We start from the raw sequence: 144,179 nt of genomic DNA on the forward strand, positions 1-144,179 counted from the left end.
TCCCTGGCGGCGTAGTGTGTTACGGATGGTAGCCTTTGTTACTTTAGTCCCAGCTCTCTGCAGGTCATTCACTAGGTCCCCCCGTGTGGTTCTGGGATTTTTGCTCACCGTTCTTGTGATCATTTTGACACCCACGTGGTGAGATTTTGCGTGAAGCCCCGGATCGAGGGAGATTATCAGTGGTCTTGTATATCTTCCATTTTCTTATAAGTGCTCCCACATCATCTTTGCGGATGATGTTGTCGTGTTGGCCCCTTCAAACCAGGACCTTCAGCATGCATTGGGACGGTTTGCAGCCGAGTGTGAAGCGGTGGTGATGAGAATCAGCACCTCCAAATCCGAGGCCATGGTCCTCAGTCGGAAAAGGGTGGCTTGCCCACTTCAGGTTGGTGGAAAGTGCCTGCCTCAAGTGGAGGAGTTTAAGTATCTAGGGGTCTTGTTCACGAGTGAGGGAAGGATGGAACGGGAGATTGACAGACGGATCGGTGCAGTTTCTGCAGTAATGCGGTCGATGTATCTGTCTGTCGTGGTGAAGAAAGAGTTGAGCCGCAAAGCGAAGCTCTCGATTTACCGATCAATCTACGTTCCTACTCTCATCTATGGTCATGAGCTTTGGGTCATGACCGAAAGGACAAGATCCCGGATACAGGCGGCCGAAATGAGCTTTCTCCGCAGGGTGGCTGGGCGTTCCCTTAGGGTGAGAAGCTCGGTCACCCGGGAGGAGCTCAGAGTAGAGCCGCTGCTCCTCCACATCGAGAGGGGTCAGCTGAGGTGGCTTGGGCATCTGTTTCGGATGCCTCCGGAACGCCTTCCTGGGAAAGTGTTTCCGGTCCCGTCCCACCGGGAGGAGACCCCGGGGAAGACCTAGGACACGCTGGAGGGACTATGTCTCCCGGCTGGCCTGGGAACGCCTCGGTGTCCCCCCGGAAGAGCTGGAGGAAGTGTCTGGGGAGAGGGAAGTCTGGGCATCTCTGCTTAGACTGCTGCCCCCGCGAACCGGCCCCGGATGAAGCGGAAGAAGATGTATGTATGTATGTATGTGCTCCCACAGTTGATTTCTTCACACCAAGCTGCTTACCTATTGCAGATTATGTTGTGGATAGGTGTCTTTTATACTGATAACAAGTTCAAACAGGTGCCATTAATACAGGTAACGAGTGGAGGACAGAGGAGGCTCTTAAAGAAGAAGTTACTTGTCTGTGAGAGCCAGAAATCTTGCTTGTTTGTAGGTGACCAAATACCTATTTTACAGAGGATAAAATAAATAAATTAATAAGAAATCCTACAATGTGATTTTCTGGATTTTCTTTTCTCATTTTGTCTCTCATAGTTGAAGTGTACCTATGATGACATTTACAGGCCTCTCATCTTTTTAAGTTGGAGAAAGTGCACAATTGGTGGCTGACTAAATACCTTTTTGCCCCACAGTATGATGCAAGAACTAACTTAAAAAATTCAAAGGATTCTGTTAAGGAATGTAAAATGTTTCCAAAAATGCTGGGACTAAATTCAAACAGAATGCAAAGAAGTGGAAATAATTTAAACCCTATATTCATTAGAAAATAGTACAAAGACAAAAAACCAAATGTTGAGATTTTATGCCAGCAACACGTTTCAAAAAAGCTGGGACAGTGGCACCAAAAGACAGGAAAAATTGTGAACCTTGTGGAACATCACAGCTAATAAGGTTAATTGGCAAAAGGTTTCAAACATAATTGGGTATTAAAAAGACATATATCACGAATGCTGGCTTTTGCACTGTGCGCTGATAACAAGCCGGATGGTCCCTCTCCTCTTTAGCCCGGAGGAGGCGACCTTCAAAAGTTATTTCACATTTGGATTCTTCAGACCACATGACAGTTTTACACTTCGCCTCAGTCCATTGGGTGGATTGATTTCCTGCCTGTTGGGCCCTGACCGGGGCCTTCCCCAGATAGGGCCACAGTGTCCCCGGACCCCCCTGTCTCAGTCCCAAGGTCTTACGCTGCTATATTGTTGTGCTGGGGGAGTAGGGTAAGTTCTCCTTCTCCACTAAGTTCTGCTTTTCCACTGTAAATCCTTGTTAATATGAGGAATGCATTTTCTGAATTTTCCCAGCCTCCTCCCATTTTGAACTTAGGAGGGCATGAAGTCCTGGCCCACATCAGTGGAGTACCTGGCTTCGGGGACCCGTTGCTGTCCCTGTCCAGAGTCCTCCTGGTTGTGTTGCATATCGAGACGATGCCTGACGATTTCAGCTGCCACTATGCTGACACCTCCCCCGTGTTGTCCTGTTTCTTGTCCATCTGGTCATGTTTCCGACCTGGACTAAGTTTAAATAGACTCAGCCCACAGGCATTTATTAAGGATAACAATTGTAATCTTAATATGTTGACCTGGCACAGCCAAAAGAGGACTGGTCACCCCTCTGAGCCTGCTTCCTCTCTAGGTTTCTTCCTACATTTTGGCATTCTTAGGGAGTTTTTCCAAACCACTGAAATTAAACACTACTGTTCTTTGTTCCTTGGGGTTTAAGGCCAGGTGTTTTGTAAAAGCACATCTGCTGATGTAAAAAGGGCTTTATAAATAAATGTGATTGATTGATTTAAAATGAGCTCAGGCCCAGAGAAGGTGGCGACAGTTCTTGATCTTTTTTATGTAATGGTTTCTTCTTTGCATGGTAGACTTTTAACTTGCATTTGTGGATGCCAGAGATGTTCACAAGTAATTTTTTCAAAGTCCAAGTCAAGTCTCAAGTTTTTGAGCTCGAGTCAAAGTCAAGTCTCAAGTCTTTGAGGGGCAAGTTCAAGTCAAGTCTCAAGTCTTTGCCACAAGTCCAAGTCAAGTCTCAAGTCTCTCTTGCCATCTGATCTGTCCCTTACACTGTATTGTTCCCAGCATTAGCACAACACTTTGTGATGGTTAGCTTGTTATCTGTGACGATATACAGTACGCTAAATGTAATGTATTTTTCATATTAGCAAGTATCTGGGTGCGTTTTGAGGTGCCTGATGAAGTTTGACGTTGTTGATCCGGCATCATTTATCTTGATGCCACACACCTTGCATGTAGCTGTTCGCTAACCGCCACTGTTTACGAAGTTATTGAAACCAAAACTAATGACAAAAGGCACAACTCTGGGAGGACTTGGTGTCGCCATCATCAATGCATATTTTGATATGTGAGTGCGCGCACATAGGCATAGCGCATGCGTTACGTAGCACAGTATGGCAAAGGGCAGGGGACATGCAGCTCGTCATACAATTCCCCAACATTTATGCGCCAATAGAAGAAAAAAATAAAAATGCATTAAAGAATTTAGATTTAAACAGCAATAATTGCATGAAAACGGGTTGTTGACGAGTCTCGAAGCTCGAGTCTAAAGTATTTTGGGCCGAGTCGCAAGTCGAGTCTGAAGTCAACTGTTTGTGCGACTTAAGTGCGACTTGAGTCAGAGTCTCAGACTCAATCCTGATAGGAAATGGGCATGAGAAACTTAACACAACAAAGATGTGCTGACTAACTCTGAAAGAAGGACCATCGATAGGACGTGTTGCCTGTTACTGATGGGCCCCACACACCCTGTCCATACATTCTGTCCATTCCTCCTGCTAGGAGTTGCCCATGTGACTGACATAGGCTATATGGATAGGTCCATTGACCATAGGTTAGAACATACCATACAAGGGTCTGTTGTAGGATAAACCTTTCTTATTGGAGGGTATTGGAATGTGTAATGGTTGGTTATGACCACTGGCCACCTCCTATGTATCCTGGCATAAAAGACTGTGTTTCCTCTGTAAATGTGGAAGAGATAGAAATGAGAAATGGAAGGACAACATCTTAGATGCTGAATAAAGATGGCTCTCCCCTGACTTCTGGTTGCATTTATTTTGTTCAGGGATCAAACTTGGACAGAATCTAACAATCCCCATCTCGGGTGGATGCTGCAACATACAGGTGCTGGTCATACAATTTGAATATCATCAAAAAGTTGATTTATTTCAGTAATTCCATTCAAAAGTTGAAACTTGTATATTATTTTCATTCATTAAACACAGACTGATATATTTCAAATGTTTATTTCTTTTAATTGTGATGATTATAACTGACGACTTCAGTCATCATCATCATCATCATTTTCTTCCGCTTATCCGGGGCCAGGTCGCGGGGGCAGCAGTCTAAGCAGAGATGCCCAGACTTCCCTTTCCCTAGACACTTCCTCCAGCTCTTCCGGGGGGACACCGAGGCGTTCCCAGGCCAGCCGGGAGACATAGTCCCTCCAGCGTGTCCTAGGTCTTCCCCGGGGTCTCCTCCCGGTGGGACGGGAAACAGATGCTCAAGCCACCTCAGCTGACCCCTCTCGATGTGGAGGAGCAGCGGCTCTACTCTGAGCTCCTCCCGGGTGACCGAGCTTCTCACCCTATCTCTAAGGGATTGCCCAGCCACCCTGCGGAGAAAGCTCATTTCGGCCGCCTGTATCCGGGATCTTGTCATTTCGGTCATGACCCAAAGCTCATGACCATAGGTGAGAGTAGGAGCGTAGATTGACCGGTAAATCGAGAGCTTCGCCTTGTGGTTCAGCTCTTTCTTCACCACGACAGATCGATACATCGACCGCATTACTGCAGAAACTGCACCGATCCATCTGTCATCCTTCCCTCACTCGTGAACAAGACCCCTAGATACTTAAACTCCTCCACTTGAGGCAGGCACTCTCCACCAACCTGAAGTGGGCAAGCCACTCTTTTCCGACTGAGGACCATGGCCTCGGATTTGGAGGTACTGATTCTCATCCCCACCGATTCACACTCGGCTGCAAACCGTCCCAGTGCATGCTGAAGGTCCTGGCTTGAAGGATCGAGTCGCAAGTCATTTCTTCACCTCCTTGCCACTGGCAAGCAATCTTTTGGCAAACAAAACCACAATTGTTGGTAAAATAAATAAATCAGTTGAGAGATGCCACCATGTACACGGGAACCGTCTGAAAATTATTCAAGGAAAGTTCTGAAGGCTGGGAATGCTACACTTGTGATTTACCAAGCAGAAGCAAAAAAAGAATTATGCATTTTGAGCACAATGCATCATACAGTTGGAACTAATAGTGGCGCAAAAAAACTGCTTAAAACTATTGCCCACTACAACAGCACTAGGTGTGGTGTTGATGTTGTGGACCAGATGGCATGGTAGTATTCGATAAAGGGAGGGAGTTGCCGATGCCCTGTTATAGTGTTTTACAAAGTCTTAGACTTGGCTGGCATCAATGCATATACTTTGTACAAACAGTGCATGAATACAAGTATAAGCAGAAGGCGGTTCATTCATGAGTTGGCTTAGGAGCTGTGTGCGAATCAAATAATGGGCAAGGCTGGTCAAGCAGCGAATTTTGACGGACACTCCTTTCACTCCAACTAAATAAAAAGACGAATGATATCTGCCAAACATGTTAAAGCGACTTGTTTGTGGTAAATGCACTCAAATGGCCATTACATTTTGCATTGTATGTGGGCATTGACACTGAAACACGCAGATTACATGTCTTTCATTGATGTGACGCACACATGGGGCTTCATTCACACTTTCCTCCTGCCAACACTCGTTGTCTCTGTCCACAACACTTTTTTCCCCCAAAAAAGACAGACACCAATGGCAAATCAAAACCAGACACTGAGAATTATAGTTGTCCTCATAAGTTCGTATACTGTACCCTGGCAGAAGTTGTTATATTTTGGCATTGATTTTGAAAATATGACTGATCATGCAAAAACACTGTCTTTAATTTAAGGATAGTGATCATATAAAGTCAATCATTATCACATAGTTGTTTGGTTCCTTTTTAAATCATAATAACAGAAATCACCCAAATGGCCCTGAGCAAAAGTTGACATTGTCACGGCTTCGGAGGTTGAGAGGAGCAAGGAGGAACCGGAGAAGGCGTGATGGAATGATAGTTTAATATATCTATATCCCAGCGAGAGAAATCAGCATGAGCTTAACACAAAGCGTTGAACAGCTCTTCACATGGCAAGAGACAATTACACACAAAGACAGGGGGAGCAGAGGGAACATATATACCGGGGGAAACAGCGATGATGAGGAACAGGTGCACAAACGAGACACAGGTGAAATGTATGATGAGACGGTGGCGTCAGAAAGCAGGTGACGTCGACCGCTGGGGCCCGCCCGCTGCAGGGGGAGGTGAACCAGCAGAGGTCGCAGTTGTCACAGTACCCCCCCCCTGACGCGCGGCCCAAGCCGCGCGACGACACCGGCCTCGGGGCCGACCCGGGGGGCGCGGAGCAGGGCGGTCCGGCCGACGCTGATGGAAGTCGCGGACAAGGACGGGAGCCAGGACGTCCTTCACCGGAACCCAGCTCCGCTCCTCCGGGCCGTACCCCTCCCACTCCACGAGGTACTGGAGGCCCCCCGCCCGGCGCCTCGAGTCGATGATGGAGCGGACAGAGTACGCCGGGGCCCCCTCGATGTCCAGAGGGGGAGGGGGAACCTCCCGCACCTCACACCCCTGGAGGGGACCATCCACCACCGGCCTGAGGAGAGACACATGAAACGAGGGGTTAATACGGTAGTCGGGGGGAAGGCGTAACCGATATGTTACCTCGTTGACTCTCCTCAGGACTTTAAAAGGCCCCACAAACCGCGGGGCCAGCTTCCGGCAGGACAGGCGGAGGGGCAGGTCCCTGGACGAGAGCCAGACCCGGTCGCCCGGCCGATACACCGGGGCCTCCCCGCGGTGGCGGTCCGCAGAGGCCTTTTGACGGCGGACAGCGAGCCGGAGGCGGGATTGTACTGCCTCCCATGTGCCCGCTGCCCGCCGGAACCAGTCGTCCACCGCAGGGGTACCGGTCTGGCTCGGCGTCCATGGCGCCAGGACCGGCTGGTAGCCCAGGACGCACTGGAAAGGCGTCACGCCCGTGGAGGAGTGGTGCAGAGAATTTAGTGCATATTCTGCCCACGGCAGGAACTCTGCCCACTCCCCCGGCCGGTCCTGGCAGTAGGACCGGAGGAACCTACCCACTTCTTGATTTACCCGTTCCACCTGCCCGTTGGACTGGGGATGGTAGCCCGAGGTCAGGCTGACCGAGATCCCCAGGTGCTGCATAAATGCCTTCCACACTCTAGACGTGAATTGGGGACCCCGGTCAGACACGATGTCCTCGGGCACCCCATAGTGCCGGAAGACGTGTGTGAACAGGGCCTCCGCGGTCTGTAGGGCAGTAGGAAGGCCGGGCAGAGGCAAGAGGCGGCAGGACTTCGAGAACCGATCCACAACGACCAGGATGGTGGTATGGCCCTGGGAAGGGGGGAGATCCGTCAAAAAATCAACAGAAATGTGGGACCATGGTCGTTGTGGAATGGGCAAGGGGTGCAACTTGCCCACAGGTAGGTGCCGGGGTGCCTTACTCTGGGCACACACCGAGCAGGAAGAGACGTATACCCTCACGTCCTTGGCTAAAGTGGGCCACCAGTACTTACCGGCCAGGGCGCGCACTGTTGGCCCGATGCCAGGATGACCGGAGGAGGGAGATGTATGCGCCCAGTAGATGAGGCGGTCGCGGACAGACGCCGGCACATACGTACGGCCCTCAGGGCATGTGGGCGGAGAGGGCTCGTCGCGCTGTGCTCCGGCGATGTCCGCGTCCAGTTCCCATACCACCGGTGCCACGATGCATGACTCCGGGAGCACGGGAGCATCATCCACTGGCCTCTCCTCCGTGTCATGCTGGCGGGACAGCGCGTCAGCCCCGACGTTCTTACTCCCCGGCCTGTAGGTGAGAGTAAACACAAACCGGGTGAAGAACATAGCCCACCTTGCCTGGCGAGGGGTCAGCCTCCTCGCTGCCCGCATGTACTCCAGGTTCCGGTGGTCAGTCCAGACGAGGAAAGGGTGTTTAGCCCCCTCTAACCAGTGCCTCCACGCCGACAGAGCTCGAACCACGGCCAGCAGCTCACGATCACCTATGTCGTAGTTCCGCTCCGCCGCACTGAGCTTCTGGGAGAAGAAGGCACAGGGACGGAGCGTGTTACGACACCCCGTCCGTTGGGAGAGGATGGCACCGAGCCCACAATCGGACGCGTCCACCTCCACGATGAACTGGAGCGACGGGTCGGGATGGGCCAGGACCGGAGCGGTGGTGAAACGGTGTTTCAGTTCCACAAACGCCCGCTCCGCGTCCATGGTCCACCGCAACCGGGTCGCCCCCCCCCTTCAGAAGGGAGGTGATCGGAGCCGCGACCTGGCTAAAGCCCCGGATAAACCTCCTGTAGTAATTAGAGAAGCCTAAGAAACGTTGCACGTCCTTAACCGTGGTTGGGGTCGGCCAATTACGCACGGCATCAATGTGAGGCTCCTCCATAGCCACAACTGCGCTGGAAAAGTGATATCCCAGGAAGGACACAGACGACTGGAAAAACAGACACTTCTCGGCTTTCACGTACAGGTCATGCTCCAGCAGTCGAGCCAGCACTCTGCGCACTAACGAGACATGTTTGGCGCGGGTGGCAGTGAATATCAAGATGTCATCAATATACACTACCACGCCTTCGCACAACAAGTCCCGGAATACGTCGTTGACGAAGGACTGGAAGACTGAAGGAGCATTCATCAACCCGTACGGCATCACTAAATACTCGTAATGGCCGGACGTGGTACTAAAGGCAGTTTTCCACTCGTCTCCTTCCCGGATACGCACCAGGTTATAGGCACTCCTGAGGTCTAATTTGGTGAAAAAGCGGGCCCCGTGCATCCTCTCCACCTCCGCAGAGATTAAAGGGAGAGGGTAGCGGAACGGAATGGTGATCTTGTTCAGCGCCCGGTAATCGATGCACGGGCGCAAACCACCGTCCTTCTTTTTCACAAAAAAGAAACTCGAGGAGACCTGTGACTTGGAGGGCCTAATGTAGCCCTGTTCCAACGCTTCCGTAACGTAGGCGTTCATAGTCTCCGTTTCGGTGCGGGACAGTGGATACACATGACCCTTCGGGAGTGCGGCTCCGTCAACGAGGTCTATCGCACAATCCCCCAGCCGGTGTGGTGGCAACACAGCAGCCTTGGACTTGGAGAAAACCGTAGCCAAGTCCCTGTATTCGGGGGGAATGGGCACGGCGGGCGCACTGTCTGGACTTTCCACCGAGGTCGAGCCAACGGAAACACCCAAACACCTACCCTGGCACTTCCGCGACCACCCCGACAGACGTCGACTAGACCAGGAGATGACGGGGTCATGTAGGGACAACCAGGGGAAACCTAAAACAACTGGGAATGTGGGTGAGTCGATCACGTGAAATGAGATGGTTTCACTGTGTCGGTTGTCGGTGACCAGGAGGAGGGGAACAGTGCAACTTGTGACCAGACCTGACCCTAGTGGCCAGCTGTCTAGAGCTCTCACGGGCAGGGGGGTGTCGAGGGCCTGGAGGGGTATGCGTGACCGCAGGGCAAAGGATCTATCCATGAAATTCCCGGCTGCGCCTGAGTCTACCAGCGCCTTACACCGGGAAAGCAGCGGAAAGCCGGGGAACCTAACAGGGACAGTGCACATAGAAAGGGAAGAGGTTAGTGGCGAATGTGCATGTGCTACCTGGGGTGACGCGGAAGTGCCATGCCTGTCGCCTCTCGACTCAGGGAGGGAGGTGCGGTGTGGTGCTGTATTACGGCCTCGTTGCCCCCTGGAGGCACTCCGCACCTGTCCTCCCCGACGTCTGCCCGGCAGTGCAGCCGCCCCCAATTCCATGGGGACGGCGGTGTCGGGCTGGTAGGGTGGAACGGACGGGCCTCTTCCGGGACGTCCTCGGGCAGCCAGCAGGTTGTCAAGACGGATGGACATGTCAACCAGCTGATCGAAGGAGAGGGACACGTCTCGACAAGCCAGCTCCCTCCGGACGTCCTCGCGAAGGCTGCAACGGTAGTGGTCGATTTGAGCCCGTTCGTTCCACCCTGATCCCGCTGCCAGGGTCCGGAACTCCAGTGCGAACTCCTGCGCCGACCTCGTCCCCTGCCGTAGGTGGAACAGCCGTTCACCCGCCTCTCTTCCTTCGTGTGGATGGTCGAACACGGCTCGGAAGCGGCGGGTGAAATCGGCGTAGCTGCCCTGGGTGGGCTGCTCGGTGTTCCAGACGGCGGTGGCCCACTCCAGGGCTTTTCCGGACAGGCAGGAGACGAGCGAGGTGATCTTCTGTGCCTCGGTCGGCGCAGGGTGCATCGCCTGGAGCGCGATGTCCAGCTGTAGAAGGAATCCCTGGCAGCGGTCCGCCGCCCCGTCGAAATCCCTGGGTAAGGGGAGATGCAGTGCCCCCATGCTTGGCGGCACGGCAGGGGCAGGCGGAGAAACGGCCGGTGCTGCGGGGGTCTGCTGGCTCAGCTCTAGGCGCTGCACCGCTTTTAAGACATTGTCCATTGCAGCGCCTAGGCTGGCCAGCATCGTTGAATGTACCTGGACCGCCTCCGCAACACCGACCTCGCCTGTGGCTCCCGTAGGCTCCATGTCCTTGCTGTCTTTATTTTGGTGTGTAATTCTGTCACGGCTTCGGAGGTTGAGAGGAGCAAGGAGGAACCGGAGAAGGCGTGATGGAATGATAGTTTAATATATCTATATCCCAGCGAGAGAAATCAGCATGAGCTTAACACAAAGCGTTGAACAGCTCTTCACATGGCAAGAGACAATTACACACAAAGACAGGGGGAGCAGAGGGAACATATATACCGGGGGAAACAGCGATGATGAGGAACAGGTGCACAAACGAGACACAGGTGAAATGTATGATGAGACGGTGGCGTCAGAAAGCAGGTGACGTCGACCGCTGGGGCCCGCCCGCTGCAGGGGGAGGTGAACCAGCAGAGGTCGCAGTTGTCACAGACATACTCTTGAATGTTTGGCCTTGTTACAGACAAACAAGGTGACACACAGAGGTGACAATGGCAATTAAAAGTGGATTTCCCACACCTGTGGCTTTTTAAATTGCAATTAGTGTCTGTGTATAAATAGTCAATGTGTTTGTTAGCTCACACATGGATGCACTGAGCAGGCTAGATACTGAGCCATGGGGAGCAGAAAAGGACTGTCAAAAGATCTGCGTAACAAGGTTATGGAACTTTTTATAGATGGAAAAGGATATAAAAATATATCCAAAGCCTTGCAAATGCCTGTCAGTACTGTTCAATCACTTATTAAGAAGTGAAACATTTGGGGATCTCTTGATACCAAGCCAAGGTCAGGTAGACCAAGAAAGATTTAAGCTAAAACAGCCAGAGGAATTGTGGGGATACAAAGAAAAATCCACAGGTAACTTCAGGAGAAATACAGGCTGCTCTGGAAAAAGACGGTGTGGTTGTTTCAAGGAGTACATTACGCCGATACTTGAAGAAAAATGAGCTGCATGGTCAAGTTGCCAGAAAGAAGCCTTTACTGTGCCAATGCCACAAAAAAGCCTGGTTACAAGATGCCTGACAACACCTTGACACCCCTCACAGCTTCTGACACACTGTAATTTGGAGTGATGAGACCAAAATAGAGCATTATGGTCACAACCATAACCGATATGTATGGAGAGGGGTCAACAGGGCCTACTGTATAGTGATAGAATACCATCCCCACAGTGAAGGATGGTGGTGGCTCACTGATGTTTTGGGGGTGTGTGAGCTCAAAAAGGCACAGGGAATCTTGTGAAAATTGATTGCAAGATGAATGCAGCATGTTATCAGCAACTATTGGCAGACAATTTGCATTCTTCGGCACAAAAGCTGTGTATAGGACGCTCTTGGACATTCCAGCATGACAATGAGCCTAAGCACAAGGCCAAGTTGACCCTCCAGTGGTTACAGCAGAAAAAGGTGAAGGTTCTCCAGTGGCCAACACAGTCACTTGACCTTAATATATAATCAAGCCAGTCTGGGGAGATCTCACATGTGCACAGCAATACCTATACTATATACTTTAACCTTTCAGTAACTGTTTGATTTCAAATCCAAAGTTTTGGAGAGCCAAATGGATAATAAGTGATACACTATCTCCATACTTATGCAGGCTACTATACAGTATATCTAAGTTTCATGTTGAACATGTTATTACATTTTGAGAATGCAGCAGACTATTTCCTCTTCCATCTCTTGGCATATAACTTGTCAGAGACTAACATGTTATTATTAACATTTTTATTGTATGTTATTAAAACAACTTATGTAATATATTTCTTGGTTGTAGTCAAATTGGGAAGAGGTGTTGTGCTGAGCACAAGATGAGTTCATGAGAAAAAGATTGGCAGAGATGGCACAATATCCAATAATGTGGCTCTCATGATTGATGCAAATGTGTTTCTAATGATTAAAAACCATGGATGTGGACAGATATTGCATCTCTGTACTTCTGTCATTAAATAGTTTGTGAGAACATGGGTGTCACTAAAGGCTGTAATAGACCCACAGAAATATTTTCAGATTTTCTCCACTAAGTGTCCCCCTTCTCAACCTTTTCTGAAACAGTATGCTGTCTGAAAAACAATGGCAATGTTCAAGAAACACTAGACCACCAGCCATATTGTAACGACAGACACTGGAAACTGAATAGACAAACTAAGACGTGTTAATGGATCAAAATCCACCATGGTCTTAAAGATCTTGGTCGAAAATGGCCCACCTTGGGATATTGTTTGAAGAAACAAGTGGCAATGTATTGTAGTTCTATTTTATAGTTAGTCTGAATATTTTTCCTTGGACATAGATCTGTAATGGGAATATAACTATTATTCTTTAACTAGTGGTATACAGTTCAGACCAAAAGCAGACCTCCTGGTTGCCCTCATCAGTATCTGCCCCTACTTACAAGCCTGGTATTACATAAAACAACATCACATGATTTATACTAGAAGAAGTAATATCACATCAAATGCAAATTCAGCATGGGCACCATCAGCAAATATCCAAGTGTATAATTCAGTGTGTTTAGGATAGAATGAACAAACGGCCGACACAACAGAGAAAACAGATGGTTTGCATTGGACGCACGTCCTCTGCTGACCTTTCTTGATTGAGTGTAATAGCATACAGAGCAAATGCATAAAGGTCACTAGTACAGACAGCTATAATAGTATAATTGGAATGTTTTTTTTTCTCCATGGAGACAGAACTGTTGTAGGGGAGAACCACTTGCTCCCTAAAAAAATCCATAACATATACAGTGCATAATGACAACTAGTCCTTGTCATACGTGTTAGTCATGCTTCCTGGTTAATCAGGTGTCATTGTCCTAACATGGCGTAGGCTGTGAAGGAGCATTTCATATTTACCTCATAGCTGTAGTGTTCTCTCACCTCCTACAGCTACCAATTCAAATCTCACTATTATACAATTTCATGCCATTTACAATTAAGAAATCAGCCATAACATTATGACCACTGACAGGTGAAGTGAATAACACTGATAATCTCGTTATCATGGCACCTGTCTGTGGGTGGAGTATATTAAGCAGCAAGTGAACATTTTGTTGACAAAGTTGATGTGTTAGAAGCAGGAAAAATGGGCAAGCATAAGGATCTGAGTTACTTTGACAAGGGCCAAATTGTGATGGCTAGACGACTGGGTCAGAGCATATTCAAAACTGCAGTCCTTGTGGGGTGTTCCCAGTCCACAGTGGTCAGTACCTATCAAAAGTAATCCAAGGAAGTACAAGCGGTGAACCAGCGACAGGGTCTTGGGCGGTCATGGGTCATTGATGGACATGGGGAGCAAAGGCTGTTCCGTGTGGTCCGATCCCACAGATAAGCCACTGTACCTCAAACTGCTGAAAAAGCGAATGCTGGTACTGTCAGAAAAGTGTCAGAACACACAGTGCATAACAGTTTGTTGCGTATGGGGCTGTGTAGCCGCAGACCAGTCAGGGTGCCCATGCTGACCCCTGTTCTGCTGAAAGTGCCTACAATGGGCATCGGAACTGGACCCTGGAGCAATGGAAGAAGGTGGCCTGGTCTGATGAATCATGTTTCCTTTTACATCACGTGGATGGCCAGGTGCGTGTGTGTCGCTTTTCCTAGAGAACACATGGAACCAGGATGCACTATGGGAAGAAGGAAAGCCGACGGAGGCAGTGTGATTCTTTGGGCAATGTTCTGCTGGGAAACCTTGGGACCTGCCATTCATGTGGATGTTACTTTGACACGTACCACCTACCTGAGCACCTACCTGTTGCAGACCATGTGCCCCCTTTCATGGCAGCAGTATTCACTGATGGCATTGGCAAGAAAATGCACCCTGCCACAAAGCAAAAATGGTTCAGGAATGGTTTGACGAACACAACAAAGAGTTCAAGGTGTTGACTTGGCCTCCATATTCTCCAGATCTCAATCCAATCGAGCATCTGTGGGATGTGCTGGACTAGTGGAGTCCATGCCTCGATGGGTTAGGGCTGTTTTGGCGGTAAAAGGGGGACTTAGACAATATTAGGCAGGTGGTCATAATGTTATGGCTGATCAGTGTATATTGCTTTAAATGTCAGACAACTACACCAACTGTGTACTGTAATTTTTTTTAAATATTAATTGTTCTAGAAAAGCTGCAAAGGGCCTTGCTATGTATAGTATGTATTACAAATCACATATTTTGAGAGTGAAGTAAAATATTCTGCTGAAAACATTCATATTTCAAGGTGGTGTTTTTTTTGTTTTTACATTTGCTTGCTACCCAAACTCCTAATCCTAACCCTAAATGCAACTTCGTTCAAATTGGCGACAGGATAAATGTCCCCATTAGTTAACTTTCTTTTAAATCTTACCTCAGTTGGGCAGATATTTTTGTCCCATTATATAGCTTAATCAGAAAAACACACACACAAAATATGGTCCATTAAAAATAATGGAAACAGTAATTATTTTCTTGGAAGCTGAATAATTTGTATAGCTTAGCTCATTGGACTATTTCTTGTTGGGTATGTAGATACATTCAAATTAATGTAAATGGGACAATCGTAAGACATGATTTGGAAGAAAATATCATGCTGTGCTGAGAACACAGAAATGATTCAGCTAATGTAATAAATATATTGTAATGTGTATTTGTTGCATAGTGTGTCCTAATATACTATCTTTACATTTTTGTAAGGCGTTTGGCAGGTTGCACTATATAGTAAACATAGAGGTCAATAATGTGACATTCTTTACAGAAGCCATTACAAGGTCAAAACGACAGTAATGTCCCTCATGTCAATCGTTGTTTTTAATTATTTTTGCAACAAAAATAATTCTAAGGTGGACAAGGTGGCCCAATGACAACTACAGTATATAAAAAAGAATACGGAGTGCTCAAACGAATATAAAAACTCAGTACTGTAGGTCTTGTCACCATCAAGAGATTCACTGTGAACATGAGCTAAGCCTACAAATAACTGGGTAGTAGACTCTTTAAGATTTTTGCCAAGCACACCAGTAATCAGGTTGGGGTTGACATGAGAATGCATAAGCAGAAAATATCCCCATATCTAATAAAAAATATTGTGATGGTTCTTGGATGTCATGGACTTATTTGGCTTCCAATGTTGGGAACCTTGCTAAACATTTTATACTCAACCTAGTACCCGGCATTTTGGCAAGAGACCTGGTTGCCTTTTGCCATCAGGGTGAACCTCCTGTCTATAGGTGGATGGCAAGTGAATAATCAAAGAACATCTAAATCGACATTTTAAATGTCAATAGCAAAAACAATGTACATTTTGGGACGCTGACCTAGTACGCAGAGTTGCAAAGAAAAAGCTAGGTAACGCTTTATTTTGAGACTCCCAAAAGTGTGCCTGTAGATGCTCTACAGATAGTTAAAATAGTATAGTCAGTAAACAATCTATCTACTAACCTTTACCTATATCCTAACCCTGACTTTTATTCTATCCCTAACCTAAAACCCTTACCCTAAACCTTATTCTAAACCTAACCCTAGCCTAAGCAAGCAATTGTTTATCAACCAATTGTTTATTTAAAGTTTGTTGAAGGTTTGTTGATAGTATTACTATCTATAGAACATCTACAGATAGAAATTGGTATGTAACCAAAAGTGATATCTTAGGCTGGCCAATAAAAAAAAGATTAAGATGGGCAAAATAACAGAGACACTGGACAGAGGAAGAAATCTGTGTCGAAGGCCAGCATCCCGGATTTACCTCTTCACTGTTGACGTTGAGACTGGTGTTTTGCAGGTACTATTTAAAGAAGCTGCCAGTTGAGGACCTGTGAGGCATCTGTTTCTCAAACTAGACACTCTAATGTATTTGTCCTCTTGCTCAGTTGTGCACTGGGGCCTCCCACTTCTCTTTTTAAGTGCCAGTTTGGCATGTTCTGGGAAGGGAGTACTGCACATTGTTGCACAAGATCTTCAGTTCCATGGTATTTTCTAGCATTCATTTCTCAGGACAATAGACTGACAAGTTTCAAAAGAAATGTATTTGTTTCTGGCCATGTTGAGCCTGTAATTGAACTCACAAACGAAGAAGATCCTGAACTAGTCTAAATTAAGATCTGGAGCTAGTCTAAATAAGGTTTTATTGCTTCGTTACTCAGCAAAACAGTTGCCTGCTGGGCTAACATACCTGCCTCCACTTTAAAAAGGGTTTTCTAATAGTCAAATAGCCTAATTATAAACTTGGAGTAGCAAACACAACGGGCCATTGGAACACAGGAGTGGTGGTTGCTGATAATGTGCCTCTGTAAGCCTATGTACAGTGGGGAGAACAAGAATTTGAAAACACTGCCGATTTTGCAGGTTTTCCAACTTACAAAGCATGTAGAAGTCTGTAATTTTTATCATAGGTACTCTTCAAATGTGAGTGACAGAATCTAAAACAAAAATCCCGAAAATCACATTGAATGATTTTTAAATAATTCATTTGCATTTTATTGCATGACATAAGTATTTGATACATCAGAAAAGCAGAACTTAATATTTGGTACAGAAACCTTTGGATCATACGTTTCCTGTAGTTTTCCTGTAGGGATTTTGGCCCACTCCTCCATACAGACCTTCTCCAGAACTATCAGCTCCCTCCAAAGATTTTCTATTGGGTTCAGGTCTGGAGACTGGCTAGTCGCCCTGGCTGTGTCATTGTCATATTGGAAGACCCAGCCACGACCCATCTTCAATGCTCTTACTGAGGGAAAGAGGTTGTTGGCCAAGATCTCGTGCTACATGGCCCCATCCATCCTCCCCTCAATACAATGCAGTCGTCCTCTCCCCTTTGCAGAAAAGCATCCCCAAAGAATGATGTTTCCACCTCCATGCTTCACGATTGGGATGGTGTTCTTGGGGTTGTACTCATCCTTCTTCCTCCAAACATTGCGAGTGGTGTTCAGACCAAAAAGCTCTATTGTTGTCTCATCAGACCACATGACCTTCTCCCATCCCTCCTCTGGATCATCCAGATGGTCATTGGCAAACTTCAGATGGGCCTGGACATACGCTGGCTTGAGCAGGGGGACCATGTGTGCACTGCAGGATTTTAATCCATGACGGCGTAGTGTGTTACTAATGGTTTTCTTTGAGACTGTGGTCCCAGCTCTCTTCAAGTCATTGACCAGGTCCTGCCGTGTAGTTCTGGGCTGATCCCTCACCTTCCTCATGATCTTTGATGCCCCACGAGGTGAGATCTTGCATGGAGCCCCAGACCAAGGGAGATTGACCATCATCTTGAACTTCTTCTATTTTCTAATAATTGCGCTAACAGTTGTTGTCTTCTCACCAAACTGCTTGCCTATTGTCCTGTAGCCCATCCCAGCCTTGTGCAGGTCTAGAATTTTATCCCTGATGTCCTTACACAGCTCTCTGGTCTTGGCCATTGTGGAGAGGTTGGAGTCTGTTTGATTGAGTGTGTGGACAGGTGTCTTTTATACAGGTAACGAGTTCAAACAGGTGCAGTTAATACAGGTAATGAGTGGAGAACAGGAGGGCTTCTTAAAGAAATACTGACAGGTCTGTGAGAGCCGGAATTCTTACTGGTTGGTAGTTGATCAAATACATATGTCATGCAATAAAATGCAAATTAATTATTTACAAATCATACAAGGTGATTTTCTGGATTTTTGTTTTATGATAAAAATTACAGACCTCTACATGCTTTGTAATTAGGAAAACCTGCAAAATCGGCAGTGTATCAAATACTTGTTCTCCCCACTGTAGATCTTCCATAAAAATATCAGCCATTTCCAACTACAATAGTGATTTACAACATTAACAATGTCTACCCTGTAATTCAGATCAATATGATGTCATTTTAATGGACAGAGAAAATCTGAAAACAAGGTAATTTCTATGTGACCCAACAGACTCAATGTCGATGCCTACAAATAAACTTAATTTGGGAGAAAATATACCTCAGGGATTGAGAAATGTTGCCTCACTAACTACGACAATAAAACATACAAAGCCAACGCCATACCATTATTATTATTCAATATTTTGTCCAAATTGTGCAGCCCTACTTACACATATTACAACTAAAAACAGTACATGTAAAACCTACCTATAACAAAATGATTACTGGAGTATTACTTTAAAAAAAAAAATCTGTAAATTAACAAATCAATTGGGAGCCACATTTTTTCCCCTTACAGCTCTGGGCATCTTGTTGAGATTCGCCACACCTAAATCAAGAAAAGAGTGAGAATGATTACAGTGAGCAAGCAAGCAAGCCAGCAAGTTTATTTATATAGCACAATTCATACATCGCAGCAATTCAATGTGCTTTACATAGAAAAATATGTGAAAACAATAGCATAAAAACAAATACTCAAATGAAAACATCAAAGAAAATTGATACATCATAATAATAAAAAAATACAATAAGAAAATATATAAAGATTAAAAGTGGGAAGCTATAAGGCTAACAATTACAATTGGGAAGCTATAAGGCTAAACAGTGTGGTTAAGTTTAAGTGCTCAGTCATAGGCACGTGAGAAGAGAAGTGTTTTTAACCTGGATTTAAAAATGTATACGTTTGAGGGACGTCTAAGATCTTCTGGTAGTTTATTCCAGTTTTGTACAGCATAAGTGCTAAACGCAGCTTCTCCATGTTTAGTTTGGACTCTGGGCTCTACTAGCTGACCTGTGTTCATTGATCTAAGAGCCCTGCTCGGTTTATATTCTGCAAACATATCAGAAATGTATTCGGGTCCTAAACCATTCAGAGATTTATAAACTAAAAGCACCACTTTGAAATCTATTCTGTAACTGACTGGAAGCCAATGCAAAGATTTAAGAACCGGAGTGATGTGTTCTGTTCTCTTGGTCCTGGTTAACAGAACTTTTTGGGACACCAAGCCTTTGATTCTGGCTATATTTTTTAGAAGATAGAAGGCTGTTTTGGTGACCGCTTTGATATGACTGTTAAATGTGAGGTCTGAGTCTATCAAAACACCAACATTAAGCACTTGATCCCTGGTTTTAAGGGCCAGAGAATCCAGCTCTTTATTATCAATCAATCAATCAATCAAATTTTATTTGTAAAGCGCCTTACAACAGCCAAAAGGTGCACAAGGCGCTTTCCATTAAAAGCTTCAGTAAACAACAGAATATAAAAAAAAATATTAAAACATATAAAAATATAAGATAAATGAAGAAAAATGTATATGTACATATATATACACATACACCCGCATACGCATATACACACACATACACATACATACACATAAAATATATAAAATGAGCAGTCGAGTCAGAGATTACGTGTTAAAAGCCTGTCTGAACAGATGTGTTTTCAACTTATTAATACTTGTCCTTTTATTTCTGTTGCCAAACACAATAATCTCACACAATAATATTTAATCTTGGTTTAATTGCAGACAATTTTGGTTCATCCAGGTATTTATGTGCTCTATACAATGACACAGTGAGTCTATTGAGCTGTTGTCATGTGGTTTGAGAGCCATATATATTTGAGGATCATTGGCATAGCTGTGGTAGTAAATGTTGTTGTTCTGTTGAATTTGACCCAGAGGTAGCATATAGAGATTGAAAAGAAGCGGTCCGAGAACTGATCCCTGTGGAACTCCGCATGTCATAGCCACCCTATCAGATTCATGATGACCAATGGTGACAAAGTAACTCCAGCCATCTAGATAAGATCTAAACCCATCAAGGACTGACCCGGAGAGTCCTACCCAATTATCCAGCCTACCTATAAGTGTTCTATGATCTACAGTATCAAATGCTGCACTGAGATCTAATAGAACCAGAACCGTTATTTTATCAGAATCAGTATTCAGGCGTATATCATTAAACATTTTTATCAGGGCCGTTTCAGTACTGTGGTGAGGTCGGAAACCTGACTGAAATTTGTCTAAGAGACCGCCTGAGGTCACAAAATTGCTGAGTTGATTGAAGACAACCTTCTCAATGATCTTGGCTATAAAAGCGAGATTTGATACAGGTCTATAGTTGTTCATTATAGATGCATCCACTGTTCTCTTTTTTTAATAGGGGCTTAATGGCAGCTGTTTTTAGAGACATTGGAAAAATGTCTGATTGCAGAGAGCTGTTAACTATTTGCTGTAGGTCCATTGTTATAGAGTACATAGAATTTTTTTTTAAGTCTGATGGCAGTGTGTCGAGACAGCAAGTGGAAGCTTTAAGATGTCGAACTGTTTTTCCTAGGGATTTTTTATCAATTGTATTAAAATGCAACATAATAACCAAATTATGTTGTGGTGGCCGTGGTGACTGTTGGTGACTGTGTTGTTAGACTGTGTAGTTCTGATGATTTTTCACTAAAGAAACACGCAAATTCATTACATTTCACAGTGGACATGAGTTCTGATGCTATCTGCTTTATTGGGTTTGTAAGCTTGTCGACCATGAATAATTGAATATTCTTGTAAATCATTCCCGATAAATGTTGTTGTCTGGCCCTGTCTGGCCCTATAAATTCTAGGTTGTAGGATATTATAATGTAATTTACCAAGAATGATTTGTTGGAGAGATATCTGATATTAAGTAAAGCCAGCTTAATAGATATATTAAGGGTTCCTGGACTAGTAGGTTGACGTGTTACAGTTAACAGATTAGACAAGTTTACCTTATGGGTTGCATGCTCACGGTTCCATCTATTTCTAATCAACACAGGAATAGAGATACTGGGTCCTAGCTTGTACTCAAAACAGTCGGCATTGGTATTTTCACAATAGCAGGGACCCGAAGTACATCACAGAGTATATTCTGTGCTATGTGGATATAAAGGACAAGGTTGTTGACGATGTGGCAGTTGTCTAAGCAATCGTTTTAGACAGGGGGGAGGAGTTGGTTAGAACTAGCTCCCTAATTGGTGAGTGTGGTGGTGGGAGAGAGGGTGAGTGTGGTGGAGGGGGGGTGGGAGTTGTTGTGCCCCCATTTGGGACAAGGACAACTTCTGGAAGCATTGGGTGATTTTAGTTAGAGGGTCAGGAGAGGGGGGGTGAATACTCTGACTATGAGTACTGTCCTTAATGGTTATCATGTCCTGGGAATGGCATTCCAAGAGCGTGACGTAGGTTGGCACCAAGCAGCCGGCATCCCATGATGTTTGGATGAACCCCATCAGGTCTAAAGTGATCTTTACAGTTCCAAAAAATATACCTCATCCCATGTTTGAGGCATGCCGATATCAGCCATATATTCCACCCAAGGAGTCTGCTAAAAGATTAAATTCCTTTCCCCAAGGTTGGAATGGGGCCTGAGATGAAAACATGTTGTTGAAAGTTGTTTATTTTCTCAAGTCATTTTTCAGGATCTCAGAGCCAGTTTTCCTTTGTAGAATGTCAAAAGACCCAGTGTGGATAATAATCTGCATGTTGGTTGGATGTGTAGAGAATAACTGGCAACATTTCTGTTAGCTTTCTGACCGATGTGTCAGCCATGGTTAGGTTTTCAGTCTTTGTCATTCTGATATGCTTGGGTATGTCATCCCCAATCAAGGTAGTATTTGGCTTATCAGATGTGGAGTTAGCAACGTTTCTTCTTTCCCCTCGTCCTATCAATGGTTTTAGGGCTATTTCTTGGATTTTGGTTAGCCCTAATGCTAGTGCTGGGGTTAGCTTCCTTAGGTTCATTTACACACATTTTGTTCCGGGCCAGTGGATTGTACCTGTTTTGCAGTGTGAGTTCAGGTGGTGGATTAAGGGTTGGTGCTTTGTGGCGCTCTGTGGAGCGTTGGTGCTCTGTGGATTTGCCTCTGTGGCGCACAACGTCAGACCAAGTCCTCGCTGGAGTTGATGCCTTCGGTCTGTGCCAGTAAGATGTGTCATTGAGGAAGGCTGGTTTGAAAGCCTCTGCGGTTAATCCAGTGGCATTTGCACATGTCCAGGGGAGAGTGTCAGCCAGGTCCATGAGAGAGTGGTCTATTTTTGAAGTAATACCTTGTATACCAATCTATGTCTGTCTGTTAACATTTGGTAGCTCAACCTCTAGAGTAGTTGCTACAGAGTCAATTAATTGTTCACTCTCATGTATTTCAAGCTGTGTTATCGTCTCATTCAGCCGTTCGCTCTGAAATTGCTCAGTTTTGACTGAGTTCTATCAAGTATAGCGAAATCTTTAGAACTATCTAGCCTTAGGTTAGCCTGTTGTGCTATGTTAGCATTAGCATTTGTTGATTCACTTGAGGGATAAGTCCCACCGGAGGAGCGCTCTGGTGACTAAATCTATGCTGAGGTCCTCTTTCAGAAATTAAAAATGTGATTAAAACAAATATATAACAAAAATGAAACAAAGGTAAAAGATTTAAAGAAGATTAAAAGAAAATTTTAAAGTAAGAAAAGAAAGAAAGGCTGGCAAAAGGCAGAAAGCAGGAGAGTTGCGTTATACGACTAACAGGCATGAAAGCAGGATGACAACTCTCGAGCATGCTTATATTTACAGTACTACCCAACACAACATAAAACATGCAACGTCATTTATCAATCAACTTTGATCTAACATTTTATAACAGTTATACTACCTACCTATAAATATGTTAATATCTGTAGTAACTCATTTAGGGTCTATAGACTATGAGCACACTGGGGATGTCCATGAATACTTTTATGTGTTCTAAAAACACATGACACTTCGAGAGTTTAATTCACAAACATCCCGATTATATATATTTTTTAATAACTAAGGCCCATAATCGTGAAAATCATCGGTAGACTATCATTGTGGAATATACTGCGATCATGTTTTGTTTGCAAAGAAAGGTACAAGGGACGTATGAGAGGAGACTTGGTGTTTCACTCGTTGCCATATCTTAATCCAGACTTGTAACACTTATTTCTACCATTAACATACACCATTCTAGCACACAGCCAGTACTTGCCAGACATTTCTGCAGTTCCTTTAATGTTGCTGTAGGCCTCTTGGAAACCTCCCTGACCAGTTTTCTTCTCATATTTTCATCAATTTTGGAGGGACATCCAGTTCTTGGTAATGTCCCTGTTGTGCCATATTTTCTCCACTTGATGACTGCCTTCACTGTGTTCCATGGTATATCTAATACTTTGGATATTATTTTGTACCCTTTTCCTGACTGATATCTTTCAACAATGAGATCCACCAGAATCAGCTTTATTTGCCAGGTATGTGTACACATATGAGGAATTTGACTCTGGATTATACAGGCTCATGATGTGCTTACTCATAAAAAAACTTAAACAAAGGACACTCAACAAGAGTCACCGACTGCAATATACAATACACATAAATACACATAATAAACCAAAACAATAACATAGTAAGACTGATGAGGCAATAGGGAAATGAGCAGGGTAAAAATGGTGCTGGAAATAAATATTTTTGCACAGGTATTATTATTTACATAATGACGGTGGATGTAATCTATGTATGTATATATATATATAGTGTAATGGAGCAGAGTGCAAACGATGCTGGAATGAATAAATAAGTAATTTTTGTGCAGGTGTAATGTACATGAGGTAGGTGGATATGATAAATACAGTATATATACAGAATAAACAGCAATGACAAACACAATAAGAAGTAGATAAGTGGATGTTAGGTTCAGAGTAACTGGGTTGTTATACAGGGATTGTGCCTGGCACTAAGTGTCTGAAGTTGACTGTTCATTAGAGTGATGACCTGTGGGTAGAAACTGTTCCTGTGTCTGTTCGTTTTGGCGTACAGTGCTCTGTAGCGCCTACCAGAGGGGAGGAGTTGGAACAGATTGTATCCAGGGTGTGATGGATCTGCAGTGATGTTTCCTGCCCTTTTACTGACTCCTGGATGTCCTGGATGGAGGGCAGGTTGGCACGAATGATCTTTTCTGCAGTTCTGACTGTCCGTTGTAGTCTGTTCTTTTCCAGTTTCGTGGCAGATCCAAACCAAACAGTGATGGATTTGTAGAGAACAAACTGGATGATGGCTGTGTAAAAGTGGATCAATAGCTTCATGGACAGGTTAAGCTTCTATAGCTGGCCTTTTTAATGATGGCGTCTGTGTTGGGCTCCCACATTAGATCCTGGAGATAGTGGATCCCAGAAACATGAAGGATTCCACAACAGACTCAGGGCTGTTGAGAATGGTGATGGGGGGCAGAGTCGGGGGGCTGCTCTAGAAGTCCAAAGTCATCTCCACAGTTTTGAGTGAGTTAAGCTCCAGGTTGTTCTGATCACACCAGAGGACTAGCTGTTCAACCTCCTGTCTGTAGGCAGGCTCAATGTCCAGGATGAGGCCGATGACCGTAGTGTCATCTGCGAACTTTAGTAGTTTCACAGGTGGGTCTCTTGAGGTGCAATCATTGGGAGATTGCTGTGATGCTTTGGAAGCTCTCTGCGAACAATGACTTTTGCTCTGAGATGCAACTAAGAAAATGTCAGGAAAATCCTACTAGAACAGCTGAACTTTATTTGTGATTAATCAGACTCACTTTAAATGATGGCAGGTGTGTAATGACTTCTATTTAACATGAGTTTGAATGTGATTGGTTAATTCTGAACACAGCCACCTCCTCAGTTATAAGAGGCTGTGCAGATTTATGCAACCAGGTTATTGTATAGTTTTTATTTTTAATTATGAAGATTTCAGTTTGTTTATAGATCACATTAAAAGTGGAAAAAGTTCTGACAAGATTTATCTTTGTCTCATTCTTTTACATCACAAAAACCTGGCATTTTAACAGGGGTGTGTAGACTTTTTATATCTACTGTACATGATTGAATTAATAGAGATTGTTTTTGCATGCTTCTCATCATACCATAGATGACTATATAAATATGATTTTTTGACGGACTATTAACTATTGAAAACATTCGTCAAATTATGAAATGAAAAAAATGTCCAAGGAGACCCTGAAAATTTTAGCAACTAAAATCCAATAATAAGCAAGAATGATAAAACATTTCACTTTTAAAACAACAGCAATTGTTCTCTTCAGTTCCCACACGCTTACAGAGTGCTGTTTAAAAAAAAGGTGTGAAAGAGGGGTGTATTCGTATTGAACCATTTAGTACAGGGTCCACAGTGACCGATTCAGTACGCACTGTGAACAAACAAATACATTAAACATGTATTATAGCTAGGAAATATTTATATTTCATTGTAAAAAATAAATCTATTGCATAGACCAATGGCGTATGAATTCACCTGGGAAAAATAACATTTATTTTTTGTTTCACCTCGCACGTTTGTTATTTCACTCCAGCAAGAACAGAGCTTAGATGGTGGTAGTGTCACGGTTGTGGGATGAAGAGGACACAGGCGCAGAGTAGAGGTAGGTAAGGTAATCCATTTAATACAAAATAAAGAATGCAGGACTCCAACAAAACAAAAAGCAGCAACCAGTGACGTGGGTATTCCTTACACAGGATAAACAAAACCAAAATGAACCACGCCTTGGGGCCTACAAACTAAACTTAAATAGGGTCCCCAATTGGAGGCAATGACTAACACCTGCCTCCAATTGGGGAAACCAAAAAAAGGAGTAGAGGTGGCTAAAGGCCACCTCCTGTCCTGTCCTGGCTATGCCCCGAGCCCAGCGCAGAGATGGCTAGGGGCACAGCCAGGACGTGACAGGTAGCAGCAATTAGGAATTAATTCATCGCTAAATGCAAATAAGCAACATGGCAGGCATTGGCGGGCCAGAACTAGAAAAAGCCCCAATATCATTCATGTCTGCCGTCTAGGAATATTTTGTTTTCCTTGTAATCTACAACGGGGATTACCAACGAGAGGTGGATACAACTTCTACAACATGTAGGCTCTGTTCATTGACCATCTTCTATTTGGGTGGCAATACGAGTAACAGGACTACTTATTTATTTACTGTTATACATGGAAAATAGAGAATGCATTTTCTCACATACAATTTATATTGTTTTTCTTCTTTCGAAGTAATGTGTTGTGGCCGTATTGTGTTTACAGCACTGCTACAGTACGTGACATAATATTGATATATTGACATATTTTCTATTAAATATAGGGATTAAATTGTGTGCATATCTTTGCATTCTGTTTATATTTGCATTTTACCCAACATTCTTGGAAACAGGGTTGTAGATAATTAACTTGGCATTTTACCTGACATTAAAAAACGTGTGGTTCTGAATTTATATAACCTATCAGTCCTGTGATATAACTATGACAGAGAAAATAACCGGTTGCAACACCTGTTTTCTCACTTTGTAGCCAACACAACTCAGTTGTCACACAAGGAGCTGTTCGAAAACAAGGCTGTAAGAGTTTGATTACTGCCAGCTTTGTGTGACATTTGTACAATGTTGCCAGCCAGCAGAATGATAAACAACATTTCATAGTAGCCTACTGTGGAACTACTGTGCTGCACAGTCTTACTGTCCCGAGGCCTCGTCAGGTCTGGCACCAACCATGCAGGATTGGGATCATCGGGCCTGGCCATTGAGTGGTCCAGTGTCTTGAAAATGAAGATTGCATAAAGGAACTGTAAGCATACAAATGCAATGAATGCCAGTCCCAGAATCCAATGTGCCTATACTTTACAATTCTGATCGACACAGTTGTATACTATTTAACACAACCACGTTAAATCATGATTTTTGTTTTGTTTCGTAATACTTCAGCTATTGGCAGTCTTACTTGTTCTGCGTGGGTGGTTTTACGACAAATAACCATCCCTAAAACTTGTCACCACCGTTGTCAGGCATCTGAAAGGTAAGAAATGAATGCAATGTCCAATGAATTCCATGGAGATTCAACTTTCTTCCGGTTTCCTCCCTTGGACTTCACTGATTAATTAAGGTAATGTTAGAATCTCCTCCCACCTTGTTGTCTAGGTCCTGATGTATGATGCAGACCTTTGGGTGGCAACTACATTTTAAAACCTATTTTAGAAATTATGCTTTGCACAGTGCGTGTGCACGTATTTTACACTAAGTTGGTTAACAAACTCAGCCTGATGTTTTTTACTCATGCAGCTGCATCATTACGGTCCAGGATACTGATCATGGACTGAGAGGCTGGTCTACAAATCACAGAATCAGACGTAGAGCATACTTAATGCTCAATATTTGTATTATGATTTCATCTGAAACAACTGACTAGCTTCAATTGGTATTCATCATTTGTAATTGTAATTTAAAATTTTGTAATGGTATAAAACTAACATAATGCAGTAGTTCATTTTTAATGGTATAAATCTAAAAGACAAGGGATTGAAGACAGCTTTCTTTGTTATAGATGATTGCTTTGTACATAAACTACAGCAGCAGCAACATACAGAAACCATGAAGAGATGGTTGTTTTTGGTTCTCTATGTGACCAAAGCCCCTCATCCACAAGGAAAATGCATCTTCAACAGTATCTCCGTGCTCTTCCAAAGCCAACAAGCCAGGGCAGTTCAACACTGCCTTATCCACCAGTTCTTGGTCAGGTCAGTGTCTTTCCATCACACCTTTTCAGAGCAGCCACCACAATTCTACATTAGTGTTTTGTTGTGAGTCATCTTGTTGGTAATGCCTGGAGCTGGGCTTGATCTGCGATCTGTGGCTATGGCTAACGCTGCCTTCAGTCCCATCCTGAAGAACAGATTTTTTTTAAAATGTATTAAATCTCATACAAAAAACTAAGAATGCAAAAAATCTCTTACACAAAAAAATTTGATCTTAAATTCTGATTGGATTATACTTGGTAAAGCCTATCACTTTCGCAGAGAAGCCCATCATAGGATGACAAAGGAATATTAAGTGTTTTAACAACAGTCTTGTAAATCCACAATTTCATTCCCTTTTCATTTCATTGACTAAATGAAGTGCAAGTAGTGGAATATCCGAATGTAGAATCTCTATCTAAAAGTAATTTGCACTTTTTTCTTCTTATAATTACATTTCATTCACAAACTAGGATCACTGGCAACGCTGTCAGTGTTTAATGAAACAGCACAACGTAAGGTTCTGCTCTGTCATTTATTTTCCCTTGGGTGGATTAACTACTGCCCCCCCCCGTGCCCCCCAGTTTATAACTTTTAAACTCTGTCCATAGGAGTGTACAGTCTACCGCGATAATCAAGGCATTACATACCAGGCAAGATGTATGTAAGATGTATCTGAGCCCTTGTTGTGCCAGATGAGAAACTCTAACAGAAACATCTAGTGTCCGTCCACTGTATTCTACAGCTCTTAAGGTTTGTGTGGATATAAGGGTTTACTATTCTATTATTCATGTCTCTTCCTCTATGCCGGTTGTTGCAAATAGGCGAAAACCGCTCCAAGGCTGTCGGCTCAGGAACACTGTACTATTCTTTTTTTTAAATAAACTAGCTATCATAAATACATCTTTTGGGTAGAGTTAAAAGGAATGTGACATGCTATGTAAGCAGTAGAAGTCTTTAAGAAATGTGTTTTGCTAATTGAATAGGACACAATATTTGCTAATGTCAAGTCTCAACATCAACTAAAAACTCTCATGAGTGCGAAAGTTCTTGGTCTTCCTTTAATCATGATCTTTCAATGGTTTGTGGTCAAATGGTTTCCCTTACTATTTTCCAGAGGCAACCATCACAGTTGACAACAAATCCACTCTATGCCTGCTCCAACGTAACACTCCACTCCAATATAAATGGCAATATTTATTGATTATAGATGTCTCCTGGCTCCTGCCGGTAGTGTTTTGTTCCCAGCTCTTCCTGCAGCTCTTCCTTCTTATACTGTATACGGGCATGTGTTATACCTCTCAAAGCACTTCTCTAATGTTGCTTGTGATCCTTCAGAAACAGTACCTCCACCACCTCCTGTGTGTTTGTCTATTTTGGTTATCCAACATTAATTCAGTGAGCACAGTAAGGAATATGGTGTCTTTCATGTACATGTTCTGTGCTTTAGGTCTAAGCAAAATCTTTGAAGACAGATTAATTAAAAGCTCTGTTTTTCTCAATAAAGTAATTGCAATTAAGAAGTTTAGAACATGCTTACATGTCAACATTTATGGAATGGGCTATTGAGATCACACAAGTGTCTAATATAGCCCGAACCTTGGTAATTTGCTAATAAGTGCATCAAAACACATACTTCAGAAGTTTTCCATCACTTCTTTTGAAGCCACTAGTTCCCACAATTCTGTGTGTGATCTGGTGGGAGGCTATTCCAGTCAGTCAGTCTTTGGAAGTGATCACCAAACTGTCTCCACATGGTGATGTTATTACAGCGACAGTGGCAAGATAAATATGTGTCTGTGTGTGGTAGGCAGCCCTCTGTGCTTCGGTGATTATAGCATTTAATAACTTGCCCTCAGTAATACATTGACATTGTCCAGCCAGGATCCTTGCCAGGGAGGCTTGATTTACCAAACCCCTTGAAGGGAGAAAAAAATCTCATTGCGGAGACGGATTGCTGAAAAGGCTCTGCAGCAGACCCATAAATCATTCTTTAATCAGAGCACACAAAGTGCCAGAGTAGACCCTCAGACCCCACAGAAGTACCACTGACTCTAAGCTGTCTGTGGTACTGCTCCTTCTGCACTCAAGCTCTCTGTCTCTAAACATTTGTTTTACCCTAGGAGGTGTAGGTATTTTACGGCAAGAGTATAATGCAATAATGAGAAATTAAGTATTTTTAACCATTATGTCAAACAGGCATAGTTTTACATTAATCAGGCCTTAACAAGGATTTTAAAACCGTTTTTGGAAAAATGCTATTGGTTACAGGACTTAATGGGATTGGTGCTACAAATGTTAAAATGTATGGCGTTTGGAAACAGCCCCGACAGTGTCTGTTAGAAAACCAGCAGAGTGGATGTAGATTCCTCTTTTAACACGTTTAACATGAGGTCTTGGAACACAACTCAGGAGTACCCGGCTCGAAAGTCTCATAGCTGTCCCCGTCCAAAGTCCTTCTGGTTGTGTTGCATATCAAGACCATACCGGAAGATTCCAGTTGCCATTCTGCCAACCACTCCCCCCACCCAGATTGACCCTGTCCTTGTCCATCTGGTCATACTTCTGACCTGGATTATGTTCCCTAGACACTGGACACAGCCCAGATGCATTTATTAATTACCACAACTAGTACTCTTAAAATGTTCACCCGGCACAGCCAGAAGAGGCTGTCTAATCAACCAATCACATGGCAGTTGCTTCAATGCATTTAGGGGTGTGGTCCTGGTCAAGACAATCCCCTGAACTCCAAACTGAATGTCAGAATGGGAAAGAAAGGTGATTTAAGCAATTCTGAGCGTGGCATGGTTGTTGGTCTGAGTATTTCACAATCTGCTCAGTTACTGGGATTTTCACGCACAACCATTTCTAGGGTTTACAAAGAATGGTGTGAAAAGGGAAAAACATCCAGTATGCGGCAGTCCTGTGGGCGAAAATGCCTTGTTGATGCAAGAGGTCAGAGGAGAATGGGCCGACTGATTCAAGCTGATAGAGGAGCAACTTTGACTGAAATAACCACTCGTTACAACCGAGGTATGCAGCAAAGCATTTGTGAAGCCACAACACGTACAACCTTGAGGCGGATGGGCTACAACAGCAGAAGACCCCACCGGGAACCACTCATCTCCACTACAAATAGGAAAAAGAGGCTACAATTTGCACGAGCTCACCAAAATTGGACAGTTGAAGACTGGAAGAATGTGCCCTGGTCTGATGAGTCTCAATTTCTGTTAAGACATTCAGATGGTAGAGTCAGAATTTGACGTAAACAGAATGAGAACATGGATCCATCATGCCTTGTTACCAATGTGCAGGCTGGTGGTGGTGGTATAATGGTGTGGGGGATGTTATCTTGGCACACTTTAGGCCCCTTAGTGCCAATTGGGCATCGTTTAAATGACACGGCCTACCTGAGTATTGTTTATGACCATGTCCATCCCTTTATGACCACCATGTACCCATCCTCTGATGGCTACTTCCAGCAGGATAATGCACCATGTCACAAAGCTCGAATCATTTCAAATTGGTTTCTTGAACATGACAATGAGTTCACTGTACTGAAATGGCCCCCACAGTCACCAGATCTCAACCCAATAGAGCATCTTTCGGATGTGGTAGAACGGGATCTTCGTGCCCTGGATGTGCATCCCACAAATCTCCATCAACTGCAAGATGCTATCCTATCAATAGGGGCTAACATTTCTAAAGAATGCTTTCAGCACCTTGTTGAATCAATGCCACGTAGAATTAAGGCAGTTCTGAAGGCGAAAGGGGGTCAAACTCAGTATTAGTATGGTGTTCCTAATAATCCTTTAGATGAGTGTATATCCTATGCAGCAAAAGTGTTTAAGATAGTTACCATGGCCAATAATGCTGCATGCACAGGAGTCATACAGTCCCAAAAATAAAAGGGAGAACAATGTATTTTAATTTTGATTGGGGGTAGTCTAAGAATTTGACGTTTTCAAACGCCTGGAACCGCTTCCTTCATGCAGTCTGGAGCGTCACTGATCATGTAAATATTTTAAATATTCCTGAATATCTTATCAAAGATAATCTCTGTTTATGTATTTATTGCAATTATTATTCATGATGGACATAGATCCTTAAAGTAATGTTCTGCCTTTGGAGTTTAATTCTGTCACTCTCATATGTACCTGTTTACAAGAGTTTGTCATTTTGCTGAAGTATCCCAGTATTAACCAGTGTTTAATGTGAATGTGTAACAAAGACAGGTTCACCAGAGAAGATGTTAGCCGATGTTAGTTTTTACCTGCTGAGTGATTTATTTTTTAATCAATGTAGAATTTGGTGAAAATAAAATGAAAAGCCTTGTTTGCTATGGGAGGCTTATTTGTTCTAATACAAATGTATCAGTGCTTAAGCTGTAGGGAAATCCATGTGAGAAAGTGTCACATTATCAGCACCACGCTAATTTGACCAAACTTTTCATCTCATTCGTATCCCTTACCCAAGTGTCCTCATATTCAGATGTGACTCGTCTCATCTCAATCACTCCTCACGGATTCAGGAAGGTGGAAGATTGTCTGAAGCCCTCATAGGCATCCACGCCAAGCCAATCACATGGATCAAGTAGCCCTGCAGCTACTTCTTCAGGAATAGAAACTTCAACTTTCATCTTGGTATTCCTTATTAATGATTACCTCTAATATTCTCTTAGCGCTAGGATTTAGGACAATATCAGTAGGGTATAATATAGCTCTGCAAGCAATCTACAAGAATCAATAGTTTTCATTACATTTTAGTAGTTTATATCATTACATAATAAACCATGTTTATTACTTTGAATTATCACTTTGGAAGGACAAACAGTAAACACAAATGCTTTGTTTCATACTCAGATCTTTATATTTACAATGTTGTATACTTTATTCCTTGCGGACAGTACAATAGATGGCAAATAAACAAATACATAATATGCAGCTCAAGTTCAAATAAGAGGGAAATAGAGATAAGAATCAAGGAAGGGAGAGATGCAGACAGAAATAGAAAGACAGTGAGAGCAATACATCTTAGTTTATTATATGATTCATATTATTATTGGCTTTCAGACGACTCTCTCTGCTTTCAGCTCTTATACCAGATAATAGGAGTATTATGCTGCAGTATGTACTGCATTTTAGTCTGCATATGAGTGGTAATATTTTTCAATATGGCAATACTCTATTTGAATATGCAGTATATTTGTGTATTTGTGTCATGCACTACCAAAGGAAGAGGCTCCAAACACAACAAAGCAGTCTCTTGAGATGACTGTATCAGCATTAGTATGATAGATAATCCAATGCAATGATACACTGAAGGACATTACGCCCTTCAAAACATCTGCAACAGGACCCGGTGGACCTGATTATACAAATACAAAAGAGCAATACCTGACTGGTGATCAGGTTGGAGTTTTACTGTTCACATTCTCGTTGCGTTTATTATTTCTGGGTTGCATAGGAGGAGGCTCGTTGGGGAATGAGGAATGGAATCTGGCTGCCTGTTTTCCTCCCCAGTAACTAGAGAAACATTCTGCGTTTTTTATTTTATTTTAAATAGTCTACATTAAATTAAACTCAAAGTATATACTCTAAAAAACTTGACAAAAAACACCTTCAGGCTAAGACCTTTAATAATGTGTTCCAGAAAATCCTACCGATAACAAATGGCAATAAAATACAGCCCTGTCTCCAACGTTAAAAGTATGACAAATGACAAAAAAAGGTTATATCCTACTTTTGCAGTTTTAGCAGCCCTGGCAAACCATGTCCTGTCTATTCTGATTCCCCTTCTCAACTTGACATTGGCGCAGGAAAAAATGATCAAGGATTGATGTTTCTTTTTCACTTCTCCTCTCCTGGTTTCTTTCTACAACAAAGTGCCTACAGTACTGTCTCCTCTAGTAAACACTGAATGCCTGGGCAACACACTCCTCACCCAGGCTGTTAAAATGATATGAATATGAAATTGGTCCTCAGTGACAAGACAAACTGGGCAGAAAATTGAACAGCACCATCATTAGTCGCCACAATCAACTTGTTCTAATTAAATATTTATGTATCCATCCTAATGCTGCATAACTGATTAGATGGTCTCTGGTGACCTATCTTCTCAAATTGAAATGAACCTACTGTACAGTGCTGTGCATTGTGTCTTCTCTCTTTCTGATTGGGAGCTGTGACACAAAGAATGACCCCAAACACAGCAACAAAACATCTGCCATCATTATTTCTGTGCAATCAAATTAGTCAAAAAGGAAAAACGATTGTGCAAGAACACCCAGACAGTTTCAGTTCACTGTTTCTCCACCATCAGTACCACATGCCTTTCCTTATGAAATCCTATTCCAAATCTTGATCAAAACATTAATTGAGACTAGATTTCAAGAGGATAAAGGTGCTCTGTCTGCATGGTAGAGAGTAAATGAGTTCTGAATGTGAAGAGAGGGCTGAGTAGGATTCACACATAAATAATGAATACAGCGGAATCTAAAAGGGCTCTAGAATTTCACCCTTAAACATGAATTATGGATATGTTTTAGTGCTCGACTGATACATTTGAGAATATATAAATGGTGTGTATGACTGTGAAAGGTAAAACATCTGTTCTGTTTCTTTGGCAGGAACGAAATAAAAATGTCGGTATTGGTGGTGAAGTTTGGCCTTTGGTCTCCGCAGTCAAATATTTGTATTTACTTTGCTGAAAACAGCATAGCGTTCTTTTGAATGTCTCAATTAAGAGCAATGTGATTGTTCTGGATTAACAAAAATGTTGACACAATAACTGTGTCCCAGCAATTATGAAGACCATCCCCTCACCTCATAATTGTGGTAAATGCTATGACCAAGACCTGTAGCAAATCACTGGTTATTATTTAGTTCACTGGACTGCGTCAACTCGTTTAAGTATAGATAACAGAGTGGCTTTAAAGATGGAATCTGCAGAATCACTAGGGGCCACTCACCTAGTATACTAATAACATCTAGACACAAAATACACATCCATTTTAAAGCTTTCAACCAGACTGCCTTCGACCAGGTACTTGTTGGATTTTGTTCAACAATGCATCCTTAATCCTCTGTTAATGCATGATCAATACAAGACTTGATCAGTATGTATCGAGCAGTGTGTAATACATATATTTGTTTGTTAACCTAATGACTAAGGAATCTGTTGATAATATAAGGTGCTCTGAAAATCATTTGTGCCCTTATTTCTTCTGAGATCTTCAACCAAAACCTTATATTAAATAAAGATAACCTGTGTAAGCACATAACGCAAGACGTGTGTAATTATTTCATTTATATACATTACAAATGTATGCAACACCCACAGCACTGCTATAAAAAGTGATTTTCCCCCTTACACTCAACTGGTTGTGTACAATATTACAAAAACCAAACCAAAACCAAATCATTTCAGATTCCATGAAGAACGGCTTTAGGATTTTTAGCAGGAAGTACTCATTTCAGGTCCTGATGTAACATATTACATTGGTTGTGTTAAATGTAAATTAAATGTATTTATTTTCAGGGATTTTGTTGTAGAATTGCTTGTGTTTTTTATGATTGTCTTGTTGCATTACCCAGGTGTACTTGAGATTCAGCTCACGATTGCATCGCCTGACATTCATCTCTGATACAAAGTAGAATTGATGATTCCTTCAATGATGGCAAGTCATCCAGGTTCTTAAGCAGCAAAGCGTCACTAAAACATCACCCTAACACCACAATGCTTGACCTTTAATAAGGGGTCTATACTGTGGAGAGCATTGCCAGAAATAACAGAACCCATGTCCACAATGCTGCACTTCTGACCAAATCCATCCATTGAACATTCTTCCAGGAGTATTGACATGTCTCGCCAGTTGCTTCCAGGGACATTATGACAAACTTGAGTTGACGTTTAGACAACGTGTCCCAAAGGTCAAGCGTGGTGGTGGAAGTGTGATGTTTTAAGAAGACGTTGCTGCATAATAGATAGATGCCCTCATTGAGTGGCAGATCTCATTCCTCAGCCATTTGGCTTGGATTACATTTTGTTGAGAGCTCAAAATAGGTAACATTCTGGTTAAGGTTCTCCCTGTTTGCATCCATTTTACAGGGTGTCAGACACAGTCAGCGAACCAGATGCCATAAAAAATATGTGGAAATGCAATCTAAAAGAGGGGGCAGGCTTTGAAATCGTCTTCAGACCCATCAATCGTTTGAGTTTCGCCGTAAAGCTGCATAATGTTTAATAGTTGTTTTCAAATATATAAAATGTAGTTTAAAGGAGCAATGTGCAAATTTTGTTTGCAATATACTTTTAGAAATTAACCCCTAGAAATATATTTACCTACAATTTCAACAACATGAAATATGCAGATAATCTGACCCTTAAATGCCACCTTTTCAGTGATGCTGTTTTCCTTGCCCTATTCTGTTTGACGGACAGTCACCTGCTTCTAAATTTTGTTTCACCGTACTAATGATCAGCTCGGTCCCTAAAATGCTGGTGTGTCTAAAATGGTAACCACAGTGTGTGAATAGAAAGTAAATTAGCAAAATAGTGAACTCAGAGAATGCATTTATGCAAGGGTCAACAATTTGCTATTTTATGTGATTCTTCCTTAGTGAACCTGTTCGTCACCTAGTGAAAGTCCCGTGCTAGCAGTAACATGTAATATCTGATCGCTATTGGACAATGTATAGAAATAAATGGGTTTTGTATAAGTATCATGAACTTCCAAAAACCCATGATTGTCTCCCATGTATCACCTTGAAAGAACTCAATGACGCTGGCACCACAATGAAAAAGCAATTATGTTAGGTACATCCATTAAAAGTACAGTCCCACTCACACTCATAATGTGTGAGTGGGACAGCAATTACGTATTGAGGGGGCTCTATATGACAATTAATAACATTGTTATATTATCGTCACCAGCTGTCTGGAAGAGAAGCAACCAATATTAGAGTAACTGCAATTTGAAAGATGACACCTTATGATTAAGCGTGCCATGTGCCTTTGTTAGTGTCCTTCTCCGTTCTTTAAACATAGCGTTCGAAGTTGTCTCCATCATTGTCCACGAATCATTAAGTACAGTGCCATAAGTGCTACTAGGAAGCGTTGTGAATTACCATTACTGATAATACATTTGCCTTTAATTAGATCTATTCAGTTAGATCTATTCATATAGTTTCTTTGTCAGACCACATTAGTCAACTAATCAAACTGTATATTTCATTTGTTTTCCCTCCCAAATTCCCTGCTTCTGGACATGTGTTTTTCTATTATTTACTATATTTAAAGAAACTAAGACCTAATATCACACAGAAAAAAAATAAACACTCTGAATGAATCCACGTTGGGAAGATTTTTGAACGGTTGAAAACAGTCTACATTGACCTTACACCTTACCACAGTGACATGTCTTGCCTTCTGCAGAAGTGAGTTACATGGTCTCCGGGTACCACTTCAGAGCACCTCTCTGAGCTCCGGTGTATTAGCTCTATGTGCACAAGGTATGAATAATGTATCTTTGGAACTGAGTCCTGGCTGCTGTGCTTCTTTTTCCTCTGCGCTTGCCAAAATTGTGAGCTCGGTCTTTGGACCCTGATCCTGAGTGTGAACCAATTGGAGAAGATCAGACCTGTTCCCAGCACTGTGGAACCTGCTGAGCACAGGCAGTGCAAATTGTCCATAGGACTATTACCAGGTTCCAGGAAGCACTTCCAATGAGATACTCTGCAGATAACCAAAAGGGTGACATTTCTAAGCCCATGTTCCTCCTTTTGTGAGAGACATATGAAATCGATAGATCAAAATTGTTATGATTTCAACAACACAGGCAAAATGTCAGCAACAATTAGCTGAGTCAGTGGCTGGCAGGGAGGGAAATGGCCTGCTGTTTAATGGCCTTTAGTTAGGACCTGACATGTCCATTATTCTGTTGCTGTACAGGAGATCAGAAAGAAAGTTCTATCAACACCAAATGAAAAGTGAAAAAAATAATTAAATTTCAAAAAACTTAAAAGTGCTGCCTTGCCATGTAGAAATTAAGCAAAGCATTGTAATGCTAATAGAAAATTAATTATGGGGTTCATAATTTCATGTTTTCCACTAGCTACATAGCACCCAACATTGTAAGCTCCAAGTTATGTGTGCAGTCAAGTCTCTACTGTAATATCGTTATGGCTGAATGATAGCAGGAAACCATATCCAAAGACATTCACATCTGTGGTATGGACAGCAAAGGAAAGACAGAGGACAGCTCAGCTCAATGCAAACGGTAACAGAAAGTGCTGCCTTCAAGTTTGCGGAGTGGTTTTCTTTAGATGTATAATATCCTCCTGCTGTGTTGCCTGCTGTCCGTTCTGATGGCACTGGAATGCAGTAGTCTATCCCTGTTAATTCACCACAAGTGGGATATCAACAACAATCTACAGACTTCAATACAATCTGAGTTGGCTGACAGCCATCCAATTATTTTTTCTTCAACTTGAAAAATTGGGTGCCATCATTATCTATATATTTTATATATTTACAGATGAGTGATAATTTGTGGCATTACATTTCAGTTAATTTTGCAACTGTTATCTCTCATAGGTTACAAAAACGTTATCCTAATGCAGACAAGCACTCTAACTAGTACTTTATGTCAACATTTACTGTAACTTGGTGAAAATCGCCCAGGCAGTATATAACAAAAAAAAAATATTACAAATATCTAAACAACAGCCAGATGTCTTGTATAATCTATTTGGAATAAAAGTTCCCAACATCTACGGCATTGAGCCTGTCACAGTATTGTGGTACAGAAAGCACTAGAGGCCTATTTCAGCACCATGGTTAGTACCATGTATATTAACAGAAATGAACCACCTTCAAAAACATGCATATCATCAAGTTATCTGGGGAAATATATATATTGGAATGATAATAAGACAGTGATAACTTCAACCACCTGCTACCAATTCTTACCATTCCCTCTGAATAACAATGATCGAACCTAGTTTCTTTGAAATATGATCCGTGAGAATTTAGGGGGGAAAAAATCAATGAGACACGGTACTCATTATGATATAAGAATGCAAACGGCAAGGTAAGAAATGCACCCAGTGAAGTCTGACTTTGAAAATTCCCTTTGCACTGTTCAGTGGATTCTTTCATTATTAACAATGCTGCTAGAAGGATGTTGAGCTACATTCTAAGAGCGATGGACCTACATAACCGGCAGCTAGAATCTGAGCAATACACAGGTGTGTGATACTGTAGAGCACTGTAGAGCAATAGCACTGGTTCTCTCTGTTGGGCTGGAAAGGTTAATGAACACCCACGCCTCGTTGTATCATGTCATATTGCTGGGGACTGTGGACCCAATTGATCCGTGGTCCCTAATCACATTTCACTAATAGCAGGTTCAGCCGGCATGGTAGAGCCACAGAACGGCTTTCTGATTAGAGAAACAGACTTGCTGGTGCCTCTCTTATTTGCAAAATCTAGTGTTTCACCACTTCATGGTTCCTGCTCTGCTCATTGAGACTGGAAGCATCCACATTAGTGAACTGATTAAATAATGTTATGATGTATTCTGAGTACTTACTTTTGCTATTTGATTTAAAGTAATGTTTCAAAACATACTGAAATATAAAGCTGATATGTAGTTGTGGAATAACAATCACAATTTGTGTGTGTGTGTGTGTGTGTGTGTGTATGGAGGGAGGGGTGCTGAACACGTGAGAGAGTGCACTGACTTATTTAACCTATTACAAGCCTTCATCACACTTTAGTTAACACATTTTGTAATCTCACGCAAATAAAAAATCTATATATTCTTCTAAACAAGCCTTTTGGAAGTCAATCTCCAAGCTTTGAAGACACAATGAGATCAGTTTTCAGCAACACTGGCACGGTCTCAACTCCCATTCTACCCATTGTATTTAACATGTTAGATTTAAGAAAAGTATGTCCCAAACCATAGTGTGTTGAAAATGGTATGCCAAAAGTGCCTGGATAGTCTACTATTTCTGGTGGAGTTTTGTAGCGTGCAAACATACATGGGGTATTGTACGCCACAACGATTTGTGCAATAAGCGAAAAACAGCTATCCTCTCCTATTTCGATAGTTACTGCATCAATGCAATTCATGTATGAAAGAGCAACAAATAATACCTTTGTGTAAACTTTAGCGTCAGGAGTTTGAGTCAACGTGATACTTTTAAACAGACTGGTGTAAATATTTTTTTAATGTACCAAACCTACAGTAGTATTCCCTAGAAACAATTTTACAAATACAGTAAGGAGAGAGTTATCTTTCCTGTAATTACTGTCTTTTAAATGTGTATTTTCTGAGACTTTATTAAGCAAACAGTAGAATAATAGAGAGTTTGGACGATCCAGCAGTGTATTGTATGACACACAGCAATGGCTCTAGTGGTAATTCAGGAGTGAAATTAACTTCACTACACTTTTTAAACCCTAATACAAACCATGTGATTGTGTCCTTTGTACTCAGTGCATAGTTAAACAATCAAAACTGAGGTGTTTTTTTTTCCCAATTCTGCAATTTTGCAAGAAAATTTGCCTTGTAACCAGGGTTAATTGATGACATTCGGGAGCCAGCTGTTGGACAAGATTACCAAAACATGAAAAGGTTGATTAATTTTACACTCTTACATAAAGACAAATAAATTATTCTAAAGGAATCCAATTTGTTAGTAGTTGGACTTATTGCACCTGTTACTGAGATGGTGGTTCCAGTTTAGATGACTTAAGAAAGCTCATAAATCAATGTTCTCTACCCTGGCAGGCATTCTGAATGCAGTGTGCATGTGATTAAAAGTTCCAATTAGTTTAAAGTATTTTGAATATTGTCAGTGAGTTGGCTCATTTGTCTCTGTTCACGTTAAAGAGCATGCTAATTTGACTCCCAAGTCTCTTCTTAAAAATCAACCCTAATTTCAATAAAATAGCATTGTTAAAATCAAATTTTTATTCCAAAAGGTAACTCATGATTCGATCCCATTGCCAAATATATATACAAGACATAATTTTACCTGCAAGAATGATTAGATTTTTTAATTACTGGAAAAAGATGTGCTCTCCACAATATGTATAGCTTCTGTAATGAGGATACATCATTTTACAAGAATTATTTTGTAATCTATCTGCAGATCATAAGTTTCAAGCTCAAAATGCAGTAGTGTATGTATCAGCAATCCAAATTAATAACTTGATGTGATACAGTTCCTGAAATCCACCTAAAAGATCTGTTCAGAATGAAAATGCATATGGCAGCATAATGTGACTTGCATACCTGATCTTGATTGTAAATCTGGGATGTCCTAACACCATTGTGTTAGTGTACTGTATAATAAGGCCCTCTATGAAAGGGCTTATCATATTTAGGGAGTGAAAAGACCCTTCTAGGGTGTTCTACAAATAATCCTTAGAGGATGGAAGGGCTCATGGAGGTTTGTAGGCACAGCTATAGTCCTAGGCACCACCGTTCCTAGGGGCTTCTAGGTAGCACTATTTACAGGGATTACACAAACAAAATGTTCATTTTTGGATACAAACCGAAGAAACCCATGGTTCAACAATCTGGGAGAAGTCAGTCAGACTTAAAATGTGTGTGAAAGTTTCAACCAGAGCTTTGTGTAACAGCTTGGAGCATGAAGATGCGATCATCTTTGTTGTGTATTCAGGATCGCCTCCAGTCGGCAATTAAATAATGGCCTACCACTGCAATTATTTTCTGAAAATAAATGAAGGATGCCCTGTGCATTCCAATAAGGCACTATAATACACATTTCAAGTAGTATTGGTCGCACACAGTGATTGCGAGTCATGCTTGTTTTCAGCTCCTATGCACGTAATGTAAAATAATGTTAGAATGTTAAGTGTGAAGGAGCCAGAAACATGGCATATGAGTAGGCGCCATCTTGCCAGAAGAGACAACGAATTACATTATAGTTTGTTTTATAACATTTTATGCTTACACAGGTTTCCATATTGACTATTTTACACCTGCCAAAATGAAAGAACTGGATAGGTTGTCTCAGTGAAGTACCTACCTGGTGTTTTTTTGTTTGTTTTGTTTTTATGTAAAACGCCAGGAGGATATGATCATATGAAGTGTGATGTCAGACAGCGTCTTTAAATATTTATCATCGGTCCCTGACTGCCGCAACCGCATTCTTGAGAACTTTAAAAAAGCAGTCAAACATGAGCTGAACAGCGCAGATCCTGTGAAATCGAGGCGGAGCCGTTGCACTGATCTGTCAGTTGCAGAATAATACATCGAGCCTTTTGGGAGATATAGACTTGAGGATTGCGTGCTTATAATTGTCTTTATCTAACCGAAGCATTATTTTACCTTTATCAACGGATTTTACTAAACGATGAATGGGATTAAGGGAAACTACTGGGGGTTTAATTGTTTCGGCGAAGGATCATGAAATTAATTAATATTCCAGATGTGCTCATTCTAACACTCAAACTATTTCACTTGGGTGGGATCATTCATAAATTATTCAAAAGTTACCCAGCAATACTTTAAAAAGAAATTATGCACATTTTGGAAAGGTAGGCTAATGCATTGGAGAAAAATTGAACTGGTTTTCTGTCGTATTGGGATGTTGGCAGAGGCAGAGTCCGGTTCCACAGGGAGACACCACAGTCCAGGAGCAGCTCTAAAGGATGCAGTCCCTTAGCCCATGGAGAAATGGCATGTAGGTTAATTTCAAGCCGAATCGTGCCATCTTCAAATAGGCTAAGCAAACGATTTATTTTTATATTCACACTTTCATTGTCCTTTACATATTTATGCTACAGCATAATTTTTTGTTGTGGTACAATCATGCCAAACCAGAGTTATGAGGAAACAAGGTGCCTCCATCACAAAAATGTAGGAAGAAAAAAACTTCTTCAAAAAGATTGCTCTTTCCCCGTCAACACCAGGACTATTGGGGAAGATAGTTTAAACGTGGCTGTCGTTAACCAAGGATCAAATCATCGCAACCAAAGTAAACACGTTCCCTTGCCTATAGCTCACAAACGGAGTATTGCCTCATCAGAACATAATTTAACTGTCGCCCAGAAATTTGGAAACAAGAAGTTACCTAACGCACTTATTGTCGGCGTGAAGAAGGGTGGGACAAGAGCTGTGCTTGAGTTCATTCGAATTCATCCAGATGTACGCGCTCTCGGAACAGAGCCCCACTTTTTCGATAGAAACTATGACAGAGGACTGAACTGGTACAGGTACGAAATCATGTTGATATGAATAAAATAAAGTAATTTAGCTGTTTGTGATGTAATTCCACTACTTTAATATGTTTTACAAGTTTGCTTGCATGCCTGTCGGGAAGGAATGTGATGTTGAATTAAACGTTAGGCAAGTGGGCTTATAACTTTGCACAACCCAATGTTCCAATTAGGCAACATTATGCGGACTGTGTTGCCTATATATTCATGTGCTAAGATGTTCTTTAACGTTATTAGTCAGCTCTAAAACTACATGGTGTGTATTTACTATTCCTCGGTTGTATTAATGAAAGTCCATAAAGTTGAATTAACCATACGTATTTTACATATACAACACTTAACAGTGGGAACAACTCGTTGAGGAGAGAATTGATTTACAGCTGCAATATCTCAAGGCCAAATGTATTTTGAAAATCAATGAAATCAATTGTAATCATAAGTCGTACAATTAAATAATGACCTGAATGCAGAATTCCGTAGCGAGGTAAAGTTAGTTTTGTAATGGACATTCAGTGGACATTCATTTTCGCCAATCAAAACCAACTAATTTAGGACCACGAAAAGTATGGGTTCTTGATCAGGTGAAGGTGAAATACAATCCACACTTTTCAATGTATCAATCAAAGATTTTTTCTTTTTTCTTGTTTATCCAAAATATCATTTTTTTATAATGGTATTAAAATTCAATGGTGTCTATAAAAAGTGTGCCATGACAACAAGTGTTGTATTCGTGGGGGGATGGGCTTCAATCAACTGCTTTTAGTTTTTTCAAAATGTTTAGCACATTTTTTAGTTTATCCTTAGAAATGTAATAGCGTCTACAAAAAGTGTGCCATGACCACAAAAGTGCTTTATGTGGACTTGGGGGAAGACTACAACCTACGGCTTTTTGTTTTTTGAAATATTTGTGCAAATCTTTGAGTTTATCATTACAAATTCAATAGCGTCTACAAAAAGGGTGCCATGACAACAAATGTTTTTTATTAAAAATACCCGAATATAGCACCTTTGTTTTCATGGCACACTTTTTGTAGATGCTATTGAATTTCTAAGTATAAACTCAAAAATTTGCTAAAATATTTTCTAAAAACTTGATTGTAGCCCATCCTCCCCCTAGTCCGAGTATAGCACTTAAGGATAAACTCAAAAATGTGCTACATATTTAGAAACAACTAAAAGCTGTAGATTGTAACTTATCCCACCACAAATATAACACTTTTGTTGTCATGGCACATTTTTTGTAGACACTGTTGAATGTAAATATTATGATAAAAAATGTAAAACTGTGGATTGTAGTTCACCTTCACCTGATCAAGAACCAATACTTTTCATTGTCCTAAATTAGTTGGTTTTGATGGGCAAATGTCCACTGAATGTCCATAATAAAACTAACTTTACCTTGCTGAATTCAGTTATTTTGATAACAAGGATTAGATGACATTAACCCTAACCCTTACCCAAGTGTTGCAATGTGGAATTTCAGTAGGAAAACATGCAAATACCTGTTTTCAGGGCCAGATCTTTGATCAACCCCTTTTGCAAAAATAGGCATGGATAGTATTGATTAGTGTCCTTGAAGTATCGAACACCTCCCTCCCCTCTGACCAGATGATGCTCAAGTGTACGTCGATGAGACAGGATATTGGTTCCAGTCTGGCACTACCACTTACCCGTAAGTCAGATCCTGGATAAGAAAGATTACAGGACAGTAAAATATCACTGTCTTGCTCACCAGAACTATAATGTGTTGGCTTGAATATTTTCTTTTCACATGGTGTTTTTCAGCATGACCAGTGCTAGTACAGCTCAGCTTGGCTCAGTTCAGTTTTGTGGCTATTTGCCCTTATCAAAAACGTTTCAGGTTTAAACTTTTTATTGGTCGCATACCCATTTTAGCAGTTACACCTACAAATGTATGAATATTACAAATGATACATGTTACAAATCCCTTTACCAGCCATAAGGTCAGTACTGATAAAAACTGTACCTGCATGCCCGAGAGCTTGTATTACACAGGCATCACATTTTACTCTCTGACAAAACATGGTGCCTGTCGAGTGGAACTGAGCAGGGAATTCTCAAGGGTGGCGTCTACACTTAGCTGAGAGAAGAAAAATAAAACACTGAAACCCAGAATGTGGCTTTATAAAGTGTTCCGTTATGTGGGAGTTTCTGTTAGGGAGGCCAGTCTGTTGAAATCACCCAGCAGCTTTACCTAAGCCCAGTTTGTGGTGTGTGCTCACTCTCCCATCACAGTGTGAAGCCATTCGTACCTGCTGCGTCAGTTCAGTCTGACTCATTCCTGGGGAGGCACTGAAATCAAAAAAAGAGGCTTGGCGGAATTCAGTTCAAGGCTGAGGACTCCGTATAACTCAGGACTTGAAGAACTGTCAGGTGCATTGGGTGCGCACACACATATACACACACAAACACATACTGGCTCTATATTCATCAATAATATTTGTGGACTGACTAATTAAAATGCCACAGAAGCCAGGACCTATAGCAACAGTTTCTATAATCCTCTCTGAAAGCATTTCTTTTGCCACTGACTTCTTGTAGCAAGAACCAGATAAATGCCACCAGTAATGAGATAGATATACTGCCCGATGACATCAAAAGATACATAATAAGCCCCTTTAATATAGTGTTTTGAGTCCTTATAGAGTCCTTCTTTTTAGGTAATTTTAGTCAGAAATTATCCATTTAATGAAATTCAGTGAATATTTTGTGAATTAGTTCAGTCGTGATGACTGAAAGACCAGAGCCAATTTGACTTGGTCTGATCTTTAAATAATAAAATTGTCACCAACATGTGGCATGGCACAGCGATAGAATTAGTATGGTCTTTTTAAATTAAAAGTCAGTTGCACAATCCACCCATTTTCCCCTGCTGTAAGTGACAGACCTCATTTCAGTGTGAGACATGATTCAGAGACCATTCAAATTCAATGAGCATTTGCTGGATTAGTTCAGTCAAGATGACTGAAAGTTAATGCAGACTAAAGCTGATGTGACTTGGTCTGAACTTTAAATAAGATTGTCACCATCAACTGATGCTGCACACTGAGAAGACATAATCCTAGCTTGTTGATCGAATACAGATCAAAATCTACAGATTTTCACTCTTTCCTTTTGGTGACAGACCTATGCAATGCCACTGAAACTGCAATGTTCCTTACTGTGCTTTTAGAAAGCATTACCCATTTGGCCCCATTCAGATTCCTCGAGGATGTCTCCCTCAATCCCTTGGCTATATGGTATATCTGGAAATGTGACATGATGTTGCAGCCGATTTCTTTTGCCATGGATGTATTTTATTTTAATTTTATATAGCATCATTAAAAAAAAACACACATTGCAATCCCCATCCAAACTTATTAGGGCATCTCAGCTCTACTGATTTTACAAGAGTCAGAGGCACATCAAGTAGATTCCCTAAGTAGTGTTGAAAATGTGCAAGAGGCCTTTAAGCATTTGCTGCAGCCAAGAATATTCTCCTGGTCCACCATTAATTGGCTCAGGGAGGATACAGAACCCAGGAATACCAGCGTCAGAAAGGTTGACAAGGACAGAAAGTTGGCTGCTGCTCATTTAACAGAGGGAACTACACATTCCACTGTGGATTAAGATAGACCAGGCAGCTCTACTATTAATGAGGAGTCGTAATCTTGATATAGCTCATAGACATGAAGCATAGGCAGTCTTAAAAATCAGGACAGTGCTTGCCCGGCAGGAAAATGTTCTCTTAATATTTGGAAATTTGTTGTATAATTGGAGCTAGAAAAATTCAAGAACATTTTATAATGTACAAATATATTTTTTATGAAATGTTGAAAATATCTTTTAATATAATGTATTTTTCATGTAGAATTTATGACTGGAAATCCCCAGAGCCATGTAACTCAAGTAAAAAAAGTTTACATTCTACATTATCGTATGCAGTTTATTTCATCTAGCACTCTTTGACTTCAAACAATATTTCTCTCCATACTGATTGATAAAAATGTTTTGATAAAAAAGATTTATTTACCATCATACCCAACCCCTGAAAGATGTAATTCTTGGGAGATGAGTATTATGAAATAAACATTTTAATCAATGTTTTGCAACATATACATGTTTTTTATGATTATGAACATAAAGTGAGAGCCCCTAGCACATTACAAAAACTTGAATAATCTAATGTTACAACTGAACAACAAGGCAACAGTAAACAGTGTACATAAGACCATAACTAGGACTCCAGAAATACTGAGGTCATGAGTTGCAGCAAGATAATTTGGAGTTCAGTGATTCAATTCGATGCATTTTTTGTGACGAGAGCAAAAACTGAATATTATAATCTGTTTGAAGGTATCTAAGTAGAATACATGATCTCTTGTCAAAACACAATTTATAATGCTTCATTATGCTTTCATGATTTTAATTTTTAGTTATGCCCTGAGAAAAACAACGCCTGCTCTTCTCTCACTTGAATTAATTAACAAGAAACCAGGCAAGCCTAGTTCAGCCAGGCCACAATTAAAAGGTATGAATGCTTTTGCCCTGGCTGGATGCGATCCGCAGTGTCCTTTGTGACAGACTGTCTTTAACCACTACGTTATTTAAACAGCAGGTGTTTCACATTATACTGTACGTGTGTAGAGATGTGGTGTCTGTTTACTTCATGCATTGTCAAACCAGTTAGTTGAAACGCCACGGTTCTCAAAACTAGTTCCCCTACATTACCTATTAACATCCAAACCAACAACAGGTATAACAGGATTGCACCCTTGTAGGTGCAATTAGTCCATCGCAATATAACCATAAACAGTTCTACTTACCAACAACAGGTATAATAGGATTGCAACAATACATTAAACACATTAAATTAGAAATAGATTATTGTAGATGGATAGCTAACAGCTCTACAGTAATTATAATGAAAACAATCGTTCATTCATGAAACCTTCTCAGAAAAGATCTAAGATTTTAATGTTGGGAGAGACTTACGATCATCTCTAAGTGTAGTTGCAACATGGTCTCAGGGGACTATGTAGACTATTTTACGTAAATCCATGGCACCCGATTTTGTATGATATGTTACGTTATGTTAGGTTACATTATAAAACGCTTCCAAAATGTATAATACATAACGAATTGACTGAAATGTAACATAGCTTACAAACGCTATTACAACGTATGTGATATGAACACCAGTACAACGTATGTAATACGAATATGCACAAAACGAACAAGCTGTGTTTCGAACCAGCAACATTCAGGTCTGAAGGCGGGCAACCTACCCACTGCTCAACAAAGGCTTTATGGATGTCAGGCCAGAGTAAAAGTCCTTTAAAAGAGCAATGTTATGTTAGGGTAACTGCTCGATCCAGAACCACTGGTTTATTTACCCTCTCTAGTCAATTGAAGACCTGTCAGCTAATCAAGATGCCAGCCATCGAAATTATAATGACCACTTATGATCTCCAAGAATGTCGATATGGCCTGAGTGACTTAGGAAACGTTTATTAATCTTGCGCATTACATACACAAAGGCATTTCAAACCTTACAAACGCATGAACAACAGATTTTTTTTCCACTCTTCCTCTGTCCAATTGTCTGTGTTCTTTTGCCCATTTTAAACTTTTGTTTTTGTAGGCTGGTCTGAAATATTGCTTTTTCTTTGCAACTCTGCCTAGAAGGCCAGCATCCTGAAGTCGCTTCTTCACTGTTAATGTTGAGGCTGGTGTTTTGCAGGTACTATTTTATGAAGTTGCCAGCTGAGGACCTGTGAGGTGTCCTTTTCTCAACTTGACACTCTAATGTATTTGTCTTCTTGCTTAGTTGTGCACCGGGGCCTCCCACTCTTCATTCTATTCTGGTTAGAGACAGTTTTTGCTGTTCTGTGAAGGGAGTAGTACAGAATGTTGTACGAGAGCTTTAGTTTCATGGCAATTTCTCACATAGAATAGCCCTAATTTCTCAGAACAAGAATAGACTGACAAGTTTCAGAAGAAACGTATTTGTTTCTGGCCCTTTTAAGCCTGTAATCAAAATCTGCATGAAATTGGCCCCCCAACCAACGGAAAACTTCATCAAAATAGGCTCATATCATTTCTGCGTTTGTGCTGGTTTGTGCTGCTATCATTTTATAGGTATTAAAGAATATTTTATAGGTCATTCTGAGGTCACCCAGCCCCCCATCAAGCTCCAAATTGTGTCAACATTGGCTCATTCGTTTGTGCTTTGTTTGTGCTGTTCAAATTTTCATTTGTGCTGCTATCATTTTATAGGTATTAAATAAAATTGTATAGGTCATTCTGAGGTCACTCAGCCCCCCAACATGCTCCAAATTCAACCAAAATTGTCCTGTTGGTTTGTGCTCCATTTGTGCTAGTTTGTTCCGTTAAATGTTTTGTTTGTGCTGTTGCGGTGCTTTATATATTAGACATATAATTATAGCCTAGGTGATGCCATCACCAGCCCCCCAACCTGCTCCAAATTCAAAATAGACTCAGTCGTTTGTGCTCCGTTTGTGCTGGTGTGTGCCGGTACACATTTTGTTTGTGCTGCTACAATTTTTTATACATAACCTACTTTTCTACTGGATAGCGCATTGACTTTACTATCTTCCCTTATTGCTCTATCCCTATCATTATTTCTTCAACTGTATCGTTAAGAAAGACAGTCGCAAGAATTAAACTTTAACCGGCACAAACGGAACACAAACAAACGATTGAGCCTGTTTGAGTGAATTTGGAGCATGTTGGGTGACCTCGGAATGATCTATAAAATATTCTTTAGAACCAATGTCTACATTTAGGTCCGGAAATATTTGGACACTGACACAATTTTCATAATTTTGGCTCTGTACACTACCACAATGGATTTGAAATGAAACAACCGAGATGCAATTGAAGTGTAGACTTTCAGATTTAATTCAAGGGATTGAACAAAAAACGTATATGAAATATTTTGGAATTGCAACCATTTTCATACACAGTCCCCTTATTTTCAGTCCCCTTATTTGGACAAATGAACACAAACATAAATAAAAATATTCATTTTTAATCCTTTGCAGGCAATGACTGCTTGAAGTCTGGAACGCATCACCAACATTGCGTTTCCTCCTTTGTGATGCCTTGTCTGGCCTTTACTGCAGGGGGCGTCAGTTGTTTGTTTGTGGGTCTTTTTGCCTTACATTTTGTCTTTAGCAAGGGAAATGCGTGCTCGATTGAGTTGAGAGCAGGTGATTTACTCGGCCATTGCAGAATATTCCACTTCTTTGCCTTAAAAAAAACTCCTGGATTGCCGTTGCAGTATGTTTTGGGTCATTGTCCATCTGTAAAGTGAAGCACCGTCCAATCAACTTTGCTGAATTTGGCTGAATCTGAGCAGACAATATATCCCTGTACACTTCAGAATTCATCCAGCTGCTTCTGTCTTCTGTCACATTATCAATAAACACTAGTGACCCAGTGCCATTGGAAGCCATGCATGCCCAAGCCATTACACTGCCCCCACCGTGTTTTACAAATAATATGGTGTGCTTCAGATCATGAGCCATTCTAAGCCTTATCCATACTTTTTTCTTCCCATCATTCAGGTACAGGTTGATTTTAGCTTCATCTGTCCAAAGAATGCTGTCCCAGAACTGGGCTGGACTGGGCTTTGTGAGGCTTATGAATGGTTTTCACTTTGTGGTAAACCCTTTCTATTTTCTCTCATGATGTCTTCTCTTTATGGTAGACTTAAATAATGATATGTCTACCTGGAAAGTGTTCTTCACTTGGCTTGATGTTGTGAAAAGGGTTCATTCTTGGTAAATTACATTATAATATCCTGCAACCGAGATTTTATGTTTCTCAATGAAATGTGGCTAACAGAAGATTGTAGTGCTACTGTTCTCAACGAGACAGCACCTGAAAAATCTGGTAATATGAATATGTGTCAAAATGGTAGGAAAGGAGGAGTGGCTTCCCTATTCAAAGGTACCTTCCAGTGCAAAGAATATGGACTCTAATTTTAGTTCTTTTGAATACCTCATTTTACATTGAAGGGTTCTCCCAGATTATATTTTTTAACAGACTTCCACAATATTCTGCACATTTTATTCATGATTTTGTACTCTCTGTAATATACATTGATTATAACCTGTTTATTATAACTGGGGATTTTAACATCAACATAAGTAATAATACAGACAATAATGCTAAAGAACTTTTTGTAGAACTTGACACTTTTGACCTCAACATGTGAAAGAGCGTAGGCACACTCAAGTCCACATTCTAGATCTGGTTATCTCCAAAGATTTTGATATTTCCTCTGTCATGGTCAAAGACTTGACCCTGTCTGATCATTTCTGAGTCTTTTTTGAATAACTGATCACCCCGGATGTTCAAGTAAACTCTGTTTCTGTGAAAAAAAGGTACATTAATGAGATTACCAATCCTTACTTTATGGAGACCGTAAATATCTCTCCAATTATAAGTGCAGCTTCACTTGATGTACTCCTGGATAATCTTAATGCCAAAATATTGAATGTCATGGATCGTGTTGCACCGGTGAAGGTTAAGACAACTATGAACAAACAGAAAGCACCATGGAGAATCACCATGATTGAAAGCTCCCTGATAAGAGAATGTAGGAAAGCGGAATGTGAGGTAAACTAAACTTCATATCCACTATGACATCTATAAACAAAGCCTTTCTAGCTTCAACTATGAGTTACACAGGGCTAGACAACAATATTTATTGGGAATAATCAAGAGGAATTTAAACAATACCCGCACACTATTTGCCATGGCCGACAAGCTTACAGACAACATAAAGCAGATAGCATCAGAACTCGTATCTACTGGGAAATGTAATGAATTTGCTTCTTTCTTTAGTGAAAAAAGTATTAGACAAACTATCAAAACCTCACAGTCAAACAATGGAACTACCATCACTACAACCACCAAGACATTACTTGGTTATTCATTTCACAATTTAATACAATTGATCAAAAATCCCTAGAAGAAACAGTTCGACATTTTAAAGCTTTCACATGTTTGTCTCAACACACTGCTATCTGACATTAAAAAATAAATAATTAACTCTATAAAAATGTACCTACAGCAAATAGTTCAGGCATTTTCTGCAATCAGACATTTTCCCAACATCTTTAAAAACAGCTTCCATTAAGCCGCTTTTAATAAAGAGAACACTGGATGCATCTGTATTGAGCAACTATAGACCTGCATCAAATCTCCATTCTATTGCCAAGATCATTGAGAAGGTTGTCTTCAGTCAACTCATCAATTTTGTGAACTCAAGCAGTCTCTTAGACAAATTTCAATCAGGCTTCCGACCTACAGTGAGGGGGGAAATTATTTGATCCCAAGAAATGATCAGTCTATAATTTTATGGAAGGTTTATTTGAACAGTAAGAGACAGAATAACAACAAAGAAATCCAGAAAATGCATGTCAAAAATGTTATAAATTGATTTGCATTTTAATGAGTGAAATAAGTGTTCGACCCCTCTGCAAAACATGACTTAGTACTTGGTGGCAAAACCTTTGTTGGCAATCACAGAGGTCAGACGTTTCTTGTAGTTGGCCACCAGGTTTGCACGCATCTCAGGAGGGATTTTGTCCCACTTCTCTTTGCAGATCTTCTCCAAGTCATTAAGGTTTTGAGGCTGACGTTTGGCAATTCGAACCTTCAGCTCCCTCCACAGATTTTCTATGGGATTAAGGTCTGGAGACTGGCTAGACCACTCCAGGACCTTAATGTGCTTCTCCTTGAGCCACTCCTTTGTTGCCTTGGCTGTGTGTTTTGGATCATTGTCATGCTGGAATACCCATCCACAACCCATTTTCAGTGTCCTGGCTGAGGGAAGTATGTTCTCACCTAAGATTTTACGGTACATGGCCCCATCCATCATCCCTTGATGCGGTGAAGTTGTCCTGTCCCCTTAGCAGAAAAACACCCCCAAAACATAATGTTTCTACTTCCATGTTTGACAGTTGGGATGGTGTTCTTGGGGTCATAGGCAGCATTCCTCCTCCTTCAAACACGGCGAGTTTAGTTGATGCCAAAGAGCAAAATGTTGGTCTCATCTGACCACATCACTTTAACCCAGTTCTCTTCTGAATCATTCAGATGTTCATTGGCAAACTTCAGACGGGCCTGTGCATGTGCTTTCCTGTGCAGGGGGACTTTGTGGGCACTGCAGGACTTCAGTCCTTTGCTTCTGTGGACAGACTCCCTTTAAGAGTGTATTTTTTTATATATATATGACTGAATACTGGTTCAGATAAAATATTCTATTATATCTCAGTGCTGCATTTGACACTGTAGATCATAGAACAATTCTAGACAGGCTGGAAAATTAGGTAGGACTCCTCAAGTTCAAGAGAGGAGAGTGAAACAAACCTCAAATAGTGCTTTTCTATCGGCTCAAAGGGAGGGAAAGGCTAACTACAATGTGTTTTGTTTTATGCACAGCAGTTTGTGTTTCTTAAATATGCAAAGCTAAATGGTATGTTTGTGAGTGGTGGTTAAAGGGAAGAAAGACAGAGTGTTGCATGATGTGTAGCCTAGTCTGTTGGAAGCGAAGCTGAATCTTGAATTGGTTCCTGCCAACCTACCTGCCCTGTGGTCATTTTTTCCCCTCAATACATCAAGCTGGCTGTTGTGTGTTTTTTACACTGTTGGTTAACTTGAGCCGTGCTATCATGCATCGAGTGCTGCTTATATTCTAAGTATATATATTTATTTATTTTTTTATTAAAGTTACCCTATTTCTATAAGCATTTTTCTAATAAGTTAACTGAGCAGTTAACTTTAATAAAAAAATATATATATTAAAACGATGTGGCGTCCATGAGGGTTCGATATTTACATTTGGTATATGAATAAGTAATTAGCTGGAGTTGCCGGCAGCAAGAGCCAAAGGCTGTTGGTAGTGTGAGTTTCCTACTCAAGAGACATAGACAGGGCTACTTTACTTCCGGTTTGAGCCATTTGAAAATGGTTGGCCACCTCGGAAGCATGTAGTGAAGCATCAATTCAGGTTAACACTCTTTACCCACCTTATATATTTTGCATGACATTTTAACTAAATTCTTTATTAAAAAAGTATTGAAAGTATGTTGAGCTTTACTTTATTTGACCTTGATCGATGATAAGAGTTTACTTACCTATTTGTTAATCACCACACTACTGGCCACATAATTACACTATTCCTAGAATAGTGTAAACATACCCAATACTGTTTTATGTGATTATAACAAATATTTAGCTCTCACAGCAAAAATTTAGTTTGAGTAAATTAGATAGGAAAAAGCTTTCAAGCAAGAACAGGAGTCTAGTACAGTTTGTATGATACATAGTATACTCTATATACAGTGTTGCCTGAAAACAATTGTGAACTCCCTGTGCAATTATAGTGTTCCCTGTGAATTCTTTAGAATCATTTTTATCTGACATGACAGGTTTTATTGTGACCAATTCCATATTTTGGTTTAGAGGAAATGATGCACGTTGTAGAAAAACAAAATTAAAAAGCAATTATTGCACATTCAAAAATAGTTGAACCCCAAGTTGCACTGATTAAATTTAGTAGGTAAGTAGAATCAGGTGGTAAATAATTGAGTACCAAATTAACCAATCAAATAAGGAATCTTTAGGAAAAAGTTTGTGTTGGACTCTGATATATAGAGACAAGAAAAATTGTCAGTTTTGTGTTACCCATACAGGTGAATGTAAAACACACTGTGCCGAGAGGAAAGGAAATCTCAGGAAGAGGGAAGTGAGAGCATCTGTCTGGGGAAGGCTATACAACCAATTCAAACAAATTTGAGCTCAATCAGTCCAATGTGAGGAAATAATTTACCAATGGAGAGCATTTCAAATGAAAACAACTTGGTCTAGAAGTGGACATCCTTTGAAAAAGACCCACAAGAAAAAAATATTATCAGATAAAAGACTTGCAGACCTCCTCGCTGCATCTCAGTTTACTCTGCATGCTTCAACAATAAGAACACTGAATTAAAACGGCATTCATGGGTGGGTTGCATTGAAGATGCCTCTGCTGTCAAAAAAGAACCAAACTGCCCGTATTTGCCAGAGACCACCTGGACAAACCTGAATATTTCCAGAAGTCCATTCTCTATACAGATTAGTCCAAAAAGTACCTTTTTGGTCAGAATCAAAACCACTAAGTTTGGTGAAAATGCAGTACTGCCTACCATCAATAGAACCTTGGCCCAACAATCAAGCATGGTGTTTGGAAATAGCTGGTTCTGCGTTCCTGTGACCTGGTTGACTGCACATCATTCAGTGAACCATGAATTCTGAGCTATACCAGGAGATTCATGAAGAGAATGTCAGGCCATCAGTCAAGGAGCTAAAGCTTGGCTGAAAATAAGTCTTCCAACAAGACAATGATCCAACGGCCTCAAGCAAATCTACTAAAGGCTCAGGAGGAAGAAGATTTGTGCTTTGAATTGGCCAAGTCAAAGACTTTAGTCCTAACTGACATGAAGCGGGCTGTACATGGCGGACACCCCTCAAACCTCACTCAGTGAATTGTGTTCTGTAAGTAGTGTGCAGAAATCCCTCAAAATAGATGTCAGAAACATTTACTTACAAACACAAGGGCAGTTGCAGGCTGTAGTAGTGAGGATCGGGTGTGCGTAATGATCCGGGTTGATGTGGTCAGGAACAGTAATAGTGGAGAGTCCGGGGTTTTCTGTGAATGAATTGCTAACTACCAGATTAATGGACGGTGGTGGCTAATAGGCCGGCGACAGGGAGCAATGAAGTCGAACTTCCCAGAGGGAGGCGTGATCAGAGGAGGCACCGTGACAGTGTAGGCTACTGTAACACATCCTTTGATGACTCTGCTAATCACATTCATAAATAAAAATAATTGAATAATACACTGCAATGTTTTTACGTGAAGAGGCTACATATCCTTGGATCTTTCAGTTTTATTTCTACGAATAGGCTGTAGTGTTAAAAGGTCATGTGTTTCACGGCTTACGTTATCCTCAATGCTCCTTATCAGTCAAGTACAGAAAACAAGGGATCATATAGCAACACTGAACTCTGGGATGACCGGTCTGGTCACCTCGATTTACGTATGTGCGTGTGCTTATATTAGTTATCATATGTGCCCATAGGTTGTTTAACATGAACCGTACAGTAAAATGGCATGTGTTCCTAGGGCTACACAGAATGTTACTAAACCCACGACTCAGGGATGACCAGTCAATGGCATGTGTTCCTAGGGCTACACAGAATGTTACTAAACCCACGACTCAGGGATGACCAGTCAATGGCATGTGTTCCTAGGGCTACACAGAATGTTACTAAACCCACGACTCAGGGATGACCAGTCAATGGCATGTGTTCCTAGGGCTACACAGAATGTTACTAAACCCACGACTCAGGGATGACCAGTCAATGGCATGTGTTCCTAGGGCTACACAGAATGTTACTAAACCCACGACTCAGGGATGACCAGTCAATGGCATGTGTTCCTAGGGCTACACAGAATGTTACTAAACCCACGACTCAGGGATGACCAGTCAATGGCATGTGTTCCTTGGGCTACACAGAATGTTACTAAACCCACGACTCAGGGATGACCAGTCAATGGCATGTGTTCCTAGGGCTACACAGAATGTTACTAAACCCACGACTCAGGGATGACCAGTCAATGGCATATGTTCCTGGGCCTAACCAGACTGCTTCGAAAATCCAGAACTCAGGGATGCCAAGTCTGGTCACTTGGACTTACGTATGTGTGTGTGATTATCAGAAGCCCTACAAGCTTGAGTGTGAAGATGAACGAGGAATGCCGTTGTAATCTATATTCCAAAGTAATACAATTTATTCCAATCAAGTAATAAAGTTACAATACAAAACATAGTTACATACCAACACAATTCAGCGACATCCCAACTAGTCTAAAAGTCTACCAAGTATACCATAAGTATCTAAGATACTATAGCACAAAGGTGTGCTAGGTGCTTCCGTCAACAATAGACTCTTAGAACAAAGTCATGTTATTATTTATTTTCCCCCCTCAAAGATTTCAGTTGGGTTTTTTTTCAATTGAATTGTTCACGTTATAGGTCACATTAAAAGTGGAAACAGTTCTGAAATGATTTATCTTTGTCTCATTCTTTCACATCTCAAAAACCTGGCATTTTAACAGGGGTGTGTAGAATTGTTATATGCACTGTATGGGACAAAATATCAGTGCAGTTAATCCAACAAAAGTTATATTTGTACTTTGTTTATTTGTCCATCCTCTCATCCGGTTCATCTGAGTGGATGGGGCTACTTTGCCCCCCACCCTGTATGTCTGTTCCTTTTAGGAAATAAATAAGTGAATTGGTGTGAGATTAGGACGTCCTACTGAGCTGAGTTAACAAACCTTCCAAAACACATCTTTAATTACACTGCAGTTTGGAAAAATTGTATGTACTTCATTATAAATTAAGTCTATATCACAAAAATAAAAATGTAGGAAGACAGCAGTCTGAAAATTCTCTGAAGGCACTGTATATTATTTTATCTCTAGCGAATGTTATAATGTCTCTTAAACCATTTGCATTTTAGCCACACACTGAATTAATCTTTGCAATAGTGTCTCATTATATGTGCGTAGTGTTTTCATTATCCCCTGTAGCAGAGCAGAACACCTTGTGAAAAGACAGATGTGGGGAAATGTGGTGGAGAACCCAGATTTTCACTAATCAAGGTTTGTGAGAGCCCAGACTGATATGCACTGAATCCAGAGATTCTTAAAAATGTATTCTTTACAACATATTTCAATAGTTACAGTAATAAAAAAATTAAATTATATCAATCACAATCGAATTAATCTGCAGTTATATTAGAATTACAGTGTTTCACAATATTTGTTCAATTTGAACTTATTTATTGTGCATACAAAAGTGCATCCTAAAATGTAGACTTTTTATTGAACAACAGAATTTGAACGGGCTTCTGTTAAAATGTAAAAAAGACCCTCTTAGCCATCAACATCACTAAGAAGCAATGATAAACAAAGACTGACTGAGGCAAGCAAAATCTCTCTGTAATTTCTAGGCAAATATTATACAGTTTACACATTTATTTTCAGGGGAGAATATAAGAAATCCCTAATCTGCAACATGTGCAGAAACTAGTGTTGCACAGTACAGGACTGGAAAGTACTTATATCAATATAAAATAAAATAAAATGTGTATAAAAATGTTGTTTAGGTTCGGCATTACTGTAAATGCAAACCTCCCATTAATAAGATCAAGTCTGCTAAGTATTTTTTCTGAATCTTTTCAATGGCGCAGCTATATACAGCCACAGAAAAAATTAAGAGATCACTGCACCTTTTACTTTCCTTTCCAAAAAAGTCAAAAAGGAAGGTTTTGAGTGAGGAACAGAAGGGTTAAAATTAAGAGACCACTGCAAATTGAACGATTCTTTTCCTCACTCAAAACTTTAGTTTTCAACTTTTTTGGAAAGGAAAGGAAAAGGTGCAGTGGTGTCTTAATTTTTTCCAGAGCTGTATTTGAAGAGTTACATTTTAAAACAAGGTTTCATAAATATTTGGGGAATGTAGACTGCAGCTATAGAATTGCAATATCATTCTGACAAATTTTTTTTTTGTAAATGGCTAGACAAGAACAAATCAAGCTAAAGTTGGATAACGGCAACTAAAATACACCGCTATTGCAGTTATTATGCAGTAATTACAGTTACAAAATGGGTTTTGAGATATCTGCAATCTAATTGTCTTAAATAGGGTTTGAAGCCTTTGACAATGCCCTGTTAACCGTATCAGGAGAAGGCTAATTCCTCACTAAATCAGTACAACTCAGAGTTTGTTTATGTATTGACTACCACATTACATAGCTTTATTGGCAACATAGGCTACAACAGGATGCAATTGTTTCATGGAAGACCAAGGTAGTCATTTTTTTTTAAATGGCACATTATTATCTGTTTTATAATGGCATTTTTCAAAATAAAGGTGTAATATTTAATAATAATAAATTGTATCTCCCAATGTCCCTTTTCCTCACAAAATGTGCCATTGATTTTTTGATAGTATTGCTTCATTGGGTATTTCTTAATATCATGTTTGTTTTTCAATAACACAAGGGATAATCAATGCAAGTGGGTTTTTGCAACTGATGGGCTAATCCAGCCACACTAGCTTCACATACAGTTGCTCTCTTGTGGGCATCCAAACAGGATATTACAGCATTCACAGTTCAATTCCTGGATAGCAATAGCAATTTCAGTAGTTTGTAAGAGTGAAAGCTCAGGCCAAATCACTATTATTAGACAGACATCTTAGTAAATGCCAAAACAAATGTTGCAGCCTACTGTAAATGCCAGGGGTATATATAGGCCCCGGCTCTGCAGCTTTAGCCCTGGGTCTTTTGATCCAATTCCAAAAAAATAAGACGTAGATGTCTGCTTGTTTTGTGAGTTGACATAAATGCAGCTGGTATAGGGTTAAGAAACAGGGAGAGCAGATGTTTTCATAGCACTGATGTTTTTTTCAATTGCGCTAGGTTGTATGTTGCTTATCAGATCCAGATCAGGTCCAGATAGCACCTTGCACTTATTTTGGCATTGTGACTCGCAAAGGAAGCAAATCGATATCATGTGTAGCCAGGTGTACATTGCTTTAGTTGCCTTTATATTGGTTATACAAATGTGAAGTGCTGAAGCAAGCTGGAGTGAAAGTCATTGACCCATCCAGGCAGTGGTGTCGTTAAGCCCCGAATGTATTGTGATCCTAGCAACGCCTTTGCATCCAGGTGGTTACCACCAATACTGTATAATGTTGTTATGTATCCCAGAGGCAATAATGTTGGCTATTCCAGAATCTCACTATTCACTATACACTCACCTAAAGGATTATAAGGAACACCATACTAATACTGTGTTTGACCCCCTTTCGCCTTCAGAACTGCCTTAATTCTACGTGGCATTGATTCAACAAGGTACTGAAAGCATTCTTTAGAAATGTTGGCCCATATTGATAGGATAGCATCTTGCAGTTGATGGAGATTTGTGGGATGCACATCCATGGCACGAAGCTCCCGTTCCACCACATCCCAAAGATGCTCCATTGGGTTGAGATCTGGTGACTGTGGGGCCCATTTCAGTACAGTGAACTCATTGTCATGTTCAAGAAACCAATTTGAAATGATTCGAGCTTTGTGACATGGTGCATTATCCTGCTGGAAGTAGCCATCAGAGGATGGACATGGTCAGAAACAATGCTCAGGTAGGCCTTGGCATTTAAACGATGCCCAATTGGCACTAAGGGGCCTAAAGTGTGCCAAGAAAACACCCCCACACCATTACACCACCACCACCAGCCTGCACAGTGGTAACAAGGCATGATGGATCCATGTTCTCATTCTGTTTACGCCAAATTCTGACTCTACCATCTGAATGTCTCAACAGAAATCGAGACTCATCAGACCAGGCAACATTCTTCCAGTCTTCAACTGTCCAATTTTGGTGAGCTCGTGCAAATTGTAGCCTCTTTTTCCTATTTGTAGTGGAGATGAGTCTTCTGCTGTTGTAGCCCATCCGCCTCAAGGTTGTGCGTGTTGTGGCTTCACAAATGCTTTGCTGCATACCTCGGTTGTAACGAGTGGTTATTTCAGTCAAAGATGCTCCTCTATCAGCTTGCATCAGTCGGCCCATTCTCCTCTGACCTCTAGCATCAACAAGGCATTTTCGCCCACAGGACTGCCACATACTGGATGTTTTTCCCTTTTCACACCATTCTTTGTAAACCCTAGAAATGGTTGTGCCTGAAAATCCCAGTAACTGAGCAGATTGTGAAATACTCAGACCGGCCCGTCTGGCACCAACAACCATGCCACGCTCTAAATTGCTTAAATCACCTTTCTTTACCATTCTGACATTCAGTTTAGAGTTCAGGAGATTGTCTTGACCATGACCACACCCCTAAATACATTGAAGCAACTGCCATTGGTTGATTAGATAATTGCATTAATGAGAAATTGAACAGGTGTTCCTAATAATCCTTTAGGTGAGTCAATGTTGCTCACCCATTTAAAGAAACTTTTTGACACAGTTTTGAACAGGTGTTGGCAAGTAGACAACATTGTTTATAATTTTGAGTACTAGCAGAGAAATCGATCACCAGCATGACCTGTATCCCTTGTAACCATGACCGACAAAAGTGAAAGGCTTTGCCAATCAGCGGTAACAACCACCCACTTGTGTTGATTTACATATCACTTGTGAAATAGGCCGATAAATTATGAAATTCCAGGAAAACGGGTTGGTTGTTATGGATGTATTTAAATGAATGGCACTAGAAAAAAAGCGTTAGCCATACAGTAATTGGTTAGCAAACACAAGATTAATGTAGTCTGCCAGCTTGACAACGGAAACATAAAGAAAGAGATCACTAAAGGGAGACTTAGAAATGCATGCCAATTTATTGAAAAAAAAAAAATGAAAAGTACACAAGTATTCAGACCTTGTTAAAAACAATCAGAATAATTGGGTCTACTTGTTCTACACGGTTCAGTAACATGGCAACAGCCAGTGGAGGCAGTGGGGTGGGGGGTACGTTAATAATTATTTTTTATAAGCACATGAACACACTCTAGATGTTAGTACATTGATTAATACAGTCGATCATGTGTTAATACTTATGTATTATGCTTTTAGGTTATATGAATTACTTTAAGATTGGAGTGTTTTGTCTCTTGATGTTAATGTTAAATATGGAATATAAACGGTAAATATGGAATATAAACTAACATACCTGTAAACTGCATCTGGGCACAGTTGTAGGAAACGATAATACACTTTTTCATTTTGTTTTACTCATGAGGGAGACCCGGGTTTGAGTCCTGTGAGGTCAACAAACAAAATTTATCACATTTAATTGTGGGCCGGCTGAACTAGGCTTGCCTGGTTCTTTTTCTGATTCATAGAGGGCCAAGCGTTTGTGGCTGAGCGTACAATTTCCAAATTTGGCTTACATTTGGTTTGTTACCACTCACTATTAGAGTAATAGATATTTTACATTCATTTTATGAATGTCAGAAAATATATCCCTGCCATGAACTGGAGATTAGGAAATATTTGTCTTACGACTTTGAAATGACCAAAAAAAAATCTGTATTGAGATATTTGATAGCTTGTACATTGGCTACATTATTGACTATTTGAAATGATCCACACCAAGACATGAGTTTGGAATCCAGTAGCAGAGCGTGGTTTATTCCAAAACAAAAGTTCAAGGCACAAAACATAATCGTGGTGCAGGCAAAAGGTCAAGACTGGGAATCCTTTAAGGCAAAAGTCTAAATTCGCTAGGCAGGAAGAATGGTCTAGGGACAATGCAGATATCAACGCGGGTAGTCTAGTACAGGTTTAGAAAAAGCTTGATATGTCTCAGAAAAAACTTTCAGCAATACTTCACGTAAACCAAAGAGCAGCACTGGTAAAAATAAGGAATGTAATCAACAACAGGTGCGTAGGAAAACAGGTGAACTAATCAGAACCAAATACGGGCGACATTCAAAACTGTAGGAAAAAAAACAAACAGAACAGCTGACATTAAAGAACAATTAACCAAAACTGAACAGAACTTCACACTATTCAGCCCTAGGCTTTCGGGGCAATGTCACCAAATGTTTTCCATGGTAATATTTGCTAAGCTTTAAAAAAAATTGCAAAACAAGAGCCCCCGAATTCCTACGGTCACCCCAGAGTCGGCTTTGAGTCTGTTAGAGTTAACATGGAATACATTAATTTGCATGTTATGTGAAAGGATATAAAAAATGAGGTTGCCTCTTTATGTTTTAATTGCTGATACTTGGGTCTATCAAAATACATATGTAAAATGGTAATGTAAATAATTGTACAAATATTTGTGAACAAATTGATTCTCATGGTTATCAGAAATGCCACTGTGTTTCATTGGATTTGGCAGCAGAATGGCAGCTTAGCGTTTACCGAATTAACTGAAATGCTCATCTGACGACGTGCAGCTTTGCCAGCCATGGATTTCAGGGTCTTCCAGAGTTTTTTTTCATTTTGGGAAAGTTGGACACTTTCCCGTCTCACATTCAGACAGAGTAACAGAATTTGCCTTTCAATTCAACGCTTTATTGCTTCAGTGAGCAATCGTCTATCAACATTCTGAGTGGATTAGACTATTCCAGTGTAATGTTTGTCTGTCATATCAGTGAAACATGTGCACAGACATAATTACAGAAGTAGGAAGGTAAGACTGGGGCTGTATAGCAACACCCCATTCACTTTAATCTTAGAAAACAAAATGAACAGAACAAAACAAAAAGTTAACCTACAACCCTGTCCTTTACCCCTTTCTCCCCTCTGTAGTGAGAACTTTCTGCCAAAGTGGGTCACAGGAATCATAGTGTCTTTCTGCATTACCTGCTTTGCTCCATTTAAATAGAATATAGAATCACTTTTGGGATTAAGATGAGATATGCTGCTGATATTTTGAGATTCTAAACATCCCCATTCTAAATATTTCGCTAGCTTTTGTGTGTGCCATGTGTATGCTAATATAACACACTTTGTACAACTTAAATGTTACAGTATCTCACAAAAGTGAGTACATCCCTAACATTTTAGCAAATATTTGATGTGACAACACTGAAGAAATGACACTTTGCTACAATGTAAAGTAGTGAGTGTACAGCTTGTATAACAGTGTCGTCTTGGAGGTGTGTTTGGGGTCGTTATCATGTTGGAATACTGCCCTCTGGCCCAGTCTCCGAAGGGAGGGGATCATGCTCTGCTTCAGTACGTCACAGTACATGTTGGCATTCATGGTTCCCTCAAAGAACTGTAGCTCCCCAGTGCTGGTAGCACTCATGCAGCCCCAGACCATGACACTCCCACTGCCATGCTTGACTGTAGGCAAGACACACTTGTCTTTGTACTCCTCACCTGGTTGCTGCCACACACGCTTGACACCATCTGAACCAAATACGTTTATCTTGGTCTCATCAGACCACAGGACATGGTTCCAGTAATCCATGTCCTTAGTCTGCTTGTCTTCAGCAAGCTGTTTGCGGCCTTTCTTGTGCATCATCTTTAGAAGAGGCTTCCTTCAGGGGCGACAGCCATGCAGACCAATTTGATACAGTGTGCGGCATGTGGTCTGAGCACTGACAGGCTGACCCCCACCCCTTCAACCTCTGCAGCAATGCTGGCAGCACTCATACGTCTATTTTCCAAAGACAACCTTTGGATATGATGCAGAGCATGTGCATTCAACTTCTTTTGTTGACCATAGTGAGGCCTGTTCTGAGTGGAACCTGTCCTGTTAAACCGCAGTATGTTCTTGGTCACCGTGCTGCAGCTCAGTTTCAGGGTCTTGGCAATCTTATAGCCTAAGTCATCTTTATGTAGAGCAACAATAATTTTTTTCAGATCCTCAGAGAGTTCTTTGCCATGAGGTGCCATGTTGAGCTTCCAGTGACCAGTATGAGGGAGTGTGAGAGCGATGACACCAAATTTAACACAACTGCTGCCCATTCACACCTGAGACCTTGGAACACTAACAAGTCTCATGACACTGGGGAGGGAAAATGGCTAATTGGGCCCAATTTGAACATTTTCACTTAGGGGTGTACTCCCTTTTGTTGTCAGCGGTTTAGACATCAATGGCTGTGGGTTGTGTTAATTTGAGGGGACTGCAAATTTACCCTGTTATACAAGCTGTACACTCATTACTTTACATTGTAGCAAAGCAAGCAAGTTTATTCATATTGCACAATTCATACAATGAAGCAATTCAATGTGCTTTACATTGAAAAATATATGAAAGTACAATAACAAAAATAAATACTGAAATGAAAACATCAAAACAAATGAAAACATCATAATAATAAAAAAAAAATACAATAAGAATATATAGAAATATTAAAAATGGGATAAAAACATAGGAAGCTATAAGGCTAAACAGTGTGGTTAAGTTTAAGTGCTCAGTCATAGGCACGTGATAGGAGAAGTGTTTTTAACCTGGATTTAAAAATTGATACGTTTGGGGCACGTCTAAGATCATCTGGTAGTTTAATCCAGTTGTGTACAGTATAAATGCTAAACACAGCTTCTCCGTGTTTAGTTTGGACTCTGGGCTCTACTAACTGACCTGTGTTTATTGATCTAAGAGCCCTGCTCGGTTTATATTCTTCAAACATATCAGAAATGTATTTGGGTCCTAAACCATTCAGAGATTTATAAACTAAAAGCACTACTTTGAAATCTATTCTGTAACTGACTGGAAGCCAATGAAAAGATTTAAGAACCGGAGTTATGTGCTCTGTTCTCTCTGTCATGGTTAACATTCTGGCAGCAGCATTCTGAATGAGCTGCAGTTGTTTTACAGTCTATTTTGGGAGTCCAGTTAATAGGCCATTACAGTAGTCAACCCTACTAGAGATAAAAGCATGGATGAGCTTCTCTTAGTCATTTTGGGACACCAAGCCTTTGATTCTGGCTATATTTTTTAGATGATAGAATGCTGTTTTGGTGACTGCTTTGATATGCCTGTTAAATGTGAGGTCTGAGTCAATCACCAAGATTAAGCACTTGATCCCTGATTTTAAGGGCCAGAGAATCAGTCTCGTTACTAATACTTGTTCTTTTATTTTTGTTGCCAAACACAATAATCTCTGTTTTATTTTTTTTAATTGTAGACAATTTTGGTTCATCCAGGTATTTATGTGCTCTATACAGTTACACAGAGAGTCTATTGAGCTGTTGTCATACGGTTCAAAAGCCATATATATTTGAGTATCATCTGCATAGCTGTGGTTGTTAATGTTGTTGTTCTGTTTAATGTGGCCCGGAGGTAGGATATAGAGATTGAACAGAAGCGGTCCGAGAACTGATCCGAAAGTGTCATTTCTTCAGTGTTGTCACATGAACAGATATAATCAAATATTTGCAAAAATGTGAGGGGTGTACTCACTTTTGTGAGATACTGTATATCTTGGAAGATTACTTAGTCAAACCTTGAATATAGATATACCGTGCATTGTAGATGTTCTGTTGTATCCTAGTTTAATTATATGGTAAATGCAAACATGTAATGTATTCAGAGGCAAAATCTTCTAATTTCCACTTTATGTCATTTATTTATTATAAAACATGTATTAACCCCTGCAACAAAATGTCAATTCATTACTATTTTCTTTAGTGTTCTAAAATGCAATCAAAAACTACACAGTGAATGTGTTACAGACAAAAACTGTAGATGAGAGTGTGACTACTGGTGAGAATGTGATTATGATTCCTGGTAATACCAGCATGTGAGAAATCTGAATTATAACACTGTAACTTTATGTTTCAACAAAAGTCTTTCTCAGCACCGAAACAAGAAAACAGTGTAGATATGCTGGAATTCCTAGGTTTATTCATCTACTGATTTAACTTCAATTTATGTTCTGGAAACAGACTAGAAATTTGAAAGGGACAGTGATGAGCAATGAGACAATTGTCAAAGTTTTATTTGGGGTTTTTACAAAATTACAGGTATTGGCCAAGTTGAACAAACCATACTCCCTGTGTCTAAGGGGAGAGAACAGTAAGCCCAAAGCAGCGTATTGTTTAATAGGCAGGGTTCATTATTAGTCTGTTACTCTGTGTGATGAAAGACATGTTCTGCTCAGGCGGGAGATCTCTCCGTCTGTCTGTTGCAGAGATGCTGCCTGCTTGTCATGATTGATGGTTTCCAATTTAAATCCCAATCAGATCAGGCTTCAACAGCGCATTACTGTCCAATCCACCAGCTCATCATAAAGCTGGGTAATTAGTACCATGAGCCTAGATTAATTTAGTTGGAAACAGTGTCACAAGCACAATCTTTCTACTGTCAGCGGTTGATATCTTGAACGTGGAGGAAGTGAAAACGACATAAAAGACGAGCTGCTAGGCAGGCAATACCCAGAATGGCACCGTAAGATTAAAAAGGATACTCATGGTTCAGGTAATTGACTTAGCCATGTCAATAGGCAACAGTTTACGTATATTGAAAGATGCTAGTCTACTCATGTTTTAAAGGCCTAGGGGCAGTAAAAAAAAAAAATATATATATATTTTGTTGATGACAGTTCCAGACATTTAGATTGAAATTATGCTCAAAAACATGTACAAGTATTAAGTATATGTATTTTGCAAGTGGAATGTATAGATGCAAATGCAGCACACATGGCAATACTAAATGTGCAATTAAGGCAAATAGAGGTGGGCAGAAAATGTACAAATATTAATTATGTATGCTACAAGTGGGAAAATGATTTGTGTTTGTACAGAAATGCAAGTAGAATGGCAAGTTTGCAATGAAGGCAAGTTGAAGGTGCATGTGCAATTGAAATGCAGGGATAGCAGCAGTGAGGTTCCCGAGGTAGACACATACCTGTAACAACTGAAAACTACCTTATCAGACTTTGCAAGTGTGATGGTAATACCATGTATCGACACTCTTAAAGGAGTAAGAAACAGAGACAAAGTTCTCTTGGCACATTCTAACAGTTTTATTAATATTTGCAAATATGAGAGACACGTCAAATGCCTACAAACATAATCATCCGAGGAGTCTCTAACTCTATACAAGTCAGTCAACTGTATATAAGGGAGGAAAAGGGGTGTGGTAAGATGATGCCCATCTGTCTCATGTCAATAAAACACATTCCCTTTGTCCTATCTCACAAGTCAAATTCTATTCTCCCCCACCTTATCCTTCCTGCCATAATGTTTACTGTTGTTTTTACCTAAAGATCCAACTGATCTTACTTCCCCCCAAGGACCACATTCCTGAGGATTAAAAGACTGACACCCTTCTTCTAGGCAGGAGGACATGGCCCAAATACCTAATAATCCTCTGATATTATACAGACATGTGTGTCACAATCAAAGTAAAGATTTACATACCAGCCAATGGAAAGACAGACATTTCTCAAATGCACCTTAGTTCACAATTTCCATAACAATCCATCCTCTTGATACCATGTCAAACCTTGGTATCAAACCTTCAACAGTTCACTCATTAGGATGTAGAATGCAACAAAACAGTACTCTTTTTCAACATGACCCAGTCAATATCATTATCCTTACTGATTAGAGAACAGAACAAATCTGAAATGTCTGGATCCTCCTTTACATTCTTCTACATCATTACCTTCGTGTTAACTCCACACAATGTTTGCCGGTCCAGCGTAAACCCGAGAGACCGTCAAAGATGTACCGCCGCACTTACCCATAATTAAACCCAGCAAACCCCAAGCATGGCGAAAACGCCGGATCCAGGGCGAACCCAAATGGGGCTACCAAGCCGCCACCTTTCACCCCGGCACCTCGATCAACGTGCCCAGCATGCGTTGATAAGCTCGTCAGCCCCTTACGCAAGATACACCTCACACCATTGTTTAACACAGTGGTCCAACCACCGTACTGTTAACAGTTCACTCTCAAGCGCTGACTGTAACATTCCTGAGGATCAAAAGACTGACACCCTTCTTCTAGGCAGGAGGACATGGCCCAAATACCTAATAATCCTGATGTTATACAGACATGTGTGTCACAATCAAAGTAAAGATTTACATACCAGCCAATGGAAAGACAGACATTTCTCAAATGCACCTTAGTTCACAATTGCCATAACACAAGGCAGTGTCAGAGTCCAGTAGTACAACGGGAGTAGTGCAACAAGGTCCCTGAGAGGTGGGGGGGGGTATGGTTAGTGATGGTCATGGAGTTCAGCAGGGTTACTGTAGTTGGGAAGAAATTGCTCACGAGCCTGCTGGTGCAGGAATGAAGAGACCTGCCTGATGTTAAGAGGGCAAACAGTTTGTGGCATGGATGTGAAGGGTCCCTGATGATGCGGTGCCTTGTGCAGACACTGCTTGCTTCTAACTGTCAATAGAGAACGACTGAAAAACAAAAGAGTTATGTAATGAGAGTTACTCTCCTTATAAAAAGTTATTGAAAATGTCTGCGTGTTGATACTTCTGGCTTTGTGATTTCACAAAATGTGACTGTAATAGACCAATGACTAAGGGGTTGGGTTCTAGATCATCCTGTCAGGCAATACGGTCTGTGTATGCAAATGCTGTATTTTCAAATACATTTCCTAACATCCACATAATCTTACTGAGTATTTAAAGGCCCATAGGAGGATCAGGACAATTCATTAGAATAAAAAATGCATTAATTAAATATAGTATTCGCACACAATGATTTGTTAGACATGCAGTGAAAATGTAAACCATGAAATTACAAAAGCATGGGATGTATGAGGCCACAGGTGTATATCAAATTGTTTGAATGTATTTGCTACATCTGAAGATAGCATTACATACATTAAAATATTTTAGGATTTCCATTGTGGCCCTAAATCTATTGACCATGCTGAATGTATACACGCTACTGTGGTTGACAAGCGAATATTTAGTAAGGACTCATAAAATGCACTCAGCTCCCCTTTGAATGGAATCATCAATGAAATTAGACTGGTATAATCTGGGTTACTTGATTCTGCTGAAGGAGATGATCCAAAGCTGACCTTAAGCTGGTTTTGTTGTCTGCATGCCTGATATACCTGGTGCCTGTTATCATACAATGTTCGCTTGCTTAATGTTATTTAGCAGCCTGAAAACATGGCAATCCTTTGAACACTTGCAGGGTTATAGTGTGACAGACACTGACATTGTGAAGTCTTAGGTCTGAGCATGGGATGGTCAGTGATTGTATTTAAATGCACACATTTGTTTTTACCAGTGAGGGGAATATCAATATGGTTTCGCAATCTTGTGAGCACTAGGCACATTTACAATATTGGGACAGATCCTCCCCTCCTTAGTTCACTTGAATAGAGTGATTAAAATGTCAGAGCCAAGCTTCTAATGCATCCTGACTCCTCTCAGAGTTTTACTAGCAGGCTTTACAGGAGACGGCTGTAAATTACTCCAATGAATATATTTTCAGCTCACAGGACTTGGATGATGGGCAGAGCAGGGGAGGCCGTCAATCTCTGTAACTTTGATTCATGACACAAATGCCAGTTAGGGAAAGTTTTCTTTTTTTTTTTTACTGAGGAAGGCTGGGCCAAACGTAGGTGTCATTAAACAAAATCCACTGCATTGAATATATACACTAAGTGGCCTGTTAATTAGTAAAACTATCTATTGCCTGGTCGGACCTACATTCACAAATTTTCCATGAAGGAGACAGGTGTGTAATATATCGGTGCATCATTTTAATAGGTACCTCAAAGGAAGACATGCAAAAGCGTGGGAAGAAATACATTCTCAAAGCTTTCAGGCTCACAGACATAATGGACAACGCGAGAAAGACAACGGGGACCAGAGGGACAGTATGCACATACCAATTAGGCCTGATGACTGATGCTGATTGGTGTCTACCAATAACACATTTTATCCCGGGCGACTTCAGTTTGTGTATGCATTTTCATAGTCTGGCATTGCAAGTGCCGTGCGCGAAACAAACTAAGCCGCGCCGGACAAATCAGGCTTGAACGTGAGCTGTTCCAAGTTGTCCTCGAAACCTTATGATACCGGCACAACAATTCATTGGGACATTTTAAAACACATCCTACCTCATCATCCTCATCTTCATCCTCTTATCCGGTATCGGGTCGCGGGGGCAGCAGCTCCAGCAGGGGACCCCAGATTTCCGTTTCCTGAACACATTCTACCTCTTTTTCTTAATTGCTTGAGCTACATTTTACATTTTAGACAATTAGCTGATGCCCTCATACAGAGCGACCCTACGATAATGAGTGCATACATTCCCTACCTGGTTCCCCATGGGAATCAAATCCATAGCCTGCTATTGCCAGCCCCTTGCGCTACCAACTAAGCTACACAGGCCCAATCAGACTTAAACAATGTGACTGGTTACATTTAGAGGCATAAAGGCTATTTGTTGTAGCTTGAACAGTACCATGTAGCTCAGTTGGTAGACCATGGTGCTTGCAACACCTGGGGTTGTGGGTTCAATACCCTTGGGTGACCAGGTAGGGAATGTATACACTCATTACCATAAGTTGCGGTGTATTAGGGTGTCTGCTAAATTACTAAAATAAATGTAGCTTAAGCAATAAAAAAGGAGGTAGAATTTGTCTTAAGATTTCCCAATGAATTGTCGTGTGGGTAGCATAAGGCTTCAAGGACAACTTAGAACAGCTTGTTGAGGCATTAGTCAAATGCAATTTTCACTACAGTTGCAGCCTAGAGTAGAATGAAACTCAGTTGGACTCCCTTCAAAATAATGTTTTTTAGGCTAGCCTTGGTAGGATGCCTTTTATCCCTAAAAAAGATCAACAGGGGAACGTTTTGAACTGCATATCTCATCTTTATCTTTCATGCATTATGACGCACCTGGCTTTCTTGTTGCTTAGCTACGGTGCATTTTTATGGATTGATGTGAAAAGTGTGTGCACATTGAAATGATTGTATATGCGGTTATGATTGCTAGTTAAACAATTGCAAGTCTAGTAAAGGATTCACCTACCACTCTTTAAGAGGATACAGGGCAGGATAGACAGTTCACCAGTAGACTGTATTTATTGGTGTTATTCCAAGCATGCAGAAAAGAATAGCACATAAGGTAGACACTCAGGCGTTTCCGTAGGGGCCTCGCATGCGTGCAGAGTGATAAATGTGACTAGGATGGAAGAAATAGTAAAATGTGCAAAATGGCAAATGTATGCCAGGGAAGAGACACATTACTCTCTCATGTGCCCAATAAAAAACAAACCTAACTGTCCCTAACTACCAGGTGTGTGTGTGTGTGTGTGTGTGTGTGTGTGTGTGTGTGTGTGTGCCTGAACGTGTTAATGGCCATACAACTCCACATATACAAAATTTTTTACAACCTTAGTCATATTCTAGGTTGTGAAATAACTTATCCTCTACTAGGATTCACTCCTTTAACTTGGTCCACACACTAGAACTGGGATTGTATTTAACAGGCCAGTTGAGAACTGAAATGATCATAATTACCAGGAATATTAAGAGACAATGAAGTACTGTATTTTAGAAGGCAACGCTACTAATGGTCCCTGCTATTTTCTTCAATCATTATATATGTCTTTAAAAAATACCCTGCTGCTAAAAAGCTTGCAACATGTAACTTTGCCATATCACAATTACAGCCAGAGTATCAAATGCCATTTAGGTCACTAAATGTAAAAAAAAATGCATGTCAAATTGTCTTCAAATTTAACAAGAAATTACAATTTTAATTGGACACGTCAAACAACACCATTATATTTCAGAATGTTACGTGTGTTGAATTTGAATGGCATGCACAGAAATGGTGCCATCACTGTCATAAATAGCACAGACAAAGCTGTGAATTAACCTGAAAAGAAACCAGGCAAACCTAGTTCAGCCGGCCCGCAATAAAATTCACTACTGTTGTTTGCTCCTTGGGGTTTAAGGCCAGGTGTTTTGTAAAGCATTTTGTGACAACTGCTGATGTAAAAAGGGATTTAAAAATACATTTGATTTGGTTAGAATTATTTTGGTTATAAATTATTTCGGTTGTTATTAAGTTTACCTACACAAATAGCATCTATGAAATGTATGGCTTTTGCCACAGGCCGTTTTAACAGCTGATAACCGCACCCTGGAGAGGATTGTGAAACAAAACCCATTCAAAAATGTGGGGGAGATTCACAAAGAATGGACTGCAGCTGGAGTCAGTGCTTCAAGAACCACCACACACAGACGTATGGAAGACATGGGTTTCAGCTGTCGCATTCCTTGTGTCAAGCCACTCTTGAACAAGACAGTGTCAGAAGCGTCTCGCCTGGGCTAAAGACAAAAAGGACTGGACTGCTGCTGAGTTGTGTTCTCTGATGAAAGTACATTTTGCATTTACTTTGGAAATCAAGGTCCCAGGGTCTGTAGGAAGAAAGGAGAGGCACAGAATCCAAATTGCTTGAAGTCCAGTGTAAAGTTTCCACAGTCAGTGATGGTTTGGGGTGCCATGTCATCTGCTGGTGTTGGTCCACTGTGTTTTCTGAGGTCCAAGGTCAATGCAGCCATCTACCAGGAAGTTTTAGAGCACTTCATGCTTCCTACTGCTGACCAACTTTATGGAGATGCAGATTTCATTTTCCAACAGGACCAAAGCTACCAGTACCTGGTTTAAGGACCATGGTATCACTGTTCTTAATTGGCCAGCAAACTCGCCTGACCTTAACCCTATAGAAAATCTGTGGGGTATTGTGAAGAGGAAGATGCGATACGCCAGACCCAACAATGCAGAAGAGCTGAAGGCCACTATCAGAGCAACCTGGGCTCTCATAACACCTGAGCAGTGCCACAGACTGATTGATTCCATGCTACGCCGCATTGCTGCAGTAATTCAGGCAAAAGGAGCCCCAACTAAGTATTGAGTGCTGTACATGCTCATGCTTTTCATGTTCATACTTTTCAGTTGGCCAACATTTCTAAAAATATTTTTTTTGTACTGGTCTTAAGTAATATTCAAATTTTCTGAGATAATGAATTTGGGGTTTTCATTAGTTGTCAGTTATAATCATCAAAATTAAAAGAAATAAACACTTGAAATAAATCAGTCTGTGTGGAATGAATGTATAAATTATACAAGTTTAACTTTTTGAATGGAATTACTGAAATAAATCAACTTTTTGATGATATTCTAATTTTATGACCAGCACATGTACTGCCCAAGGGGTTTTGATCTAGCCTATATTACTCCAAAAATCATGCAAGGATGCGTACTTCGAAAATCCAGCAGAAATAGTCGCAATATAAACAGTTTTATTTTAGGCTTACTATAACGTAGCTACTGAAGGTTGTAACCAGAAAAGTTTTTGTCTGTCCTGACCCAAAAAGCATGCACGGATGCGTCCACCAGAAATAGTCGCAACATAACCACGAAGTGTTTTATTTTAGGCTTACTGTAACAGAAATACTGATGGTTATAGCCAGGGAAGGGTATATCTGTACGGAACAAACCCTAATGCATAATTTGCTTTGACAAGAGTCGAACGCGGGACCTATTAGTTGCAGGTCCGCGTCTCTAACCACTACGCTATTTAACAATGGTCAGCCTGTCAGTCAGAGACATTCATTCTTCTTGGCCAGCTCCGCTTATGCAGTCCAGCAAAAAATAAGGTCATACACAATGGCCACATATGTTCAAAAAACAGTGATGGTATTAAGTGATAATTTTTTTCACTAAATGGGGAAGGATATCTCTAATGAACATTAGACATTTTAAAAATATTTTAGAGAGGAACTCCCACACCCTCCCCAGCATGCAACAATCCAATCAAGGCGGGGAAGAGATTATTCTGATTCTGCTGCTGCCACCTGGTAGGCAGAGCCAGCCAACATCCAAACCTGTAGCACCGCACTAATTTAGTGAGACTAGAGTAATAATCAAAACTGGAGCTAGGCTTTCTCCCTATTTCTTTGGTTGGAAGTTTGACGAAGTCCTTCACACGTTTGATACAGGCTCTATTACCTGTTAGCAACGTGTTGCTTTCTACCTAGCCACCACTAATGCAACAACTCTTATTTGAAGGACAATTGCATTTATACTCCCTAATCTTTATTTTCTGTATAAAGGTAATTTATAGAAGGGGGAAATTACATAAAAACATAGATGAAAATGTTCTGAGTAAATTGCTGTTTCTTCTTTCAGTATCAATATATAGCTGGTCTATATATTGTAGAAGCAAAATTGTGTAATTCAAAACAAATTCTCAGCGTTGTGATACATTTTTTGCGAGCGTACATGATTTCCCTGTGCATGGCCAAAGTCCTCATTTGCCTAATGTGCTTCTGAGGTTCATGCACATTTAGGGTTAGGGTATGTAAACAAAGATAGTAAGCTAGATGTCACTCATTATCGACCAATGTCTTATGTTATAGTATATTACCAACATGTCTGACAACTAATACAAGGAAGAAATGTTCGAATTTGAAATCAAACCATGCTGTATATATTTCAACCAGAATGCACAAACAAGGAGCTTGCCCAGAAGATATTACTGATTACAAAATGGATTACAACACTGGAAGTAAAGTTTTATGGAACACATTTTAGTTTCTACAACATTCATTAAGTGTTACTTAATGAATAATGTGCATTAATAGTTGGCTACTTGGAGTTTGTTTACAGCCAACATTTATCCAATAATTCACTATGTTACTAATGGATCATGCCTTTAGTGTCAGAGTTGTCAAATCCTAGACTGATCCATGGCATAAGCAGTGGATGCTTTGTCAGCTGTTGATTTCGTGGGCAGTGAAAACTAAGATTTCACTGAGGTTTGTTAAACTGGACATCCACTGACAGTCAAGGCTCTTTGCCATAAGCTGGAAAGTTGTGGAGAAACCTGTAGTCACGTGATCACTTGAACTATAGACCAGCTCAACTTTTGGGATACACAGCACTTGGTCCTTTCCCCGTCATACTGCCTGATGTACTATGCACTCCTTTGTGAATCGCTATCTACCTTTCCACCAGGCCATCGGACTGAGCAAGTTTCTGTGAGATCCAACAAGATTGGACAAAAATTTGTTGACTCATGAATGTAGACTTTGAAGATGCAACAAACTACATTAGCGTTGTTCTGTTCTTTAAAGGGGTAGAACTGAACATGTGGAATATTCTGTTAAATCTAGCCCATACCCTGGAGGAGGTGACCGGCAGTACAGTGACGTCAGCAGCAGCCTTCCACTCACTCAGGACGGATGGACTGCACTGAGGCATTTGCAGTGGTAGTGGGGGAAGCTGCTGGTCTGACATAGGTGACAGTTTGAACAATATTTGTGAATGGTCTTGTGAATGGCCTTGCGCCACAGAGAACAAGCTCAATTTATCTCTGAAAGGATGGGAGGCGCACAAGTGAGGCCCACGCGCATAGCCATACAATGTTCCAACCTGTTGGTTTTAACGGCAGTTTTCTGTCTTTAAAATATCTCTTCTTGCCTGTAACAACAAGAATCCATTGCTATAAACCAGCGCGTAGCTGTTAAAGATGCATTCCAGAATTTCACACAACCGGTTGTAAAACTGGCACTTTTGAGTCAGAACATCTACATTTTCTTTTTTACCCTCTGTGCCTGTTTGGGCCCCTTTTCATAAAAAAAAACTCACCTTTAACTTGAAATTTCAAGTGAGGTATGAAAGTGATTCTACTTATTGATTATGCACATATAAACAAGATATTACATATCCAGACCAAAATAGGGGGTTTAAATACGGTACTTCAGAAACATCCTGGACAGTATTTTTAAGCCGCCCAAAGCATCTCTAGCAGAGGATATGTGTCCCTGCATTCCTAATTCCTTTTCGTAAGTACACATTTAGGCTCATTTCTGTAGGAATATTTATAAATGAGGCCCTTGGACTGTTAACCACATTCTTAACTACTGCCTACACCTCCCTGTCTGACAAGTGAATGGAGCTCTCCAAGCAAGGTGTTACTTGGCATATGACAGTCATCGTCTGTGGGGCCCATTCAACGGATGGATTTGAAAGCTTTCTCATCTGGGGACACAATATGTGCCACATACAAATCTGGGAAGTTGCTTAGGTCAGGTGTAAGTAGCCCTACCAAGTAAGAGGACACTGACGGATGTTCAACTGTGGACATGGTTGTGATACACAGGAGAGCTAAAGTAACAGCGTTGCATCTCAGTGGGGGCACTTTGTCTAGAACACAGCAAGGGCACAGTCCAATTCCACAGCCGTAATTGTTTTTCTCTAAGATCTATGACAGCATGGTATGTGAGAGAAATATCCCAGCCTAGGATGAATGACTGACTAGAGTTCCTGACCGCTTGTACATGATATGCGTGAATATCTCTTCCTTAACAGCGAGGGTGCCTATGGTGTCAATACACTCACAAGTCAGTGACTTTGCTAACAAAGGGTTTGAGTAGTGGTTTCTCTCAAAGTGAGGGGATTGACATGTGGAGGCCTGAGCCTGCATCAAAGGAAGCTTGTGCTGCAGTATCTGCAGTAACGGCAACACATTGGACGTAACCCTATTGGGCCCCTTGTCTTTAACACCTGACACCTGGCCATGAGTAGCTGCTACAACACATTTCCTTGATATTGATTCCCTAGGACACTGATGGTTTGTCACTGGTGGGGCTGGAGGATCAGTTAATGTACTCACTGTGACACGGAGCAGCAGAGTGAAAGCATCTGGCATGTTCACTCTGCTCCTTGTCTCCGGAGTTGTGTTGGCGTTGTCATTTCTATAATACTTCCCATCCTTTTTGTGTTGCAGTGAAGAAGGTTATTACTGCGTTTGTCTGTCTGCTGTAGCCTAGCAGTTCTGAGGAGAGACATCTGGGTGAGGTTAATAGTGCTGGAGCTCATAAGCCTAGGCCTTCCTCTTTGCAGAGGTGTATGATGGCGTGCTTCTTCCCTCTTCCTCTCCAAATGGGACCAGTTTGACTGCAAGCAGGGGGTAGGGCTATCACGATTATGACAGTTTTAGTTGACAATCAAGTTGTTGCATAAATAATTGCAATTAACAATGTAATAGTTCATATTGTAAATTGTGTACCACTATCATAATGTAAGCTAAATAATATTGTAGGCTTAAAACTACACGTGATGGATCTGGAGATGGTTCTTCAGATTTGAGTTGTTTGCGCTTTTGAGTGCTTTTGGGTACAAATTCAACAATTTGACTCATTTAGATTCATTTAGCTTTAAACCAAAATGTGCCCAGAGCGCCCTGGTGCCTGGTGCGAAACAATTCTGAACTAGGTTTAAACATACTGAAACCAAGAAGCAAATACATTTAGGTAAATGATCTGGGCCTATAACCTTCTGCAGAGCTGTCAAACACTCTTCTGCACCCATGTACCATACATTCTAACTGATGCAAATGGAATAATAATTCACATGGTATTTGTTGAGATGTTGCTAACATTGGCATAAATATCCCTTATTCAGATTGGAACTGTGATTTTGGAATCAAAATATTGTGCAAAAAGATTGTCATGAAAATATTATATTTGCGCTCTGGCTCAAATAATTGCGATAAGGCAGTAATAACTCTGACAGTCCTAGTTCAGGCATTAATCCCTTTGTTTGTTTCAGATGAATCATCACAAGTCCCAGTGCCTAAACATCAGCTGAGAGATCTTGATTTGCTTGTTTCAGTCCAGAGGATTGGTCACTGTGAACTTTGGAGGATGTAATGGACCCCAGGGCAGACAGACACCTCGGTTAACAGTCTGACGATGTGCCTAGTTCAACTTTTGCTTGCCTGATACTGGGGCCATTTTCAGGGCTTGTTAAGCACATTCACATTTAAATGCAACAGACAAGGCCATCTCTAAGGTAGTAGCTCCATGTTTATAACATTTGATTGGAAACAGCTGATGTGAAAAATGTTTTCTCCCTTGTTATTTCTGCTCCATATGCAAGGGTTCCCTGGGATGATGCTTTCTGGCATTGATGAATGTTTGCAAGTGACACAAAAATGAATTTCTCCCTAAAAACAAAATATGTTTAGTTACAGCCTTATTGTAGTCAACATGTGTAGCTAGGGGATAATGAAACCCAGAGCAGAGCAACCTTACTTACCTTTATTGTTATTAATGCTTATGACTGTCCTTCAATAGATGCCGCTAAATGTGATTTCCATATTGCCTGACATGCACAGGAGCCAGTAGGAATACCATGGCTTTCACATTAAAAGTACCCAGGGGTTAAAAGCAACAGTACCTCAGTACAAAATAAACAAACAAAAAAACAGGGATACATTAGGTAGCTTTAAATCAACTAAATTATTTATAACACTATTATTATTAGATGATAACATGGTGGAAGTAGGGGTGTGGCGATATGCTCAGCTCATGATTCCATTCACTTCCATATTCGACACTGTCACAATACCAGAAAAAAGTGTGTATCGCCAACCATAGTAGTTAAGCAACGGAGTCTGCCTCCTTATTGATCTCATCCTTTGCTTCTTTGTTTAAAATAAAATATAATACTTTGGCTCCCAGGTGTTGACACAGGGGCATAGGTTTGATTTCAAATTGTGAGGGGGAGCCAGGGTGCAAGCTGTCCTTACATGGACCCCCATGGGATGAAATATTGCGAAGCGGTATATACGCATGGAAAGCCGATCCTTGGGTCTGACTGTGATAACCACATAGAGACACACTATAAAATATTACATTACAAAAAACGTTTTTATAGAGGTCAAACACGGGCCCCCCTCCCACTGTGGGCCCTGGTGCAACCACACCCCGGATAGCTACGCCAGAGGGGACCATTATTTTTTTGCAAATGCCCATGTTTTGGAATGGGATGGTCATCAAGCTCATATAGGTATGATGGTCAGGTGTCCACATACTTTTGGCCATATGCTGTATGTGCACAATATCCCATTGATCTGCTACAACGAACATGCAAAATACAGCCTTCAACCATTTCATTTAATATTCCTTAGTTAACACAATGTCTATGATGTGTGCTCTTAGTAAAGAGCTACAACAGACCTCTGTATTTCAATGTGTGTGGCTGATATGTGATCTACATTTAATTTCACAACCTCACCTCCCAAGCTCCACCACTCTCTTGCATGACTACACTGGTTGACTCAACATCCTTCTGGTTCTGCTAATAAATATGAACATTCAAGATATGGGCTACACATAACTAATTTAATTAAGTTATCCACCTTTAAAGACAACATTTTACCTCAGCTCCACGGTTTAACCGTTTCTCCCTGGCTGTCTGATCCGGCTGTGACAAGGACCTTCTCACGGTCACCATCTGATCCTGCTAAAATGCAGGATGATATGAACAACTTGATCTACATTGACGCCTGCAGAACCTGATGGCAATGTTTGAACTGTAAGATCCACATTTGGTTGAAATGCCAAATGCAGCTACTTATGTAGGGAACAACAATGTTAGCCAACTTTTCATGAGATCCACTACAGTATTAAGCTAGTTAGTTAGCTATATCTTCAGTCTTATAGCTAGGTAGTTGTACCACTCACTTTTTCTTTGCATTAAAACTGCATGTTTGTCTAACTTCAGTCCTTTCTTGGCTGGTGTCATATCGGTGCTAGATGTGAGTGAGGTGAACCTAGTGTAATGTAGACTGTTTTCTAGTTAGCAAAATAACGTTAGCTAGCAAGCTAATATATTTTTGCAACTATCATTCAAATGTAACGTTAGTCTAACTACACCTTACCGCTTTTAGACAAACACTCTGATAAGATATGTACGTTATAGGAGGTAATTAGCTAGAGGTAATGTCAACTAGGTTACCAAACTTTCATGAGCCAAACTTTAATTACTACGGTAACCAGACCAGCGATTACCATACCTCAAAGCAAAGTGCCTGCTTGTGGTCCTAAAGCCAGTCTCATTCGAATTGCGCAATTGCTTACCGTACTGCCACTGCAACGTTATAAAGACGTTGAGCTTTTCTTATAGTAACACTCATGTATAATGATACCTACGCCCTGTGTTGACAAGTTTTTTTAATCCTTTGTTTTCAGTTACTGACAATGGCCTTAAGTCGTAAGTCAACTCCGGGATGCTGGCCTTCTATGCAGAGTTCTTCCTCTGCCTGGCATCTATGTTTTTTCGCCCATCTTAATAATTTCTTTTCATTGGCCAGTCTGAGATGTGGCTTTTTCTTTGCAACTCTGTCTAGAAGGCCAGCATACCAGAGTCACCTCTTCACTGTTGATGTTAAGACTTTTTTTTTGCGGCTACTATTTAATGAAGCTGCCAGCAGAGGACCTGTGAGGCGTCTGATTCTCAAACTAGACACGCTCATGTATTTTTCCTTTTGCTCAATTGTGCACCAAGGCCTCCCACACCTCTTTCTATTCTGCTTAAAGCCAGTGTGCGTTGTGCTGTGATGGGAGTAGTACACATTACTTGTGTGGAGTAGCCTTCATTTCTGAGAACAAGAACAGACTGACAAGTTTCGGAAGAAAGTTTTTTGGTTCTGTCTATTTTGAGATTGTAATCAAACCCACAAATGCTAATGCTGAAAATAATGAAGTAGTCAGAAGGCCAGTTTCATTCCTTCTTTTATCAGCACAACAGTTTCCAGTGTTGATAGCATAATCACAAAAGGGTTTTCTAATGATCAGTTTTGCTTTTTTCTCGCTGATAGCATTTACTAAGTAGAAAGAATTGCTACATAGAACTGCTTCTATTACATAGGTCAGCAAAAGAAAGGTCTCAAGTCATGCTCTCTATACTCAGGCATCTGAGTTCTGTAAAACCAAGCATTTCATTGCCGTAACTTATTGCAAATTTTTCGCAACTGAGGGCCTAGCTCCAATAGTCACGGTTCACACTGTTTAAGATTATAATTTTTTGTCCATTAAAATAAGAACATTTCTGTGACCCCAAACATTTTAACATTAGTGTACCTCAATGTTTCTATTGTGGAAAAATATAGAACTCACCGAATTTGACACTAATGGGTTAATTCATAACGTTGTGAATGCTTAGCCAGCCGGAGCTGCTCAACTATTTACAAACTCAACATGCTCCATGGTGGTGAAAAACCTGTCGTTAATGCATTCAAAACTTAACATTAACATCAGCCATACATTCAAGAATAACTATTTCTCAATTAAAAACTGAACTCCATGAATACAAACTAAAATGAATGACAAATGTGCATTATATAAATGTACCGTGCTGAGCCCTCTTCATCTTCTGTCATCAAGCCTACAACGTGTTTTCTCATTAAATGCTCATGCATTCCCATGCAATTAGAGTTCTGCCATGCAAATGTTGCAATTGTTTTCGTTGAGCAGCAGCTTAAGCAGCAGCTTAAGAAGTAAAACCTAAACTAGTTGCTAAAGGTGCCAAGACAGTGAAGGAACCGAAAAATGACAATTCAATGTTTATTTAGTATAAACATGTATACTCTTGTACTTAATGTCTGTCCTAGTAGTCTTTCTTCATGCTTCTTATTGTCATTGCTTCTGTTTCGGTAAAATTGTAACTGTCTTTCCTCTCAGTAATCTTGGTTTCATGTGAATGCTCACCATATGTGTCTTAATGGACACAAAAGGGGACTGAAGAGCCAAAAAAAATTACATTCTATGTTTATTTACATATTCAATTATTCTCCATTATTTAGTATAAGAATGTATACTCTTGTATTTAATGTCTGTCCTAGAAGTCAATCATTGGAATGTTAATGGTTAACGGATGCTTCTGTAAGGTGTGAATGCAGTTTCCTTTTTATTGACTGGCTTGCTTCTCAAGATAAAGACTCTGTCTTATGAGATGGTCCCATAACAGATCGGAATGTGTCCCTAATTGATAAGGGGTCTATTCTTAAGGACTAGTTTTGTTATCCTTTGGTCAGTAAACCAACCATCCATGCCTATAGTTTTGGGATATTAACCAGAGTGGGGTTTGGGAAAGGTCTGTCTTGCATTTTCCTCACTTCTGCCTGCATCTCTGCTCTTGCAAACATCAGCAATCAATCAAATGTATTTATAAAGCCCCTTTTACATCATCAGTTGTCACAAAGTGCTTTTACAAAACACCCGGCCTTAAACCCCAAGGAGTAAACAACACTGGTGTTGATTTTCAGTGGCTAGGAAAAACGCCTTAAGAAGGCGGAAATTGTGGAAGAAACCTTGAGAGGAACCAGGCTCAGAGGGGTGACCAGTCCTCTTCTGGTGGGTGAACATATTAAGAGTACATATTGTAATAATTAATAAATGCCTGTGGGCTGAGTCCAGAGTCTATTTAAACCTAGTCCAGGTCAGAAGCATGACCAAATGGACAAGGACATTTTGATACAATAATTAATTGACTACTTAGAAATAATCAAAGAAAGAGTCCAATTCCTTCAACAGAGAAGAGTTCATTCAAAAATCTTCTCTTTCATGGTACCTCAATGGTGGAACAAACCTCCCCTTGAAGCCAGGACAGCAGAGTCCCGGCCAATCTTCTGGAAGCGGCTCAAAACCTAACTCTTTGATGAGTATCTTAATTAACTTGTGTATTCACCACAAGCCCACCACCTTAATTTATTTTAATAATAATAAAATAAGACAACACACTTAACTCTGCTACCTAAAGGCTTTGATTAAGGAATGTGTACTTATTTTAATTGTCAGAGGTTGGTTTCCAAGACACCTTAAGAGGAATGCACTTACTGTAAGTTGCTCTGGATAAGAGCATCTGCTAAATAACTTAAATGTAAAACTGACAGTAATAGAGAATATGTTGAAATCTGTGCTTCTGTCAGTTTAATTCCATAAAATATATATATAAATATGGCATATATATATATATATATATATATATATATATATTGTATATATTATATATATATTATTAATAACATTTCTGTTAATAAAATGAGGAGCATTTTCAATTTGTCACATCCCTAGTACAGTACCAACACTTACACTCATCAGTACAAAAAGTGACAATTTCAGATCTTCTTCACACTCCACCACTCAGCTCCAGCACCAGGCAACTGTAGAAGTGTTAGTCTGTTTCCATCACCATCCAGGGAGTTGTGTTGGTGGTTTCACAACATTTTTAAGGTTTTATGTAATGTACATAATTGCAGTGTTTCCGTTTAACATTATAAAGGCCTTTTTTGGACCCACATCCTCTAAGTTAGGAGTCATTTTGACATAGTTGTCTTAGTTGCTTGGCGGTGCAGAGTAATCACAGATTTCTTTGTTCAACAAACATGCATCCACTAATAGCCTGATAATATGATGTATAGACTGTTCCTTTCTCGAAACTGAATAGATTTAAGGCTCCCCTTTTCAGTTTTCGGACATGCCTTAAAATGCTTCAGCAATACTGATGCTGCAAAATTAGAGTCCCTTAAATTCTCATGGGTTCAGAGGTGGGCAGGACTTTATTGCAATTCCCATTTTAAATAGGTCTGTGACAAAAAGAGACACTTGGCATTTCTATGGTTGTGGAGAACAGTAAAACCCCAAACGTTAGGAATGTAAAGCATTTAAGCCAGTGCTGGAAGAACTGAAAACATTTCTAATGGTTGTGAACTTGCTGAATCAGCTCGTTAAACTGATTTGGTTGATGCTTTGGCAATGTGGGTGGATTGATTTCCTGCCTGTTGGGCCCTGTCCGAAGCCTTCCCCGGATAGGGCCACAGTGTCACTGGACCCCCCCTGTCTCAGCCCCAAGGCCTTATGCTGCTTTATTATTGTGCTGGGGGAGTAGGGTCAGTTCTCCTTCTCCACTATAAATCCTTGTATATCTAAATTTTCAATCTCCTGCCATGTTTTAAACTTAGGAGGACACCTGCGGAGTACCAGGCTTTCTCTGTCCAAAGTCCTCCTGGTTGTGTTGCAGATCAAAACCTGACAATTTCAGCTGCCACTCTGCTGACCCCCCCTCCCCCCTGTGTTGTCCCAGTCCTTGTCCATCTGGTCATGCTTCTGACCTGGACTAGGTTTAAATAGTCTCTGGACTCAGCCCACATGCATTTATTAATTATTACAATTCGTACTCTTATTATATTCACCCAGCACAGCCAGAAGAGGACTGGTCACCCCTCTGAGCATGGTTCCTCTCTAGGTTTCTTCCAAAGTTTTGGCCTTCTTAGGGAGTTTTTCCTAGCCACTGAAATTCAACAATACCGTTGTTTGCTCCTTGGGGTTTAAGGCCGAGTGTTTTGTAAAAGTACTTTGTGTCAACTGCTGATGTAAAAAGGGCTTTATTAATAAACTTGATTGATTGAAATTAAGTAATTCTCGATAAAAACAAAGTGAAAGTGAACAAATGTATCCAATACAATCAAATATACTAAACCACATGGAAAGTGACCAGTGTTCATAATATACAAGATACAAAAATGTGGATTGAATATATGTGTGTTGTTGAATATGGGTGCAGGACTTTACAGTCCAATATGTAAAGCCCATTTATATTTATATTTTCTTAACTTCTGCAAAATATATTTTCTGATTTGTTGTTGGACTGTGGATTTAGTTTTTACTGAGGTATAAGTAGTTATATTCAATGGGCGGGACTTCAGGAGCTACGTATGCATGTCCGGTGACTTTGTAATTTATGATTACATTGATGTTTTACAACGCCTGATGAGCAAACCAGACTAGTGTTATAACAGGTGGTTATGTTTGATGATTAACAAATGGGCCTTAGGGTTCCGGAATGTTAAATTCACAGGCAATAAATGGGTGTTGTGTCATCTGTAAGGTTTTTGGTGTTTAACAAATGGTGTTCGGCAAATCTATACCACAGTGTTTTAGTGGTGCAACAGATGGCCTACAACCGGTGATTGTTAACCTTTCATGTTTTATGGGACGATTGGCATGGTCTGTGTATTTAAACCAAGCAGACATCGGTGATGGTCATTCAGTCTTGCCTGAGCACACTTACCTACACAATACAAAACATGGAGGATTGTGCGGCGATCAATGTTTTAGGTGAAACACCGTTGAAAGCTAACATTTAAAACGCAGCTCAGCAATTTGGTAAGAAATGACAAATGGACCGCAGAGATGCAATCAACATGCCAGCCCCGAAGAAACCGATTCCATCAACTACACCAGGATATGTTGGCACAGGAATGGAAATTGGACGATGGTCGGATCGGTGGATACATCTTCAACCCAGAGCTACCGGAGGTTGCATTTTATGAATTACCCGAAGGCTGGTGTGACTGATCAAATGGTTTTTAATGCCAGATTATGGGGCACCTTTCGAAAAGTGTTTTATTTGGGGCCAAAACAAGGCCCACATAATACGGTAGATGTACTGTTTAAAGTTGTCGAGGGGCTGAAAGAGTATGACTCCGGAAAATGTCATTGGGGTAGATTGTGACTGTGGACTGACCCTGAAGCCCCGCCTTACGTTAACACCATCCTCAACACTGCATAAAAACAGACAGACCGCCTGTGACTATTAAGAAGTAAGAAGAATTTACGAAACATGTCGCAAGATTACAACCAAGCAGTGATTGAAGAACCCAAGGCCGAGGACTGGCTGTGTGACGCCTGGGATGACAACGCTGACCCCAACAGCTTGATTCCACCAGCATACCCAGCAAGAAACTACCACTGGATTGACCATATTGGTGATCAGCTAGGTCCTCTAAATCTGTCGTACCTTTCAAATGCTAACAAGAGTTATCACAAAATGGACAAAGACCTTGCACCAAAAGTTTAAAGATCCTCAAAGCAACATTGGGTATGATTCAGGAAATGTTGTTCTACACAAAGCATGCATCGGATGTGAAGTGGACCACCCGAGCCATACAAGACATTCTTGTCTTGATCCGCCTGATTATCATGATATAAATTCACAATTTCAGCTGGATTTGGTTGACATGAGTGCTTACGCATGGATTCGCATGCTGAGAAATAAAAGCACTATCGAGGTAAAGCGAGCATTTGAAGACATATTAAAAGAAGGAAGAACACCACAAAAAGTCCAAACGGACAAAGGGAAGGTGTTTTTTAATTCAGGTTTTGAAATGTTAATGAAGAAGTACAACATAAAACATTTTGCTACAGGAAAGCGAGTATCGTTGAGAGATTTAATAAAAAAATTAAATCACGAATGTGGAGGTATCTCACAGCTGCCAACACTCATCGATATGTTGAGGTTATTCAAGATTTAGTTAATGGATACAACCATAGCTACCATCGGTCTATTAAGATGAAGCCTGTTTGATTAGTTCTCAAGAACCTGTATGGTACAACAATAATGAGAAATGGTAATCAAAGCTACAAGTTCCAGGGGATGCTGTGAGACTCTCAAAGCTGAGAGGCGCATTTACAAAAGGCTATGAAAAAGGGTACACTGAAGAATATTTTACAATAACACAATGTTATTGTACCTGTTATTGTAACACAATGTTATTGGGTACCTCCTGTATACAGAATAAAAGATTACGTTGGTGATGTGATAGTTGGGACCTTTTATGAACAGGAATTACTGAAAATAATCGTGGCTAAGGATAAAACTTTTAAAGTAGAAGCAGTTTTGGATCAAGTGCTTGACCTAGAAACTGGATAAAACTCCAGGATTTTCAGGATCACGTCATTTACATTGACTGCGATCAGCATGGGTGACTGTGGCTTCTACATAACGCTGTCCAGTAACTCATCGAGACATGTCTATCCAAGCAATACGAGTTTGAGCTATAGCACAAGACTTGCCAAAGGTATAGATTTTAAAGGTGATTGGGAAGTATCTTCGATAGAAGACTTTTCATGGGGTGAAAACACATTTGAACTACATGACTCGAATAATGACAAAACTTGGAAATATGAACTCAACACCGATTATTACAATGGCAAAGTAAAACTAGTGGCAGAGCTCAATAGTTATAAAAAAAAAAACATGGTGCATGGGCGGGATATGATGAATTTAAAAATAGAATTTTTCTAAAAGATGAGCCCCATTTTAGTTTGAAATTTAGTGGAACATTCCCCACAGATATTTTGGCTGGGTTTAAGGCCTAGTCCACACGGACACGGGTATTTTTATAACCGGAGTTTTTTCTCCTCCGTTTAAAAAAAAAAACCCGTCCACACATGCTCGGTTTAAAATAAATCTCCGTCCACATGAAAACACAAAAACGCGCTGTCAAGAGCATGCCACACCAGCAGGCGGCGATATAACCCAAATCGTAAAGTCATCTTGGCCAATCAGAAGCCTAGAAAAAAGTTATTACCGGTTCCGCTAGACTAACAACATGACGAACAGAGGAAAGGGAGAGTCGTATGTTTGGACTGATGGCGAAGTTGAGATTTTACTTAATGTCACACGTGAATATAAAGTTAACAAAACACATGAAAATGTGGACTGGGAGTCTTGCCAGTCCAAGTATCGTCAAACAAACATCAACAAAGCAGTTAGCGGCGCACAATATGACGTCAAACACAGCGGATAACGGCGCACACTCTGACGTCGCAAGGAAAAAAACCCGGTTATACTGTCCACATGACAACACTGTAACCGGCGTTTCTGAAAATGCTCACCCTGGCCGGAGTTTTCAAAAATGTTCGGTTACAGTGCCCTGAAACTGCGTTTTCGTGTGGACGGAAGGCCGAACCGCGTAAAAAAAGTCACGGTTATGAAAATACCCGTGTTCGTGTGGACTAGGCCTAACACCCTATACATCTACACAGACATAATTGATTATCAACGTGTTGGTGACAGTCATGTCACACTGTTGCGAACTCTACATATTGCAGGGAAAAAGAACGAAGTCGTCACAGTGATGCACGACAAGCCACACTTACGTACCTCTTAGTAAGAGTCAGTTTGATGAGATCTGTATTGAGGTAAAATCTGATAAAAAACAGCTGGTTTCATTTGTAGTGGGGAAGCAAAATTACACTTCAGACCCTTCAAACAATCTTTTAGATTTTAAGATGCAGCCTCAGAAACTCTGTAATGATCCTCAACGGTATGTTGAATACTATACAACACAGGTAACGGTTTACCGGGGTATCGTGGTACTCTGCAATGTATGGGTCTAGGTCTTTTTCGAGGGCTTTTCCAAATGGCAATACCTTTGTTGAAGCGTGGGTTCTCAATAACAAAACCACATCTGAAAAATGCGGCTAGGAATATAGTTGGCGATGTTGTCAACAGTGTTATGTCACGACAAACAAAACATCAGGACGGTTCAGGTTTGATAGTTATGACTCGAGGTGTTAGAAAGAGACCACCTGCTAAGAGGAGCCTACCAAAGATTAAAAAAAAACGCAAGAATGAGAAAAAAACAAGAGCCACGGTTAAAAGAAGCCATACAGCTCGGAGGACACTCAGAGGCAACACTGCAAAGCTGTACACCGTATGTCTGGCGAATGTATGAAGACAGAGTTGGATTTATTCACAGTCCACTTCACACAGACATCTATTGAGAAAAATACCAACCCAATCAGCAATATCAGACGCAGCCCCTCTGGAGTTCTTTATTGCCGGGAATGGCGAAGACTACGTTGATATAAACAATACTTTGTTGTACCTACGTGTAAAAGTCATTAAACCGGACAGAACTAATATTGATGCCGGAGCAAGTGTTGGGGTTATCAACTATGCGATAGCCACCCTATTTTCACAAGTGGATGTCTCCTTGGGTGATCATTTAATTAGTCAGAGTAGCAACACGTACCCCTACAGAGCCGTTATAGAGAGCATTCTGAATTAAGGAAAGTTTTCAGCTGGTTTGTTTTACAAGGACGCCGCAGGTCACATGGATGTTACGGACCCTGCAGGCGAGAACGATGGACTCAAGAAAAGAGCCGCCTATTCAGCGGATAGTACCGCATTTGAAATGATCGGCCCTGTTCATAGCGATATATTTTTTCCAAGTGAAACTCATGTTAAACAGCATTGACATAAAGGTTAGGATGGTCCGTGGTAAAGATTAATTCTGCCTTATGGGGGCCGGGGATGTGCGTTATCGTTTGCATATATTATCTGTGTCACTATTTGTCAAGAAAGTGTCTGTTTCGCCAACCGTGAAACTTGGACACGCTCAAGCGCTACTCTCAACCACTGCCAAGTACCCAATTGAAAGAGTGTGTATGAAGACATTTAGTTTACCAGCTGGGGGTCGCGTTTGCAACTAGGAAAACCTATTTTTAGGACCTCTGACAAAATGTATTGTCATCAGATTGGTGGACAGTGACAGTTTTACAGGAAGTTACACAAAAAAAATATAATTTGGAGTTTATGGCTATGTATGTATATGGTAAACAATTTCCTAGCAAACCATTCCAATCAAATTACACAACAGGGTCAGCAGTGCATGAATTTTACCAATTGGTAAAAAAGGACCAAGCCTTGGCTATTCACAGGTCGGACTTCTTTTACGGCTATGCCCTTCATGTATTCAACTGCGTGCCAGATGAGGAATGTGGTCAGCACCTATCCTTGATCAAGTCAGGGAATGTACGACTTGAGATGAGGTTCAGACAACCACTACCCCACACAATTAATTTGGTTGTATATTCAATTTTGACTCCATTATCGAAGTGTCAAACCGGCGACAAGTTATGGTTGACTACTATTAGGAAAACGGTGTGGAAATGAATACCACAGAGTTGACCAGTGTGGTGAACCAATTTTCATCTAGGACCCATTTCTATGGCTTGCGGGCAAGCGACCAACTACCTAGGGGACCAGTCCGAGATGTTGCATCAATGATGATTGTTAATACACACCCAAGCTATCACCCCGGGGAGCACTGGCTGGCTATTTATATAACAGACAATGGCATTAGAAGGTTTTATGACAGTTTTGGAAACCCCCCGGATTTTACATATTTTCCCAAGTCAATCAATGCCTTTCTGCAAACCTGTGAGAATGTGGAATACTGTTCAAAACAAGTACAGGACATGGTTTCAACCACGTGTGGACAACATTGTGTGTTCGTTCTATATCAAATGACAAAAGGTCTGAGTTATAAAGATGCTATGTCTTTTCATGTTGCTGATTTACGAGAAAATGATGCCCTAGTCTCAAAGTTGGTAGCTAAGATATACCAGAGTAAGCGTGATAAGCAAATGTTTAATTGCATACAACATGCTCAATCTTGTGAATCATTTAATTAGTGCCATGGTTGTTGAAGAAATAGAAAAGCAAATCATGTGTATGTCAACTTTATTATTCAAAATTAAACCATTTGTAAAACCACATCAATGTTTACATAGTATTTTTCATAAAACATTTATTCAAGGTAAAACATACACTTTGACTATGAATCACAAATAATAAAAAAAGTATAAAATAAAAACACATTAAAATGGAAGCCATTTTGTGGGGTCCGTGGTAGGGGTTTGAAAAAAAGCTTTGGTTGGTTGAAAACCACTTGCTGGGGGAGTGGCTAAATCATCCATTGTATCGCCAGATGTTTGTTTATTCAAACTGATTTTACGCCTTACAAGCGCATTTGGAATAGTTGAGACATGCCAAGGCCTCTAAAAACACCCCCCACCCCAACGGCCTTCTATCGTCAGCAATCTTATTGGTTGCTGTCACACTTTTAACCAGATTCAACAGGTGCGAGCCCTTGATTATCTCTCCTTTGAAAATGAATTCACCATTTGAATTCCATGAAGTCACATCTTTAGACCTGTGCATTCTATTAAGAATATATTCAACATTCTTTCTACGCCTCGCAGGCACATTATCCAAAATTTAATCAACAAGGTTAACATTTCAGTCAACAGTTTGCTTAGTCTCAGTCACGTTTACTCAGCCCCAGTCTCAGAACCGGGTAGACTTAAAGTCAATGTATTTGTATCAAACTCCCCCTGTCACACAACAGTCAAACATCTTTGTAAAATGGTTGAGTATCTTTTCGCTTTCTCATGTAAATCCATATCAGGCTTCAACAGTATATTGCGAATCGATGAGTCCAAATCATTTTCAACAGATTGTCTCACATCGATGCTAGTCGTTTTGGATTCTCGCAGTTTTTCTAACTGATGTTTTGGCACTAGAAAAATTTTCTGAGCATGATCCATGTTGTTTAACCCTGTCTCGATGCAATTAGACTGGTTAGGAACGAAACTGCAACGCTTAGTAACGGCAGTAGAAAACCTCCAGATTTGTTGATGGTTTTTCTTTTCCTTACGACTGAATGTTCTTTCTAGACATGTATATTATTTAGGCTTTTTCTCTCTTTACTTTTCGAAGCTGCGATTCTGTTAAGGGTATATTCCCGCGCCTTAGATAAAGTGCTATTTCACAGAGTGATAGAATTAGGTCGCTTGAGGCTGATTCTAAAACAACTTTTTGTTGACTTGCTGGTGCTTTAAATATCATCTTCAAAAGTGGTAAATATCTACGAATGCGTTTAGACATGATCAAACTTTCTTAGGAATGTAGATGACAGGCCAATCCCCTGAAAATAACCCCGTTCTCAGACGGTAGTCTTCTGGTGTTGTAGCTTTAAAGTCAATAAATAAATAACCAAAAGGCGGATGTGTTGCATCTTTAAAACTCTCCATGAAGAATCGAGAAAGACCGGGGTATGATGAGGTAGTTTGTTTTCAAGTTAATAGTTCTACTAGATTTGCCTTTAAAAAACATGTTTTGGACAAGGTAAATTGCACTCAGGTTACGATGGTGTGAATATCTCTGATGCACTTCATTAAATCGTCAATAATTAAAAGGTTGTTTCTCTGAATCGGTAGCAGATTGTCATCACACAGCGATGTTGGTAGACCTTCTATAGAAGTAATTTCCCTCACCTTCAACATTTCGTCATACAGCGGTTGCCAACATGAATAAACCCAGATGATATTTTGAATTTCTTTGGAGAAAACAACGACAGCATTATCCAACAACATCATCACAAAATATGTTTTACCCGAGCTATTGTGGGCCACTAATGACATAGCTGAACGGGTGTTGAAGTCACAGGTCAAAACCGCTATCCATCCTAGAATGTGGTTTAGTACTCGTAAGGCCTTACGCGTTTGTTGTACACCACTCTGAAACGCTTAGACACTACTCGGTTTTTCAATTTGAATGTTCTTTAATCTCTAGCAATTGTGTCTGCATTAGCAAGGACATGATCATCATCACCACCCTCGCCCCGTACAAAGTTATCAACCAGTCGTGTTAGCGTCTCCAAGTTAACAATGGTTGTGTTGTAGCTGTTGAGCGTAATGCCTTTTGCTTTGAGACAGGTCAGACCTTTAACGGTTTTGTAACCGTACGTCTTTGGCCCGCCACTAACAAATTGAGTGATGCTTTCACCATCCGGTAACTCATTGGTCAAGTCACCCAAGAATGGCACCAAATCCCCATGGCGTGTGACAAAGATCACTGAATCAGTGTATGTGTAGAGTACACGTCTATCTAACTTCTTCAAGAGTGAATACAACTCGAGTCTAGCATAAGCGTTTGTTAATGCAGCAATAAAAATGTTGCCGTTACGTGGTTTGATTGGTGTGTTTTGTGTAACGCCACTGTTCCATCGCAACTGTGTCTGAGATGAAAGAGAAATAACCAACTTATATTTCACTGGAAAAAAGGTAGTGGCTAAACTCCTCCGGATCTGTAATTAGCATTGTGTTCATAAGGTTAGTCCGCTCACCCATCTTACCCCAAATATTATTCACTACCAATTTAGCCAAAGATCGCCTAGCACTGTTTACAACAATGTTTTCCTTGTCAAGCTGCACACCCTCCTTTTCACGATATTCACAGATATACTGGTCTTTAGCCTCACCGTCAACCACAGATGGTGCTTCAGGAATGTTCTCATGTAATCTGCAAAAAGATAATCTGATGTCCTGGTGAAATCCCAGACTTCAAATATTTTCACAATGCTATAAACTTTCTCAACAGCCTTAACCAGCTCAATAGAAACCCAGGTACCGGTTAAAGATCTTTCTGAATCAGTATGTGAACAATCAGTTACCTGGTTTTCAGACTCTGCACATAATTTACACAAGGGAAAGAACAGCTTACCGCCGACCCTGTGCGGTAAAACAGGGTGATAAAGGCCTTTCGGTGGACACGTCGTAGCCTTAACAATACCAAAATAGGTGTCTAGCGGTTTGAAATCTTGAAAGATTATGTCTGGATGCCCAATCGGATAAGTCTTTGTCTTGTTGCAAAATGGGTAAAGACTACATACATCGTTATACTGAATAGTCTCCCCTTCTCAAGCCGTAAACTTCAAATTAACTGCGTTGGTATGACCACCAAAAAGAGCATCCCGAGGATCAAGGCGCTCTGGAGCATCAAAGGTCTTCAAGAAAGCTTTGACATCTGTGGATGTGTTTTTAAGCTGATTCCACTCACACTCCCATATGTATTGAAGATGTACGTTGTGTTGTTCTTTTAAAGCCTCTAGTTTTATCAGCCATTGCTGGTGCATCAACCCGTACTGAATCTTTGTCACTGGATTGATGCTTGCTGAACAATGACACTTTGGATGACCGTGCCAGAAACAGCATAGAAATTCATAGACCGTACTCAACTCATCGCGTTCAGCATATCCATCAACGTAGTAGGCACCGATTTTCACTTAACCCCTGTTCAGGGCATGCTGTATTGATATATTCTCATCGAAGGCCACATATTCAAGCCACTGGATTGAGCTGTTTGAGAATGTCTTCTGACAACGGTTGTAGTTGTCTGAGGGGACCAATGCAATGGTGTCCTTGGTGAGGAATCTGTTACAAAAGACTTTCATGCAAGCCGAAGCAATCGTAATTGACCAGAGTGGGTCAACCCCTCCACACTCCAGGAACTCGAGTCTGTAGCGCATACAACCCTCTCTAAAGATGACCAATTCATTCACTCAGTAAGCCTTTATTTCATCCTGCATGACAAAGAGGTCTGCGGAAACAGTTGCATACCATTACAAAAACTCATCTTTTACTTTAGCCATCATGGTATTCACACTGTAGTAATGCGGTTCCGAGTGGGGGCCCACATAGTTCTCATTCTGCTTGATGTTAAACTGGTAAGGAAAGTAGCCTTTTTTCGAATCCTTAAAACCCATAGCACGTGGCAAGGCAGACAGCTTCATCAGTAGGAAGCAATGACTATCAATGTATCTCTGATTGAATGTGCTGTCTGTAAAAATCATGAGCTTGCTACTATTAGCAATAGGTGTCATGCCAATACCATTGTTAGCAAAGTACTGCATCAAGATGTAACCATCGAAACCTTTAGAGTTGTGTGATATAAATGTGTAGCCATTATATTTCGGTTGCCTAAACTTTTGGAAAAAAGCAGCGACACAACCATTTCTGGCTGAACACCACGTCTCGTTATCAAAGCTTATTGCGCACACAACATTTTCAGTGTGTACACCATTCACCGAATTGGCAATTGTCTCAAAATCATAAAATATGTAGCACTCACTGGGGTCCTCGGGCTTGGAGGGTTTTATAAAACACTGATGATTAATTTCAAAAGCCAGATCCACGTTACAATTGGGACATGTTAGCCGTGCACCTGTGCACGTTATTGTTGGTAATACTAACATTGTATAATGGCCGCAATCGACACAGTATTTCTTCTGGTCACACCTGCTAACCCAACAATCCACACTTTTGTGCTTAAAGCGTTTATGCTGGCTATAACATCTGAATAACATATCCGTTTACAGTCAGGGCATTGCTTTGTGTTACGGGGTTGGGTATGACAATCTTCATGAAGACAGACACTACAGCTATGTTTACAACTATGATCACCACAGGTGTTGAAACCGGTATAGCACCAGTCACAGACATAAGACACCCAGAAAACCCTTCAGATGCCATAGAAATGGTTATCGTGTAAATACTTAAAGACGATTCTAGGGTGGGTGTCCTCGCTGTTTTGAAACTTGGTAAAGTGATCATCCTGTGTTCAGTGAAAGACAACAATTTTACACCCTGTCATTTCTTCAAACCGAACAATATCTGTGAATGCCACACAATCATCTAACGCTAAACCAGCCCCCTTATGTAACTCACGACCACTAACCAGGGTCTCAGCATATGTGTTCTGTGGGTTAAACATACCCATCAAACAAACGGAAAAACAGAATCATTATTCACAGCCACATATAAATGCCTTCTTTTTTTATTGATAATCTGCTCTATCAACAGTATTTGAGCTTTACATCGCGGGGCACCATCCTTACGGTTTTTGACAATTTGTACCACCAGCTCTAGTGATTCATCAATCATAATCTCAGCATTACTCTGCATAACACTTTCAAGTAAATTACCAAACATGCATTCATTATATTAATCCGCTCTCATGGTCACATTTACGGGGTCTATCAGAGATTCACCAATCAACTCAATCGGCAGTCGATCAACAGGCCTGTGTACAAAGTCTGAAGCTCTAACAATCAAAGTATCCAAGCCCGCCATAATAATTGCATAGAATGTCCCAAAATCACCAACTTCACCAGTATTTTGTAAATGTATCAATTGTCGTAATTCAACATTGTCAAACGCGTTACGTTGTATAACTCTAACATCGCCATCACTGCACTGAGTTTACATCAGAGAACTCGAAGAAGAGTCAACTAGATTGTGTGAAAAATGGTGGCTACTAAGCTTGGTTGACAAGCCTTGTATCTGAGGATTATTGTGTGCATCGCTGTGTAACAAAGTAATGGTAGGTTCATTTGTATTTTGGGGTGTGGGCGATTGATTATGTGTAGAGGTTGTTGGCTGTTCCATGTCTGGTCTGTATCTTTTGCCATTTCTCTAGCTTAACGTGTAAATAACGATCCACTTTTCAGGTTAAAATATTCTATTTTGATGAGTTGATGGTATTACCTTCAGCTTTCAAGCGTGAAAGAAAACAATGAAACAAAAATCCCCTAACGCTATGCAGCCACAAGGTAGGGTGTCCGTAACTGAATCCATTATGGTAATGTACTCTGTATCATCACCGGGCTGTCCTCAATATGTTGGTTGGTAAATGGAGTACCAAGGTTCAGCTGTATGCATATTGTCGTAATTGTTAATAACACTTGAGTACAAGATTAAACATTGCTGTAAATAATTAAACTTACACAAAAAGTATCTGCTCATGTTGTGTAAGATCACAACCGCCCAGTCCAACTGACACAGATGCTCGTCACTTGGTCTAAATACAAAGAGGATTAACAAGCCTATACAGGTAATTATACAGCTGATTAACAATAATGTCAAAAGTCTACTTACCAAGATTTGAAGGCCCAAAACTGTGTTTACCAAACACGGCTGGTGTTTAATTCCGCTCAACCTAAACCGGATATTTGAACAGGCAATATGAAAGACAGCTAAAAATGCATGGATTGCGCAATCGTAAAATGTATTTACACATCCTTATAAAGTTCAAATGTCTCGTTTGTTAGCATTTGTAAAATTCAAATCAATTACTTCAAATAAAATAACTTACAGCAGAAACGATATACTCCGCACTTGAAACAACAGCTGTGTTCTGTGTATGCTACGGGGTTAAATACTGTCTTTACATGCAATGTAAACTTAACAATTTAGTTCTGATGATTGTTGACGTTTGACATCCAAATATATTGATACTTCCTGTCTGGTAGAAACGCCGTTCTTGTTAGTTATCGCAGCTCAGCCGTTACATCACGTCATATCATTTTATATATTGACGATAAACTAATCTGCTTACATATAAATGCTGGCTATTGTCACCATATCGCCATTAATCTGTTCAAGCATAATACAGCTATCAAAAATCTGATTTCACGAGTTGGTCATTACAAGAATTCAGCACATCTTACCTGAGACAGTGACAGCATACGCCCATACTGTGAAACATGGGATGATTTTCAACCTGCATATACTACAGTTAATAATAGTGGTTGTTAAGGGACCGTTACTACAGGGCAGATCTGATCTTAAAGCCCATCTCTTGTTAGAATGAAAAATGGGCAAAAACTCTCCAAATCGTAAGTCCCTAAATCCTTCTTTATATCTTATCTTGTTGAACACCAAACATCTTACCGCTAACACAACACTTATTTATTGCCTAGGAATTTAACATTCCGGAACCTTAAGCCCCATTTGTTAATTATCAAACATAACCACCTGTTATAGCACTAGTCTGGTTTACTCAACAGGCGTTGTAAAAAATCTATGTAATCATAAATTACAAAGTCACTGGACATGCATACGTCACTCCTGAAGTCCCGCTCGAACACACGTCATACAGGAAGTCCCACCCTAACACACATCACAACGGAAGTCCCACCCTACAAACCAGATGTCCCGCCCACCTGTCACATCAATATGGAAGTCCCGCCCTCCAGGGCCATAAATCACCATTCTGACACATTATACCCTACATTTACTACTTCTGGGTGTTAGAAAACCAAATACAAACGTTTTTTATCACACAGGTCGGATTGGCTGATGCAATGGTCTAGACCAGAGGTCTCAAACCGGTTCCACGGAGGGCCATGTGTCTGCAGGTTTTTGGGTTTTCCTTTAAATTGGTTCCCAGTTCAGACCTAAACAACCAGGTGGGGGTAGAAACTAACCAATTAGTGACCTAATTGGTCAGTTAAGTACAAGGTGAGAGAGAAAACCTGCAGACACTCGTCCCTCCATGGAACCGGTGTGAGACCTCTGGTCTTGACACTAAAGCAGCAGGGGTGGAGGGAGGTTAACATCACCTGGAATGCAGAGTCTGAAAAAAAAGAAGAATATTACATCTTCTGTAAGACATTATTCATAGCCTATACATATAAAAATACAGCCCAAACTAGAAGACAACAAACACACACATACAATGATTGAAAAACCCCACTTCTGAGTCATCATGACTTCCAACAATTGAGACCTGGGATCCAGCCCTTGTGACAAACTAACAAGGTCATTTAATTTTAAAGACCAGAGTGATGTGTGCAATATAATTTATTTTTATCTGCACTGCAAAATGTGTTTCTATTTTAGCAAGCAAACCTTTTTCGGAGAATGCTAAATCGTTTGAAACACACCATTTTTGGATTTGTATTACAATGAGCTAACCCTTTTTTTGCTTTAATTCTCTAATTTGAACTTTTTTGCTCATAAATTATTTGACTAGCCTAGATATAGGTATGGATTAAATAAATCAGAAAAAGATTTGTATAATGCTTTTCATAATTTTGGATTTATAACATTTTTATTGTAATAATTAATATCCATAACAACGGGGGGGGGGGGAAATTAGTTTATCAGATTTATAGAGATATTCTATCAGCACTTTTAATGGGCAGTCACTGTGTTTAGGAAGTGGGAAATTGTACTGGTATTTTCTTGGTATTTTCTTACATAATAAAAAATGAAAACAGGTTGAATTTGTGAGGTATTTCATGTGTCAACCTGTAATATTAGCCACGAGGCTTTGGGACAATAGTGCATCTGGTAGAGCGGCACATGAACGAGCAAGAGTAAAGGTGTGCAAGAGTAAAGGGTGATTTTTATTCAGCCTTTGAGGAATTCAACAATGGCTAACAAAGTGGCTGATGCAAGTTGTAGCCAACTCAAAGTGAAAATACATCTTTTGCATAACATAGATTTAAATAGGAATGGGGCATTTCTAAACTCCCCCTACTAAAAACATGAAAGGAATAACTCTGAACAATGCTAATTTAAAATAACTGCAAATATTTCTGTAAATGTCTCTGTAGATATGAAAAATGCTTACATATATTGCAATGTTTTTCCGCAGAAACCTGTTTAAATAATGGCTTTATTAGTGCCACCAAGAGATGTTCTAGTATCTTTCATTGGACATTGCTAATGATTGTGATTGTGATTAAGAAACTGTATTTTAACAGGGAAAACAGACTGAGACTTGGATCTATTTCACAGCTTTAACTTGTGTAAACATTGACTTATACAGTTTAGGCACAAAAACAAAAAATATATATAGAACATTTCAAAAAACTTGCAAAACACAGACATACAATTAAACAGAAACTATCACAGACAACACCATACTGATCCTCCATTATATTTTTTAAATTGGTAAGGGACACCAGAGGGTCTAACTTAAGTTGGATCAGCAATTTGTTCCATAAATAAGGTGAGAAAGAAATGAATGCAGTCCTACCCAAGTCTGTGGAGACCACAGGAGTGTCCAGTGTAATCCACATCTGTGATCTGGTTTTGAAATTGTAGGTCTAGTGGAAATTAATGATGATACTGTATATATGGAGGTAGTTTTAAAAGAAAGTGCTTTGTAAATAAAGAAGAGACCATGTTGCTCTTGCCTCAAAAAAAGGGAGGCTCAACCCCCATGTTGATATAAAATATAGTGATGAGTTCACACTGTGCACAGTGGTACATTGCATCCAGTGTTTTTAATGTGGATGCCATATAATGGTTACAGGTAATATCACTAGAATCTAAACCTGACATAAAAGTAGCCTGCACAATATCTCTTTTATGTACCTAGGACAGACAAGCCCTCTTTCTATAAAGGAATCCTATATTAATTTAGAGCTTGTTTCCCAATTCAGCAGCATGTTTTTTAAAAGATAACCTATCATTTCACTTCAGACTTTTCACGCAAATTTAAGCATTCATTTTGAAACCATATAGCATATAAATAAAACAATGCCCTCAAAAGTCATTAAATGTTGATCATTATTTACACTTAGTCAGTATTAGGGCCTTTGTCTTGCCTGCGGGACATATCCCAGAGGAATGACCCTCTGTTATTGTTACACTTTTTGTTGTGTTACTGACTTAATTTATAATTGATTAAATGTTTTTTGCCATCAATCTACAGAAAATAAAATATAATGAACGATTTTTCTTTAGAAATGTGTACCAATAAGTCTGAGGTCATGTGTGCTCTGTATCAAGTTTTCTTCATGGACCTTTCTGTGTTTGGCTATATTTATCCTTCCCTCAGTCCTGACCAGCCAGTCCCCGTGGCTGAGAAATATCCCTATTGCATAATGCTCCCACCACCATATTTAGCCAAAGTGATACCTTTTGATGCCTGACCTTGCACGTGACATTCAGGCCTAAGAGATGAATTTGTTTCATCAGACCAGATAATCTTTTTCTTCATATTCTTAGTCTTTGAGGTGGCATGTAACATGTCTTTTACTCAGGATTGGCTTCCATCTAGCCACCCTACCATAAAGAACTGCATCAAAGATTTCCCATTGAGTTCTTTATCAAGTCCTTGTTCAAGGCCCTTTTTGCCAGGTTACTTAGATTAGCCAGATGGCAGTCTTGGTGGTTCAAAACATCTTCCATTTCAAAATGATGACGGTTACTATGCTCCTATGATTTTTTTTTATCATCAGATAAATGCCTCAACACAAGTGGTTGACGGAGAGTTCCTTGGACATCATGGCTTGTTTTTTTTTGCAATGACGTGAAGTGTAGGAACTTATATAGACAGATGTATGCCTTTCTAAATCATGTCTAATCCACTGAATTTCCCACTGATGGACTCATGGCAAAGGGTCTGAATGCTTATGTACAAGAGACATTTCATTGATTTTCAATAAATTGGCATTTCTGCAGGTTTTCCTACTTAAAAAGAATTTAGAGTTCTGTAATTTTTATCATAGGTACACTTCAACGGTGAAAGGTGGAATCTAAAACAAAAATCCAGAAAATCACATTGTATGCTTTTTAAATAATTAATTTGCATTTTATTGCATGACACAAGTATTTGATCACCTACCAACCAGTAAGAATTCCAGCTCTCACAGACCTGTTAGTTTTTCTTTAAGAAACCCTCCTGTTCTCCACTCATTACCTGTATTAATTGCACCTGTTTGAACTGGTTACCTGAATAAAAGGCACCTGTCCACACACTCAATGAAAAAGCTCTACCTCTCCACAATGGCCAAGACCAGAGATCTGTGTAAGGATGTCAGGGATAGAATTGTAGACCTGCACAAGGCTGGGATGGGCTACAGGACAATAGGCAAGCAGCTTGGTCAGAAGGCAACAACTGTTGGTGCAATTATTAGAAAATGGAAGAAGTTCAAGATGACGTCAATCTGGGGCTCCATGCAAGACCTCACCTCGTCGGGCATCAATGATCATGAGGAAGGTGAGTAATCAGCCCAGAACTACATGGCAGGACATGAACAATGACCTGAAGAGAGCTGGGACCACAGTCTCAAAGAAAACCATTAGTAACACACTACGCCGTCATGGGTTAAAATTCTGTAGCACACGCAAGGTCCCTCTGCTCAAGCCAGCGCATGTCCAGGCCCACCTGATGTTTGCCAATGACCATCTGGATGATCCAGAGGAGGAATGGGAGAAGGTTGTGTGCTCTGATGAGACAAAAATAGAGCTTTTTGGTCTAAACTCCAGATCGGTCGTGGCTGGGTCTTCCAGCATGACAACGACCCGAAACACACAGCCAAGGCAACTAAGCAGTGGCTCCGTAAGAAGCATCTCAAGGTCCTGGAGTGGCCTAGCCAGTCTCCAGACCTGAACCCAATAGAAATCTTTGGAGGGAGCTGAAAGTCCATATTGCCCAGCGACAGCCCCGAAACTTGATGGATCTAGAGATGGTCTGTATGGAGGAGTGGGCCAAAATCCCTGCTGCAGTGTGTGTAAACCTGGTCAAGAACTACAGGAAACGTATGATCTTTGTAATTGCAAACAAAGGTTTCTGTACCAAATATTAAGTTCTGCTTTTCTGATCAAATATCAAATACTTATGTTTGTTTTAGATTCTGTCACTCACAGTTGAAGAGTACCTATGATAAAAATTTGTCACGTCCTGGCTGTGCCCCTAGCCATCTCTGCGCTGGGCTCGGGGCATAGCCAGGACAGGACAGGAGGTGGCCTTTAGCCACCTCTACTCCTTTTTTTGGTTTCCCCAATTGGAGGCAGGTGTTAGTCATTGCCTCCAATTGGGGACCCTATTTAAGTTTAGTTTGTAGGCCCCAAGGCGTGGTTCATTTTGGTTTTGTTTATCCTGTGTAAGGAATACCCACGTCACTGGTTGCTGCTTTTTGTTTTGTTGGAGTCCTGCATTCTTTATTTTGTATTAAATGGATTACCTTACCTACCTCTACTCTGCGCCTGTGTCCTCTTCATCCCACAACCGTGACAGAATGAACCACCACCAAGAGACACAGCAGAAATGGACGGTAGGGGAACTCCTCGGTTGGCCGGACAGCGACACCGAGGAGGAGGAGAACCCCTACTGTCCTCTGCGGCACACCGGGCCTCCACAGCATCCACCCCGGAGGAGACGTCGACGGAGGCGATGTAAGCAAACCTCCGTGTGTCCGCCCCAAGAATTTCTTGGCGGGGTGCTGTGGGGGCAGGCGGAATGGAAGGACGCGGCCGTGCCACCCGTGCTCACGTGTGGGGTAGTCCAGGTGCCCCAGCCCTGCCCGGTGCCAGCTCCTAGGCGTCGGGCAACAACGCCGGGGGGGCCTATGAGGGCTTTCCCTGATGTTGGGAGATGTGAGGACTGGTGGGGCTATCGGGACCCGCCGTACCGGTTCTCGCAGCCAGCGCCCCCTGCTGCCCGGGAGCCGCAGCCGGCGCCGCCAGCGCCCCACACTGCCCGGGAGCCGCAGCCAGCGCCCCCCGCTGCCCGGGAGCCGCAGCCTGCGCCCCCCGCTGCCCGGAAGCCGCAGCCTGCGCCCCCCGCTGCCCGGAAGCCGCAGCCTGCGTCCCCCGCTGCCCGGAAGCCGCAGCCTGCGCCCCCCGCTGCCCGGAAGCCGCAGCCTGCGCCCCCCGCTGCCCGGAAGCCGCAGCCTGCGCCCCCCGCTGCCCGGGAGCCGCAGCCAGCGCTCCCCGCTCCCTGGGAGCCGCAGCCAGCGCCGCCAGCGCCCCCCGCTGCCTGGGAGCCGCAGCCAGCGCCCCCCGCTGCCCAGTGGCCGCAGCCGCCAGCTCCTCCCGCTGCCCAGTGGCCGCAGCCGCCAGCTCCTCCCGCTGCCCAGTGGCCTCCGCCGCCAGCTCCTCCCGCTGCCCAGTGGCCTCCGCCGCCAGCTCCTCCCGCTGCCCAGTGGCCGCAGCCGCCAGCTCCACCCGCTGCCCAGTGGCCTCAGCCGCCAGCTCCTCCCGCTGCCCAGTGGCCTCAGCCGCCAGCTCCTCCCGCTGCCCAGTGGCCTCAGCCGCCAGCTCCTCCCGCTGCCCAGTGGCCTCAGCCGCCAGCTCCACCCGCTGCCCAGTGGCCTCAGCCGCCAGCTCCACCCGCTGCCCAGTGGCCTCAGCCGCCAGCTCCTCCCGCTGCCCTGTTTTCGCCACCGCCAGTACCCGCCGTGGACTGGCCGCCGCCCGGGCCCGCGGATGACTGGCCGCCGCCGCCCAGGCCCGCGGATGACTGGCCGCCGCCGCCCGGGCCCGCGGATGACTGGCCGCCGCCGCCCGGGTCCGCGGATGACTGGCCGCCGCCGCCCGGGCCCGCGGATGACTGGCCGCCGCCGCCGCCCGGGCCCGCGGATGACTGGCCGCCGCCGCCCGAGCCAGCGGATGACTGGTCGCCGCCGCCCGGGGCCGTGGATGACTGGCCGCCGCCGCCCGAGCCAGCGGTTGACTGGCCGCCCGAGGCCACGGATGACTGGCCGCCGCCGCACGAGGCCGCGGATGACTGGCCGCCGCCCGAGCCCGCGGTGGACTGGCCGCCTTGTCCCGCAGCGCCTTCACCTGCCCAGGAGCCCCCCCATCGTCCTACGGCGCCCTCGCCTGTCCCGGCCTCAGCGGCGCCCTCGCCTGTCCCGGCCTCAGCGGCGCCGTCGCCTGTCCCGGCCTCAGCGGCGCCCTCGCCTGTCCCGGCTCTCCCTGAACCTCCGCCGGCTCTCCCTGACCCTCCGCCGGCTTCCATGTCTCCGGCTCCTTCGCCGGCTCTCCCACAGGGTTCTGACCCTCCGCCGGCTCCCCCGGCTCCTGCTCCTCCACCGGCTCCTATTCCCCCGCCGGCTCCCCCGTCTCCTGCTCCTCCGCCGGCTCCTGCTCCCCCGCCGGCCGTCAACCCTCCGCCGGCTCCCCCGGCTCCTGCTCCTCCGCCGGCTGCCGACCTGCTGCCGGCTCCTATTCCTCCGCCGGCTCCCCTGTCTCCTATGCCTCCGCCGGCTCCCCCGGCTCCTACTCCTCCGCCGGCTCTTCCGCCGGCTCCGGACCCTCCGCCGGCTCCCCCGGCTCCTGCTCCTCCGCCGGCTGCCGACCTGCCGCCGGCTCCTATTCCTCCGCCGGCTCCCCCGTCTCCTATTCCTCTGCCGGCTCCTATTCCTCCGCCGGCTCCCCCGGCTCCGGACCCTCCGCCGGCTTCCCCGGCTCCTGCTCCTCCACCGGCTCCTATTCCCCCGCCGGCTCCCCCGTCTCCTATTCCTCTGCCTGCTCCTATTCCTCCGCCAGCTCCCCCGGCTCCTACACCTCCGCAGGCTCTTCCGCCGGCTCCGGACCCTCCGCCGGCTCTTCCGCCGACTCTTCCGCCGGCTCCGGACCCACCGCCGGCCCTTCCGCCGGCTCCGGACCCTCCGCCGGCTCCCCCGGCTCCTGCTCCTCCACCGGCTCCTGCTCCTCCGCCGGCTCCTACTCCTCCGCCGGCTCTTCCGCCGGCTCCTGACCCTCCACCGGTTTACCCGTCTCCTATTCCTCCGCCGGCTCCCCCGGCTCCTACTCCTCCGCCGGCTCTTCCGCCGGCTCCGGACCCTCCGCCGGCTCCCCCGGCTCCTGCTCCTCCACCGGCTCCTATTCCCCCGCCGGCTCCCCCGTCTCCTGCTCCTCCGCCGGCTCTTCCGCCGGCTCCTGACCCTCCGCCGGTTTCCCCATCTCCTGCTCCTCCGCCGGCTCTTCCGCCGGCTCTGGACCCTCCGCCGCCTCCCCCGGCTCCTGCTCCTCCGCCGGCTCCTATTCCCCCGCCGGCTCCCCCGTCTCCTACTCCTCTGCCGGCTCTCCCGCCGGCTCCGGACCCTCCGCCGCCTCCGCCGGCTCCTACTCCTCCGCCGGCTCTTCCGCCGGCTCCTGACCCTTCGCCGGTTTCCCCATCTCCTGCTCCTCCGCCGGCTCTCCCGGCTCCTGCTCCTCCGCCGGCTGTCGACCCTCCGCCGGTTCCCCCGGCTCCTGCTTCTCCGCCGGCTGTCGACCCGCCGCCGGCTCTCCTGCCGGTTCCTGTCCCTCCGCCGGCTCTCCCGTCTCCTGACCCTCTGCCTCCCTGGCCTGTCCCTGCGGCTCCGCCTCCCCGGCCTGTGCCGGCGGCTCCGGGCGCTGAGCCTCCGCCGGTCCGGGTGTGGTCGTCCCGGTCTTGCGGTCGGGAGCCCGCGCCTTTAGGGGGGGGTACTGTCACGTCCTGGCTGTGCCCCTAGCCATCTCTGCGCTGGGCTCGGGGCATAGCCAGGACAGGACAGGAGGTGGCCTTTAGCCACCTCTACTCCTTTTTTTGGTTTCCCCAATTGGAGGCAGGTGTTAGTCATTGCCTCCAATTGGGGACCCTATTTAAGTTTAGTTTGTAGGCCCCAAGGCGTGGTTCATTTTGGTTTTGTTTATCCTGTGTAAGGAATACCCACGTCACTGGTTGCTGCTTTTTGTTTTGTTGGAGTCCTGCATTCTTTATTTTGTATTAAATGGATTACCTTACCTACCTCTACTCTGCGCCTGTGTCCTCTTCATCCCACAACCGTGACAAAATTATAGACTTCTACATGCTTTGTATGTGGGAAACACTGCCGATTTTGCAGGTTATCAAATATTTGTTCTCCCCACTGTATTTCTTGTACAAATGTGTGCTACAGAGCTCCCCATTACATGGAGCTCTCAGTTGTGTTTACTGTGCTCTGACGCTTCATCCCGGAGCAGCTGGATTAACATTTGTCAATAGTGATCAACAACACAACATACATTTACATACAGGGAGGCAGTCTGTCTCTTCATTAAAGACTCTATTTAATGAAGTTGTAAGACATGTAGATATACAGTAAGTTCATGACACTCTAGTGGTCATGCACGGTCATACACGATAGCACGGTGAAAGACAATGTACAGTTATTACTGTAACTACCTCACTCAGACAGAGTGAATCAGGTACTCTGTTCTAGCACCATCGGCTTCATCGCTTGATGAAGTAGGGCACTGAATTGAAGAAATTAAATCAGTTTAAATTATTTTACCTGCAAAGGTTATTTGGTAGAGTTTGCCATGGTGTAACTCCCCCTAGCTGTGTTGCACCGGATTTCCTACTTCAGGAAACAGATATCTGGGTCATTACTATATTATTTTATTTCACCTTTTCAGCTAAGTAAATTATGTCTGCAAAATGTTTTTCTATTCCTGTCATTTCCAGAAATAAAATAAATCTGAATTTAAAATGTATGTTTTTCTTTCCCTGTCTTTCCCTATATAGAGGATTAATGCCACGGACTCTCGACAGCCAAATAACCCTGGAGAAAACCCCCAGCTACTTTGTGACGCAAGAGGCTCCGAGACGCATTGCCAGCATGTCCCCCAACACCAAGCTAATTGTGGTGGTGCGTAACCCAGTCACCAGGGCCATCTCGGACTATACACAGACTTTGTCAAAGAAGCCCGACATCCCCACCTTTGAGGACCTGGCCTTCCAGAACCGGAGCCAGGGTCTGGTGGACACTTCATGGAATGCCATCCGTATAGGAATGTACATACTCCACCTAGAGAATTGGCTCCAATACTTTCGCCTCTCCCAGATCCACTTTGTGAGTGGAGAGCGACTGATCACAGACCCGGCGGGGGAGCTTGGCCGTATCCAGGACTTCTTGGGACTCAAACGCATCATCACAGACAAGCACTTCTACTTTAACCGAACCAAAGGCTTCCCTTGCTTGAAGAAGCCTGAAAGCAGCAGCCAGCCCCGATGCCTTGGCAAATCTAAGGGCAGAACTCATGTGCAGATAGACCGGGAAGTCATTGACCAGTTGCGGGACTTCTATAGGCCTTTTAACATTAAATTCTATGAGATGGTGGGACAAGATTTTAGGTGGGATTGAGAATCTCATAAAATATAAACGGGTAATTTAAGTGTATTGACTGGCTACCTCAGTGGTGCATTCAAATGAGGAGACCTTATCCAAGTAAATCAAACGTATCAGCAATGTTTCAAATAAAAGTGCAAGCTCAACAAGTTGTAATATGCCTTTAACTTTAAAACATTTGGTATAACTACCTGATTTAACACCATGCTGTTTTTCCTAATTTAAATGAAATAGAGAGAGAGGCTGCCATCCCATTAATACTCATAGTTAAAATTTGTCCTTCAATAAATTGTTTTCTTTGCAAAGTTCTGTTACTTTTACAATACTGTACATTCACAGAATTAATCTATCGCAGTTGACAAAAATAAAGTGTTATTGTGACAGCTGATGTGTTGTAACCTCACTATCCTATGCAAGATCACAGTCATTAAAAAGCTATAATTTGCATTAATGCATGAAATATATATCAAGGCATTCTGGCCAATGTAAAAAATATTTAATGTAAAAGCTGTTTATGGAATTTTATGTCTAACATCAGCACTGTGATGATATGTGAAAGAATCTGTCTTTTCAAAACTACACAAAGAAGCATAGAATTGCATTGAAAACATATAGAAGGAATATATTGTGTTGATGACATATAAATTAGCTTTTCATCCAAGGCAACAAATAGAGAGACACCAGATGTTTGTACTCTTCCTTTTGTGTGATTTAAAATCACAGCACGAAAATAACTAATTCAAGCAGCACCCAAACATGTAAATGCTCATGTGGAATTTTCAGGCATTTATTTTTCGGTCTTAGTTCAGTTAATCAAATGTATTTTACAAACCCCTTTTAACATTAGTCAAAAAATATTCATACAGATACCTGACCTAAAACCTAAAAGAGCAAGCAACAACAAGAAACGGATGCATAGTGGCTATAGAAAACTTACTTGAAGGGTCAGGATCCTATGAAAAAGCCTAGAGAGGAGCCGGATGTGGAGGGGCGGCCCGGTGCTCGACTGGCTGTGCTGGGTGACGACACAGTACATTTTACATTTTTGGATGACCACTGGATCCATAAGTACATGTGGGTTGTCTACAGAGTCTTAAGGCTGAATCTAGGTCAGGGGCACAACCAGTTGGACAAGGACGATCGGGTGGGCTGTGGGCAGTGACAGCAAGAATCGTGAGGCAGGCACTAGATCTGCAACACAAACGGGTGGACTGGAATCTCCAGACCAGGTAGTCCTGAGGTGAGGTGTCCAAGGACTCAGATCCACACAACCAGATAAACAACACTGTTTCCAAAAAAGATGGGATGCTGCGTAAAATATGAATGAAAACAGAATGCAATGATGTGCAAATAATTTAAAACCTATGTTCAATAGAAAATAGTACAAAAACAACATATCAAATGAGAGATTTCAAAGTTTCTTGAAAAATAGATGCCCACTTTGAATTGGTTGCCAGAACATTTCAAAAAGAGGCAGCAAAATACTGGAAAAACTAGAGACTGAGACTGAAGGGAGGATGATGTCATGTTTCAGTTTCATTTTATGTGTTCATCAAAACTGAGTTCTAGGTCCAGGGCAATGCAGTGTTCCCTCACAGTTTTTTGGGAGATGTCTGTACAATCGTCGGGACTCATTGTGAAATCTGAAAGCAAATCTGTTGTTTCTTGGGTGCAATTTTTTTTTCCAGAGTATAAACCCTGACTGAAACACAGGTCATTTTGGGGCTTTAACATTTGATGTTTAATTGAAATGCACAGCTATGTGGTGTCTGCAAAGCAGTTGAATTTGATAGTGATTCCAGATAACATCAAAAGAAGCACATAGTGAAAACAAAAGTGGTGCTAAAACAGAACCATCTTTCAGATATATATGATCTACAGTGCATATGTAAATTATTCAGACCCCTTCACTTTTTTCTGTTACAGATTCACAGTTCAAAAGTTTGCATACCCTTGGAGAAAAAGGTAATATATCTACTATTTGTAAAGAAGATAAATGAGCAGGCCAAACACATTTATTTGATGTCTTATGGGATTCATATACAACTGTAGGTTATAACAGAATGGCACAATCATAAAACAAAACATGGCAACAAAGAAATGCATATTATATATTAACGATAATAACGATAAACTCATCTGCTTACATATAAACGCTGGCTATTGTCACCATATCGCCATTAATCTGTTCAACATTTAACAAACACAAGACCATAATACAGCTATCAAAAATCTGATTTCACAAGTTGGTCATTACGAGAATGCAGCACACCTTACCCATGACAGTGACAGCATACGCCCATACTAACACAAACCGGTAATAATACAGTTTTATTTTTAACCAACGATGCCTGTTATCAAACATTTCTACCAATGTGTGGAAAACAATCTTGCGTTGATCCCCGTTATACACATTCAAAAGATGCCTTTACAAATGTTTTAATTACCTGAAATGACATATCCTGACCTGTCAGCGATTCGCTGTTGTTCATGCAAATTTATATGATTTCTTGCGGGTAACTTTGTAACGTTTTGCCATATAACGCAACTTAAAAGACTTAAAACAACCATTTTTATTTCAAAACATACCATTGCTCATAAATACACATGTACCAAAATCCTTGTTTTTATTTGTAACAATATTTTAAAACCCAAACCGCGACACAATCCACCTATGTTTAATGTGTAGTTGGCCCAGGCCATGACTGTTCCTTCAAAAATAATAGCATTGCTCATGTGATGTTTGTTTGCTGTAGTGCTGTGTTGGACTACAAACTGTGAAACATGGGATGATTTTCAACGTGCATATACTACAGTTAATAATAGTGGTTGTTAAGGGACCGTTACTACAGGGCAGATCTGATCTTAAGGCCCATCTCTTGTTAGAATGAAAAATGGGCAAAAACTCTTTATATCTTACACAAAAAGTCTCCCACATGTAACTCTGTGCTTGTGGAAAAACACCATGTTACATGCACATTGTTAAACATGGAAGTTTACATCTGTTGTACCACTTGTCAGAATAGAGTTGCTGGAACCCTGGCACCCTTTTGTTGAACACCAAACATCTTACCGCTGACACAACACTTATTTATTGCCTGGGAATTTAACATTCCAGAACCTTAAGCCCCATTTGTTGATCATCAAACATAACCACCTGTTATAACACTAGTCTGGTTTGCTCATCAGGCGTTGTAAAACATCAATGTAATCATAAATTACAAAGTCACCGGACATGCATACATCACTCCTGAAGTCCCGCTCGAACACACATCACAACGGAAGTCCCACCTTACAAACCAGATGTCCCGCCCACCTGTCACATCAATATGGAAGTCCCGCCCTTCAGGGCCATAAATCACCATTCTGACACATTATACCCTACATTTACTACTTCTGGGTGTTAGAAAACCAAATACAAATGTTTTTTATCACACAGGTCAGATTGGCTGATGCAATGGTCTAGACACTAAAGCAGCAGTGGTGGAGGGAGGTTAACATCATCTGGAATGCAGAGTCTGAAAAAAAAAAAGAAGAATATTACATCTTCTATAAGACATTATTCATAGCCTATACATAAAAAATACAGCCAAAACTAAAAGACAACAAACACACACATACAATGATTGAAAAACCCCACTTCTGAGTCATCATGACTTCCAACAATTGAGACCTGGGATCCAGCCCTTGTGACAAAATAACAAGGTCATTTAATTTTAAAGACCAGAGTGATGTGTGCGATATAATTTATTCCTATCTGCACTGCAAAATGTGTTTCTATTGTAGCAAGCTAACTTTTAGCAATGCTAAATCATTTGAGACACACCATTTCTGGATTAGTATTACAACTCTTTTTTTTATTTAATTCTCAAATATGAACTTTTCTGCTCAGAAATTATTTGACTAAGCTAGATATAGGTATAGGAAAAAACTTGTGTAACGCGTTTCATAATTTTGCATTTATAACATTTTTAGTGTAATAATTCATATCCATAACAACGGGGGCGGGGGGGGGGGTGAGTTTTGATTAGATTTATAGAGATATTCTATCAGCACTTTTAATGGGCAGTCACTCTGTTTAGGAAGTGGGAAATTGTACTGGTATTTTCTTGGTATTTTCTTACATAATAAAAAATGAAAACAGGTTGAATTTGTGAGGTATTTCATGTGTCAACCTGTAATATTAGCCACAAGGCTTTGGGACAATAGTGCATCTGGTAGAGCGGCACATGAACGAGCAAGAGTAAAGGTGTGCAAGAGTAAAGGGTGATTTTTATTCAGCCTTTGAGGAATTCAACAATGGCTAACAAAGTGGCTGATGCAAGTTGTAGCCAACTCAAAGTGAAAATACATATTTTGCATAACATAGATTTAAACAGGAATGGGGCATTTCTAAACTCCCCCTACTATAAACATGAAAGAAATAACTCTGAACAATGCCTGACACAAAAGTATGTTTGGTACCACACTGCTCTTTACATTAGTCTGTAAATGTCTCTGTAGATATGAAAAATGCTTACATAGATTGCAATGTTTTTCCACAGAAACTTGTTTAAATAATGGCTTTATTAGTGCCACCAAGAGATGTTCTAGTGTCTTTAATTGGACATTGCTAATGATTGTGATTGTGATTAAGAAACTGTATTTTAACAGGGAAAACAGACTGAGACTTGGATATATTTCACGGCTTTGACTTGTGTAAACATTGACTTATACAGTTTAGGCACAAAAACAAAAAATATATATAGAACATTTCAAAAAACTTGCAAAACACAGACATACAATTCAACAGAAACTATCACAGACAACACCATAATGATCTTCAATTATATTTTTTAAATTGGTAAGGGACACCAGAGGGTCTAACTTAAGTTGGATCAGCAATTTGTTCCATAAATAAGGTGAGAAAGAAATGAATGCAGTCCTACCCAACTCTGTGGAGACCACAGGAGTGTCCAGTGTAATCCACATGAAATTGTAGGTCAAGTGGAAATTAATGATGATACTGTATATATGGAGGTAGTTTTAAAAGAAAGTCCTCTGTAAATAAAGAAGAGACCATGTTGCTCTTGCCTCCAAAAAAGAGAGGCTCAACCCCCATGATGATATAAAATATAGTGATGTGTTCACACTGTGCACAGTGGTACATTGCATCCAGTGTTTTAATGTGGATGCCATATCATGCATACAGGTAATATCACATGAATCTAAAATGGACATAAAAGTAGCCTGCACAATATGTCTTTTATGTACCAAGGATAGACAAGCCCTATCTTAAAGGAATCCTATCTTAAAATTGAACTTGTTTCCCAATTCAGCAGCATGTTTTTTAAAAGATAACCTGTCATTTCACTTCAGACTTTTCACGCAAATGTAAGCATTCATTTTGAAACCATATAGCATATAAATAAAACATTGCCCTCAAAAGTCACACAAAAGCATCAAATACAATAACATTGCTAAAAACCCATTGCACACTGGTGTGAGGAATTGAAAGTGTTTTGAAAGTGTCTTTGACAGTAATAGGGTTACACTAATGACATTAAATGTTGATTATTATTTACACTTAGTCAGTATTAGCATCCTGTATCTGACCTAGGCCAGGGATGTTTACTTAGTTCTTAGGCAATATTTTCAGACAGCCTGTATAGTTTATGAAAAATGGCATTGTCTTTTTCTTCAGTGGAATTCTCTACATGTATAAAGTTATTTTTAACAACCATATTCATAGAGAGAATAGTTGGGTTCTGACACTGCTTATCCCATTTTTGAATTGGACACAATGCATCGCTACCAGTGGCTATGCCTACTAAGGTTGAGGGCTTTTATTATATCCAATGTTCCCCTCAGGCTGTTCCTGGAACAGCCTTTCCAGTGCCAGATAACATATCATATCTCCACTCTTGGATGCCCGGGGGCCTTTGTCCTGCCTGCGGGACACATCCCAGAGGAATGACCCTCTGTTATTGTTACACTTTTTGTTGTGTTACTGAATTAATTTATAATTGATTAAATGTCTTTATATTTGCCATCAATCTACAGACAATAAAATCTAATGAAAGATTTTTCTTTAGAAATGTGTGCCAATTTTTTTAAGTGAATAAGTCTGAGGTCATGTGTGCTCTGGATCAAGTTTTAATCATGGACCTTTCTGTGTTTGGCTATGTTTATCCTTCCCTCAGTCCTGACCAGCCAGTCCCTGTGGCTGAGAATCCCTATTGCATAATGCTCCCACCACCATATTTAGCCAAAGGGATACCTTTTGATGCCCGACCTTGCACGTGACATTCAGGCCTAATAGATTAATTTGTCTCATCAGACCAGATACTATTTTTCTTCATATCCTTAGTCTTTGAGGTGGCATGTAACATCTTTTACTCAAGATTGGCTTCCATCTAGCCACCCTACCATAAAGAACTGCATCAAAAATGTCCCATTGAGTTCTTTATCAAGTCCTTGTTCAAGGCCCTTCTTGCCAGGTTACTTAGATTAGCAGTCTTGGTGGTTCAAAACCTCTTCCATTTCAGAATGATGACGGTTACTGTGCTCCTAGGAACTTTTTTGATCATCAGATGAATGGCTTTAACACAAGGGGTTGACGAAGAGTTCCTTGGACATTATATAAACTTATATAGACAGATGTATGCCTTTCTAAATCATGTCTAATCAACTGAATTTCCCACTGATGGACTCATGGACTCAATGGATATAAAAAACAAGTGAGAACTTACAAACCCGATTCCAAAAAAGTTGGGACATTGTACAATTGTGAATAAAAACAGAATGCAATGATGTGGAAGTTTCAAATTTCAATATTTTATTCAGAATACAACATAGATGACATATCAAATGTTTAAACTGAGAAAATGTATTACTTTAAGGGGAAAATAAGTTGATTTAAAATTTCATAGCATCAACACATCTCAAAAAAGTTGGGACAAGGCCATGTTTACCACTGTGTGGCATCCCCTCTTCTTTTTATAACAGACAACAAACGTCTGGGGACTGAGGAGACAACTTGCTCAAGTTTATGAATAGGAATGTTGTCCCAATCTTATCTAATACAGGCTTCTAGTTGCTCAACTGTTTTAGGTCTTCTTTGTCGCACCTTCCTCTTTATGATGCGCCAAATGTTTGGCTGGCCATTTCAGTACCCGGATCCTTCTTCTATGCAGCCATGACATTGTAATTCATGCAGTATGTGGTCTGGCATTGTCATATTGGAAAATGCTAGGTCTTCCCTGAAAGAGACGACGTCTGGATGGGAGCATATGTAGTTGTAGAACTTTGATATAACTGTCAGCATTGATGGTGCCTTTCCAGATGTGTAGCCTGCCCATGCCACACGCACTCATGCAAGCCCATACCATCAGAGATGCAGGCTTCTGAACTGAGCGCTGATAACAACTTGGGTTGTCCTTGTCCTCTTTAGTTCGGATGACATGGCGTCCCAGTTTTCTAAAATGAACTTTTTGATTCGTCTGTCCACAGAACACTTTTTCACTTTGCCACAGTCCATTTTAAATTATCCTTGGCCCAGAGAAAATGCCTGTGCTTCTGGATCCTGTTTAGACCTATAGAGTTTTAGCCGGCAACGGTGAATGGCACAGTGGATTGTGTTCACCGACAATGTTTTCTGGAAGTATTCCTGAGCCCATGTTGTGTTTTCCATTACAGTATCATTCCTGTATGTGATGCAGTGCCGTCTGAGGGCCCGAAGATCATGGGCATCCAGTATGGTTTTCCGGCATTGACCCTTACGCACAGAGATTGTTCCAGATTCTCTGAATCTTTGGATGATATTATGCACTGTAGATGATGATAACTTCAAACTCTTTGCAATTTTTCTCTGAGAAAGTCCTTTCTGATATTGCTCCACTATTTTTCGCCGCAGCATTGGGGGAATTGGTGATCCTCTGCCCATCTTGACTTCTCAGAGACACTGCCACTCTGAGAGGCTCTTTTTATACCCAATCATGTTGCCAATTGACATAATAAGTTGCAAATTGGTCCTCCAGCTGTTCCTTATCTGTACATTTAACTTTTCCGGCCTCTTATTGCTACCTGTCCCAACTTTTTGGAATGTGTAGCTCTCATGAAATCCAAAATGAGCCAATATTTGGCATGACATTACAAAATGTCTCACTTTCAACATTCAATATGTTATCTATATTCTATTGTGAATTAAATATAAGTTTATGAGATTTGTAAATTATTCCATTCCTTTTTCACTCACAATTTGTACATTGTCCCAACTTTTTTGGAATCGGGTTTGTAAATAGGGTCATTGGTGATTGGTAACGGGGAACAGGTGCGCAGGAATGGGGTCCGTTCAAAATGACTGCCGGTGGTACAGACCAGTGGTTAGTACTCTTGCAAGGTGGAGCACTTTAGGGGAGGCTCTGGAGTGGACCGGATTGGTGACTTTACAGCCTTTAAATCTATAATCCATTATAAACTAGTATCAGAAGTGCTGCAAAAGGAATTGCAGCGGATAGAACAAGGGAAGGTAAAACATAGGGAGTGAAAGAATGTTACGTACATTATCTGGAGTTTTCCTTCTCCTCAATCTTTGCTCAGCTATGTGCAGCCCTGTTCTCTGAGCTTGCAATGAGTCACTTCATCATGGGGCAGAAGGGAAGGAGAGAATAAGGGAGCGTAAAGATTGTGTGAGTGCATGACCATCTGGGAAGAGATGGAGTAGTAAGATAGAAAAGGAAAAAAACGATGAAATTATCTGACCTGGAAAAGGTTGAATTTAGATTGTGGGGACACCTTATCTTCATCTTGTGAAGATAATGTCAAGGTAATTGGTAATTGGTAGGAGACTTAAAAAGGGCGAAGTCAAGATTTAAGAAAATTATAATCATTTACTTAAGAAAAAAAGTGTCTTCCTTATCGCTGACAAAACCGCAGGATGACAAGAATGCCACTGATGCTGCCTCTTAATGAACTCTTGAGGAATTTGTACTAAAATTAAATGATGACTGTCTGGCAGAGCAGAAACCACTCCCCCTACAGTACAAACATTGATTAAAAGAGCACTTCACTTGGGAGACCTTAGGTGGTGTGTATCATGGTTAAAGAGATTTCTAGGGCAGTGACACGTGTTTCACACATAATTGGCCAGGAGGAGCAAGGCTTATTTTTTGTCAAAGTACATCCTATTACGTCACTGCGTCTAGCTATGGGCAAGTGAGATTTGAAAAATGTGTGTAATCATTGCGCTACAAGTCGATTATATATGTCGTTGTGGTTGTCCTTGATTGTTAGAGCCATTGTATGTCTTTCAGTGATGTTCCTATCAGTAAACATTGATAGGTCTACAAGGTGTCATCATTTTTCCTTTTCCAGAAATAGCTCATCTCTAAAGCCGTAACTTCCCGCTCTGCCATAGTCCCTCTCCTTCCTCTCCACTCTGCGGTCTCTTTAAGACTGCAGTAGGCTGGATTCTGCTAGTTAGCTAACTTTACAATAAGCACAATGGCTTGTTGTGAAATGTGTTTAATACAGATTGATGAAGGTATTTACTAATTGCATTTGGACTACAGCAGTTTAGCAAGACCAACACAAGAAATGAGTAAGAAAAGTTTTGCTAACAAACAGTGGAAATGTACTGCTTATTTTGTCTAGATTAATAACATAATTATTGAGATCTGTGGCTGCCAATATGCTATAAAATATATAGCCTACTTTGTTTACATATGGCTGGTTATATAGTCTTGGTTATTATAAAACCATGCCTCTGGAATTATCTATTGAGATCCTTGGCCAACAATATACTGCATAACGTGACAAACACAAATGCTGTTACTTTGCTGTTATTCATGCTACTAACTGAAAATTTAGTACAACAAAAATGGCATCCTTCATAGAACAACCAGATGTAGTAGAGAGCTGAGAAAGCATGAATTCCTAGCTATTACTACTGGTAAATGTGTGCTAATGTTTGTGTTTTTGAGAAATGTAGCTGAAGATAATGCAAGTTTATAGCCTAGTCTTTTTAGATAACTGTAGTAAAAATGTCAATTGATTTGTGTCGCATATTGAAAACCATGGCTATGGAAATGCAATTGTACTGTACAATTAAACATAGTCACTTTGCTCTAGAGAACATCCAGATTTAGTGGAGCGTTGAGAAAGCAAGAATTTGTAAAAAAAAAAAAAAGACTGGTAAACCAGTAACCAAGCCTTATTAACACATACATTTTCATGAACATAGTCTAATGTGCGATTTGGCAGTTCCTGCACTTATTTTATCCCAAGTCAAGCTGTGGTAAACGTATGTTTGCATTTTTGCAAAGTTGGTGCAAAAGGTTTGTTTGTTGTTATGTTTTGTAAGCAATGTAAAAGAAAACATTGCCTCCAACAGGGAGATAGGATGTAGTTACTTATGGGTGCATTACTGGCAATGACACCAAGCAAACAAAGCGTTAGCTTGTAATGAGTACAGACAGGCACAAGAACCCAACATGTGCATGCCATCGAAAGAAAAATCAAAGAACCCTGAAAATCAAAATGGTTCTAGATAGGAAAGCCTATAACTCTGAAAATAAAAATTTTGGAACCCTTTTTTACACCCTAAGTCTGGACCTGTTTAACTAGTTTTTTTTCCCCATGTTTACTGTGGTCTGTACATCCCATATTGATTCAGAAGGTAACAGTCCAATTACCTGCGATTGTCAGCCTAACCTTCAAAAGAAATACCAAGCAGCAAACAGGCTGCTGTTGTAAATGTCATGAACTATGAAAGACTCTGAAGCAAGTTGTGCAACAGCCTTTTATAGGCATTGTCAAAAATGACATGATGCGATAAATTCTAATGATTCATTGTTCCATTTAATCCAAACATTGCACACCATCCAGTGTTTAATCAAAATCAAAAATATGCAGGACAACATTCATATTCATATGGAAATGTCTAATGACCCTCTTCAAATAGACTTTGAAGCCATAAATGAATCATTGGGTTTGGTCCAACATGTCTCAGGTCCAACACACTGCCACAATCATACCTCAGACTTAGTCCTGTCATGAGAAATAGATGTTGTAGATCTAATAATTATTCCCCATAATCCTGGAATATCAGATCCGTCTTACTACATTTACTGTTAAAACAAAAATCCCAGTTGCACCCCAAACAATGAGTTTCAAAAGTTATAGTATAAATTCTCAGACTACAAATAGATTTATTGATATTCTCCCAGGCTTGCTCATCAAATACAGATTAAATAATTATTAAAACGATCTTATTGAGGATCTAAACTAAACACTGTGCATTACCTTAAATTTGCTTGCGCCACTAAAAACAAATGAAATACGCAAAACAAGAAACTCACTCACTGGTACACAGACAATACTAAAGCATTCAAGCAAACCTCCAGAAAATTGGAGCGAAAGTTGGAAGTATTTAGACGAGCCTGGATAAACAGTACACTACAATATACCGAAAAGCACTCACATCTGCTCGATCAACTTATTTCTCTAACCTGACTGAAGTCAACAAAATAATCCTAAATTTCTCTTGGATACATTTGCAGACAGTTAGTAGTGAAGTGGGTCTTCACTTCAGCAGTAATGAAAACATTCACTTTTTTGATGAAAAAATACAAATTCCTTACATACAGCTCCGGAAAACATTAAGAGACTACTACAGTGGTCTCTTAATTTCTTCTGGAGCTGTAGGTATAGTCCTCAAAATCTCAGTTGTCCTGAGATTACCCAGAACCCCTCTGACCTGGTGTCACTGGAGACACTTACATTTTTTGACCCTGTATTGCTCGACACATTCACAAAATTAGTAATGAGTTCTTTACCCATAAACAGTCAACCAGACCTGATTCCAACAAAACTACTTAAGGAGCTTTTTCCTGTGCAAGGACAGCCACTGTTGACCATACTGTAATTAACTGTTACCTATCTGGTGTACAAAACATACAACAAATAGCGGAAATATAGCCTCCTCTGAAAAAATTCTGGAAAATCTGGATCCAAATATATTAAACAATTAGAGTCCAATATCTAAGCTCACGTTTCTCTCAAAAATCTTAGAAACATTTGTTTCCCAACAACTGAATGCCTTCATGAAGACAAATAACATATGAAATGTTCAAGTCCGGTTTCAGACCCCATCATATCACTGAGAATGCACTCGTAATAAATTACTTTCTAATGGCCTCAGACAAAGGTTCCCCATCCGTTCCGTTGATTCTTGATCTTATTGCTGACTTTGACACTATTTATCACTCCCTTCTATTAGAGAGAGTGGAAACACATATTGGGCTATGTGGACACATTCTTGCCTGGTTTAAATCATATTTATCTAAGAATATCAGTTTGTATGTGTGGATGGCATGTCCTCTGACATGTCAAAGGTATGTTTTGGGGTTCCTCAAGCCTCGGTTTTGTCTCCATTATTGTTTTCACTATATCACCTGCCTCTGGGTCATCCGGAATCGCAATGTCAATGTTTACTGTTATGCTGATAACACAGTTGTATATTTGGATGAAACATGGAGAAGACCCAAAATAGGCAACTTTGTACACGTGTTTCAGATATTAGGGAGTGGATGATGGAGAATTTCTTGCTTTTACCTGTCTAGGTCTCGATCTGCAGATCTGTGGAGCATAGTGTACATTTCTACAAATATCCAGAATGGTAATCGCTAGAATTGTATGTATTTATTTAGCTAATATCTAGGCATTCTAACAAAGTGTTCGGGACATAGTTTGTGTTCGTATGGGGATCACAGCCTGCGTGAGGCAAAAATAGACCTTCAAAAAAACTGGTAATGGGAAATTCTACTTATCCTTTTTTTGTCAGTCTAATCCTTGTTGCCCCATCATAAATGGTGCTTCTACTGTGTCATAGCACCTGGAAACATGACCGTTACGATGTAGGAATGATGGCAAGGCTTAGGGGTCATGGTTACTTGGAGATATCCAAAATGGCGCACCCCATAGCCATTGCTCAATTGGTTAGTACCAATGCAGTTTTCGTTACGTTCATGTAAGATATGGGGATTTTCGTTGGTTTTTGGAGAAAAGATGGGTATCTTACTAATTTTATAAAGAGAATTAAATACAAACTGCGCTACCGGTCCTCTGCTAGTGGACGTTTGATAAATTACACATCAGAAATTATATGAAAATTCTTGAAAAAGAGTTCCATATCAAGGGTGTGGAACCCACATTTTTTGGGGAATTAATTTTATTTATTTGTTTCAGACTAAATCACTGTAATATTACAGTAAAGACATGGGAGTATCAGAAAAACACATTGAAACTAAACTTCATTATGGTTTCAATAAAATTATCATACCATATCACTGACATTTTCTCTGTAGAACACTGTTTTTGCCTTTCCAACACATACATTTTCTAAATAGTGTCCCAGAAGATTGTTTTTATGTGTTTTTATTGTAGCTGAGAGGATACTGTTTACATAAATATACAATACTTCATGATACCTCTAACAGAAATGTCAAATTCCGTAAAAAACTGCCAAAAATCACTGGATATTTAAGGGGCTTGAAGGGTTTTAATTTAAAGGAAAACAGAAATGCAAATGTTTGTACCCAAGAAACAAATAATTTCATTGGTAGACATTACAGTGAACCTTGACGGTTGTATGGTCGTATCCCAAAAAACTGTGAGAAGCCTTGGTGTTACCCTCGACTCTGACCTCTTCTTTTAATGAACATATAAAAAAGCTGCTTTTTTCATTCTTTGGAACATAGCAAAAATCTGAAACTTTTTATCAAATGCTGATGCAGAAAAAATTATCCATGCTTTTGTCACTTCTATATTAGAGACGGAAATAAATCATGTCAGAACTTTTTCCACTTTTAATGTGACCTATAATGTGAACAATTCAATTGAAAAACAAACTGAATTCTTCGAGGGGGAAAAATAAAAACCTTACAATATAGTGGTTGCATAAGTGTGCACACCCTCTTATAACTGGGGATGTGGCTGTGTTCAGAATTAAGCAAAATCACATTCAAACTCATGTCATATAGAAGTCATTACAAACCTGCCATAAAGTTCAGCTGTTCTAGTAGGATTCTTCTGACATTTTCTTAGTTGCATCTCAGAGCTAAAGCCATGGTCCGCAGAGAGCTTCCAAAATACCAGAGGGATCTCACTGTATAAAGATATCAGTCAGGAGAAGAGTACAAAATAAGTTCTTGGAGGGACGTCTCAACCCAAAATGTATGAAAAGACGAGAAGAAAACTGGTCAGGGAGGCTTCCAAGAGGCCTTCAGCAACATTAAAGGAACTGCAGGAATTTCTGGCTAGTACTGGCTGTGTGCTACATGTGACAACAATCTCCCGTATTCTTCATATGAATGGGCTGTGGGGTAGGTTGGCAAGACGGAAGCCTTTTCTTACAAAGAAAAACAACCCAAGCCTGGCTGAAAATTGCAAAAACATACATCAAGTCCCCCAAAAGCATGTGGAAAAATGTGTTATGGTCTGATGAAACCAAGTTTGAACTTTTTGGTCATAATTCCAAAAGGTATGCTTTCACGCAAAAACAAAACTGCACATCACCCAAAGAACACCATACCCACAGTGAAGCTTGGTGGTGGCAGCATCATGCTTAGGGGATGGTTCAGCTGGATCCAGGGCCTTAGACAGGGTGGAGGGAATTATGAACAGTTCCAAATGCCAGGCAATTTTGGCACAAAACCTTCAGGCGTCCATTAGAAAGCTGAAAATGAAGTTCACCTTTCAGCACGACAACGACCATGAGCACACATCCACATCCACAAAAGCATGGCTTCACCAGAAGAAGATTAACGTTTTGGAATGGCCCAGCCTGAGCCCAGACCTGAATCCAACTGAACATCTGTAGGGTTATCTGAAGAGGGGTGTGCACAGGAGATGTCCTCGCTGTAATAAAATAACAAGGTGCTTCAACAAAGTATTAGTTTAAGGGTGTGCACACTTATTAAACCAGGTTATTATGTATATTGTGTATATTCTTTTATTTTCCCCCCTCAAAGATTTCAGTTTGTTTTTCAATTGAATTGTTCACGTTATAGGTCACATTAAAGGTGGACATGATGTTCTGACATGATTTATCTTTGTCTCATTCTTTTACATCACAAGAACCTGGCATTTTTACTGGGGTGTGTAGACTTTTTGTATCCACTGTACCTACACGTTACCTAAGATCAGAAGATCAGAAGAAGGCCTTCTAATTGCAATTTGAATTTCTAAATAAACAGCTAGAGGCAGGGCTTTCTCTCATAGAGCTGCCAATTTAGGTTAGAAATGCAGACTCAGTGCAAACTTTCAAGTGTCAGCTAAAGACTCATCTCTTCAGCATCGTCAATGATTAAGTGTAGTCTGGTCCAGGGGTGTGAAGGTGAATGGAAAGGCTTGATACTGTCCACCCTTGCTGTCTTGAAAGGTGGGCTCTCATTAGCACTGGTAAGCCCTCTCTCCAATGCCATTCGGGAGTGGAGTCACTGGCTTGTTGTTGTCTATCTGTTGTTACCATTGTGCAAAGTGTCACTTGTCCCTCCTGTCTCAGCCCCAAGGTCTTACGCTGCTGTATTATTGTGCCGGAAGAGTAAGGTCAGTTTTCCTTCTCCACTGTAAATCCTTGTAAACCTAAAGAATGCACTCTCCTGCTCCGTTTAAACTTAGGAGGACATGAGGTCTTGGTTCAAAGGACTCATTGCTGCCCCTGTCCAAAATCCTTCTGACTGTGTTGCAGATCAAGACGATGCCTGGTTCCTCTCTAGGTTGGGTGTTTTGTAAAAGTACTTTGTGAGAACTGTTGATGTAAAAAGTGTATTATAAATAAATTTGATTGATTGAACATAAACATTTTTATGCCAATAAAATGCAGTTGTGAAATGTTCTTTATTTCTTTACCCTGTGCTTCTTGAAACTCTATTGCCGATAGCCTTAATCAAATTGCTAATTCAATATTTTTTGTACAAGAATAAGCCTCATCATGAGAAGTTTGGCCCATATACAAAAAGAAGATCTCAACTTGTGAAATTATCTGTCTATTTATATATCTATATGTATTTGAGTGAGGAACAGAAGGGTTAAAATTAAGAGACCACTGGAAATTGAGCGCTGGAAATCCTCACTCGAAACATTCCTTTTCAACTTTTTTGAAAGGGAAAGAAAAAGGTGCAGTAGTCTCTTAATGTTTTCCTGAGCTGTATATATATATGTGTATATATATATATATATACTCACCTAAAGGATTATTAGGAACACCATACTAATACTGTGTTTGACCCCCTTTCGCCTTCAGAACTGCCTTAATTCTACGGGGTATTGATTCAACAAGGTGCTGAAAGCATTCTTTAGAAATGTTGGCCCATATTGATAGGATTGCATCTTGCAGTTGGTGGAGATTTTTGGGATGCACATCCAGGGCATGAAGCTCCCGTTCCACCACATCCCAAAGATGCTCTATTGGGTTGAGATCTGGTGACTGTGGGGGCCATTTCAGTACAGTGAACTCATTGTCATGTTCAAGAAACCAATTTGAAATGATTCGAGCTTTGTGACATGGTGCATTATCCTGCTGGAAGTAGCCATCAGAGGAGGGGTACATGGTGGTCATAAAGGGATGGACATGGTCAGAAACAATGCTCAGGTAGGCCGTGACATTTAAATGATGCCCTATTGGCACTAAGGGGCCTAAAGTGTGCCAAGAAAACATCCCCCACACCATTACACCACCACCACCAGCCTGCACAGTGGTAACAAGGCATGATGGATCCATGTTCTCATTCTGTTTACGCCAAATTCTGACTCTACCATCTGAATGTCTCAACAGAAATCGAGACTCATCAGACCAGGCAACATTCTTCCAGTCTTCAACTGTCCAATTTTCGTGAGCTCGTGCAAAAACAGTGGGGAGAACAAGTATTTGATACACTGCCGATTTTGCAGGTTTTCCTACTTACAAAGCATGTATAGGTCTGTCATTTTTATCATAGGTACACTTCAACTGAGACAAAAATCCAGAAAATGTATGATTTTTAAATAATTAATTTGCATTGTATTGCATGACATAAGTATTTGATAACCTACCAATCAGTAAGAATTCCAGCTCTCACAGACCTGTTTTTCTTTAAGATGCCCTCCTGTTCTCCACTCATTACCTTTATTAACTGCACCTGTTTGAACTTGTTACCTGTATAAAAGACACCTGTCCACACACTAAATCAAACAGACTCCAACCTCTCCACAATGGCCAAGACCAGAAAGCTGTGTAAGGATATCAAGGATAGAATTGTAGACCTGCACAAGGCTAGGATGGGCTACAGGACAATAGGCAAGCAGCTTGGTCAGAAGGCAACAACTGTTGGCGCAATTGTTAGAAAATGGAAGACGTTCAAGATGACGGTCATTCTCCCTCGGTCTGGGGCTCCATGCAAAATCTCTCCTCGTGGGGCATCAATGATCATGAGGAAGGTGAGGGATGAGCCCAGAACTACACGGCAAGATCTGGTCAATGACCTGAATAGAGCTGGGACCACAGTCTCAAAAAAAAACATTCGTAACACCCTACGCCGTCATGGATTAAAATCTAGCAGCACACGCAAGGTCCCCCTGCTCAAGCCAGCGCATGTCCAGGCCCGTCTCAAGTTTGCCAATGACCATCTGGATGATCCAGAGGAGGAATGGGAGAAGTTAATGTGGTCTGATGAGACAAAAATAGAGCTTTTTGGTCTAAACTCCACTCGCCATTTTTGGAGGAAGAAGAAGGATGAGTACAACCCCAAGAACACCATCCCAACAGTGAAGCATGGAAGTGAAAACATCATTATTTGGGGATGCTTTTCTGCAAAGGGGACAGGACGACTGCATTGTATTGAGGGGAGGATGGATGGGGTCATGTATCATGAGATCTTGGCCAACAACATCCTTCCCTCAGTAAGAGCATTGAAGATGGGTCGTGGCTGGGTCTTCCAGCATGACAACGACCCGGAACACACACCCAGGGCAACTAAGGAGTGGCTCCGTAAGAAGCATCTCAAGGTCCTGGAGTGGCCTAGCCAGTCTCCAGACCTGAACCCAATAGAAAATCTTTGGAGGGAGCTGAAAGTCCGTATTGCCCAGTGACAGCACCGAAACCTAAAGGATCTGGAGAAGGTCTGTATGGAGGAGTGGGCCAAAATCCCTGCTGCAGTGTGTGCAAACCTGGTCAAGAACTACAGGAAACGTATGATCTCTGTAATTGCAAACAATGGTTTCTGTACCAAATATTAAGTTCTGCTTTTCTGATGTATCAAATACTTATGTTATGCAATAAAATGCTAATTATTTACTTAAAAATCATGTGATTTTTGGGTTTTTTGTTCACCGGAGAACAAGCATTTGATACACTGCCGATTTTGCAGGTTTTCCCACTTACAAAGCATGTAGAAGAATGTAGTAATATATATAGTTATTATATATTTTTTCAAATAATACATTTGTCAAATGTTCCAGTGAAAGTTACTGTTTTTGTATGTGTGTACACATTTTTATTAAATTCAACAGCAGAAATTCTGAAGTTGTAGTAACATTTATTCAGCTAAATCCTCTGGACCTGTTGACAGTTTAAATAACACTTAACTGATCTATTATGCTGAGGAGCCAACATGTGCAGGTACGGACTGACAACAATACTGTGGTGATGTATAAGCCGGTCCTTACCCTCTGACTATTGTCAGCTCCATACTGATAGGGAGCAGAGCATATCTCCTGTTGCTAAGGCAACATGTCTTGCTGGTTATCTCAACCTGCTATCCTGGGGCGTCTATAATAATTATTATAATAATGAAAAACAAACAGAAACAAAACAAATACTATGAGAAAACAACAAAGATTGAGAGTATGGGATTTGGCCTGGCTATGGGTAGGCAATTTTGAACAGATGAGTATCGAGGCGTTGCTGAAAGATGGGGATAGACTCAGAGTCACGGATGGTTTTGGGGAGAGAGTTCCAGAGACGAGGAGCAACCCTTGAGAATGCCCTGTCACCAAAGCCTTTGAGCTTGGACTTGGGGATTATGAGGTGAAGTACTGGAACGGAGTGTGTGTGTTGGTTGATATGGAAGAAGATCTGAGAGGTAGGCAGGGGCAGTATTGTTTAGGGCTTTATATGTCAATAGGAGGATCCTGTAGTTGATGTGTTGGGAGATAGGAAGCCAGTGTAACTCACAGAGGATAGGGCTGATATGCTGCCGGGACTTGGTGTGAGTGAGTGGTCTGGCCGCAGAGTTCTGAACCATTTGGAGCTTATGGAGGGATGTAGATTTGATGCCGGTGAGTAGGGAGTTGCAGTAGTCAAGACGGGAGGTTATGAATGCATGTATTAGGGTTTCAGCAGCAGGACGGGAGAAGGAAGGTCTGAGTTTGGCCATGTTGCGAAGATGGAAGAATTAACCCAACCATGCTGCACCCATGGTTGGGATATGGGAGATTTTCGGCAATGCTGACTCATCACTTGATGTACGATATAGATCAGTATATGCCCCTAATGTCTGTTGGGCCGACATCGGGTGTGAAGAGATAAAACCATAGTGTGGTGCAGAGAGACCAACTGAAAGGGTACCTACAAGTATGTTAATAATCCAAGTTCCCTGAAGAAGGAAACAAAGTACTTCACCTTACTTTCTCCTTGATCGGTAAAGGGGAGTTATGGACCAGGGTGGAGGTGTGATTCCTAGAAAACCTCTGCAGTGTCTGTTATGTAAAACGTTTGATCATGTGGTAGAAAAGTGGACGGAAAGGATGGAGAAAATGGAAAGTGCTGCAGTTGTGAAGAAAATGTACTTTGTTCCATACACTGCGCAGGTGATCAACTGTACAGTAAAAACAAACTAAGTTTGACACAAAGTTTGATAACAGGACAGTTGGCAAACACATTTTAATCATTTTACAGCCAAACCACTTCTGAGTGTAAAAAAAGGAAGGTTTTGAGTGTAAACGTCAAAAAGGAAGGGTTAAAATGAATGTTCCTCATTCAAAACCTTCCTTTTCAACTTTTTTGGAAAGGGAAAAAAAAGTTGCAGTGGTCTCTTTATTTTTTCCAGAGCTGTATAACGTTAGCCTAACCACATCTAACATTGCTGCCAGTTTGCGCATTTCACCTAACTTTCTCCTTGATCGGTAAAGGGGAATTACGGACCAGGGTGGAGGTGTAATTCCTAGAAGCTGGAGGACATGGCTTCCACTGGGCTAAACATTTTCTTAAGCTGTTTTTACTTCAGCAGTTATCACAAAGTAATTATGCCACTGCCCAGCCAAAGAGCAAATGATAACATCTTGAAACACAGTAGCCAGGGAAAAAACACCATAGAAAAGTAGGAGAGCGGGCTCTGGGGGATGGCTAGCAGGTCAAAAAGAATTATACTCTGAGACAGTCATTGTCTATTACATGGATTGGAAGAGCATTCAACAAAAACGGAACTCAATAAGAAAAAGGTGAGCCTCCAGCTGTTTAGAAATTCTAGCAATAAAAAGGGAGGTGTGTGTGCCTTGTGGCCATGGAGAACATATAGATGATTATCTTTAGATGATTGGAAGGGAAGCAAAATTATTTGGAAACCTATAGGTTCTGCACAGAACCCTTCTAAATCTTAGGAGGTGACCATTAATGTTTATGTCAGTGATTAAACCCTATGTTTTGAAATTGTTTGATTTAGAATTTGCGAGAAAAAACAAATAAGGAAATAATAATTAGATAGTTAAGAATGAAATTCAGTAACATTTCATTTTGAAATATTAGTTTAAGAAACTAGTTTCAGACCAATATGTTTTAGATCAGTGGTTCCCAACCAGGGGTACTAGGACCCCTGGGCATACTTGGCCTCTCCACAGGGGGTACTTGAAAACACTCATGACACCATAGGGTTACTAGTAAAATTAACATGAGGGGGTACTTCAGGGGTAACATTAACCTATTTATGAGGGTAACTATAACTGAAAAGGGTTGGGGGCCACTGTTTTAGACCATAATCTGAACTTTACCCTGATATTCTAACACAGTGCACGAAAATCTGAAATGTAGCGTGCGCACTGAGATATCTGTTGAGCTTATTATGAAATATTTAAGAATTAAATTTTAACAGTAAAAAATTGTCCCAAAACATGACTGTTTTGAAAACTATTTCATCTTTGAAAAATGTCTCCAGTCATCATTTGGAATTTGGGCTAATATAACTGCTGCAGCAAAATTCTAATTAATTTTTGTGACATCATCCAGTGACCAACCGTTTCCAGCTGAGGGACCTTCCCAGCATTTGGGCACCATTTTTGTCAGTGGGAATTAACCTTGATTTAAAGAGTCTCCACACTTATCAACAAATAAAAGAGGAATACCCTATACCAGCATATTCAAAAGGGCTTCTTAGTCAGTACTTATGTAAAGGCTAAAACATGATTGCAAATCACTTCTTTCACATTCCTCATATTGTGTGGCATTCAAATGTCTTGTAAAATGGTTTTGTAATGGCTCTTACTGATTGTGGACTTGCAGTAGTGCCATGTAATTTTTCCAGATCATTCAAACAGACATGTAAAACTGGGGTGTTTTCTGCAGGATGCAAGATATTGGGACATACCGGCGCTGTAGAATAAACCTGCCTCTGCAACATACAGAATGAACATGTCTCTCCAACATGCAGAATAAACATGCCTCTGCAACATGCAGAATGAACATGCCTCTCCAACATGCAGAATGAACATGCCTCTGCAACATGCAGAATGAACATGCCTCGCCTACATGTAGAATGAACATGCCTCTGCAACATGCAGAATGAACATGCCTCTCCGAAATGTACAATTGGAATAAATGTTAACAGGTCTGTTAATGAAATATATAAGTTCAAAATTGTTTTGCAACTGAACACAGCCATTTGTGTGCCACAATATCAGTATAAGGATTTTGCATTTTATATAGAAGTTTCTTGGATCAAGGTGCAATGAATGCATATTATTCAACTGTACTGTGACTGGAAAGAGGGAGGAACGTCTATCTACTGAGTGTGTGATAAAGTATATCTTCCTACCCATGTCAATGTGGAATATACAGTAAGACATTTGCTGCGTTTGAGAGAAATCCTCTGCAGTTTCAGTTATGTAAAACGTTTGACCATGTGGTAGAAAAGTGGACGGAAAGGATGGAGAAAATGGAAAGTGTTGCAGTTGTGAAGAAAATGTAGTTTGTTCCATACACTGCGCAGGTGATCAACTGTACAGTAAAAACAAACTAAGTTTGACACAAAGTTTGATAACAGGACAGTTGGCAAACACATTTTAGGGTTTTAATCATTTTACAGCCAAACCTCTTCTGAGTGTAAGAAAAGGAAGGTTTTGAGTGTAAAACAGAAGGGTTAACATTAAGAGACCACTGCAAATTGAATGCCTCCTTTCCTCACTCAAAAGAAAAAGATGCTGTGGTCTCTTAATTTTTTCCAGAGCTGTATAACGTTAAATTAACCGCATCTAACATTACTGCCAGTTTGCACATTCCTGTAGGCTATTCATATTTCTATTGATAAACATTTTCTCATGTGTTTCAGTGGACATTCCTCTGGCAGCTTTTCCCGAAATAGCATGGCATTTCTCCAATTCAAATGCTAGGCTGTGCATACGCATGAGTTGAACTTTGTATTGAGATACGCACACTTTCTCGCCAAGTTCAACATTGATAAATGCCAACCTTTGCGTCAAAACTAGCTTACTCATGGTTTAAGCACATATTTGTGCGTACGCACGATTGATACATGAGGCCCCAGGGCTGCTTTGAAACAACAGATTGGTAGATGTTTTGTGTTGTAGATGATGGGGACATTGATGAATACACTAAAGCTTGACTAAAGCTCAGCTTTCAACACTGTTGTGCCTGCTATGCTTGATCCTAAGCTCAGGGGCCTGTAACTTAACTCCTCTCTTTGCAATTGGATCCTGGACTTCCTGACGAACAGAACCCAAGTGGTGAGAATGGGTAACCTCACTTCAATTGGAACCTGGACTTCCTGAGCATTAGAAACCCAGAGGGCTGCGTTCTCAGTTTCCTCCTGTACTCCCTGTTTACGCATGACTGTGTGGCCAAACACAGCTCTAACATCATCCTTAAGTTTGCAAATGACACCACCATCCTGAATCTCCAACAATGATGAGACTGCTTACAGAGAGGAGGTAGGGCACCTGGCTACACGGTGCCAGGACAACAACCTGTCTCTCAACGTCTGCAAGCTGAAGTAGAGAGAGCCACTGACTTCTAGTTCCTCTGTGCTTTCATCAAAGATGACCTCTTCTGGTCCAGGCAAGCAGACTCGGCGGTAAAAACTGCCCAGAAGCGACTACCTGAGGAGACTCAAGAAGTTTGGCATGTCTCTCACCAACATTTACAGGTGCACCATTGAGAGCATCCTCTCAGGCTGTATTACTGCCTGGTACAGCAGCTGCTCCGCTGCTGATCGTAAGTTCCTCCAGAATGGGGTAAATTCATTACATCATCGGCGGCCATCCTCCCTCCTTGCAAGGCATCTACCACACACCATGCCTTAGGAAAGCACAGAACATCATAAAAGAATACAGCCACCCAGGCTATGGTCTGTTCACATTGCTGCCGTCTAGTAGACACTATCAGAGCATCAGGGCACGCATTTCCAGACACCCCCCAGGCCATAAGGCTTCTCAACCAGCAACACTGATCAATGATCATATTGATCACATGAAAATGTAAAATGCTCTGATAACTTTTTATGCACATTCAATGTATATTTGCATATTTTAATGCACCAGCATATTACACTTATACTTATATTTATAATATTAAATATTTCTATCCATATTTTCCATGTACCCCATCCTACGCTCTTTCTAACTGCAGCTAGTTTACAATGTTATGTATATTTTAGCTGTATACATTTCTTAATGCTTACTGCGTAGATGTCTTGTGCCATGTGACAAGAATGTAATTGTTCAAAACGTTAGGGAGCTTTCCTGAAACTCCCATAGTTGGAAAGTTTCAGGAAGACATTCCTATGTACAAACATCAATGGCTACTTCTAGAATTCAGAGAGTAAAGTTGTGTATAATTGTGTCACCATCTGACAGAGACGATAAGTGGTTATAGGTGCATACTGTACGTTAATATTACACAGGTAACTTAATGGATAAACAAATCAGGAATGAAAATAGGCATAAACCAATACAATTTACCTATAGTATTAAATTCACCTCGACTTGTTTTTATGTTTGGTACCTACAGACCAAACCAAAATGTCATGTTTTTAGATAATTGCAGGTCAGAATTGCTAGTTAAATCAAGATAGGGAATAAGTAATGATTAAATAAGTAAAAAGCTTTCATAAACTAAAAACATAAAAAAGGAAATAGAAAGAGAAAATGTCTGAGTGGAGTGTGTGAATGGCCTGTCCAGATTATTGTTGTTGAACCTCTTTTAAGAGTATGAATTAGGCTGTTTGAGAAAGGTTGAAAACCAGAGCAACGTGTGTTGTGCAACGTGTGAATGTGTGGGGAGACAGGATTAAAAACACCACACATTTGTCATGAGCAAAATAATAGGATAACTGTGCGGTAATAAATAAAAAGCTAATTACCCAGATAAAGTAAGTTTTAAAATGTAATACTACAGTAATTCAGCCAAATATACTTTAAGTTGATTATGTGGCTAGCATTACAGCTTAGTAATAATGAAAGTGTGAAATATTGTTGGAGTTAAGTTAACTAGTTAGCTACTCTTTTTCACCTTGGGAAATAGTCAGTCAAGGTTGTCGTCTTACTGATTGCCTCTTTCACCATCTTGGCTGTGGTGTTAAAAAATCTACCCTCATCAAACCACCCCGATTTCACTGAAAGTTAGATAACGTTAGATAGCTAACTACCCACCACATTCCATAAAAAATTTGCTAAAGTTAGCACAGCTACCTTGAATACAGTGTTATTTGCTTCCTTAGTTAGCTAACTTCAGTTTAGACACAGAATACCACATCTCTTGGAATGGCTGCTTAGATAGCAATGTACTGAAATTTGCATTATTACTAACTATTAACTTTCCATATAATTAAAATTCGCAGTTGGCTATGTACTTATATTTTTCACTCTGGATACTATACTGACCAACATGATAATGTGTGACTGCTATTGGGACATTTTAATTGATGTATTGTTTTTTCCTGCTGTTTGATCTGTCAGTCCTTTTTTCATACATCTACAGCTACATGTTATCTTGCTTGTCAGACTGCGTTCTAGGACATATGTAAATTCATAAATTCTGAACACTCTAGTTCTCTTACTACAGCAGTCATATTACAGAGCAGTGTCTAGTGTGAATATAGGAATGTGTCAGTGTCACTGAACTTGAACGCTGTCAGTGACCATTGATTGGAGCACACAATTGTAAATTCAACATAAAATAGTGTCCGTTGTATCTAAAATTGTAACTGCTGGTCATTGGAGGTAGCGGATCTCAGCTCTGCCGAGTTCTCATATTTCAGCTGGCTCCAACACAATTTAAGGTGAATCTCAAATAATTACAATAATTTTTTGCAATTAAAATCAAAAAGTGACACCTCCATATATGCTAAATTCATTACACAAAGTGAAAAATGTCAAGACTTTTTTGTTTCAATCTTGATTATTACGGCTATTTTGAGATACTGGAAATCCGAAAACCAGTATCTCAAAATATTAGAATAAAAGATGTATAATAAGGAAATGTCTTCCACAATTCCACAATATTCAAATCTTTTGAGATGCACCTGTAATTAAATAATGCATGTTTAGGCTACCTCCTACCTCTGATGATGTGCAGAATAAAAAGGTTTTGTCCAACCAGTATACTGTAACAGTACACTGATAAAAAGTATTAACAAAACTAGTCATTTGTTCCCCTTCAGATTCAGCAGAATCCTTAACTCATATTCCCTGCAAATAGAGTGGAAGACTGTTCTGTTCACATACTATTCTTGGGATGATGCTATTATGTCAAACTGGGTGCCGTCTATTTCTTGGATTGTTTTAGAAACCCATAAATGGAAAATAAACACAAACTCCTTTTCTCCAACCTGTTGAGGGACAGTGTAGGCTACATGGATATGTTTGTTTTGCTGGCGGGCTCATCCTGGGTATGCACTGGAATTGCATTCATTATCATATTCTGACTCTCTAAAATACATTTAAAAAAAGGAAAAAGGCAAAACAAAATCTGCTGAGGCACTTTTATCTGCAAATAGGCCTCATCTGTCTCAATGTGCAATCTGAAATACGTTTGGGAAATCTTAAAAACAGCTTCCCATTTGAGTTCCCACTGATATAATTCTAAAAATGTTTCACATAAGGCCAGTATAATTAAATAAATTACAACATTATATACATTGTTATCATTATAACTTAACTGAAGTGGTCAAATGACATGAAATATTGCAATCTGATAAGAAACGCTACATGATTGCTGCAATGTAAAAACATCGTTTTTTTTTATAAAAATAAAAAATAAAAAAATTATTTTTGAGAAGCCTAAAATATATCAACCAGTCTATGTTTCAGACAAAGTTCCCTCATTTCAGCATTTATTCACCCACGTATTCATGTTCAATGTTCTGTGTAAATTATAAACATTGTCATGCAAATGTTCATATTGATGAATCCCACACTTAGAAATGATTACATGCATGGTTTATGCACTGATTTGATATCACTTAAAATATATTTCATCCAAGTCATTCATGGGGTCATACACAATACTATGCATTGTTTATGAAATACCTCAAGAAGTGGTTAGAAGGTTTGCTTAGGAATACAGTTTATTCTGTCTTATCATAATGTCTGTCTTGTGGTGTTGACTTTTCATGTAGTGTACAGTACAGTGGTATAAGGTTATGTCAGAATTTAACTTAGCAGATCACTCCAGAAGTATCATCCTGCAATGAGTATTTAATGTCAGAAGTTCCCACTATTAAAACATATTTCTCAGCATGTAAAGTGTTTCCTAATTGCTAATTACTGTATATCTACTGTAGCTATTCAAATAAGCATCCGTTGAGAATACTGAATTTCTTCCAGAGTCCTTACACCAAATTAGTTGCTCATCCTTGTCTCTACACATTCACAAGAACTTAGTTTAGATGACATGTCAGGTATATTTACATATTTTAAACCAGCAATTATTTGCCAGCTTTTTTTAGAAGTGGCTCTATTTCTCAAAATAGTGTCAATATTCACTTTTGAAAGATCCATTCGTCTTCACCCTCTTAAAATGGCTTAATCAAGAAAGAATCAAAATAAAGTATCTGATATTGACATAGATTCTCAACTAATTTCAAGCAATTTATATATATATATATATATATATATATATATATATATAAATTGCTTGAAATTAGTTGAGAATCTATGTCAATATCAGATACTTTATTTTGATTCTTTCTTGATTAAGCCATTTTAAGAGGGTGAAGACGAATATATATATATGTGTATACAGTGGGGAGAACAAGTATTTGATACACTGTCGATTTTGCAGGTTGTCCTACTTACAAAACATCTAGAGGTCTGTAATGTTTATCATAGGTACACTTCAACTGTGAGAGACGGAATCTAAAACAAAAATCCAGAAAATCACATTGTATGATTTTTTTTATTATTTATTTGCATTTTATTGCATGACATAAGTATTTGATCACCTACCAACCAGTAAGAATTCCGGCTCTCACAGACCTGTTAGTTTTTCTTTAAGAAGCCCTCCTGTTCTCCACTCATTACCTGCATTAACTGCACCTGTTTGAATTCGTTACCTGAATAAAAGACACCTGTCCACACACAATCAAAAAGCTCTACCTCTCCACAATGACCAAGACCAGAGAGCTGTGTAAAGACATCAGGGATAGAATTGTAGACCTGCACAAGGCTGGGATGGCCTACAGGACAATAGGCAAGCAGCTTGGTGAGAAGGCAACAACTGTTGGCGCAATTATTAGAAAATGGAAGAAGTTCAAGATGACGGTCAATCTTCCTCGGTCTGGGGCTCCATGCAAGATCTCTCCTCGTGGGGCATCAATGATCATGAGGAAGGTGAGGGATCAGCCCAGAACTACACGGCAGGACCTGGTCAATGACCTGAAGAAAGCTGGGACCACAGTCTCAAAGAAAACCATTAGTAACACCCACCGCTGTCATGGATTAAAATCCTGCAGCGCACGCAAGGTCCCCCTGCTCAAGCCAGCGTATGTCCAGGCCCGTCTGAAGTTTGCCAATGACCATCTGGATGATCCAGAGGAGGAATGGGAGAAGGTCATGTGGTCTGATGAGACAAAAATAGAGCTTTTTGGTCTAAACTCCACTTGCAGTGTTTGGAGGAAGAAGAAGGATGAGTACAACCCCAAGAACACCATCGCAACCGTGAGGCATGGAGGTGGAAACATCATTCTTTTGGGATACTTTTCTGCAAAGGGGACAGGACGACTGTACCGTATTGAGGGGAGGATGGATGGGGCCATGTATCGCGAGATGTTGGCCAACAACCTCCTTCCCTCAGTAAGAGCATTGAAGATGGGTCATGGCTGGGTCTTCCAGCATGACAATGACCCGAAACACGCAGCCAGGGCAACTAAGGAGTGGCTCCGTAAGAAGCATCTCAAGGTCCTGGAGTGGCCTAGCCAGTCTCCAGACTTGAACCCAATAGAAAATCTTTGGAGGGAGCTGAAAGTCTGTATTTGCCAGCGAAACCCCTGAAACCTCAAGGATCTGGAGAAGGTCTGTATGGAGGAGTGGGCCAAAATCCCTGCTGCAGTGTGTGCAAACCTGGTCAAGAACTACAGGAAACGTATGATCTCTGTAATTGCAAACAAAGGTTTCTGTACCAAATATTAAGTTCTGCTTTCTGATATATCAAATACTTATGTCATGCAATAAAATGCAAATTAATTACTTAAAAATCTGGATTTTGGTTTTAGTTTCCTTCACTCACAGTTGAAATGTACCTATGATAAAAAATTTTTACATGTTTTGTAAGTGGGAAAACCTGCAAAATCGGCAGTGTATCAAATACTTGTTCTCCCCCACTGTATATATATATATATATATATATATATATATATATATATATATATATATATATATACATATATATATATATATATATACGGCTTAGGAAAAAGTAAGAGACCACTGCACCTTTTTTTTCTTTTCCAAAAAAGGTTGAAAAGGAAGGTTTTACAGAACAGAAGGGTTAAAATTAAGAGACCACTGCAAATTGAACAATTCGGTTCCTCACTCAAAACTGGGTGCAAAACAAAAGGTTTGCAGGAAAATTATAGTAGTTTTCTAATGAATGTATAACTAAATGTATCCATCATTTAGTTATCATCTATCACTTTCACTATCTATCACTTTTCTCTGTGACTTTAATTATTCTGTACAAAATGAATGAATAGTATTTATGAATTATGTTTCACCTTGTATTTCTTAATATGGCAAAGCAGTATTATATGTTTCAGGAGGATAATGTGGATTTACATTTTCTCCATCATTCAATAAGAAAAGCATCCTAGACTATGGATGATTTATATGGTGGTAGCCATAACACCCTCTCGAAGGAACTCTCATTAAATGCTAGAGATGGCATGTGAGCAAACTTGTACCTGCATCAATAGTGCATGAATCCTTATAATTCCCCAAAGCCTTTCCTGGGAACACATATTTGCTATGCTTTACCTCAAGGGGATATTTTAAATCAAAAAGAGTACAAAATGAATGCAGATATTTTCCATAAAGGACTGAAAACAGGTAAAATTGTAATTGAGATTGTTTGCTGTGAATGTTGCATGTTTCAGTTTTTTTGCACCTGACAGGTAATACATTACACTAATGAAGACCCAGGCCAATAAAACTGCTTCAGGCATACTCATCCCCTTTGATCGTGTCAAGGCCTTAACATGAAGTGTGAAAATAAAGAATTAAAAACATGTGGGTACACGATAATTCACTCTTTTCTCTCCATGGTAATGTTAAATCCTCAGGATCTCTGCATTCTTTACAAATCCCACCTTTAATGATGTAAATCATAAGGTGTTTTCAAGTTGATTCAAAAGTTAACAGATTTTATGGTAATGGTAATGGTCTTTCTGCAATATGACTCTCAATAGATTTCTCCCAGACTGTCTGCAGCCCCTTTCAATCAGGAAACTGGAAACTTTCTTTTACAACTCATCATATTTATCTGCGGCCTGTTGAAAGTAGAGTAGGCATCCTTAACTTGGAGAAAGGTCAGTCTCTGAACAGGACTGCAGGCCTCCAGTGTGGCTAATTAGCCACCCAGCTTCAGGGTTAGAGGCTCCCAGCTCCCTGGATCGCTACTCTACCGCCTGCAATGAATTGACCTCTGGGGGTCACGGCAAGCTTGTCCTAGATTCATGAATGCCATTTGCATTCCCTTGAACCCGTGCCGCATTTACTCCCTCAGGATCTCCTCCAACTCAACTAAAAAGAGTACAATACAGTATGTCCTGGATGTATTGTACTGCGTGTATGTTGCAGGGTAGGGCCCAGAGCCAGACACATGTATAAATTATTTACATCTTGATATATATATATATATGTGTATATATAGAACATAGTGCCAAGTGCAATGAACAGTAGTTTATATGTAGAGTAATAATAATTGGATGCTGACACAGGTTTTGTTATTTTGGCTGTTAACCAATATATATTCAAGTTACAGATAAATAATGTGCTTAAAGTGCTGTCTCTCAGCTTTAATTTGAGGGTATTCACATCCAAATTGGAAGAAGGGTTTAAGAATTATAGCTCTTTGATATGTAGCCCCCTTTTTTTCAATGTACCAAAAGTAATTGGACAATTGACTCAAAAGCTGTTTTATGGACAGGTGTGAGCGATTCCTTCATTATTTTTTCATCAATTAAGCAGGTAAAAGGTCTGGAGTTGATTCCAGGTGTGGCAGTTGGTGATGTCCAGTGGTAGATGATCGTAGGATCCTTTCCATTATAAAGAAAAACCCCTTCACAACATCCAGCCAAATGAAGAACACTCTCCAGGAGGTAGGCATATCATTATCCAAGTCTTCCATAAAGAGAAGATTTTATAAGAGCAAATACAGAAGGTTGACCACAAAGTGCAAACCATTTATACGCCTCAAGAGTAGAAAAGCCAGATTAGACTTTGCCAAAAAATATCCAAAAAATCCGGCCCAGTTCTGGAACAGCATTTCTTTGGACAGAACTAAGGTCAACCTGTACCTGAATGATGGGAATTAAAAAGTATGGAGAAGGCATGAAACGGCTCATGATCCTAAGCACACCAAAATCATCTGTAAAACATGGTGGAGGCAGTGTGATGGCATGGGCATACATGGCTTCCAATGGCATTGGGTTACTAGTGTTTATTGATGATGTGACTGAAAATAGAAGCAGCCAGATGAATTCTGAAGTGTATAGGGATATATTGTCTGCTCAGATTCAGCCAAATTCAGCAAAGTTGATTGGACGGCGCTTCACTTTACAAATGGACAATGACCCAAAACATACTATGAAAGCAACCCAGGAGTTCTTTAATCATGCATTTCACTTGCTAAAGACAAATGAACAAACAACAACTGAAGCCCCACAAACAAACAACAACTGAAGACAGCTGCAGTAAAGGCCTGGCAAAGCATCACAAAGGAGGAAACACAGCATTTGGTGATGTCCATGTGTTCCAGACTTTAAGCAGTCATTGCCTGAAAAGGATTCTTGAAAGTATTAAATATGAAAAATGTATTTAATACTTTCATACACAGTCCCCTGAAAAAAGGGGACTGTGTATGAAAAGGGGTGCAATTCCTAAACGTGTTCAACCCCTTGAATTAAAGCTGAAAGTCTGCACATCAATCACATATCAGTTGTTTCATTTCAAATACATTGCGGTGGCATTCACCGCAATGGAAATTATAAAAATTGTGCTAGTGTCCAAAACTTTCCAGACCTTACTGTGTATATACGCTAATCCAGCAGATGTGAAAACTTTTTTGATATTGCACCTACCTTCTTATTGTCTAAATACTTTCAGCTTGGTGGAGCGCCAATTTCTGCTTCAATTTCCTAGAGACATGCTTTTAGGCTCTGGTATCTTCTTAGCAGGGAGGTAGTTTCCTGTTGTGTATATGTTTCGGTTTTAGTGGATCCTCAGTTGGACTGTTAATGGATTTATTTACTCTTACATCCTTGGGTAGATGAAGGTAGTTAAGAAGAACATCCACATTTTTTGGCTTGTCCAAGAGTTTATATTATGGCTTTTAAAAGTCCTTACATTATGGCTCCTTAAAAGTCACAGTGTGCATATATCTGACAAAACTGTCATAAAGAGAGGTGTAGAGAGGGGTACTGGAGAGTGGTTGGAACAATTATCACTTAGAAGGTTGCCGGGGGGACAGCTATGGAAATGTGTTAAATCAATATAAATATATAATCTGACTCAATATTGTAAGTGAATAAATGTTATCTTAAATTACCATATGTTGGAAATCCTTAGTAAAGGTTAGCTTCTCCTTTCGTCACAAGCCTAACATTAAAATTACATATGTTTCTGGATCTGACCAAACGGGTCAGAAACCCAGAACTCAGGAATGCCCACAATGGCATGTGTACCTGGGACCAACCTAGACCCAGAACTCAGTAATGCCCACAACGGCATGTGTCCCTGGGACCAACCTAGACCCAGAACTCTGGGATGCCCACAACAGCATGTGTCCCTGGGACCAACCTAGACCCAGAACTCAGGAATGCCCACAATGGCATGTGTACCTGGGACCAACCTAGACCCAGAACTCAGTAATGCCCACAACGGCATGTGTCCCTGGGACCAACCTAGACCCAGAACTCTGGGATGCCCACAACAGCATGTGTCCCTGGGACCAACCTAGACCCAGAACTCAGTAATGCCCACAACAGCATATGTCCCTGGGACCAACCTAGACCCAGAACTCTGGGATGCCCACAACGGCATGTGTCCCTGGGACCAACCTAGACCCAAAAATCAGTAGTAATCTATATTCCAAAGTAATTTATTCCAATCAAGTAATAAAGTTACAATACGAACCATAGTTAAATACCAACACGATTCAACGTCACCCCTACTAGTCTAACAGTCTACTATAAGACACACTATAGCACGAAGGTGAGCTAGGTTCTTCTGTTAAAGATAGACTCCTAAATATGACTACAACAGTGTGTTGGGAGGTCTCTTTAACGATGGCAAACTCCTAAATACAACACAACGTGTTGGGAGGTCTCTTTAACAAGGACAAACTCCTAAATATGACTACTACACAACGTGTTGGGAGGTCTCTTTAATGATGACTCAAATAACTTTTTGGAGACATGGCTATTTATCCTAAAATCAGACATACAACTCAAAATTATCGAATGGATGGGACGTTGCTGCCAGTTGTCAGACATGGAACAAGAACTATAATTTCTACAATGTTATTGTGAAATGTAATCCATATGAGCAGCAGCACCACCGTTCCGTGCACCTTCAGTTCCAATTATCACACGAACGCATCCCGGACTTGTTTTGCGTCACATGTCTTTAATCATCGTTCACACCAGGTCCCTGTTTGCTCATTGGTATGTATTTAAATGTTTCCCCTCTGCTTCCCACATTGTGGATCATTGTTGCTGTTGTCATTGAATGTTGTGTGTGTTGTCGTTACGTGTAAGTTCATTGTACCTGTTCCCTAAGTTCATTTTGCTGCTAAAGTCAGCCCTTTTCTTTCATTGTGTTTTGTTTGTGCTCGGTATTCGTTGAATTAAAAAATATCAACACCGACTACCTCTGCCTGCACCTGGTTCCTTACTCCCGCATACGCATGACAGAACACTACTGACACCATAACCTGTACAGTACAATAAACCATATCAGCCTGTTCTGCCCTTTATGTCGAACAGAGAAAATCCAAACACTACAGATAAATGTCCACAATATTATGCATTTAGTTACACTCCAGTTTGCCCAGAGTTGCTCTCTCCAGGTGAGCTCAGGAGGGTGGGGTTAATTGCCCACACGTGGTGTTCTAGATCTTTAGAGAAAGCAAATGTTATGCAGGACCCCAGATTAACATCACCAAGGGTGTGTTGTAGACTTCTACACTTCCACTCTTCGTCAACAGATATTTTTCATTACACTACAGAGGTGGCATGAGGGCCCAACATCCTCTAGTGGGACCTTTGCTAACAGCCCAGCAACATGCAGCTCGATTGGCATTCGCCTGAGAACACCAGAAATGGCAGGTCCGCCATTGGCGCTCTGTTCTCTTCGTGATGAGAGCAGGTTCACACTGAGCACATGTGACAGACATGAAAGAGCTTAGAGACACCATAGTGATCGTTCTACTGTCTGCAACATCATCCAGCATGACCAGTGTGGGGGTGGGCCAGTGATGGTCTGGGGAGGCCTATCCTTGGAAGGTCGCACAGACCTCCACGTGCTAGCCAATGGTAACCTGACTGCTGTTAGGTACCGGGATGAAATCCTCAGACCCATCGTCAGACCTTAAGTTGGTGCAGTGGGCCCCGGGTTCCTCCTGGTGCAGGAGTGTGTATGCAGTTCCTGAATGACGAAGACATTGGTGCCATTGACTGGCCCTCATATTCCCCAGACCTGAATAAAATTGACCTCTGGGACTATGTATCAATGCATCCGTTGCTGCCAAGTACCGACACAGACTGTCCAGGAGCTCACAGATGCCTAAGAGGAGCTCCAGGTCTGGGAGGAGATTCCCCAGAACACCATCCACCATCTCATCCTGAGCATGCCCAGATGTTGTCGGGAGTGCATACAGGTACATGGGGGCCAAACACACTACTGAGTCACATTATGAGTGGCCGTGATGAAATTCACGCAAGTTGGAACAGCCTGTGATTTCAATTGTTTACTTTGATATTTGGTATGAGTTTGAATCCAGCCCTCAATTGGTTGGTGATTTTGGTTTCCATTGACAGGATTAATATAATTTTGTTTTTAAAGAAATTACACAATGTACAGTAAAGATTTTGATATTTAATATATTTCTTTCATCATGGACCAATGAGTGATTTAAGTGTTGCCTTACCTTTTTTGAGCAGTGTTAACACCCTATACCAGATTTCTGACCAGGTTATTTGCATAAATTATAAAAGACATTTCTAGCATCTGTATCTTGACCTTTGAACTTAGCATTTTATTTGATACAATGAGATAATTATTTTGTGTGTTGTATGCAGAAACACCTATTTTACCTAATAAATGCAACCTCCTCTCAAGCTTTTTATAAGATCTGAATCCAAAGCAACCTCTCTACACATTTTTTGAAGGAAAAGGACTATAGTGCTGGAAAACCTTGGTGGATTATTTAAACATTATGGTGTTGCTCGTGTGTCTTGAGATGTCATTTTTAGTTTTTTCATAAAATGCTGTGGTGAAATGTCATAAATGAAAATCCTGTTTTGATAGAAAATTCTCTTTATGGCTGGTAGATTGGTTGAATTCAAAACCTTTTCTGAAACACAGACATGCCAAACAAAAATGTTACTTTAGTGGTGAAACAGATTAATGGTTTGATTAGAAAAATAGAATGGCAAAGGTATAAATGAATTCCTCCTGTTTGAATTTGTAGGCTGCACTGAAAAGCTGTTTGTCTTCCAGATAGTGCCTTGCTGCAGTTGTTTTTGATCAAAATCATTATTATAACAAAACATTGGGTATAAATAATATTTATATTATTTCATTGGAAATCAACCCAGACTAGAGTAATCCAATGCTTTTCTTTTTGGCTATCCAAATAAACTTTAATACTGATAAATATGGCTGACTAAATCGTGACTAGAACCAAAAACGTTGATTACAATACTCCAGTACTTCTTTGGCTGCCTTTTAAAGCTGGGGGTGATTTCAAGGTTTTACTGCTAATCTACAAAGCATTTATCTGTACCAAATCAAGTTTAATATCAATCAATCAATCAATCAAAATTTATTTATAAAGCGCTTTTACAACAGCAGTTGTCACAAAGTGCTTTACAGAGACACCCGGCCTTAAACCCCAAGGAGCAAACAACAGTAGTGTTGAATTTCAGTGGCTAGGAAAAACTCCCTAAGAAGGTCGAATTTTAGGAAGAAACCTAGAGAGGACCCAGGCTCAGAGGGGTGACCAGTCCTCTTCTGGCTGTGCCGGGTGAGATATTAAGAGTCCAATTGGAATAATAAATACATTTCTCTTGGCTAAATCCAGAGTATATTTGATTTTAGACTAGGTCAGAAGTATGACCAGGTGGACAAGGACAGGAACAGCAACGGTCCCCCCCAAACCAGGTAATCCGCAGGTGTGGACCAGGACCTCATCTCCTTCTAAAATTTAAAATTGGAGGAAACTGAGAAAAGTTAGTAGTACATCCCTCATGTCCCCCAGCACAATAATATAGCAGCGTAACACCTTGGAAACTGAGACGGGGGGGTCCGGTGACACTGTGGCCCTACCCGGGGGAGGCCCCGGACAGGGCCCAACAGGCAGGAAATCAATCCAACCACATTGCCAGGCATCAACCAAAGGGACACCCACCAACCGAAACCCCCCTGAATGAG

At 41.0% G+C, this 144,179-nt stretch overlaps 2 protein-coding genes across 3 annotated transcripts; both read left to right on the plus strand.

The window, feature by feature from the left end:
* Nucleotides 1-42,098: 42,098 nt before the first annotated feature.
* hs3st2 (heparan sulfate (glucosamine) 3-O-sulfotransferase 2) lies at nt 42,099-107,950 on the plus strand. 2 transcript variants are annotated; one of them, XM_010874906.4, is made up of 2 exons: nt 42,099-43,083; nt 106,964-107,950. In XM_010874906.4, exons 1-2 carry the CDS (start codon nt 42,545-42,547, stop codon nt 107,580-107,582), a joined length of 1,158 nt encoding a protein of 385 aa, XP_010873208.1. In that variant the 5' UTR covers nt 42,099-42,544; the 3' UTR covers nt 107,583-107,950. The 2 variants fall into 2 exon arrangements, with proteins under 2 accessions (XP_010873208.1, XP_019906428.1); XM_020050869.2 differs by lacking the exon at nt 42,099-43,083 and adding an exon at nt 45,407-45,480.
* On the plus strand, nt 104,502-105,653 carry LOC117595186 (basic proline-rich protein-like; the record flags this gene model as incomplete). Its single annotated transcript, XM_034295046.1, has 1 exon — nt 104,502-105,653. A coding segment is annotated over one exon (1,152 nt), but the record flags the coding sequence as incomplete, so codon positions are not given.
* Nucleotides 107,951-144,179: the final 36,229 nt, after the last annotated feature.

Source organism: Esox lucius, chromosome 11 (assembly GCF_011004845.1).
Source record: "Esox lucius isolate fEsoLuc1 chromosome 11, fEsoLuc1.pri, whole genome shotgun sequence".
NCBI classification, from domain to species: Eukaryota; Metazoa; Chordata; class Actinopteri; order Esociformes; family Esocidae; genus Esox; species Esox lucius.

What these genes read in the sequence shown, in the direction of transcription:
- hs3st2 (XM_010874906.4), top strand. Translation starts at nt 42,545, where the DNA reads ATGGCATGTAGGTTAATTTCAAGCCGAATCGTGCCATCTTCAAATAGG. An exon ending in AGAGGACTGAACTGGTACAG is followed by an intron (nt 43,084 to 106,963) that starts GTACGAAATCAT and finishes TTCCCTATATAG; the next exon opens with AGGATTAATGCCACGGACTC.